The sequence below is a fragment of the Colletes gigas genome, unplaced genomic scaffold (genome assembly GCF_013123115.1).
Source record: "Colletes gigas isolate AHSC1104 unplaced genomic scaffold, ASM1312311v1 Colletes_gigas_Sc00002, whole genome shotgun sequence".
NCBI lineage: Eukaryota > Metazoa > Arthropoda > Insecta > Hymenoptera > Colletidae > Colletes > Colletes gigas.
The window spans coordinates 11,141,269-11,285,447 of NW_025106631.1; positions in this window are offsets into that span (position 1 = coordinate 11,141,269).

Genomic DNA, 144,179 nt, shown 5'->3' on the forward strand with positions numbered 1-144,179 from the left:
GTAAACTTCATATAACATTTGTTTCTACTTTTGGCCTCTAAATTAAATACTTGTAATTTCGTCAGAAAATCCCAGGACACCCTATACCTACACTCATGTCACATTGTCAGCAAAAGTGTCCTACTGCATGCTTATAAACAGGGTTTGAATTTAACTGTAAACTTTTATAAATATAAGTTACTTAGTAAACTTTAAAATTCTGAATTATTTTGTTTTTTGTTTTATGTTAGCTTTTACATCAACACTTTTATTCTGTTATAAAAGTTCAATTTTAACAGTTATTTTGTATTTGATTAATCAAAATTCTGAAGGAACGTTTATTTCTTAATAGATATTTTAAAGTAAAATATAATAGTTTATTATTTGAGAAATTGAAGACAATAAATATAGATGAGTAAACAAGTCATGATTTGTATGTACTTATTTTATTGTACACTCACATTGAAAGGAAGATTGGGGAAAATAGTGTTCAGCGTTTAATTTTAGTGATAATATACTTTTCAAGGTATTTTCATTCACAATAGTCCTGAGATCATTGAGAACTTTCAAATTTCAAAGCACTTCAAACAACATTACAGAAACTAATTAATAGTACGAAAAACAGAATATTTTATATAATTAAGAACAAGGACAGCAGTATCAGTTACTAATTTTTCAATTTAATTCTCCGAGACTTTGAAAGACTGTTCTTATACAAATTTCGCCATATTTCCATGTGTTAAACTGTAATAATTTGTTTACGATAAAAATAACCTATTTTCTCCGGATCTATATATTATTTTTCCAGCTTCTATTACATCATAATTATTTTCTAGTATTCCTTGCATTATATCATCAAAATTATTTAAATTCTAATCCAGTCATAGTGTTCTTATAGAAATTTTGTCCACTGTATAGCAACACAAGGGTCGGTCGAGCGCTTGTGAGAGCGCGATCCCTCTAGTGGCGAGTATGGGAGGTGATGCCACAATCTCCTTACCATATCGATCTAAATAATATCTTGTTGTTTAAATATAAATCACTAAAAATTAAAATGTTTGATTTAAATAAGTTGACGAAACTTCTCATTGCAAATATTGAAATATAAAATTCTACATTTAATTTTATACGGATTATTATTTGCCTCGAAAATATTCGACAATTTATTTAAATCAAACATTTTAATTTCTAGTAATCCGGTTATCACATTCCAGAAATGATTATGTTCGTGATATCCAAATATGTATTTGAAAGAAAACTTTATATTCCTGAAAGTCTTTGCGAAAATCTGGCAACTTGCTCAACCGGAAATGTAACACCAAGATGGTAATCTCATCCACTATAGTGCTAGTTAATTAAAAAAACGGCTTTTTAAGCAGCAACTTACATAAATATGCGTGCTTTAAAAAAAAAAACAGAATGTATCATTAATCACGTTAGACACAATTCTTAATCCTATGCACAAAAAACTTTGTGCTCGAAAGAGTTATCTAATAATTCCCTCGACGCAGCCCGTTGACGTTTAATAGGGCGAACGGTTCCCGCAACGCTGAAAGTCTAACGTAACTGGCTGCGTTTAAAACGTCTATAGCCTGACGATTTAAAGCGGATTATTCCCTTACATTCTTATCTTCGATACTCGCAAGTTACGAGGAAGGACATCAAGCTACGTAGAGGAATAAACTTTTATTATCCCCGTTATGCCGCGGAACAGAATTCATCCCGAAGGAGGCCGGTTGAATATCAGTTCCACCGTAGGTCCACTTGAAACAGAGTGTACATTTTCAGTCCGATCACGCGACAAATACCGTCGCGGCCCGAGAGAAATTCGTAATGTCAAATTTACTATGACGTCTGAGAGAAATTGGATCCGGATTTAAGATGGATTATACTGATATACGCTCGATGTGTATACACGTTATGGTTGAACCGATGCGGCTAGGGTGTCAAGTTATAGGGTACACGAGTACACGCAAAAACCGGGGTACGAATAACTCCGTTGGCCGCGTAGCTACCGGCTTTATAGCCAATTCATTTTATACGTTATTTCCCATGAAACAGTCGTTACGCAGAGGCATATGAGTGCGTTCTATCTTACGCGGAAAATCCAACTAGCTGCTGTCACGCACTTTTCTGCACAACTTTAAATTATAGCTGCCCCCGATCAGAAAATGCATTCCGGATGGACGATGTTGATGCGTGACCGGTTATCGCTTTGTAATATTACCTTTCAATACGCGTGATCGATGTCCATAGTGCTTTCAGAATAAGCAAACCACAATATCTCTCATTTGGAACAAGCGAGCTTTCTTAGAGATTGTTGCTGTACTTGATTATTTCGTACAGACAATTTTTGTTACTAATCACTTGACTGCGGTTGTTTATGCAAATGCATATGTTTCTAGGAAATAGATAAAAGAGTGGAACCTAAATAGAAGTTTGAGGTAGTTGACACTAGAGGTCCTCAAAAATATATTTTTTATTTTGCATATTTTACATATGGTACATGTTTTGCATATTTTTTATAAAAACATACGTCATATATGTTTATTGCATTTCTTTTCATAAAATTAATGCTTATATACTTCCGAACATCTATTTCAGTCTACTAATTCAACGTTTGTATACGATAGTCGTGGCAGAAATGACAACATAGCTATAGTGAATCATTAATGGTAACAGTTCATAGATGCTACCAATAGTATTAATCAGTAATTCTGAAGTATTCCTGGCAGATAGGTTCTATGGAAACGAATTTTATGAGGTCAAATTGCTAAAGAACTTGAAACAATTAAAGCTTGCTACTTCAGCAAATTCAAATATGCTCCAATCACATTTGGTAATGTTGAGCGTTCGTTCTTAATTTATAAATTGACTTTAAGCGATAAACATCATCAACTCACCCTAGGCAATATTGACAACGTACTCGTGACATATTGTAATTTAAATTACAATTGATTATTATTATGTTTATGTAATAAACATATTTTGATATACTGAACATATTTTGGATATACCTGTATATTTTGGCATATTATTGATACATATTTGACATATATCATTTATATATTTTGACATATATCATTTATATATTTTGACATATTTTATTGACGTAAACATCCGCAGTTTACTAATCACATTCAACTAATGGAATATGTATGTATGTATGCCAAATTGATCTAAGAACGATGCAGGTTATAAAACATAGGTTTCAAATTTCCACTTGTCCCAAATTCTAGCCATCTTTCGGCTGTAACAGAATTCTATATGAAGCTCCAATATCTTTCTTGCGAGGAACACATCATCAACGAAGTCTCACGAAGTATTTCAAAAGGCAAGAATTTCAGAATCCATCGTATTATTATTAGGTTGCAATCGAAGTTTCAGAACTGTTTTAAATAAGTGATAAACTTGATTAAAAACATCTTAATTGATACACAATTCGATTATTTTTCTTCAATGTTCATCAAGAAGATAGATACTTGCTTGGTTTTTGGGTAAAAAAGAATTGAGACAGTTAGACTTTTGTTGAATGTGTTAATTATTTTTTACTTTTTTTACTTGGATTCGGTGCTTCAGTTAACAAACAATCTGGACTGTATGCAGGGTGTTTCAATATTTTTCAGTCCATTTCTCCATGGTTTAGTTTGCGTATGACGTGTGACGCGTGGTCCGGCGTTGCCTTGCTCAGCTAAAACACGTACAATCAGAGTCGAATCTTCTTCGGTGACGTCGATAATACTTTTCTGATCGACGGATCACGATTTGCCACCCTGTTTATGATCATTGTCAAAATTCCACGCCTGCTAACGATGTTTAACCCATAACTATCGCTAATGACTTCTTCAGGCTTGACACTTTTTAAATTTTCCTAGCTTAGCAATTGCCAAATTTATATTCGTGAAAGCTCCTTTTTCTAAAAATCATGTATATATGTACAGTACATCAGATGAAAAGAAAAATGTATGTTTGTGTCATAATAATTAAGTAAAATATTTAATATATTTAAAAAAGCTGTTCTTGTAATTTCTTATTTTATACAAATGTGATCAATTTTTGGGATCTATTACTTACATTAATCAAGACCTGTATTACGCATGCAACTAAACAGAAAACTTCCGTTATTTCTTGATAATTATATTTAACCCTGGATACGAGCTTCGAAAACGTAACATGTTTAGACAAAAATAAAGACGTAGGTTCCTTCCTGTGAAAGAAACTCGAGAAAATACTTAACAACGACGGACTTAGATTTAACAATAGGTCACTCTCCGAACAGTAGCAAAGTCCCATTCAGTCCCTCGGTTCCCGATGCCTTTCATCGTGCATTGAACTTTCGTCCGGAGAAGCAGACATGTTCCTGGTTTCCTTCAGAACCGACGCAGATACGATGTCGGTCGCCAATGACGACGCGGATCAGTGGATTCTGAGGCAGTGGCATCATCAGAATGAAGAACGACTCGGAGGTGTCCACCTAACGTTACTAATGATCCCGTGGGCTCCGTAGAATACATATGGAGCGGCCAGTCTGAATTAAAATCGCTCCGGCTATAGCGACGGCAACCTACCCTTCTCTTCTCCTATGATTAATGGAGAGTTCACACTCAGAATGCACACACAGGATAATTAAGGGGATATATTCTGGCCACCGAGTCCGCGTGTAGTTTGAAGGATGTAACGGGTGACGGGATCGTCAGGTTCGGGTCCGTTCATTGATGACTTTCGGGTCAGACGCGTCCAACAACGCCAGCAATCAACATTCCTTGCAAAAATTTTTAACGCCGTGAACGTCTTACGACGATTGTGCGGTTGAGGATTGTGCAGCTGTACGGCAGGTCAGGTTCCTCTTTTCTAAAATAATCTGCACGCGGCAAAGTCATTATTGAGAACCATAGACTGACATGTTTTCAGAAGACACCTGGTATACGACGTTTCGGCGGCAAGCTTTAAGATTTGCCGCATCACGCCGCGGAGGAAGGGTGCTCTAATCATTAATTTAAGGCTTAGGTGTAAACAAACGATGATTTGATAACGTCCAGAGACGCAGGGGCGTCTCTAACGGCTACCGAGCGAACGCAGAAAGGGCGGACGGAATCTTCTCTTGATCCATCCACGCACGATGCGTGCTGAAGCGGGACAAGGGTTTCGACCTGTAAGTACAGGTGCTGCACTTGCTCGTTAATTATGTATACGACTTGCAAGAATTACAGTCGATTAATTTTCGCTGATGTCCGTTTCCTAACAGTCGCGTACGTTCTTCTTTGCAAATGTCTGCCCGTGTCCTTGTTCTATGTTTGTAAAATTACTTACTTGTTTTTCTTCGATCGTTAAAAATTAGATATTAAATTATATTATATTATAATACATTATATTACACCTCTTCATTGATCACTTTCGGGTCTTGCAACAAAAATTCTCAAGGCCTTGTGACGATTGGAAGTTGTTCAGCAGATTTTGTTATATTAATGTCTTATGAATAAATGAGAAAATCGAGTCTATTAAAACAAACGTTAGAATATTAGATGAATTTATTCTCACTTGGCGTTAGAATCGATACTCAAACGCAAAAGTCTTCATTACGTTTCAAATTTCTGTCTACGAGTCGTTTTTTCATATTTAATACAACTGGAATGGTCATCTGAAACTGAACTATCTATTGTTTACGTCGAATCTTGAGTCGAGGTTGCTGGTATCATAGTTCGAAACCGTCCAAAATAATTTTTGCAGTTCAAGTGGCAAAAGAATCGTGTTAATTATTGATCTTATTAAACGAGTATAGTTTTTAAAGTATCAACGTTAGCATTTTAAAACTATAAAAGGGCGTGATTTAAATTTTACACGGTAAAATTAATCAAGTTATAGTCGTGAGTGGAACTTTCTTCTGAACATAGTACATATATGTATGTATTGTCTAATTCTGGAAGATATGAATGTGCTACAAGAACGGTAATATTAGATCTTACTTTGTGTTTGTTTTATTTTCCGTATGTGTATTGCGCAAGGATGCGGCAGGATTATGGTTGCCAGACATGTCGCGATCGAATGACGGTCATTTGTATGTCTCCCATGGTCACATGATGTATAGATTGTGCAAACACGATCATGTGTGGCGAGAAATGGTGAATTTCGGTCGCGAATAGTGTCTATCTGTCTATTCTTATGATACAATAATTGTTCGATCAATATTGTTACATATATATGGGTACTTTGCATTGCTGCCAAAAAAGTATTTGGGAAAAACTAAAGTATATCAAACTATTTTCAGGATAATAATTAAAAAATTAATGGATGGAAAACTAAGAAACTCAAAACTGAAGTTTTAGATTACAAAAAGAAAATTAATATTTTAAAGAAATAGTACAATATAGTATTCGACAAATAGTTATTGCAGTGTTCCTGCTCACACATTTCAATAAATCTACGCTTTTCCTATATGATTAAAATTCCGTTTTCTCACTGAATCTGGCAAATGTCTTTAATAACACTATGTCAGCAAATTGTAAGCAATAGTTTGTATTCCTTATGAAAGTTATCTTTCTATTTATATCCGTAGATTGAGTTAGGAAATAACAGAAAAAAGGCCATTATTTGGCTCAAGTTTGAAATATATGTATAAGGCACGATTTAATTTATTCAAGTACAGTAGATTAAAGTATGTTAAAATAAAATACATTTTCTTACAATTAGTTACGTGGAGTCTACATGGATTCTTATAATTTTGTTAACCCATTACAGATTATAAAATCATTTTTCTAAAATATTAAAGCTGAAAATATTACGTTTGCATATATTTAAGTCTACATATTTAGTGACGTTTACGTTTAGTTTCCAGTTAAAATTGCGGATCAGGTAAAAGACTATCGGATATAAAATGTAAAAGTCAGCAAAAATAACTCTTTTTTAAGTATTACAAAATTTCCACTTTTAGTTTATGTTGTAGAAAAACTAAAATCAATATTTTAATTCAACCTTCATTTCATTATCAAAGTCAAAACAGAGACTATACTGAGTGCTTAGTTGACGAATATAATGATTAGTTCATAAGTGTCAATCCTTTGCAAATAAAATTTAAACGATAAGTATGTATTTAGAAATTTTTGTGGGGAAAAGACCGCTTTTAATTCTCAGAAACAACGCTACAAAATTGTCCTAAAGTTTCTAGTCGCTCGTAATAACAAAATTTCAAAGTTCAAAGGGTTAAAGTTAAAAAAGAGATCAGCAAAAAAATCAAGAGGTTATTTTCACGAATCACACAATTTTTTAAGAACAAGTATTGTCTTCAATGTTTCTGAATAGTGGCTAGACTACAGGATAAAGAAACGAAGAGTTATTAGGGGCCTTTTCTACGTGGGGGTCCGAGGCTGAACCAGGGGTTTAGGTTCATTAGCTTGATAGTGGATCCGCCCCTGATTCTGTTCTTTGAGCAGCACCGTTAAAAAGGTAAGGGCAATCAAAACAAGCTATCAATTCGCTCCATATATTACCCGGTGAGCACGAACGTCCTCGTTTGTTGCAATGAATCGAGATTGGCCGCGTATCATCGATTTCCCCGAGGAGTCAAAATCAGCAGGAAATTCATAGCAGTAGGTTTCAATGAACGCAACATTAATTATAAGGTGTGTCGGGTACGGTAATGCAGTGGGAATTTATAACCCGCCTAATCTTTGACAAATTGGACAGAAAAAGTAAACGTCGTTTATACGGACCCACGTTGGCCTCGCACGCGGCGTCATTGAACCCACCATCTCCTCCGGTAGAGTTTCGCGGTGCTAGAACCATAAGAAGGGGTGGCCCGAGGGGGTGATACAAGCCACCGTAACAGAAGGGGGAGGGAGATCAGGATGGCGATGGTTCGTAGTGGTGTGTACGGGAGCGAGAAGAGCGCCATTCTTTTGTAAGAAGCTCACATAAATTGCGACACCCAAGAGTTAAAAGCAGTCTTAAATTACGTGCCGTCGACTCCTTGATGAATTGAGTGCTCCCAGCAACCTCCTACCCCCCTCTAGCCCCTTCCGCTACTTCCTGCCCTCTTCTAGCTTTCTTTGCCTAGTAGCCCGGCAATATTATACATTGTTTTTACGTTCCCCTTTATACCCAAGCCGAGCCTTCGCGACCCTACCTCGCCAGGTAACTAGAGCAACTGGTAGTAATGAACAGCTCCTTTTTAGTTTTCAAGCCTCTACTCTCCGAGGACGTGTCTCCGCGCCTCTCCTCGTCACCCTACAACGAGTCCTTGGCCACTTTCCCTCAAAATGAGGCAGTTTCCTGCTGTTGCAGATTGAATAAACGGAGGTAAGACATAAAACCGAGATACCAGGCATCGGGACCGGGGACACTGGTGAGCCGACAACGTCGAATTAGGAGGATTTATGGTTCCGTGTACCGTTGAAGGTGGTTCGAAAATTGGTTACCGTTTACCTGTAGCGTTGCAATTTTAACATATTAATTTGATTATCTCTTCAACATTTGTTACTTTTATTAATGATATTGTTAAAGTTGGAAAGACTTGAAAAGTTCTGGCACGAAAATAAGCTTTCCATCAATATTAGTAAATGTCATACGATCAGATTTATTTATAATCATTGCCAGAGTTGTGTAGAATTACAATTTAATTACTCCAGGAATTGTAATTACAAAATGATCGAGTTACATCGTAATTCAATTACATCTTAATTCGTAATTGCAGTTGAAGTAAGGTTACAAAAAGGCTGTATTATTAGTTACATGGTATGAATGAAAAGAGAAGATAAACATACAAAGAAATTAATCTCAGTACTAATTACATTATATTTTAATTACTCTATATTTAAATTACACTAATCATTCAAATAATTAAAAATTGATTTAGTTATAATGTAATTGAAATGCGTTATAATTAAATTGTATAATTGAAATGCAATATACGCAATATATAAGATTTGTATTCAAGTATACGCTAAATAACAGCGTTCTTTCATCGATCAACACTATTTGTAATTTTTTAGAGTATTAACTTCTGTAGATTCAACATAACCCAAATCACACTGCAAAAGTGGTAAAGGTATGGTTAAGTACAAGAAATGTATATAAGTCTAATCGTGGCTAGCTCAATCAAATGATCTAATTCTTTTATCCCTTAATTATCTAAATAAAATCCGTTTGAGCTCACCTTGTTCAAACCTCGGCGTCCCAAGTCTAGTTTAGAATATGTAATCTCGCGAATAAATACAACAACAAAATAGACTTCTTCGATAGATCTTGCCCCGATTTCTAATCAGCATTCCGTAAAATGATGTCAACCGATTTGATCACCCAACAATAGTTACTGTACAAACGCGTAGCGTTGTAGCACAACATTTTCGCAAACATCTATACATTTTTATACATATATATGAACGGATTTTCCCGTTTACAGAAATAAACATACATTTTTTTTACAATAGATCAGCAATGAGAATCGTAGTTCTATGTTGGATTTCGGGTGTGAAATTGAGTTTAACACCTTTAAAATCTAGCAGTGGTGTTTATTTAAGTGTACGTAGTGAGATTGTACCAAAAAGTGCTGTCTAGCTTTCGGAGTAGTTTTAAATACACACATTTTATAGAAAGAATTGAAGAAAGGTTAGTTCAAAGGTTCTTAGTGACTAAAGGTAAAAGTCGAACTGGTGCTTGCACGAGATTACGCTCTAACAGGCTGGTATCAATCAAATTTATGATGTTAGACTAGATATTACTAAATATGTGCTGTTATTTACAAAATATTGTGTCCAAAATCAATGAGTATCCAACATCTATAATCTAATATGATGTAATGAGATCCTAAGGAATACAGAATCTGGCATGATGAGATTTTTCCGTCAAGATGATCTTCTGAACCTTATTTAAGGTCGATAGGTGAAAATCTTTTTAGTCTGTTAGGACTCTGGTGTTCAATAAGTGGATACACTAACAGATTTATGTGAAAATTCAATTTGCAGTGATGCAGTGGATGCCAATGTTGTCATGGAGAGTTTGATTGGATCCAAACCATGGGGCGTTAGCTATTGAGTTGGACTTGTTAGTACAGTCCAGTTCAATGCCACAAGTCCGAATGGGTTTTACCAATTGTTTTATACAAGTATTTTGTTATCTAATAATAATTTTGATCGACTATCAAGTGACCAAAGCAATTTGTTTGCACAGAAAAGTAAGTACACTTACTCTGTGCTTGGATACTATTAGGCTATGGTTGAAAAATTTCGTCCATGTCACATCGTAGGCATTTCGTTCAGATCTCGATTGAACTAGTTTCGGTCTCCGCGTCTTCAGAACCCGATTCCGTGGCTCGCACAATGCGTATAAATTAGCCCGAAATTCGCGTAAACAAGTTGTATCGCGGGCTGAATCGTGGCCACCAATCACCACAGCTTCTCTTGTCCCGCCGACAATCTCCTTCACCGTGACTACTCTCAGGCCCCCTCCTGGCTGTTGCTCGTTCCGTGCCACGGCCTTGCCTCCTTTTGTTTTTTAATATCGCCGTGTATTTTATATTTCTGAAATCCTATCTGATCCTCGTCGACTGATTTATATGCACGATGATACACGCGTGCCGGCACTACCAACGAGGGGGCCTCGAGAGCAGCCATCATATCTGGGGGAATCATCGGGCAGCGCAAACAGAAAATAACTGGGTTACCTTTAGTTTTATTTGGCGCTGGTTACGCTGGTCTTTGAAAGGGGTGGGGGACGGGGCGGTGGAGATGCGGCGGAAGAGGAAAGGAAAGGAAAGAAGGGGGGCCGAGGGTAGATACGTTATTGTTCTTGGAATGATTCCAAATAAAGATTTCACCGGCACAGTGTGTAGGAACCTGAATAATAAAATTCCGACGATGGCCCAGCACAGCGCTAACCTCCATTTAACTCTGCTGCCGGTTGCTGTACGGGTGTAAAGGCTGCCCCCTTGTAACAAATTGTCCTGTTTGGTTTTACCTCGGACGGCGGCTTTTGAGGCATCAGGAAACAAAACGATCTTCCGAATGCTGACAGAATTAGCTTCTTCTGTCGAGACTTTGTTGCGGTGTTGTTTTACCTATCTTCGCGCGAACCTGCGTTTAAGGGGGTATTCTCGTTTAGAAGGTCAATTTTTAAGCCTCTTTCGGGAATTTTCTGCAAAAAAAACCACAACGCTTTCTTACATGATATTACCATTTTATGTATATATATCATTAGTTTCAAAAAATAAAAATAGTGAGAATTACGTATGCCATTTATGTTACGATCAAATCGCAGATCTATCGATGCCATAAGATCGTTCAAGACGAAGACAATCTCATAGGGGTGTTTTATTTTAATGAGAATGTTCTACGAAGGCACACATTAATAATCTTAACTTGTGATGACTGTTACATATTATTTTGCGTTTTATTGTTTGAAATCCGTTCCAAATAAGGTAACTAAATATTTTAGTGCCTGCAATGGGTTAAAAATCGAAAGTCAGTCTTTAATCTTTTTTCGCGACTGGGCGTGCTCGAACAGATCACTTCGAAAAGATAGTGAGTACGATACAATAAATTAATTTAGATTGTATAAAGATTATAGAAATTAAATAGAGCAATATCGAATCAGAGTAATGGGTAACGCGTATCGATGTATCAACAGTAATGCGAATTAAAACTTTTGATATTCTTCATTGAATCTTCATAAAAATAATATTAAATGGTTTTCTGACTTTTACGATAAAGGTGATTGATAAATACGATTTCATTCGAACCATTTTTAACTATAAAAAACTTTATATTTGGACAACTGTTCGCCGGGAAATCCTTACCAACCCATTAATAATACTCTTACCAAAGTTAACTCTTAAAAGTTTATGCTTGGCATTAATACCTGCTACACCAATGATATGTACTGTGGACTTCGCTATAAAGCGAAGTTGTAAATTTTGTCAAACATCAAAACAGATACGTATCGACTGCTGAAACAAGTTAAGTGATGTATACAGACGCAGATGAGGACACGGGTCACGGCCAGGACTGTAGAAAGAAATCTTTTACCCAATGTCAATGGGTTTTTATTACCCAATCTGCTTATTATGTCTCGATATCTATATGAAATCAATGTTTTGCAGTTTGAAGAAATTTATGACCTCACTATAATTTTAAGACTTAAAGACTACAGTAGGTGGCATTGCTTTGAAGTTTAGCCAGTAGGTTCTTATCGGGGTACGATTCTGGTCTGGAACGTCAATTTTTTGCAAACTAAAACATAAGACTAATGCACATACTTTTTCTTTTTAGAAAAAAAGGATAAGATTTCAACTGTTCTGTTAATCCGAAACAAAATAGTCTCTTGATCAGTATGAAAATTGTTATCGTGTGAGGCATGATAAATAAAAAATCTGGATAATTAAAAAAGTGTTGATATATTAATGTTTGTGTAGCGATTTCCTCGATCATTTTTGGTATACATCATATTAAAAAAACTTACATCATACAATAACAGTATACCTGCTAAAGATTCTGTATAAATTTTAAGACATTAGGCCAACCACAACCTGAGATATCGCGTACACCAGTTTAAAAAATGAGATTTCGAGAAAAACACGTTTAAAGTTTTGCGACAGCATACTATAGCTACCAACTGTACTCTTTAAACAGCTGTAACATCGTTCATTTTACGAATTGAAACAAAGTCTGCTGCAGAAACGTTTTCAAAGATGTATACTTTCGAAAAACGAAGAAAAGGCGATTTTTTCAAACTTCTAGACCACAATGCCCTTTCAAGGTAAAAACTTCCTACTTCGTTTCACCGATTTTACCTCTCGTCTGCGCTGCATTGCCGCGTTCTAAGTAATCGTAGAAGTCTTTCGGATACTTGAATAATTGAAGGGATTGTTGGATCGGTTTTAGCCTAAATTAGATTTCGGTTTGGTCTAGTAAGATACAATAGAGAAAAATTAGTTTCTTCGAGTATCTATTTTTCGTCGTTTTGGTCTCGAAACTCTGGTCCTTCTTGCCAGTGTTCGGCATTAACCGCGATTATCATATTTTCGTTGGGGATCTGGCATCATAAATTTGATCTCGTTATCTCGTTTACGGACTGTAGTCGTGCAATGGAGCGGGATGAACTAACGATGGAGACGTGGGTCAGTGTGGAGGGGAAGGCGGTTGAAAGAAGTGACGAAGGAATGGTGTGCTGAAACGAGAGGATTTTTGAAATGAGAAGATTTCTGATGTTCCCAGCGTCGCACGAATTCAGGCGTTGAAAGTATACCGTACCGTTTCATAATCATTTTTTTATCTCCGGAAATTCGCATATTTAGGATTTGTTGAATGTACTGTTGTAGGAAAAAATTCGGAACCATCTAAAGACGAATTTTCCGATGATTCTCTTTAAATATTAATAACAGAAACATTAATATTCAAACACGTCCTTCATACATTTTTCATGGTAAATTAAATCATTGATAAAACAAAATATTATTTTCGGTTTTGTGCTTTATAATAATAGGCATTCTTCGTTCATTAGTTCATATTATTAATAAATAATATGTACGTGCGTACTTATGTTTTATAAGTAATGTCTATATTCAATCTGTCGTGCACTCTGCGTGTACGCGAGGAGAAGAGCCGTTTAAGTAAATAAAAAATGATCAACAAACGGTTAAAAGAAGAAGATGGGAAAGAATACCGTGACTGTGAAACAAAAGAAGAACGAAAGAAACGTGGGGCGTCGTTGGTTACCAGGAATGGTACCAGGGTACAGCAAGCAGGCTTAAACCGAGCACGTGATGTATGTCCCCGTCTTGTAGTCCAAGTTCGCATCAAGTTTATATCGCGGTAATCAAATAGCCTGGTATAAATTTTGCTTATGCACAGTTATGCGCGCAAAGCGACCCCGACGAAATTGGCCGGAATCGAAAGAAGCGCGAACTTTCCGGCGATAAAGATCGAAACATTCGGAATCGTGTTTTGAAAAGCGAAGACAACAGTCCGTGTAATTGTTTCGCAATTTATATTGATATTATCATTTAATAATGGTTACGTCGAGAAAAAGTACTGATATAAATTACTGTAGTAGCCATAGACATTGGACCATTTTAAAAATATCGATATTTTTGCTTCAACTCGCACATATGTATGTATCAGTATCCATCTGTGTTATTTAGGGTCAAATGTTTGACTTATATCAAAGAAAACATAATTTATTGGAATTAATCAACAAATAATTTAAAATAGATGCAGTTGTACACATTGAAGAAATTTAGATTACTGGTACATAGAGGAATGTTCGAAAGATTTCCGATTTTAAATATTGTTATTTATTGCAAATGACTAGTAATATGACAGTAAATGATTTTTAAAAATTTTTATATATTCTACTGGTGTAATTCAATACTTTGTATAGCCATCACCTTGATCACTGCTTTGGATCTGTTATAGACACTTACTAGTGTTCTTGATTCCACGTACGATCGATCACTTGTTGAAGTTTTTGCTTGCTCCCCGGATTGTTTTCTGCACTTTTGTATTTATCATTTTTCAGCAGTTCTTAATTGGTTTAAGATCCAAGCTATTTCTTGACCAGTATAATACCTGTATTTTGGACACTTGTAAATATTCTTTTACCTAAAATTGAAAACATCTTCTAAAAAATTGCCACATATGGTAAAGATGAGTCAAGATATATCTGAAACGTATTTATAAAAATTAACTAATCTGTTTGCTTATATGACATGTTGTACATTTTTGCTGAAAAATGCAATTCTCCTTTTGGCGAAAAATTTTTTTAATTACAGGATTCAGGCAATCTTCTACAATCTCGATATAATTATCAGCCTTAATTATACCACTTAAAACCTTCACTTGGCCAACTCCTGTACTGTTTATGCACCGCTAAATCATTAAACTTGCAGGAAATTTAACAGTACGTTGGATACATGTAAATTAAATTTGAACTTATCAGAAAATATTACTCTATCCCACTCTGCATCGGCCACTTCACATATTATTTTGTTCATTCTAGACGCTTTTTCTTCATTGCTGTGATCAATAGAAGCTTCTTAACAGGTTTACATGAATTTAGCACACAATTCTGAAGCCGTCTCTTTATTGTTCTAATACTTTCTTTCCAAAATGGTCTTCCCATATGAATTTCAGGTTAACCAGTTCCTTATTTTGTATCAACATTCCCGGTTTCTCGATTTGTATGGCGAAGCTTGCTATGTCTATTCCATGGTTATACCATGGTTTGATAAACCTTCCTTATTTAGTTCAGCAAGTACACTCTTCTTTCGAGAAGTAAGCTGCTGATAGCTATAATCGCAAGCTGGAAACATCTATTCAAAATTGACAGTCTTATACAACTCTCAAAACAAATGACACAACACCCTACTGACGAAATAATAATCCTGTCAGAGGACCACGCTAATACACTTTTAAAAAATTAATAAGTTTGCAATGTATCTATACATCCGATAAACTGCATTTTTAAGGAATGGAACAATTTTTATGGCCATTAATGTATATAAATGATATTGCAAGAAATATCGGAGCGATTTTCTGTTACAGGAAATGCAGGATAAGCGTCAGTTGCTTTTAAACCGCTTTCAAAGTTATATTTTAGCCTGTCGGTCATAGTCTTACAATACAGCGGTAAACCAAGGTTCAAGGCTTATTCTATTACACGTCTAACTCAGTTTCAATGGGTCTCTATTATACATATTAATTTATAATGTAGATAAGGTATTTGTGCTGCACTCGTGATACGGTACAGCGTTGGACGAATTTACGACTCGTCGCCCTAACTGCACGCACGACAATAATCCTGCAGCTTTAGAAACGGCTGACAACGATGAACACGTAGATAAAGGATCCGATGTACCTTTCTTACACAATTCTTTGAGAATTATAGACGTCCCTCAAGGAATTTTTCACGCGATCTCTGTGAATTTTATGTACTCGTTCATCCGTAGCGAACAAGTACGAACCCGATCGAATTCCTTTGTGAATCGTTTTTTAGAGTAGTGATGGTTCCGGAGTACGGAATATGTGGAACATCGTGGTGAAACTAGGACGTTTGCTGATCGATCGTTTTTAAATGTTATAAATCGTTGGTTATTTAATTCTTTAATTTGTATAAAGCGAAAGATACTACACATACTCTATAAAACTCTCTATCCCTTCGTATTATAATGTAGTCGAAATTATCGTTAAAACTGACGATTGTCGTAAAAAGAGTCGATAAATGGATCGTTTATCTTACAAGTCGGCCGACGTGGAAAGTCATAAATATGTATGAATTAATTTCACTTTTTATCGAACTATCGTCGATTACTGCAAACGCGAAAAAATTGCAAAAAATTCGAGCAACGGAATTAATGAAGGTTAGCGACGCTCGGGGTTTCGACAATTAAGTGCCATTGATTCACCTGCGCGTGCATGCGCGTGTATCATTCGCGATGATCTTGGAGCCGAAGAGAGCCTAAATCACTAGCGTCGCTTGACTCACCTTCGTCACACCCAGGCGGCACCCAGGAATAATAGCGGCCCGGGGCCGGAAGTCCCCTCACCTTGTCGGACCAGTTCGTTCAGAAGAATCGACGGTTTCGACGAGTTTGTGTTGACTGCGCTCGGTACGCGTCGCATTCGATTTCATATACGAAACCCTTTCACTAATGATGTCTACACGTCTCAAAAATCGGCGTCTCGTGGGCGACGGGACCTTCTAATACTTTGCCTTTGGATCTTCCTAGGGGATATGTGAATAAACTCAAAGAAACGGATTAGTAGACTTCGTCGTTAAGGTATGGATTTTAAAATTATTTTACTGCTCTATTAACATGTTTAAATAAATATTCGTTTATGCAAATCGAAGTGTGGGGGAATTGACTTAAAAGAAATAACGCGCTTGATCTTTTATCCGAAATCAGAGGTTGAAAAGGACCCGAAAATAAATGTTTCAAAGTGTTACATAACCATTCCGATTGAAACAATTATGAGAAACTTTTATTCCAAATAACTGTTATGTAAGACCGATATTTCGAAGCATATCATTGTTATCATTGCTATTATTCTTATAAAAAAAATATTAATATGTATGTGTAAATAATTTTAAGCGTGGTAAAGTAGTTTTCACTCATGTTGCCAAAGAAAGAAGCTTCTCTCTTATTAATAAACAAATAACTCTGTAATATTTAATTATTTATTTACTAATTACAAATGTATTTATTGCTTGTTGTAATCTAACATTTTATTATTTTTTTTTGTTCGTTTGTTTGTTCTTCGGCTGAAGTATTCATAATTATAAAGACATTTGCGATATTTTATATTAAGTGTTAAACATAAACGTGGCTTTTCTAGGTAGTCATTATTGAATTTACTAAGAAAATAAATTTGTATAGAACTATTTCTTGTTGATAATACACTAAACGCAATAACTGAATCTAATAACATAAGAACGATACGATAACTATACTGTGCATGATATACAGACATTATAAAATAATTTTAGAAAATGTCTTATGAAAATGTTACATTTAATAACGAAAATATTAAACAGCGTGAGTGGAAAGTCCACCGTGGGGCGTATACGACTCATTAATATCACAAGTGTTACACTTTGATGGCCGCGCGTTTGACGAGAAAATATTGCCTGCCATCGGCCATTTTTGTAACAGATTCAATCCGACAATAATCGTTCTACAAACTGTTTTTAACATTGTTATTTCGCGTGTCGATTTCCGTGTTTTGTACAGTGTTAATATTAATTGCATGTACAACGAGTAGTAGAGACCTCACTTTATCATTAAATATGTAAGTATCAAGATAAGTTGCGATTCTTGCAACGAGAACACTGCTTTCGTTGCTATTTTAAATTGTAGTGAATTGGAGTTATCAATAACTGGCAATACAATAGTAAATACAGGAAAATAGCATTATATATTTATTATTATTTTAAATTTAACCTTATTTATGGAAGTATTAATAAGTATTAATAAGAAAATGAAAAAACAAATAGAAGACCTACTGTTCTATTATTATATTCAAATATTAAATCTATTGTTCTACTATACAAATATATTTACCAAACTACAAAATTCGATAATCGAAGTCCAATACTTCGCATATACGTCGTAAACGCTATTTGAATATAGGCAGGAAGCTACGAACACAAGTTTCTAATTGTGACATACTTCGTGTGTGTTGCAAATGATTCAAAATGTAGCTTAAAATGCATGCACGATTACTGTAGGATAGATTGAATCCGAGGTCTTCTACAAATTGCATGTGTTTCATAATTCATAATTCAGGAATCAAATTAGAAAAACAAAGATTGCTCTTTATTAGTTTTGGAGATAGACATCGTTCTTTACGGTTCAATGTATACAGTATTTGCTCTTCAAATTAATCCTTTTGCAGATTATATTCACCTTTTTGCAAATCAAGTTTTGCGATCAAAATAAAATCCGACGTAAACTTCTTATTCCGAATTTGTATTGCACGCGTGTAATAATATTTAAATAAAAAAATGACATAAAATTGTATTAACATATTTATTTAACACTAAAAGTATCAATCGATCGCATTTTATTTAAAAACTGACGAAATTACATTACATTACTTCATTTTTGAGTCACCCATAAAGTAAATTTGATTTGCAGAGTGCTTAATTTATCGTGTAAAAAGATGAATGTGATTTTCAAAAAGGTTAGTTTGGCGTGCGAAACCTGAAAAATGAAAAATATTCTTGATCGTTGAATGAAATTCAAAAGACGCGATGTGGGGCATCAAGAATCGCACAAAGTGCTTATAAAATTTTATTAAAAAATCGGCAAATGACCTTGAGAGGCTATAAAAGTTCTAAAGGCATTCGCGAAAGGACAACGATTACAGGCTTCCCGTGGTCAGAGAGCATTCGATCCTCGATGCTGTAGGTACGGTAGACTATAAATCATAATTAGGCTGCAAGCGGTAGCCGCGAAGTGGCTGCAGGCCCATTAGCAGCAACAATGCAGCCAAGCAGCTTAAGACGTCGTTGTTGCCAGAAGAAGAGTAAGTTAGCTGCCTATTCAGAGGCAGATCGTATCGAGACTATAGAACAGGACATTCGGGAAGAAAGAGTAATGAGTATGCAATTCAGAATGGGTCATTTTAAAATGCCCGTTCGTGGTAATTGCAAAAAAAGAACACTCTGTCTTTGGACATTGCGGCCGTCGATAATTGAACTGCATAATCTTTCGCAATCGTTTCGAGTGTATAAAATTTATTTGAAAACTTTCAACGAATAAGGGACGTTATTATCATTGCGTAATATGGACAATAGTTTAGTTACGGTTGCATTTATGACTCAGGGAAAAATATTTTTTGCCCCTCTTTGATTTACGACGTTAACACATTTCCCTTATTTCTTGCTTTGCGAATATTCTGAAAAAAAAACTATTAATCGAGTCGATCGTTAGTTTCGGTAGTAATTACTAAAACGGTACAACAAATAGAGATGTCTGGCCCAGACAGGGACTAAACAAAATCGTGACGAAGCATATACTGATCTTCATCGTGCTACTTATTGTTAGTCGTGTCTACAAATGTGATGAAGACAGAAAGAATAAGCAAAGTCTACGACACGTCATTGTCGATAATTATGTTCTTCGAAGAGCAATTATACCGATTTTTTGTTTCCTATAAGCATGGGAAAAATTTGACATGCACGCCCCATTTGATGTACAATCTGTTAAACACTGTAATTCTTGAAATAGTTTTCGACTCGATTGGAAAGTCTTCAGACATAATTTCAACGCCACGACTCAATTCGGAGTTACTCGGGGATACGATGATGACGCAAAATACGCTTCCTCCTACATCGTTTTACGAAGATAGGGAATCATGGGGCTCTAATTGGAACAAACCTGTCCAAGCGAGCGATGAAATTGAGCAGAAAATTTTCAATTTGAACAAACTGGCAGCCGCATAATCGTCGATTTAACGGGAGACCTTCTTGTTACCTTTTTGTCGAGCGTGGCACGATTGAACGAGTACCTGGGAACAATGATTAGGCACTATTAGGCTTCGACACAGAAGCACTCGAAGAGAATTGTCAAGTATCGGAATTTATCAAGTTTAAAATTCAACACTTCTTATGTTTACAGAATTAAAAATTAAAATTAGGAAAATGCAAGATGACCTACTTTTTTGTTTACCTTTATTGAAAGTGTAATTGTCCAGGAATCTTTTCAGTATTAAAGATCAAATACACTCTGGTCAAGGGAATATTTCATATTCTCTTGAACTTATTTACTGATTTTTTAATAAAATTTTTTAAAATGCTAGGAGGAAATTGTACTCCTCAATTATGAAAATAAATAAATGTAAAGTTTAAATGAAAAACATCGCGTTATTAATATGAACTACGCACCGAATAGAAGAAACGGTTTTCTACTTTATAGTTTATTGACGATTACAAATTTCTATAAGTGTTATAAATGAATTGGTGACAAAAATATTCTGAATTTAACATTCACATTAACTGATTAAATTATAGTAAGATATTCATGCATTGAATGAAGTATAATAGTAAAATGAAGTAATCTACTGTAAATCTTTCAAAAAGTCGATTTATATTTTATTTCTTTATTTTTTGTATAATAGCGAATTGTTTCTTTCATGTATTCTTAATTCCTGAAAATAATAAAATAAAATCTATATACGATTATCTTCTTTCAGTTTTTAGTGCAAACCTGTAGATGGGCCGAATTCATTTGTTCTTTTACTACATCTTAGAATATGCAGAATATAAATATTATAAATATTAATAAATATGTGTGAAAAATGTTAACAAAAAAAATTGTATGGGTTCTTTGGGAAATAGTTATTAAAAAAGACCTAAAAATGCGCGTTTTATAGTAGAATATCCCCTTAAGAGACGAGCATTTTAAGAGTTCAATGAATCGGTTGTAACCGTCCCATCAACGTCGATTTTGATGGAAACGAAGTGGCTACCGGACCGGTCGAAAGATTTCCACTTGCAAGTGGACGTAATTTTGGGTGTAAAGAATTTAGGACCACCAAAGGTGGACGTTGACTGAATGGAATCCCTTGTGGTTCGTTGAGCAGCCGATCGAAGCACACCCAGGTCGTGTTACGAAAACTGAAGATTCATCTTCGTCTACTTGACTCAAGTATTGACGTCTCATGATGTTCGTTCAAGGTCTGTGCCTCTGAAAACTTTCTCCGAACTCTTTGAAAAAAGGAGAAACATTTTATGACTTATAATTTCTATCCAAGCAATTGCTCTTTGCAATAACTGATTATTACAACTCAAGATTAGGTTAATAGAAACATGTAACTTGTCCCTACATCGGACGTGAGAAGAGAGAACGATATATCTTAAATATCAATTTAAAATTAATTTCAAAGTATTTAATTCTATAGATGAGCGTAAGATATCGAGGATCGAAGTTTAACACATTGAAAAATTATTGGTGATTCCAATATCTTCAATTTAATTAAGATTATGTCGTACTTATATTTAGAATTATTATCGTCTGTTTCGATAGACCTAGGTTCGTTTGAAAGGATTAGAAGACATTTACTCGGTACCTTCAAGATTTCTATTTCCGAGTTTAAAAATGTATGGTGTTTATCGCGTCGTATCAATTTCCCAGCAAGCCTCAGTTCTCACTTTCCAACGATAGAAAGCTGGATGCACTTTTGCATCGACGCGAACCGTTTCTCCGTCAAATGACGAATGAGCAGAGGTCATGACGAATTATTGTACGCGGTACGTCATGCATCAAGCTGCCAGGGTTTGCAGACAGGGAATAACGAAGATCCGAGCGAACGAGTGTCTTAAATTTCATACCAACACCTACTTGCCGAACAGTTCACGGACGACACTCCGCTGTCGTATAAGTTCGATATATCTGATCGTTGAATGGACGCGCAGTCGATGATTCCAATCTGCTGTCAATGGCGGCCAACCTTCGGCCGACGAGCCATTTACCAGCCAGCGGGATGCGAATAATGCTTAATCATATTTCGAGTAAGCATGCGGGAGCGTTCAGTGTAAAGCCCGGCTATTTGTTACGCAATTAGATTTGAAAAGTACCTGCTGAAGCTCCCCCGCATTGAAATACGAAGAAAGTGATTCGAGTCCAACGAGTATAATGCCAGTCGATTCTTTCTTCTACTGTTTAGGGCACTAGCAACGTTCGAACAATAGTTTAACATTTTCTTATTTTGACCCTTTCTACTTCAAGAATTCTTTTAGATACGAACGAATAGTTTTGCACTTCAAATTCAACTTCTTGGAAATCATATTTATCCTTCCGTTGGTTAGACAAATGCATACTTTACATTTTGTATCACCATATTCTTCAATAAAGAAGTTATTCAAAAATCAAATTATGTATATATAGTAATAGTTATTCAAAAGTAAAAAATTGTCACAATTATTATATGGAACTACCATCAGTTGCACAATTTTTGTACTACATATACTGGCACACAATTATGAATTCTATATGCAATGAATTGATAATTATTATTAAATAAGTAATTCGTGCGCATCTTTATATTACATACAATACTATTCTGTATATTTGAACATTTAATTTTATTTTTACTACAAAAGCTTAAGAAAGCGATATTTTAGAAGATCTTGATTCACGAAAAGGTGACTTTGTAGTGTAAAATCGGGGCAATTCACATTTCATTTGTTTATTTTGTTAACTCTGTGTGACTATAAATTAAATTTGAAGCGAGTTGTGTTCATATGTGTCGTCATAGTGACGCCAGTGGAGTGGAGAGGATTATAAGATCTTTTATCTACAGATGAAAAACAGAACAGAAGCCTGATGAGTATTTAAGTTAATATATGAACCATTATGTTTCTCGTAATAAGACCCATCGTTTATTTAGAAAACTCCTTTATATAATATGCTTAAAATTAATTCAAGCTGTTAATAATTTATGAAGATCGTTTATCTTATTCCCAGGATTAGTACAGTAGTACCCGTTTTTAAGACGAACTTTTTCCCCGGATTTGAGACGTAGTGTTATCCTTACCACTGTTTAAGTTTCTTCAATGACGGATCGAGGGATAGAGCAAGTATGTCGATAAAATCTACGGCTTTCTGCCAAGAACAGTCTCTATTGCCATAGAATTACACCCTCTAATAAAATTTATAAATTGCTACTCTCCCCAATGAGACAGTATGGAACATTTTATTCTTCTTCAGAGCGCATCCATACTCTTTAAGTAAGCGATTATATTTTTTGTACCTCCCTGTACTCAAATTGTTGCATTGCAAAAAATCAAAACGCTATACTGAAAGGAATGCTGTTTCCAAGTTGGGAGTTTCTCTCGTACCAAAGAACCCTTCGATCGAAAGCAGGCAGACTGGTTTCTTCGGGGGGGGACTATGGAATTATTGAATGAATTGTAGAAAGGAGGCGAACCTGACAAATTTTTCGGATATCGTCGATTTATCAAACAGCCACGATTCCCGGGTCGACGTGTTGGGACAGGTTGACGTCGTCGGAAGCGGCTCGCGTTTCAACGACAACGACGTCGAGGTAGACGTCGACGACCATTAGTCGCCGGACGATATACCTCTGATGTATTCCGATGTTGACGGAAAACCTGTAAAACGGCCTCACGCCGGCTTACCGGAGATCTATTAGCGACCGTTATAAATGGTCCGACGTCTCCGTCGATGTCACCGGTGTCGCTGAAAGGAAATTGACTACTCACCCCCCCGTGTAGCCCGACTCCCACGTTTCACTCTTGACTCGCCTACTCGAATCAGAAGATTTCACCGGAAATCAAAACCGGCGTGCCGAATCAGGCTCGCACGATCGCACCAAATGTCTCGGTTTGAATTCGTTTGGATGGATTACCATTTAGGGGAGGACATTTGTGTGAAAATCACCTAACGTACTTTTTAAGATAGAGATTTTCTCCTATGCATAAAATATTTAGATATACTATACAAAATAATAAATTTTGTGTACTTTATTTCCACGTTTAACACTATTTCTGTCAAAGGAGTCAAAGGATATTAAAATTTTAACTTGAAATTATTTTCTAAGTTTCATCACTTTTCCTCGATAATATGATATTGACATTAATATAATTCGTATTAATAATTATTTATATCCAAATGCAAAGACACCTTTTGTCGAAATAGGTATGCTTAAAACCGCGCTAGAAATAGTGTTGATATACGAGATCTAAGCTTCGTCTATTAAGTCGTGTGTTCTTCTTCAGGATTTTACAACCTTAAATTTAAACATACAATAATATAAAAATTTTGTGTAACAATGTGGGTATGTCTGGTAAATAAGGTTTTTTCATATTTTTTTTATGATACTCTCGTTGAATCGATCAAAATATTAACTTCCTGATGAGCCTCTGTACAATGGTACAGCTTGAAAAACTAAAACTAGTGTTTGGGGGTACACAATTAGTAGATTGTGATATATTTAACGTTAATGTTACTGGATCACTAAGGCGTTAAATAGAGTCATAAATTCAAATCCAGACGCAGACAATTTTCATGGCTTTACAGTTTTCATACGATCTTATACATAAATATCACTAATTTCTAAGTTCTTCAGTTGATGTGTTTTCTATGAAGTGTACATGATGTTGTACATGATGATGTTATTCGTAATTTAACGAATTTTTTATTTTCACAGTTACTTGCAAGTTCTTCATTTCGATTAGGAACGCTGATCCTAACTCCCAAAATGTGGTGAAAGGAGGAAACTGTAACTTTAACATTGAATATCTCAATAACCGTCTCTTTAAAAAACTGGATACTTTTAATTTCAAATTTCTAAACTTTAATATTGTGCAAAACTTATATTTCGGAGCCTTTCCTCGTGAGATATATAATTGTATAATACTTACTTCAGTTATAGAACTGGACAGTAGTATTTTCACAAAAATTGGTCCAGTAAGTATTGAATTAACATAGTATGAACAAATAAAGAAATATAGAGACAAATAACAGTTTTTGCAAATTAGAATGTATTACAGTTATAAATAATATTGGCACACTTGTAACAAAACTGAATTGTATAATAAGTGTTCTTTTACACGATAGGGTTATACTGTACGTCTGTACTGCATGAAACCACTTAAAAATTTTATAATTTTTTTTATATATAGATATTTAAGTGGCAGTGGATTAATTCCAAATAGTGGTATTGTCGTCAAATTCGACATTTATAGAAATTTTAGCACTGTACAAAAGCGTATCAAAATGTCAATGCCTTACTTCGGAATCTTTCCTCGTTTTCATTTATAATTGTGCAATACTTACCTACTTCAAATGTATAGTATTTTAATTAAAATCGGTTCAATAGATATTAAATTAACGTAGACAGAGATAACGATTTTATAATTTTTTTTTTATACATAGATTAATTCCGAATAAAAATACGATCGCCAGATAGGATGTTTGTCGAAATAGGAAAGCGATTGGAAACTTTTAGTCGATAATGTACATATATTGGAGAGAAACTCGATATACAAGCAAGCGAGGAAGGTGAGTCGTGCGTCGCGCGGAGAACCTTTTAAGATTCCAGTAGCCGGTGGCGAGCCAATAACGCTGGCGTTAAAATATGGTAATCGAGCCGCGGGATCGGCATATCGACGACTTGACAAACGATGCGACGCCCGAAGCATCAGACCACCAACAGATCTCGCGCGCGCGCGGGCGCTCATCGTCTCTCTTCTCCTACCCTCTATCTCTCACGACCGCTCTCGCTCGGCAGGCCCGCAATCATTTGTTATGTACGTGACTCGAAGCTGACTGCTATCCTGGCATTCTGCCATTCCTACGCTCTGCCTGGCTGAGTCCTGACACCTGGTCACATGAAGTGCGATCAGCATGATCCTTGCAGGAAAACGATCTCCTGATGCGATAATTGCGATTGCTTTCGATGATCGTAACGCTTTCACCGATGAAGGGTAGAGGTAGTAATCTTGTTCAACTATTACTCGCGGGTCGACTGTGAAACCAAGAAACTCGCGATTAGGGGGGGTTTTCTGGTTTTCAAGGCAAACAAAATTCAATGCAGTTTCTTTGCATTTTCTTAATTTTTGGACCTTAGAAAGTAAATGTACTAAGTCATTCAATGGAATTCATACAATTTACGGCTTTACAGATGTTATCTGTGCATGCAGTATGACCACCATGATCTCTGCCCTCTTAAATATCTTGATTATTTCAAACAATGTCAGAAAATGTCATAGAAATTTTTTTTTTTTAATTGGTATTTTTTTCGCCGTATCGGGTGTTTTTTTTTTTTATATTTTGACAATTAATTTTGTTTCTTTGATGAATCCCAGTAGGTTGCGTAGCTTTTTGTTGGCGAGGTTTTCTTTAAGTTGAGATTCCAGCTTGTATTTACGGCGAAGGGTATTGTATTTTGGGCAGTCAAGAATTAGGTGGTCCGTTGTAATCGTCGTGTTGCAGTGTCCGCATATGGGGACCGGTTCCTTTGATAATAAGTATGAGTGAGAAATTTTGGAGTGCCCAATTCTTATTCAGGTTATGGTAGTTTGTTCTCTTCTAGTTAAAATAGTTGTTTTGTTTTCTGTAAAAAAGAAGTCATCTATGTTTCTGATGTGCGATGGAGCTGTGTTTTTCCACTGAGATTCCCACTGGCATTTTAGACAGAAATTACATATAATGTTTAAGAAAGTCCATAATATGGTATAAATGGTATTCTTGCAGGTGGAGATGTACAGGAGATATAGAGGTCAACATTGTTTTTTTAAATGGAATGTCCAACTTGTTATCCTCGATTTCGACAGATTGGTGTATTATAAGTATAAAAGTACTTTTGTTCTAAAACTTATCGTTTCTAAGGTGTTTATCTGTTTCCATGAAGCATGTTCGAAATGTCGGTCATCTGCAGCGATGTAACGTTGTAAACTTCGAACTGTTGCGTTGCTTACACATTTTATTGTTAGAGCGTCTATTACAGCACACGCTGCAATAATTTGTTACAATATATTCTCCGGAGTTATTGATGCATTTCCATACAAAATATTTGTCAATGCTTCCCACAAGAAAAAATGAAGGGTTGTTAAATCTGGACTTCGTGATGGCCATCAAATAGTGCCTGCGCCTTGTAACCATCGATATGGGAATATTTCATATACCTACTTCTCACCCTTCGAACTGAGTGTGTTGGATATCCATCGTGCTGATACCACATTGTTTAACGAGTGCTTGACGGTACGTTCTGTAATAAATTTGGTAATGTATTTTTTAAAAACGTATTATATTTTTGTCCAGTCAAAGTGCTGTCAATAAAGTAAGACAATTATTTGTTGTTCCACGATTCCATACTATACATTAATTAACCAGCGTTTTTAATGATCAATTTCTCGTAGCCGGTGAAGATTCTTCACTGACCAATATAATGCGTGTTATGTAAATTAACGCTCAGTGCTGGTAAAAGTAGCCTCATCGGTAAATAGTTGTTACGACGAATAACAATAATTCAGCCCGTTGTTTCTACCTGAAACAACCTGATTACCTCTGTCCCAAAATGTGCGTATTTTATAATTTTACTGCAGCAACTATTGTTTCGTAGGATGCATGCATTCCAGAAATACCTTCATTAGTCATCGGAATTTTCCTAATTGTAACCAGATATTTTCAACTCGTCACTTCCATTTTCAGGACCTTGACCATTCCTTTCCAATATTTCTCACTCTTTCAATTTTCCTTCAAACTTCTTCCACCTTCTCCAGTCCAATATTCTGCGACCAATCAAACCTTCAATATAGACATACGAACCTTCTTCAAATCTGACATTCACAACTGAAATCATTCTCTTACATTCAATCAGAGCGATACATTCAACACACACAAACTGTCTGAAAATACATCAGTCAACGAGAATCATCGTCTTTTTATTTAACAACTACCATTTCTAAAAGTCTCCCCAGTTTCAACGCATCAATAGTATTAAAGAGACAAAATTTGGATTGAGCTGTTCTTGAGTCCATACACAAAATCAAACTCGATTTACATAATCTATGTCATGTAAGTTTTGGTGAAGGTAACATGGCAAGGATGATATTTGTGCGAAAATTCGTAATGCACTAGTTTTGCTGACTGCAGATTCACGCTCAATTTGACGGAAACCAATATGACGATTATGACATGCCATCATGAAAGTAATATAATGGAAACAATTAAATATCTTAGAAACAGTAAGTTTTAAGACAAATGTACTCTAATACTTTCATTCCTAGAATACGCCAATTTCTCAAAATCGAGCATAACAAATTGGAAATTCCATTTATAAAAACAAAATTGATTTCTATATCTCCTGTACGCTACGACTTGCAAGAATACCATTTATAGTATATTAGGTACTTTATTAATCTCTACAACTATTGTAAGTAACATTTTCTTGCATTGTTTGAAATAATCAAGATATTTAAGTGAGCAGAGTTTCTGAGATACACTGTATGTAAATGTGGTATACAATTGATCAATTCGAGCCTGTTTGGAGACAGAACGTTTGAACTAAATAAAAAGATTGTATAGACAATGAGATTCTTATGAATAGGTTGCCAAGGACTTAATATATTTTGTCGTTTTATGAATTTATGCCAATGATTTGTCTGTACATATTATGATTGCTTAGAAAATATACATCGTGCTTCTTCAGTTATATACAATCATATTATATCAAAAGCAATCAAAGAAGAAAAATGGAGAAACTGAAAATTCACCAACACACTTGATCGTGTCAGGATTTTGACCCTTTTTGTAGTTCTAATGTGAAAGAAGGTTGTGTCTTTGAAAACATATGTATTTGCAATAGGATTTTGATTTCGTAAAATTAACGGCGTTAATATTAACGTTTCGAAAATATTAACGAAGCTTCAGCCTCGAGCCTCAACGTAAAAGAGGTCCTCAAGAGTTTCTTATTCGTTGATTTTTTAAGTTTATCTACTGGTTGCAAACGTAGAACACAATTTGTTTCGTTTCTGCAAACTTATTGGTCACCATTTATGACTCTGAAGTCACAGACAATGTACAATCTATGTACATTTTTCAAGTCTGATTTCATTGTATTATCAGTATGTATCGATTTTGAGTTTAACGCAATAGTATGGCCTATAAACAATTCTATGCACTAAGAACTTTATGTTCATGAAAATTTGTTTTTTAATTCTTACACCATGATTGATGCTCCTCGGTGGTTTTATCGTATTATTCTTCTTTGTAGCTAAAGTTAATTTGGATATGATACAAGTATATTTTTATTACTATTATTTCATAATATACTAAAAGCAGATTAATGTATGAAGCAAGACGCAATTTCTGGGCCAAAGCTGCCAATTTCAACGCCTTATAATGTATTTAGGAAGCAACAGAAGAAATTGCGTTTTATAATTTTCTGAATTTCCGGGTTGGAAAAAGAGTTGGGCAAAATGTAATCTGACTACACTCATTATGATAAAATTACATAAAATCAATTATAATTACACCGCAGTTGGACGGTAATTACAGTGTGAATTATCTTGTCGTATTTCTTTGGTTTGAGCCTCGATCGATTAAATATTAGAGTTATCGAGTTTTCGTGATAAAATGTGTAAAGGGTTACTACAATCAGTAGAGTTAGAAATAACTGCACGGTCCATTGCGACGGTTTCGTTTCGCATACTTTGTCAAGATTGATTCGAGGGATCGTCCGAAGGGCTCTCCGCAAATCCCTGAAGCCTCCGCCAACTGACCGCATCAATCCTATTACAAGACGCGCCTATCTCAGCATGGATTCGCAATCGGTCGATTGAGTTTGATTCGATTCGCCGCGAGAGTTCGGTTCTTGTCACTTCGTCCAGGATCGGTGCCGAGAAATACAGATTTGCTCGTCTATGTCGACTTTCAGTGAGACTACCTGACAGTTAGTTGGTCAGAGAAGCGAGAATATACTTTTGAAATGAATGACAGAACTACTTTATCATCAGCATACATTTGATGAAACTACTTTGATGCATAAAGCTATAATTTTGTTAACCACTGCTGTGAAAACGCATAAACCAGTGGTCAATTTCCATAAAATTCTTCGCTTAATTCATCACTCGCTACACTTGATCATGAATCACTCGAAACATAAAATGAAGCGTAATATTTCGAAATGTTATGTATCGTTTCAAGAATTTTATTCTGTCCATTGCAATCTCATTTTATGCCGAATTATTGTAAAATAATATTTCATACATATTAGCTATACCAATTCGAGTGACAAATTATATTTTACACGTATAGTGCAATACTGTGCAATATTGTGAAGTTATGTACTATGTTAAGTCAATTTATTAATTCTTATTTATTGGAATTTTGAATATTTTAGACGAAACAAACGATGAGATCTTTGGAACAAAAATATCTTCTAATAATCATATGTGAGAATTAACGACATACTTTTAGAATCAACTAACAACTGTAAACAATGAAAGCTGATAAAAGAAAGAAGTTTCGACCGTAAGTCCAACTCAGATATAATATAGTTTCGAAGATAATCGTAAAAGAGAACATTAGATTTTTCGATAATTTTGTAATTTTGTAATTATTTTCAAAGTTATATTATAGCCAAAGCTCATGATCGAAATGTCATGAATATCGAATTAAATTAGTTCCACACTGTTTAATCGATGTAACTAAATAGTATATAATTTCCTTATCAGATAAATATTACTTAAATATTGTTTCTCATTTATGAAATTTATTCACGAAGATATCTGACAGAACGATTTACTGGAATATATATTTAATGAAGGATTTAGTATGATACTACAAATCTTGACAGTCATGGAAGTGAAATTCGGGCCGGAAGCGAAAAATTTAGTCGACACGAGAGACAAGCAGCTCATCCAACAGTTGAAGCGGCAACCATTCGACATGACAGAAGAACCCCGTACAGATTTAGCAATACGACAATATCGAAATAGAGAAAATTCCATTACATGACGCTGGTTTTATCAACTAATAATATATATCGTAAAAATCTATTGAATCTACGCTACAAATTTTGGAATGCGTTTCCTTTAAAACTGCATTTATCTAGCTGTTTGACACGATCTCTCACACACTAATAAATAAAACGGTTTAGAATTTTGTAAACATACGAATTAGAAAAAATATTTTTAAATTCAGTGACTTGTTAAAGTATCAAATCTAAACATTGTTGAAAGTAAATTTTGATATTTTTATGATCATATTCTTATACATATACTTATGTACGGGGTGTTCGGCCATTCCTGGGAAAGATTTTAATGGGAGATTCTAGAGATCAAAATAAGACGAAAATCAACTTCTTGATTGAGGCTTCATTAAAAAGTTATTAAAAAATTTCATTCATTCATTTTGTATTGGACCATTAGGAACTTGTCGTACATTAATTCATGCATAGCAGTTTATTTCTATAAAACTGTTATATATTTCCGTATGAAAAATTTTAAATTGAAACGTCAAATGTTTTATATTCCATAAAATTCCAAGTATGCCCTGTATTTTTGCAGTGTTTTTCCATCCTTCGCGATAACATTTCATTCAGAACGACATTCGATGAAGTTATTAAACAAATTCGGTTGATCGAACCAGCCGTTAATTTAATAGATCTCGATATTTAGATTGCAGATGCGAGTAGAAGAAAATGGTGGTTCTCTGAAATTAATAACAAGCTTGTTACTGAGTACCAGACGATTACGTTGCCATCTAAACTCGCCGAGGGTTTTAGCAAACGGGCGATTTCTGTCAGCGGGACGGTAATATTCTTACACGACGGTCAAACATTAAAATACAGGAACGAATGTATTAGAGTAAAGTACAAGATCACGGTGCATGTTGCTAAATTACGTGCGAGCATTTAGCAGCGCACCAATAATAGACAGCCTCACTGGCTGTGCTCAGCATCGAGACTCGCACGCTACTTTCATCGGACCGTTTTATAGCGTTGTATATCTCGAAACGCTTCATTACTGCTTACACGACAACATAACAAACATTCGGCGAGGTTTAACATCAACTAACGCGATTTTACTGTACCCCCGTGGATTTGTAAAGTAACAGGGGATTCTTCCCGAACTACGTGGACGCACGATGATGGAAAATTCGCGGGACCGAGTCGACTATCGTTTTATATTGGGGCCGTTATAGTCCTCGAGTACGTTCGCTTGTCAGTAAATCTCGAGTAGAAACATTCGTTAAAACATGCTTGGAAATTTAATAATTCGAGCTGTTCGTGCTCTGTTTAAGCCGATGTTTGTTGGATTTGAGATCACGTTCTAAGGAACAGTTCAGTTAACGCTTACGATTTACGAAGCGCAAGGAAGTGCCGTGGTTAGTTAATGTTGGTAAACTCAGCGTACTTCATTTTATGTATGCTTCATGCAGAAATTATTTATCGACTGTCTGATAATACACCTCAACAGCATTCTTTATCTAAGTAATTAATTCTAGTCCTTGTTATCACTCTAATTACGAAAACGAAAGTTAAATTAAAATATTGGCTGTAGTTTGTCTAAAATACAACCAAAAAGTGAAAATTTTGTTATACTTAATAAGGATCATTCTTGCCGACTTTTACATTTTCTATCCGATAGCCGTTCAAACGTAATACTTTTGGCTCCATTATTTTATAATCTGTGATGGGTTAATAGGGTCATAAAAACTCCATATAACAAATTTAAAATGTAATTTTATTTTAGTCTACTGCACTCGAATTAAATAAATCGTGCTTTATATTTTTAAAATCAGAACCAAACAATGTTTTTTCTATTATTTCTTACTTGAATGCACATAAATAAATCGTTTACAATTTGTTGACCAGTGTAAAGGAAAACAGTCCCGCGAATCTGACACCGTACGATAAAGAAGTTTCTCTGACACGAAAACAATTGATTGAGTAATTTGAAAATTACTATGATTGAGTTCGAGTCCGACAAAATAATGAAAGATAATCTGATGAAAGGAAAGAATGGAAAACTATTAAAACAGATTAAATTTGTTCCGGTAAATTTGTAGTTAAACTTGTTTTATTGTTTATTGGCTCTCATTTATATTTGAGCTTGTCTTAATGCAAACTGCGGTATAAAATAAAAGAAATTATAACGTATCGATTAGAAGAGTCTCGGCAAACCGTGGCTTCAAAATGAAAGTATTGTTTATCGCATTATTTTTTCGTTTCGTCGTAACTGTTTCTTACTTAAGCACGTTTCTCGTCTCATTAAAATTAATGGACGCAATTAAGTTAAACGAATCCCAGGTGGTTAAGGTAGATAATATTTATATATTTAGATTTGATGGTCTAGGTCACTTCGTTGACCAGTCGCAGGATTTGAAATAAAGCAATGAAATTACATTAAATACATACAAATTTAAATCAATAAAGTTGAAATAATTTGACGATTCGGCTGCGCCTTAACGTGACAGCAAATATGGGCTATTCAATAAAAATTCTATAATAGCAATTAGAGGTCACTCGATGAAAATTGTATAAAAGCAATTATATTTGGCAAAGAGTGTGGTATTTAAATTATATTAAATTATATTTAAGTTGTAATCCGCTTTTTTTTTATTATACGAAATGATCAAAGAAACAAGCTTTCGGTCTTATTACTGTAATGTTATCAAAAGCATCGTAATCAATCTTTCAGAAGAATCGTAATAAATCCAAAAAATAAAAGTGTAGAAAGGGTTATATTTGATTGGGTTCGTCAACGAAAATACAAAGATTACTTTGCCTTTTGTCTTGTCCTATCGTCCCCAATTATTTACGTTAAAAAAAACTGATGTAATTTGACAGTTAAAACAGTGATTTTTGTTCATTTCTAATTTATTAGTATTAGATATGGGATTGTCTATTGTACATATTTTTATGTGTTTTTCTATTAAGTATAGTGAGTATGGGTGTCTTTAAGAATATTTTGAATTATATCTATGTTGTTTTTTTCAAAGTCTACGTATGAAATAGTTTAATGGCCTTTATCTCGGAGTTCTTTATCGCTATTGTCTTATTTTAATTGTATAATTTGATAAGAAATTAAAGCATCTGTTTATACAAATAGAGTTCTGGTGCCAATTAACGACTAAATTCCCATTTACCGTTGGGTATTCAGAGTTCTAAAAAACTAAGTTGTTCCCCATTTTTATTTTAAACTGTTGCACATTCGTTAAGTACGTTTAAAAGGTAATATATCTGCATTTGACCGTCGGCGACTATCAGCAGCCTTGGATTACAATGCAGTGGTGCCAAGAACAACTCGAGACTCGGAAAGGATTGAAGGAAAGACAAGCGAGAGGGTGGTCAAGTGGGAGACAAGTCTCTGAGCCATGGAGGACGTCTCCGTAATGACGGAGCATAAATAACTCGGACGTTTACGTGCGCATTGATTTAAGCAAACTAATGATTTCACTTTGAGCGGCCGGCAGTAGAGGCTTGCTGGAACCATGGTCATATTGACATTTATATCCGGTCGTATAATTTACATGTCTATGGATGACAATTATTGCACGGGTGGCTTCGCACATTATTAGCTGCCATCGTGCTGTATCGGCCACTGTCCAAAATTATTGTCTTCTTAATAAGCGTTTTGTCTGCTAGCACTACCTCTCATTAATTTATGGTTTGGCCTGTCTAATCCGTAGTTGTCACCGATAAAAAACGACTTGGAATTCCACCGAGTCACTCTTACGATCTTACCGTAATGTTTGACTCGGATCTCACACTTGCGACGGCGTCAAATTTACATAAACGAAGGTGCTAAAGAAATATTTACGATTTTGTAATAATACCAACACTTTGAATTCTTAATTTTCTCTAAAAGGCTACGGTGGAATTCAATAGCTTCTTCCTATTTAGGAGGGACCTCACACTTGGACGTTTAAAAAATAGAAACATTGTTAGAGAACTAAACGATTTTGCAATTATATTTCTTGTTATTATTAAAATAACATTTATTGTATTTACAAATTTTGTAAAATATCTAAAATTCGTAATCTTTGCAATAGTCCGATATCTGAATGGCTTACAATTAGTTAGGGTATTCTAGTGTCCTGATTTCGCTGACCCATTACATGGACACGTTAGAACAATATTCCTTTTTAAGGAATAAATTTTTCTATCGTAATAATTTGTAAATAAGATTTCCTTCTTCAAGCTTTTATACAACATATCCTGGACATTTATTGTTTTTTTTTGACAATGTACTCTTAGGTACACTAGAAGTATTTGGAGTACATAAAAGTGGAGTGTTCGGATAGTAAGATATTCAAACAATTGGTATTCGGATACAGAAGGCTCTACTGTACTTACAAAACATGTTAGATGTACATACTTACAAGTAGCTTGAATATTTGATCAAACTTGAGAAAATTCAATCTGTCAAATTTTGAAATAATAAGTACGTTGATTATTATGAATGATGTACATTACCAATATACTTATATTACGTATTAAGGTTTTTACCCTTTCTTTTCTCTATGCAGCAGTAATTGTGTTCTAATATCCTCTTAGTCTAAACTCAAAGACATTAAAAATTTTAAATCATTCTTTAACTTTTGCCAACTTGCTCGAAAGCAAACTATTCAAGTATCAAACCAACGCAAGTTATTTAAATACATAGATATTTTTTTTACATTTCAAGAATTATCCTGATTATTCTTGATTTTATCTAAGCTTATCCAAATATTATCCAAGCAAACTTTATTTATAAAATATAATACTATAATTTTTGCTTGGAAAATCAAGATTGCTCAAACAATCAAATACTTGATTTGATTTAAACAATCCAATTTGATATAAACAAACCACTGGATACCTCTACTTTTAATTGATTATGGGGACCTCTATTGCGCAAAGCTGGAAAAATTATCAGTGAAATAGCGCAGATCCAAGAAGGGTAGGGCATATCATTCGATCCCCACTGTTGACACAATTAGTCGTCATTATTCGGTCGTTGGAGAAACGTTCTGTCATAGCAGTGAGTCTAAATTTAATAGTATATGTGACAGTTTCGGTAAACATGTGTGTGTGAGTGTGTAGCTAATCCAACACTTCTAATCGTAAATTTTGCAGTCATCTTTGGAATCACAAATTGATTGTTAAATACAGTGATCACGTGTGATAGCGTTCTCGATTGTTTGGTGCATGGTCGTCGCAATTAGTTTGTGTTAGTTTTGACCACCTTAAGTACAAAGTCCGCGCGAAAGTATACGCACTGACAAAGATTAATGTAACGTAGCATAGACCGTGCTCCGCTCAGTTTCGCCGTGCGTGCACGCAAATACGCCACGGATGGTGAGTCGTATATTAAGCGCAGGCGTGTTGACTCTGAAAGAAAATATATTAATTTGTTGGCGGGAATTTCACTGAATATACTCTGGGATTGTTTACAACTTGAACTAAATTATTAAAACTACAATTGTCCAATAAGATGGATTCTTCCCTATTTTTTCAAAGCCCACGACGATGTTAAATCGACTTCCAGGTAGCTATAAATGGTATTTTATTTAGAAAACAACATGGCCGTAAATGAATTTCTGTATCAATTGGATCTAACGTTATTTTATCGAGGAACTTATCGAGGATATTTTTTGTTGCTTGCTCGCCATTATTTTTAAATCTTGAACTTGACTTTTGCTATTAACAGTCTAAACAGTGTCAGTAGGCTTTTATAGTTTTCTAGTGTTCTTCTTATAACTTTTAAAGCCTAACATTTGGTTTGCGTTCTGAAGTGGACCGCCCTACTGATGGTCGAAACGTTAAGAACCTGAGGATCCGTTGCTCTCGAGACCAAATAAATTTCTATTTTCTTCGACCTTGTTCGCTAAAAATTGTTGGACATTAAGCTAATGGCAACTTGGATTACTCTTCAAAGTAAAAGCATAAACAAACCGACACGAAGTACGGTTACACGGTAGCAGCATCGGAGTAGAAGTCGAAAGACATTTTACGGTTGGCTAAATTTAGACGAGCATTCGACCGGACATTTTGCCTCGGCATTGTTTAGCTTGCCGTCGAGATTTGGAGCGGTCGAATGCCAGCATTTTCGCGACTTTCTAACTTGACGACGCGGAAATCCGCGACGCTGAAGGGCGACTCTCCATACATTCACTCCGTTTGCTGCGCCGCCCGATAAGTCTGAAGGGGCTGAGCTCGAGGAGATGACATTGACGGGCTAAGCGCGGGACTTAAAGCTTGGAGCTTAACTCATCCGTCAGTACGCGATACACGTACTCGGGCACTGTTTGTCTAAGTTGATGTTCTCGCAGCTCGAGACGCGGCTGAATGCTGGAATTCCTTCGATCGTTCTTTTAATTTATCTCAAACACAGACCAACGGATGTTATTTGCGAACAACGAATACAAACTTTAGATTTACTTGAATTAATTTCCACTCATGCTTCATTCATGATTTCATTGAGAGTCGAACAAAGTTCGCGAGCAACGAATAAAACCATTAGTGTATACTGCATTTGTCAGTTAGAACCCAATAACAGATCTTCTAAACAGGAAGTTAGTTTACGAATGAATCTACGATTTCCATTTACAGGGGAAGGAGTTTCAGGCCTAACGACAAATAGTTCCCTAATTTTATATAATATTTCCCTGACGCCTACAGGCTTTGCACTTAAAATTAACCATTTGGCAGATGATATTCACCTGCCCTTTTGTAAATTAGGTTTCCGGATCAACGTGTGTGGATAAATTAAAGTGAAGTAATACAATCTCATTTTGTCGTCTCTTGTGATTTATTCATAGTGAGTGAGATAAAACACTCAAAAGGTGACCAATTAATACTTTTAGTGTTAAAATAAGTTATGGTGACTTTGCTGTATAAAGGAAAGTGTTTTGTCCTGGACTTGCTAGTGGATTCATTAGTAAGACAACCCTAGCAGGCTCTGACTTAAACGCCGAGTTGAATGAGAGATTCTAGAGGCCAAAATAAGACGAAAATCAAGAATACCAATTTGTTGATTGAAGCTTCGTTAAAAAATTATTAACAAAATTTGTCTACGCACACAAATTTTTTTCTCGAAAATGTGTAGGATTTCGAGGATATATGTATTCACCAAAAATTATTGTAATTGATTCCTGCAAACGAAAATAATTTTTCAGAACGGTTTGAAATTTTTTTTTCGCTCAAAAATTTGAGCCCCCCCCCCCCCCCCCACCCTGTCGATTTTTCTTAAACATTTGTTTTTCATTTTTAATACATTTGTTTGAAGCGCTACGGAGAAGTTGTTTAGTACTTTTTTGTATGTATTATAGGAATAGGTGGTCGGTCGAGTACTTATGAGAGAGAAAGGTTGAACGTAGTCCTCTGCTGGCGAGTGCAGGAGATGTCGCCATAGAGTATTTTATGTTGTATTACGTTAATTTTTATTGAAGTACACACATGCAGTAAACTTTTATTGTGGATAACAATTGTACATTGGATTTTATTTTTTGGGAAAAGGGAGAATTTAATTTGCAAAGGTGGTAATTTGGAGTGCAAAACCTGTATTCTTTTTGATTATTTAGTATTTATAATGAAAAACATTAAACAAAACACGGTTAAGAAACCCTAGTCTGCACGGTTAAAAGTTATAAATAGTTCTGTTTATTCTGTTGCATTAAATCACGATTAAAATCAGCCGTGTTTATAAAATGAAACTATTGCTTTTAATTTTGGAAATGCTGGAATTCCTGCAGCCACGCAGTGCAGCCGCTTTCTATGTAAAATTCGAAACCTTGTTCGATTGCTTCAATTAAATACCTAATCATATATCGTTTATTTCATGCATCCTTCCTTCAAAGGAACGATACCAGACGTACATTTCAGGGTGTTTCCGATTGGTTGACCCAGATGCATAGTAACACACCGCTTATCCATACGCTTTTAATGGCACAGTATAATCTTATCGAGACTGCTCCGTGATATGAATATTCTATAATGCCTAAGTATAGGTTGTGATATATTCTACGCTTGTCAATACAGATACGTTATAGTTCCTGTTTGCCAATGACATATGTTAACTATCTCAAAGGAGGTCGATCTCGTGGCATTTCGTACCTTCGTTTGAGCCTGTACTAAGAACTGGCAGTGATATGAAAATTCTATTTTATTACAATTAGATTTTTAAATTGGAAAAAATAATTTTCAAGGTAAACGCTACCTCGTGCTTGTCGCTTTGAACAATTTGAGCAAAGAAAGAGCAGCACGATTGATTTCTGTGTATAGTAGGGGTAAAAAGTAGAAGTATACCCTGTTGCATACCAACCGTTTTCAACCACCGCAATCAAGTTCCTCTCCTTCGAATGATTAATTATTGCCTATAGCTAAACCGATTCAGGAACGTAGACAGGGGTGGCCTGGAAAGTACACCACCTTCCCATAGCACGAAGGACACGTACCGGTGTTACCACGGCACGCTAATAGCTTCGTAATAATTCTGATTTATGCGCCGGTAAGCAGGCGCGCCGCGTAGCGACGCCCGACGACGGCGGGGGCGACTTCGTTTACACGTTCTTGGCTTTCGCACCCGAAATATCCTTGCCCGTCTTACTACGAGCCGTCGACGTCTGTGCTATGTTGTTCGGGAAGAAGGGACGCGTCTGCGAGCTTTGTCTGACCCGGGGATGAAAGTGCGAACGGGCCGAGCATCTTTCTTATATGTGGCTAAAAATGTCAAAGTGAATCGTCGCCCGCGTCTCACTTCGGTCTAAGAATCGAGCCGTCACTCTATCGCGAGTATGCTTCTCCCGGAGCACAACTTAACACTTTTGTCGAAGTCAGTTGTAAATCTAAATTAAAGGTAACATTAATTGACCACTTAACCCATTCCCTGTCTATGCGACCTACGCAGAACACAAGAGTCTTCCATGCACCACGTTCAGCATACGGTTACCTTATTTCGGACTGACCCACAGTGAGGAAATTCATGGCCAAAACTTCAAACTTTACTTTGTATGTAAAATTCATTGTTCATTTTTCTTGATATTTATATAAACAATATAAATTCTACAGACTTTGGAGTATACATGTAACATGTTTCTTTAAGAAATATTGTTTAATAAACATTATTGTTCAGCATTTTAGTCGTAACTAGTCACTGTATACTTTTTACACTCACTGTATTTCTTTATGCTTTCAATAGGGAAGGGACAATGACGTTTGTATAAAAATAAAATTACTACACACCGCACACTTACAAACGAATAAGATCTTTTTTTATATTTACATTTAAAAGTTATACATACGCTTATTTGCCAAATCGAATAGAAAAAGTTAGGATTCGACACTAAAATTTAAAAAATTCAAATAGTGGAGTTAATCTATAATATAAATATAAAACTGAAACCCATATTCAGAATTATTATTTTGATGAATTCTGACTTTAGATTTGCAATAATCCGAAATTTCTCGGATACCAATGAATATATTAAGATTGTTATTTCGTTTTCAGTAATTCTGATTTCAGATTCGTAATCGGCTACCTCAAAAACATTCGAATAAAAATTTTTGTTTAAATTGATGCATCCATATATTATGTTTTTCCTAATTTTGAGACGTGGTTTCTGCGTTCTTATCATCTCTTTGGCAATTCACGATATGACTAATCGCGGCAACGGAAAATCAGTGAACCGCCGAAGTGCAAAGTGTTCACTGAATCGCGTTCAATTAATTGTCAGCAGAGAGATTCGATCCGAGCCATTATTCAATTTCTATCAGACTGAGGAGTCCATTTTCGCGAGTCGTGGTGAACGGAACCGAACGTGGGCACGCGATCACTTTCCTCCAAGCATGAATTACGCATAGAGCGGATGTTCAATCACACTGGAACACGCTAATAACATGCAAGATGACGTTCGGCGTGCGTGACTTCCAGCATTCATTCCAGGCGGTGTCATTACACGTAGAACCAGTTGTCTTTATGCATTAATACATTCTTCGACAATTCGCCACGATTGCTTCCAAAGAGAATTTTAATATTCCAATTAGAACGAAATTAACGTCTCATTTAATGATCGCTAGGACTAGTTTGTATCGTATTACGACGAACAATATAGGTCTCTTAGTGCAATTTGTGGAAGATATATTGGGACTATTATTTTTAATAGTTTTAGCGCCGTAAATCACTCGTGTGGAACAGCGATGATTTTCACAGGTCAATTTAAAAACAGCAGGTTTAGCAGAACTTCGTTTTTTAGCACAATTTTGTCTTATAAATAAACTTTTATGTTGGTTGTAGAATAACTGTAATTTATATGTATGTTTATGTTGATAAAGTAGATTAAATATATATGAACATTATTTCTACAACACTTACAATTAGTGACATCTAATGACTCTGTATAGAATAGGTTTGAAACTGTATCAGTTATAAGCGGTCAAAACGAAGCAAGCGTGTACAGTACGCGCACAAAAACCTTAACACTTCACATAACTATGCAACGAACGTATTGAATAAAATGGATCTTCTATCGGTCTGTTTAATAAATTTTATTTCTACATATCTAAAATCGTACAATGCATTTAAAAAATTTGTAAAGTTAACTTTAATTCGAATTTAAATGAACGAACTTGTTGAATTCAGGTTTTGGGACTCTAATCGAAGTTAAAATTTCTGAATTTTTAATGAAAATTTCAATCATATCGATCAGAAAGTATTATTTCGAGTGCCTATTAAAGGACCCAACGGATCCGGCACGCTCTCCTAGATGCTGGGGATGCTTCTGTGCGGTAGTTAGTCATTGGCTGGCAATTTATCACCAGTCACGAGATTCCGTCGGTCTAAGCCTCACTTACTATGCGCGCGATCCGCGTGGCTGTGCAGTCATGATGCTGATTACATATAATTACGAACGGATTAATTAATTATACAGGCAAGGACCACCTGAATCTCTATAGATGTAGGTACATATCGACTGACAAGTGTTTCCGATAAGACTTGAAAGTGAACGGGATCTTTCTCCCGAAAGAAATAAACATCCACTTTCGATCGAGAGTGCTATTTAGTGCCCGAGCATTGTCTTTGAATTTATTTTAAACATTTTTATTACCGAAGAAAGTAAGCGAAATTACATTTTTGAATACCAATTTTCCATTATACAATAATTCAAGCAATTAGAATTAATTGAATATGATTTTTGAGACTTGATTTGTGTATGTAAAACGTGAAAATCCATTCATTATGTACATATTATCTTTATATCATTTATATACGTATAACGTTTAAGTTAAATTATTAATATATAGTAACATATACCAGCCGGTTATTATGAAAGTGGCCTGAGTCAGGAAACCAAACAAAATTGAGTTTTCATTTAGAATTGTCATAAGAACTATATTTAATTTTTGCTAAATTGCAGCGATATAAGGAAAAAAATGGAATTGTCATTTTCATTATTATATGCTGTATCTTCATGCTTAGATACAATCTTCATGATAGAAGAAGTAACATTGTAATATTAAAAAAGCAATAACAGTTATATAAAATTTTAAACGGAATTTTCTTGAAACCACAGTTTTCCAAACAGTTGTTAAGATATATCTAGTTCTAGTTGCTGGAGTGGCATTCAAATTGAGAAATAATTTTGAAGAGTATCTTCAGTACAAATCTGATGTTTTTACCATTTTCTTTTCTTTTTACACGCAAAAGATAAAACAAACAAAAAACAATAAACCAGCTTTAAAGTGCTGCCGAAAATTTTTGTTCAATATTCTTGCACAATTTTCATAGCTGCGTTCATATCGAACAAAATTATTTTTAGTTCGTTCATTCTGGATAAGCAAAACGGTCGGAATCATGATAACCATGAAGACATATTCAACAAAAGGTGTTTCATTGAAACAACCATATTTTCAACGATTAAAAATATTTTTACGTGAAAAAATTATGTATATTTGTTAAACATAGGCCACAACTGTTCGATAAAAACTGATACAAAAGTGCCATAATTTTGTTTATCTTTTAACTTTAAAAAATCACATAAAAAATTAAAGTAATAATTCATTACTGAGCAGATATTGACTCGAGAAAAATCGTTTACAGTATATTTTGTGTCCAGCGAACGTTTAAATGAGCAGAAATTGGGACATTTATCATATTGCTTATTTTTGGCTGAAAAAAAGCGAACCGTTGGAACAGTTTCGAGTCCGAAACAGTTTGAAATAGACGACGAACGTCGCCCGAGAATGATCCCCACTCGTGTCTAAATTACTTTGAAAGCGAAGCACGGCAAAAGGCGTTCGCGAAAAAGACACGGCATTGATTTATGTCTTCTCTCGGTGATGAGGTACGTCTTAATATTTTCGTAGCACGTCGAAGCCAATTGCTTTGGCAGCTGCTCGCGACCGTAATGAAACAACGCGTGGCATGCCAGAGAAATAAATACCGCGACGATGCCGCGTATCTCTCGATTACCACTAAAATCCCTACATAGATCCTCGGACCGCCTTGTCCCACGGATGCATAACACGGTTCGCAGTGCAGTAAAGTAGCGTGGGTGACATGCTGCATGATGGACCGAGAAGCAGGTGCAGCCTTGCTTTTACTCCTCGGGCCACCTCCGCGACCCTTACGAACGCATTTATGCGGCCACTGGCGTAGCATGTCGGCCTTTGTCGCTTTGATGTGTGCTACTCCTTTATGGACAACCGTGTCTTTCTGCCTCGGTTCTAACTCTTTGCTGTTCGATAGGTTTGCCTGGTCCACGGCCAACCTTTTTGTTACATAGCAGCGATTTTCAAGAATTCGCCACGTCGTGTTTACCTTAGGGTGAAAATAAATGTGACATCAACTAGGTTAGAACCAATAAGAAGCTCTAGCGATCGGTGTTCTCGACTCAAAGACTGTGTTTAATTTGTAGGCTGTGTTTAATCCTCACCCAATGGACTCTAGGTTCATTCAGATCCATGCAAACTGTTTATTTCAGTCTCGTGAACTTCTGGTTTTTAATGAATAATAATAGAAATAAAGAAGTAACAACCACAGTAATGTAGAGATAGAATCGCAAACAATGAACTAGAATACGAAATAATGAAATACAAATTTGGGACAAAATAGACCCAGAATTCGTGTTTCGTTCACTAAAACGGTCCGCCGTCTAAGTGTTATTATTACTATTTATTAAGCCATGAAAGCCCCTACGAGGTTATTAGCAATATTCACATTATTATTTTACCAGACTAATGAAATCTATTAGAAATTTTATGATTAGGTATTGTAGATAGACATAGTTTCACATTCAAGGATAAATACCATGATTCTTTAAAAATTTGAAAATCACTCCTAAAGAATTTAAACGTTCCTACTTCGATCGAGCCGATCTAGGTGGGTGAAGAACGCATCTCGCTTCGTCGTCGCGCGAAACGATAGGAACACTGGAATCGTGGAAACCTATTCGATGGGAATCTGTTTCGTCGCAGCGATCTATGATTCCTCGAAGCATTTCGATCGCGTAGCGTTGTTTTAAAAATGACCCATGACTAAGTTAACGGAACATCGCTGGAAGATGTGACAAAAAGGGTGACGAAAGAAGACTCAGCGAGCGTTCACGAGGCGTCCAGGAAAAATTCTTTCCGTGAAACGAGCGGCGAGATCCTCCTCGCGAAAGTACCTCTTCGAATCTACGTGCTCAATGAGACGTGGAGAACGAGATGGAGTAAAGTCGGGTGCCGGGTGGTCCGTTCTGAGATTTATGAACGGCTCGTTCTGGAACATTCGAAGGAAACAGCGCGAAAACTCGGAATGGATTTCGAGCTCTGGTCCGAGGAAGAATGTCTACTGGTTTTCGGAATGGACTATGCCACTGATTCTGTATTTAGACGAATACTTTGCAGTTTTGCTAACGACATCTGTTAATGTACTCTTGCTTTTCTACGATGTGTCTTTCGTTTCACGAGATTCCTTTACTTTTATTTTCGCCGTATGATTTTCTCTACATTCTCTGTCTGCTCTTATCGAGATATTAAAATATAGTCAAATTGTTTATCTATAGGGTGTACTGTCTAAAGAGTTTTAGTCCTTGAAAAGCATCGGGGATTGCAAAAAGATTCTTCGTGCAACATTTGAATGAGTCGTCATGTTATTAATATTAAAAAAGGTCGTGAATTTCTTTTTCTGAAGATATAATAATTTGCAACCTGTGATATTATAAATGCAGAAAAAGTAGTTGTTCAAAATGAAGTAAAAAATAAATAATTAATAAATAATTGTGTAAATTAAGTAGGTATTTTAGTATAAATATGGATAATCAAGGACATTTTAGATACTATTTTAGATATGAGGTTGATATTTTGCAATATTATTTATACATATCTTGCTAAGTTACGTACATTTTGTCATACAAAAATATATAATAGTTTTAAAGATATAAACTGTTTACGCAATTGTATAAAGAAGTACCTTTGAGGTTGACATGATTTCGACACCCTCAGTGGGACGCATCTAAAAAACGAAGACATTATTAAATTACCGATAATTTTGTAAACGTTTGCCATTTTAACGCCTTGAAAAATAACTTAGTTTTAAGACATCTCAGTTTCCGTAACTCCAGCGAAAAAGAAACATACATGTACATGTCTCATGTATAGACCACGTTGCAAGTTAGTCCGTTCACTGATTTTCTCTAAATCATACCAACCTCATAAAAAAAACATGTTTAAAATGTCGAGTAGATGTAACAGAATTTCTATGTTGTAGAATCTAGATTCAATTAGTTTTCCAGTAAACTTTCTGTTATGTTTTTCCATAACATTCATAAATATAGTTTCACTTTAAACAAAATTTAAACCTCCTTGTTATTGCCGCTTCCAGTATGTGGTTTACTCGACAATACGCTTATAGCTCCATTATTTTTACGAATTTGAATACAAAATTTTATCAACACATTTTTAACATAATTTTAATTTCGATTTTTCCAAAGTATCAAACTAGAATACCCCCTTAATATAATAATTTCCAACTTAGAGAAGATTAATTTTATACTCAATTCTCTATCGAATCCCTTTAATTATGGGAACTAAAATAAGTACTTAGAAATAATGAGATTTAGTCAAAACTGTAAAAAGTGAGGACTGTTACTTCCCAAGAAAACAGCCCGTAACACTTGAAACGCAACTCTTTGCACGCGTTAAGAACGAAATCACCACAATAAGCGCGAAACGTGTAAATTGTTCGTCCGATCGCGATAATTGGATCACCCGTTTCTTTTCTAATAAGAAAAGCACTGTAAATACAAGAGAAAACCCTTTCTCTTTCTCTCTTCCTTTCTCCGAACGAGTCTTTTATTCCGAGAAGTCTTTTAAAGCGCACGAGAGCCGAGTCTCTAGAACCCTTTCGATGGTCCATGACACTTCGCGGAAACTAAATAGATCACGCGGAAGGGTAATTACAAGCGTCTCCATGAAAAGGAAGAAGCTTGGAGCGGACGCGAAATAAAAAAAGGAGAAAGGCAAAAAAAAAAAAGAAAAAAGAAAAGTAAAAGGAAAAGGAAAAGTGAGCAAGCAGCATGGCTCGAGGTTCTTTGATCCTCCCAATGCGTTATGCCCACCGATGATTTAAGGACGCACTTCGCCGGGATGCGCGCGCGCGCATGTGCGCGCGACGGCCACTAACATCATGTTTAATTTGATTTATCGACGCTATTACGCGTGATGAAAAATAGCTGAACTAGGTTACGGGTTTGGGACAAGCGTTGCGGGATCGTTGACAAGCCGAAAGCGGAGAACCGTTCGGGGACTTCCGCGTCGGACTCGTGGCTGTTAATTTAATTCTCGAGAAAATGATGAATACTATGAGTTATGCGATCAGTAATTAATGTGCGTAATTAGCTTGACTCTATTCCCCGGCAACTCTGATTGCAATCCAGATGGACTGTGCTTGAGGAAGGACGCCCCCGAGACCGTGACGCAATTAGTTTCAGTTTTTGACTCATTTTCCGTCGGTTGTTAGGCACGCCTGTCCTGTTATCGTAAGACTATCGTTCCGTTGATTCGTAGATAATAACGTATTATAATTTCAATTATTCCTAACTGGCTTGGTTTTGTAAACGAATGGGTTTGGACGTTGGATAGACGTATCAATTAAATGCTGATTTATGGTAAGCGAACCCGTCCTCTTTCATGACTTATTTCAGAATCGGTCGTGTTTCTACTCTGCGTCCGAACTAATGTTCTACACTGACCAAATCGTTTGTCGTCAACGTGCTTGTACTTCTGCAATCTCTACAAACTAAAGTCGATAATGCAATTCATATTGTTAAGGCTATGTGTCTTTCATATAACATTATTATCGATTTAGAAAATGTTACTTTGCATTGTCAAATTCTGAAAGGATAAATAGATTAACGATAGTTGTATTAGTAGTGAGAAAAACAACCCCTTATGACTAAAAACCAAATATATTTTATATACTGTCTTTTTCTTATACTGCATTTTATAATGTAGCATCTATTTATTCCATAATATTAAGTTTGCCCTTCTCGCCGATTTTCGTGACCTTGAAATATGTTATCAAGGTCATCATTCTGAACAACTTTTCCCTATACATGTTACCGCTGCTCGGCCTTAGTTTCCGAGATATTCGTAAAAGACTGTAGTTATACTTATGTCACCAGTACACTGTATTCCGGGAAAAATGGAGACTGAGATGGTGATTAAAAGAGTGATTGAAGTGGTTTGAGGTTACATTTTTTTACGGCGAGGGGGTTTGGGGGAGGGCCCCTCCCAAATATAATATACGAAATTCTACTTGAAATGGTTTCACATCACCATCTTACAGCGTCTCAAGTAGAATCTCATCTATTATACCAAAGCATAAGTTGTTTACAATCAAATTTCATTATTTTATTGCACTTTATACAATTCATTGTAGCATGAGTTACTTTTCGTTGGATTAAAAACTCAAACAACTTATCATAATCATTACACATAGTTAAAAATTCATATAATTTCATTCTGTGTGAATTTCTTAGCACTATAACAACTTTAACTCGTGATCTAATTGTAAGTTTAACTAAAGATTTTTGCAAATATCTCGGAAACTAAGACCGAACGGCGGTAACATGTACAGGGAAAAGTTGTTCAGAATGATGACCTTGACAACATATTTCAAGGTCACGAAAATCGGTGAGGAGGGCAAACTTCTAAACAATTACCTTAATTTTTTCTGTACTTCAAGTATCAATGACTTGCCAATTTGTACACAACCATAGATTAATCCTTGTTTAATTTTTGTCGTGTTGATCAGTCGGTCGAATTTGTCGCTATACGACATGCAATTAGGACGCAGCCTTACAAATGTTCCGAGGTGTCTTTGACACAGTTGGTTTAACGTAGGAATGGTCCGCAATTAGACCATGCAGCAACGAAGATCGCGTTCACGACAATTAAAATGTTTTCTACGGTGCTGTCCCGTTCGATGGCTTTGGTGCAATTCGTGGCTGAGACGCATCGAACATGCCTCGGGCGAAACGACGTTGGTGATCCTGGGTCAAGCATTTACAAAACATTCCCATTGATCGGGACAAGTTCAGACGCACAGCTTCGTAATAAGAAATCTGTATCTAAACAATGGTCTCCATTGTAATTTAAGCTTACCTGCAACCAGACTTGGGCAAATTATATTCTCGATTAACGAATAACAATGTTAGATTCGTTCGTAAACTAATTTGCACCTACGGTTCGTTCGAATATTGGTTTAAAAACTTCGTTAATAGATTTTAATTTATAAATGAATTTACGACGAAACGTACACGGAAATTAATTTACGAATCTGAAAGTTCTATTTTATTATTTGTGAATAAAATTTGCTCAATCCTCTCCGGAAATTAATTCTTAACTACGCTTTATTGATCTTTTATAATTCTGTCAATCAATATATACTGGAGAATTATTATTGCTGAAATATGCAACCACGGTTTGACGGTCCACAAAGCAAAATTCTTACGCATCGCGTCGCCTATTGAAATGATACAATTGTTTGGACGTTCGAAGGGCTGAAACGACATATTGTGACATGAACGGAACTCTGGGTTAGGAACTTTTACTCTTCGGTCAGGACTTTCTGCAAGGATGTTCAGGTCCTCTATTGTTAGAAGCAACTTTGCGTATCGTACAAAGGCAAATCGCAGTTAATTTCCATGGAGAACGGGGGCCACGACGTAGCCTGGAGGCGAATTTGTAAGCGTGCATCATGCGACTTGGTCGACCCCTCTCTTCTCTGCCGCGGCAAAGGTGTAGCGGGCGAAAGGTAATGGTCCCGGTAATATCGGTGCTGTGTGTGGGGCCCGAGCTGCACTACTAGTAATTGATTGGTCATACCCCCCGTACCATTACTCGTTCAAACTTTGCCTCTCTCGGTTCCCCGGCCTTCCGTGACCCCCTTTTTGCTGCCTCGAGGTTCTGCTATTTTTCGAAAAGGAACTTTACTTTTTGCCAGACATTCTTTTGTTTTTCACACCGGATACGACGAGTCCCAAAAATAAAAACGCGCGAAAGATTGTCGACGTGGTTTGCTGGCAACGCGTTCTTACGCCACACAGTGGTCCGGATTTGCAAAAACGCGAATCAAAGTCGGATCTTCAACCTCGACTCAGACGCATGAAATTTTGGTTACAGATTCTAACAGTCAGTCTTACAAGTAGACTGCGGATCTTTATGCAAATTCATATTTTTCATTGAAAGAATTAATGACATCGGAGCTTTGTAGATGGTTGTCTCAACCCCTAAATATATTAATTTGTATCTTGCTTTAAATATTTTGTATGTTTTTGTGTATTAAGTGCATTCTGTAGTTTTTTGAAAATTAAAATTTCCCATTCACTATATCATTTGTTGCAATAAACTTATCATTATGGATGGACACATATATGAAGATTACTTATACAAAATTTTAATAAAATTGAATAATGAGTAACAAAATTATTTGAATTTTAATCTACTTGGCACATAATATCAATCTACAAAAATATTCGAACCATGCTTAACAAAGATAATTTTGTGTTATTTACATTTTCATTTCACGTTAAAGATGACTTTTACAATTCACAGTTGATTGAATAAATCTGAACAATCAATTCTACTTCGAAAGTTTGTTCAAACAATATTGATAATTAGAATCGAATCGAAGGAAGACGAAAATTTCTCTAGGAATATGTAGAATGTTTTTTAAATTACACCAAGAGGACAAAAGTAATGCTGATATAAGAAAACTAATTGGCAGTAGTAAATCTAGTATTTGGTATATCATTAAATGGATAAAGGTAAGTGATTGTTAAACAGCAAATGTATTGGAAAACCAAAAATGTTAACCATTCGAGAAAAAGATACTATGAAGTACAAAAAAATCCACGAATTAGTGCACATAAATTAGCCTCAATGTATTACAGTATGTTCAATAAAAAGCTTTCCGCTAGAACAGGCTAAAGGATATTGAGAAATGAAAATTTCCATGGTCGAGTGAAAAAGTATAGAAATCAAATTAATATGTTTTGGAAAAAATTTTTTTTTTCGAGGAGGAATTTAATATTTTTCGGATGCGATGAAAGAGGAAAAGTTTGAAGAAGAGCGAACAAAGTAGAATTAAAAAACTTGGTGAAGGTTTTGTAGTGGTTTGAGGCTGTATGGCAGTATCCGTAGTGAGAAATCTTGTCTTTATCTATGGAATCAAGATTAAATATAAAAATATAATGGGAAATATCCAAGTAAGTGTAACGAAGTTGTATCTGTCAGACGATTATTATTTTTAACGAAACAATAAGTCAAAATATATCGTTTGCGTTGTTCATGAATGGCTACATGAAATTTCTAGCAAATAAATATTGAAATAAAAAATTTTGCAAGTTTGGAATAGTATAGAACTCAATACTACTTGAAAATTAGTGAAGAGTATGGAAAATCGATTAAATGAAATAATAAAGCATTAAAATAGACCGACGAAATATTAAAAAATTAGTATAAGTAATAAAGCTATTGTAAAGTCGTTCACATATCACTATATTTCAACAAATTTCTGTTATATAGGATGAGAGTATGAATACTTATGAGATTGACTGTATGCTGACTATGTTTTCGTATGCATACGCGTTGCAGAAATCCACCACGAATTGTATTTATTAATAAAATTAAAAAAAAAATGCGTTTCGGATCCTTCACAGTTTTCTCTAAAATTGACATTATATGTCCCAGAATATTTTTCCCTAAATTGGAATTTATTTAAAGTGTTTTTAAAACTATATTTACATAAAAAATAAAGAGATAAACATATTTCGAGACTTTGGAGAATACTTTTCAAAGGAAATGATTTTAAATCATTATAACTGTAAAAAATTTATTCCTTAAAATCTGCACAAAGTGATTGGAAACAAATTTGTTGAGTCTATCTGCGTTTGCAAGATGTAGGAGGGACGTAATGGAGTGTAGGCTTAAAGGGGCCATAACTTTGTTAATAATGAAATGCAATTAACACCTTGCCTAATACAATGACGAGTTAAATTTCACATTCGCGAGGTATTCGTCAAAGGAATCTATTCTTTTTTGTAAACACTGCATGCATGAACAAATGTAAATAAAATTAAGAGGTTAAGGGTTATTGATTGAGCTCAAGATTTAATTCAAAATTAATCTTCATGGTTGAATTATTTTTAAATCTACGTAGCCAACCATAACTTGATTCTCTAGACTACGGAATATACCGCATGTCATCGTCAGATGCTGAAGTTGTAAGGTAATGTGGTACCATTTATAGCTTTTTGTATCCCGTGTGCATTTTAAAAGCATTATTGTTATTACCAAGAAAATCTGTACTCTTGTAATAATATTCTATATTTGCTGTCTCTAGAGTAGCGTTTTATGAAACCAAAAAATTCACTATAGAATATTACTGGGATCGAAAAACATTTCTGTCTCGACAATATGAAGGAAACAAACGTAAAATGCTAAATATTACAAAATTTACACAGAAGAAATAATTTATAACAAGAGCTTCTTATCTTAGTAAAAAGATACTGTCAAAATCAAATTCTTCGTTTCAAAAATCCCTTAAAAATTGTTCCATTCGTAATGAAAAATTTAATTTAGTATTTCACAGATACGAATCACTGTGTATCGTGAGGTATAATGAAATGCTTGAACAAATCCAGGATACGTATTTTATTTTGGTTCAGGACAGATAAACATTCTGACGTGCAACAAGATTGCAGTGAAAATTCTAAAGAATTATTCATATTTATACTTTATTAATAGGTATCACAGAACAACAAGCATATATACAATTGTATTGTTTAATGTACAGTGGAACCTTCATTAGTCTGCTAATAGGTTCTGCTTCGATGCTGCTATTAAATTAGAACAGACGGAACGACGGATATTTTACAAGGACATGTTATATTCGAATAATAAAATAGTAAAGTTTTCTGAAGTAGGAAGGAGTAATGAATTGTGAACTATTTGCAAAGAAATGGTTTCAATTAGGAGAAACAATAGCAACTGTAGCATAACGAAATCCAGAGAGTATGATATAATAAATTTTGAGGTTTCTATGGTAGGAAAGTGGAAAACAGAATTTAGTAGTTAAATAAGGTGTGTAAATTTCAAAGAAAGGTACAAATATTGGTTGAGTGAGGATGTGGAAAAGTAGCTATGTAACATGTGGTTGTAAATATGGTATGCTGAAACATTTAGTGGAAGAATGTAATAGAATAAGAAATAATAAAATAAGGTTGGAGGAAACAGTGAATGGAAGGAAGAGTGAAGACGTAACAGAACGGTTGAGAAGAATAAAGAGAATTAAAAAGGAAATAATATGTATGTTATTTAAATAGATTTCTTAGTACACGTCATTACTTCACAGTGATCTCGAAACGTCTGTCGAGTATAGAGAACAAAAGGATTTATCGATATAAATTATTCCCTGATATACAACATTTGGCGATGCTGTTTGTTTTATAAAACAGGAAGTGTAAATATAGTCATAAATCGAATACATTTTGTACCTAGAAGACAAAAGAATACTAATAAATTAACTAACCAGTAGAGTTACATGGGTGGTAATGGAAAGATTGAGACTTTTATCTACACAAATATTTTGCACAATTTATTTATCTTCTACTATTACTCGTGTTTCTCCATACTTGATCACAGAACGGGCTTTTTCATTATTCAGGTAAAGAAGGCTCTACTAAAAAAGATAGTACGATCGAAAGTATTCATATTACAGAAATTGAGATTATTGCGACCGATTGCGTTTCGAAGTTGTGAATCCTTTCGACCGCACCTCTAACAATCTGCGTTGTCTTTTAACTGGTTGGGCAATTTTATTGTCGCAAGTTTATCGTCATAGGAGCTTCCCTTATAATTAGAAGAATTTATTGTCCCTGCCGAAAATAAGGTTATAGTCGCGCTTTGAATTTACTCGGATCGTAAAGTGTTACATTATGCGATCCTAAAGCAAGACTGCGTTCTTGCTCGGCGTCTATTTCGAACTTTGAGCGTCTGGTAGATCCGTGTGTACTCTCCTCGTCCGGCAGAAATATTGTTTTATCCGAAAGCGTTCGGATTGGCGAGTTTTATCGGCGTGTTCGCTCGCGTTGCCAAGTGTCACCCTAAACGATGGCTATTAAGGGTTATAAATATACACAAGTGTTTTGCACTTTGAGGAGACGAGTATTGTTTTGTAGTCAATTGCTTGAGTCGTCAAAACTCCTTTTGTGTTCGGGCCTTTGTATGAAGAACGTTCGTTAGACTCACTGACAGCCACGTTGCCATATATCATATAGTTTAACAGTTGAGTTCTAACATACAATGTCGTTCACGTTCGACTAATGATAACCATTAAATTCTGACTTTTACTTCTACAAAACACACCTAAGGTATTGTTTGTCCCGTCTTATTTCAATATACAAAATTGACGTACAGCGCGCGTCCGTTTGGAAATTTCCTGTTTTATTAATTATTGATACAGGTTTTGTACTCCGAATTTACCCTTTTAGAAATCTAATTTATCTTGTAGATTACTTAAAAGCGAAGTAATGCGATGCTATTTTGTCGTTTTTGTGATTTTATTGCTAATGAAATAGGTATTCTATGACATTTTATGTTATTTTTTAAGTATTATTACCTTCACAATAACAGTTTTATTTCGGAATGACAATTTTACATCGGATTTCGTCTTTATCATAATGGCTTAAGAAAATAAATTTCTAGAAAAATTTGATCTGCAAAAGAGCTAATTTAGAGTGCAAAATCTGTGAATACTTTTAGGTAAACACAGCAAATCCTTGATTATCCGAGTAATTAGATTTGTTAGATAATCGAGGAACTCAACCATTTGAAAACCTGTCGTGTATAATTTCAATCTATTAAAATTGTTGATTCTGTAACAACGTATGTCAAAAATATGTTATCATAACGTAAAATTGTAACCTTGAGGAGAACTAAAAAGCATGATCGAAACGTCGATTGATATTGCTGATTTTGTAAAATAATTAGATTTGCGTAGACGATAACAAAAAAAGATAATATTTTTCGATATTGCAACTTTTTTGTAGTTTTACAGGCTTGCACACGAAGCAGCCAATCGGCTATCGCAGCATGCGAGATCTCCAAGGTTATTTCAGAAGTTGCTTTTGTCAGGGCGTTCTTCAGGCATTCCAAATTTACGTGAGCAGTCATGAAGACCATGTTCTCCAACTTTAACCATGGTATATTGTCAAAGGGATTCAAATCTGGACTACCAGAGGTAGCTACCCATCAAGATGTAACGTGCCTTCGCTTCTGTGAAAAAGATATCTTCCAAGTTTACCACAAAGATTGCCAAAAAGGCTAGCAAAAAGTTGGTATAACTGTAAGACAAAGCAAAGTTTTCCAATAAAACTATAACCTAATTCGAGAATTGAAAACGACTCAAAAGAAGGTTATAGCCACGGTATAATGATCCAGAGTTCCTTTCAGTTGAAGACTAACCTTCTGATAGTTCAAATCTGTGTCCTTCCGGAAATTTGAAAAAACCCGAAGAACGTCCGAACAGAAATTGCTTCTAAAAATCTATGAAGATTGTAAATATCGTGTTAGGCTACTGAAAATATTGTTTAATTATCAGTAATTTTCACTTTTAATTAATGAAAACTGATATACATATAAATGATCAAGTTCTTGAAATTGATATGGCGTAAGAAGTTTGTTTCTATATTTACAATTTGCAAAGATGAGGCGTCTAATCTTATTGCATAGTTGTTCAGTTGAAACTCTTAATATGTTTCAACGGAGAAAAGGACTGTGTATATTCAATATTGTCCTTTACAATTATTTTATTAAGTTCAGCATATTTTAATAATATTTGCACAATCTTTGTTGCACTAAACGTACAGCACACATACGGCACTGGTAAAAGTCACAAGTAAATAAGTTAGTGTTTAAGTCCGCAGAATCCTCCAAAGTATCAACTAGTTTTTGAGCAAAAATTAAAAGTAATCCCAACAATTCTTTATTGTGTATATGTATGTAGTATAATCTGTCGATGACTTTTCATCTACAAACACTGTGTCATCCGTGTTGTATGAACTCTGCCTTATGCTAACCTTTGTATTTATTATGAAACACCATAAATTTTGAAAACCCATTGTATTTCTAATATTTCAGGGGAGATTCTCATGTAACAGCTCTACAAGTATTTCATACTTACGAATTATTTTTTTAAACTATTGCAAATTTCGATTGATCTCTTTCGAAGATATAAAGAGACACCTTTGTATTAAAGAAAATCATTTTTTTATGTCGATCTATTTTTATTATTTATTAATTAATATAAAACTTTGTTAATTTTTTTGACGATGTAATCTCTATTTGCGTTTTATCCAGCATCTATCACATTCATTGGAGTTCAAACAACAAACAATTTTTTCAGCGCTAGATAGTTTACGCTGGCACAGAGTCTGCTTTTTAAAATAAAACAATGAACAATTGATAAGGTATAATTTAAAACTATAATTTAAAAAAAAACTACCTATTTTCTTAAATAAGTTAATTTTATATCGATGGAAAAAGATATAAAGAAAAACTAAAATTGAAATTTTGGGTTCAATACCTGGTAAAATATGTAACAAATAAAATGAGTTACGTTTGAAATTGATCAGTCGACTACTTCTTGAGTTATCATAGACATCAATTTGAAGAATGTAGTTTTGAGAAAAACGTGTTTAAAGTTTCTAATAAAGTTTCAAGAGACACCTACTGCATGTAATTCCACACTTTAACATATCTTACAAAATACTTTGTAACTTCATTATTTTTGCAAATTCAACTTTAAAATTTTGGTAGGTTATTCTTAAAATGCTGTCGATTAAAACCCAAACAAAATAGAGTTTTTTCAATATGTTACACGAAAATTTTCCCTTAAGAGTATCATTGCTATACCATTCAATCGATGTACTGCCAATCCTGTCCAATCGGTTATAGTATTTCTTCGTAAACCCTTGTTATCTTTCGAAATATAAGTTTGAATGCATCTCTAGTATTTAATAAACGTGGGTTAACAAATTTATTGTGTATAGTGTCAGACGTGAATCCCTCTAAAGGCAAACACATAGGTTCTACCTCTTGAGAAATAATGTCGAAAACATGATTACAACATTGATTCTATTTATTTTTTATGTTATGGGATTGATCAGTTTGGCTCCAAAGAGGTGCAGTATCCATACGTTTTAGAAAGATATGTTTAGAATAGAATATCTTCTCAAACTCCATTCTATTATTTAGTAAAAACCTTTGTTTTTGTTCCTTTGTTTAGTGTATATATGGAATAACATTTTCTATTCTACCATTTATATAGTTACATTAAGTAGGATGGTCGTAAGATATTGTTACCATTCTCGAGAGAGAAGACATTGCATTGAGATCAGCAGCTGAAATTTTACTTTAGCATTTCAAACTGGCAAAAAGAATCGAAATTAGTGTTACAAATAAAAATGCAATTATTGTGCTTTAAAGAGGAGCTAATTTTAATGGAATATCATTAGGAAATTGGAACTGTCGTATAGGGACGTCCAGTGGACTGTAAATCTATTAGCGAATGCTGACAGTCTAAAAGACAAACTACCATCAGGGAATCTAAAAATTTCTACCTATAATCAGAACAAACATGTTAACAACTTTGAAAGTTTCGAAATCTTCCACCATCGTGAAACAGCGATTAAGAGCTGTTAGTTTAAACGGCCGTACAGCTGTCAGGAAACCATTGCACAAAAGTCGTAACCATACGTCAAAAACTCGTAAAATGTGATTGGAGTGGGCAAAAATTCAAAAATTGGACACCTGCGGACTGGAGCAGAGTTGTTTAGAACGATAAACCAAAGTTTGAAGGATTTGGAACGAACGAAGTAACATTTATTCATGGATTTTGTAGAACAAGCATTGCTTTATTGTCAAACAAATTAAGTGTTTTAGTAAACAAATTAAAATGTAACAGTTCGATCGAATAAATGTCATAAATAAATTGCTATACTTTGATCTCACTGGTTATCTGTTATTTGAATAAAATTTTTCCCGTCTTTGAAGTAGCTTTATCGATGAGGCAGAACGGAACATTAGATACTTTACCTTTCTAAATTCATTTATTCAATATGAGTATAAAAAATTTCATATATTCCTGAAACGCGTAAGTTTATGTATGGATGCATTATAGGAGGCTTACATGTAACACGGTTACGCGATGAAAAAATGGTGACAATCCTCGAACAGCACGATGAATCACTCTTGTATAACACAGTATATACATATATGTACTATCAACTGCAGCGACACAACCGAATTCCCAGTTATGTAAACACTATGACAGGTAAATGCATGCGATTTAGCGCAGTGGTTTTGTGGTATCGCGTCAGTTCAGTTTCAGTTTAATATAATTGATGGTATTATACAAAATTAAAATACATTTTTTGAGCACGGTTTTAAATTCTACGACACTATACGAGAAACGCTCTGAGTGACTCTGGTGCCACGATACGCATAACACCTGTTCGATGGTCGGTAAAAGGACCATCTTCGGTGAATTCGAAAATGGCCGCGGAATGAGTGGCGATACCCCACGCGCGTTTGCGCGAAACCACATTACCGATTGTACGCGATAATTATAGAATAAATAAATTCACGTCGTGTTGGAATGCGTATAATATATCTACGTCTGCCAAATGGTACCGAGATACAGTCGTATATCACCGGGCGAGTTATAGGCCCCTCCCGGTAACTCATTGCCCAGTGTACGTCGTTTCTAGCGATGCGTTTGGCTCGCATCCACTATCTCTCGATGGTGCGTACCGCGCGTCGTTCGGGAATCGATGGCATTTTAAAGAGATCGAAACTCCAGAGATCTAGGCACGCGAGCCCCGACAAGCAGACGCGTCTTAGCTACAACCAGAGTCGAGCACACTTTTATCTAGGTGAGCTTCCACGCGCGTCACGGATGTCGGGACAAATGTTACCTAGATGAAAATCACTCGTTACTCGCGACAAAATTTATTTCAATAACATAAATGGGCGACTTCGCGTGTTAGAATTTTGGACATTGTTCAAATAATTTTCCTCGAGTTTACGACGAAAGTTGATATTATCGGTGAAAAACGAATAAATGTATTTATCTTTTTGCGGTTACTTCGTTCCTGAAATACAATTAAAAAATAAATCAGTGTAAGCACATCATCGATATACAGTCAGGGACAAAAGTAAGTGGTCAGATTATGAAAAAGGATATAAACTTAACTTATGACGACAGTCCGAAAGAATTAAATTACGAATTTAATATGAAATTTCTGCTGTTTTTAGCATTTTTATATTGTTCAACAATATAAATAGAAGCCTGAATAAGTTCTGAAAAATTTATTCGATGCCATTGTGCGAAAACACGATCTTCGTCCAATGTCTGTATATATTTCTTGTCTCGCAATAATATATCAACTGAGTATCTACTTACATCTGTCTCTCTGGAATTGGTTGATTTTTTGTTTAAACTTAATAGTAAATATTTATTTTAAATGTTATTTATATTATCCATATACTATACAGATGAATGTTGAATAAAGCTTAAACTTGTAATTATGATGCTATAGTAATTAAATTTCATTGATATTCATTTTCATCATCTGCCAACTTACTTTTGTCCTTAACTGTATGTATATGTTATTCAACAAGTTTTACATTCTACAGAGAAGTAATTAACTTTGTAAGTTTGTTATTTATAAAGAATAATATACAGATTCACGAGTAGCGCATAAGTTTATCAGTTTCTTAAAAAATTTGTATGAAAGGAAAGTTTCAGACAACAACTTCACTTTCAGTAGATATACAATATTTCCACGATGTTTCCTCAAATTTTCAGTATCATGTTTTGCTATGTACACCCAACCCATCTTGCAAAGATTAAGGCATACGGAGTGCAGACGCAGTTCCTCTGGAGCCATACATCTTGCTGGCCAGGGTTCGCGGTAATATAGAAATTCAATCGTTCAAGCAATTATGCGTTGCGGCTGTTATTATGGCTCCTCTGTGTCCGCCGACCGAGCCATTCTTCGGTCTCGACTGCAGGGTATATGTAATATTTTATTAGCTTTGTTTACGACTCGCTGGTGTTTCTTTACTGTCTCTCGGTCGGCTCTCTAGGACGCCTACATTCTTCCCGTGCATTTTCTTTCATCACCTCACGGGGTCGCAAAGTTTGGTCTTGCTAAATGCAATTAGCCTGCGAAGGTAGTGGAGCAGTGACCAGAGTTAGGCAAATTTTATTCACGAATAACGAATAAATATTTTAAACTCATTCGTAAACTAACTTTTGCCCATGGCTTCGCTCGCCTGAATATAGGTTTAATGAATTTGTTAATATATTTTAATTCGCGAATGGAGCTAAAATTTTTATTCGTTATTTATGAACAAAATTTACCTAACTCTGTCAATGATCACAACCCATCGATGGTAGCGACGAATTAAGCTCCTCGTGTAAATCCTGTATTGTATGGATTTTATTTTGCTGTAACACGTTGATTGCCAGACCAGAATAAATAAATGGTCGAACTTGCAAGGCTATCAGATATCCTTATACATATGTGAACAAAATACCCGCCGGAAACTTTATAAGGATATGGATATTGTCTTTGAAGAAAAAGTTGAGTTCGTTATTATCTAATTTTTGCAACATGGAACAATTCTTTCAAAAGAATGATCCATCCTCGAACGTAACTTTTCGAAGAACCTCGCGTCTCATATTCTAAAAATAAGAAATCGTTTAAATAAATTTTTTTTCTTTCTCAGTTTAGTATTGTCAGCATGGTAATTAGCGATTTACTTAGTTGGTTTTTCAAATTTTGTAGTATAGTTGAGACTCCTTCAAATAATGAAGGGTATATCATAGACAAGGCCGTATTTGAGAGTACTTTATATATGTATCTTTAAATTCTATGTCCTCTGCATTCGTAGAGTAGGTGGTTTGTAGATAGTGGTTGCTTGTAATAATCACAAATTGATGAGCCCAAATTCTTTAGTAGGTATTCGTAAGTAATTTTTGAGTGTCTAGCTCTCAGTTTCGCATTGACTACCCTGACTTTTCTACTCATGTTCCAGAAAGGCATTCGCTGGTAGAAATCTTGCACAATATCATAAATCTTGAATCTGTTTGCCGTTTTCAATATCCCATTCCATTCTTCTTTTTCCGTATTGAGGAGATCTTGGTAGAGAATTGGGTCAATTGATTCAATAGATAGGGAAATTTGCTACTTGTTTTGCCTAGAAATCAGCTGTTTTGCTCCTGGTGTAAAAAAATTCGTGTTAAGATTCTTGGATCTTTTGTATAATTTCGTGTTTGTTTTTTGCATTAGGTTATTTGTGGTTAAGATCGTACATTGAATCTATGTAAATGACTGTTAGAGGTTGTTTGTTTCTATAAAATTTAGAGCTTTAAGGATTGTATAAGCTTCAACTATAAAAATTGATAAAGGGTTTAGTATACGTTGTTTAATGATTGAAATCAATTGTAGTATCGGTGAAAAAATGTTTCTTATTTTATTATTATTTATTACTTTTTAAAATTTGATCCCTACTTTTCGGCTTTGGATAACATTTGGTTTCTTTGTATATGTATAACTGTGTGACATAGGTTTGTGTAATAACTTACAGTAACGAGCAAAACTGAACACACAAACATTTTTTAAAAAATAATTTTTTATTCAATATTTGCATATAGAATACAAAGAAGACAAAATACTTGTTATTATCTAATATTTTCTGGCTTTTCAAAACAAATTTAACATTTGTGATACCATTATTTCTTTCGATTCGTACGATTTTTTCCCCCTGAAATCGGTTTTGCACCACAACTAATTTTGAGTAAACATTTCAAATTTTGGCACACTTAATATTTCGTTTATAAGCCTTTACCCTTGATAATTGCTTAAATACGTTTAAACGTACTTAATACTACATTTTCGTAATACTATGGTGTAATAAAATACCATTGTTCTTGCACTCTTTATCACAAATCAGTTATCGTTGTTGGGTGAGCGCTATATTTATTTTCTAACTTCATTTTCAAGTATGCCCAGACATTTTCAATCGGGTTTATGCCTAGCCTTTGAACAGGCCATTCCATGGTTTGAAATAATTGAGTTAGCAGCCAATTCTTCACGCTGTTCACACAATGCCTAGGAGCGTTGTCATGTTGGAATACAAGATCAACTTTGATACTGGCATATTTTCAATTGTTTCCAGTAAATTTTTTTTAAAAATATCCTTATACGTATACTGGTTCACCGTACCTTCTATTTGATGTACTGAACCTATATCGTACGCAGTAATGCACCCCCATACTATAAGTGACACACCACCAAATTTCATTGTTTACTTCACATGACGCGGTATAAAAGGTTCGTCTTGCTTTTTCCAACACCAACAACATCCATCCGATGAAATTCGATTGATTTTTAATTCATTGGAAATAATTACTTTTTTCCATTGCTCCATATTCCAGCTTAAATGTTTTTTTGAAAAATTCAGACGGGCAATGACATTCCTTTTTTGATAGAACAGGTTTTTTTTTCTTCTTAATTGCTGTAAAATTGGTTTCTTTTAATGCTCTTCGAGATGTCCACTTACTAATTTCCTTTCCAACATCGCTTTCTAATAGCTTTACCTTGTCAATCTTCTCTTATCCTGACAAGGTAATAATTTTGAACGTCCTCCAAAAGCTGCTCCAAAAGACTTCATTAAATTTTCTAATTATTTTATGTACAACTCCCTGACTAGCAGCAAATTTTCTAGCAATTACTTCCGTTGATAAACTCAATTTTAATTAGAAAATGATATTATTCTTTTTATCTTTAGATAATGATTTCATAACGTTATATTGAAGCAATTCTATTGCACCAAAGTAATATTTTTAGTAAAAATATTTTTCTTAGTGTCTTTTAAATAGACTACTGGGACTTATTGTTGGTTCTCTTGCAACAGCCAAACTAAAAGTAGTTCACCATGCGGAGCGAATACAGCGGCATCGAAGTTTGAAAATACCGTAGCCACGTTTCTCAATTTGATTCTGATGTTGCATGGGAAACGTACACAGCCTAGCGCACGCAGTTCACATACCGATATCCTTGCAGTTGGCACGAGGTGTAATTACTATTCAGTATAGAAAACGCGAAGGGAACCTCTGGGTGCGTGTACGTTGTCCCGAAATTCGCGTGTCTGTTGCCATCGAACTTCCGAATTTGGTTTCCACGACACCGGAAGCTGGTACATCTGCGATTTCCGAATCGAAACCGCGTAATAACACGTGGGCGTCCCAAGCAAATCGAAAAATGAAACAGCTGGACAGTGGTACTGACTCGACCGAGAAAGAAACCGCTCAAAAGTGTATTCCTGATTATGGTAGTTGATTCAGTAGTCGATCGCTTAGTGAGAGATATCGATTCTTTTAACAAAAAACTATGACTGGCATACGTGTCAGAGATTGAACGTGCGAAAATTTCGCTAGCACATAAATAATTTGTAGAAATCATTTTACATCCTTAACTCAATTCTTTCCTTTTTGTAACATGTAAAAACAAACTTTGGTTTTCTTGAAATTAAATGTAAATATTTTCTAATATGTCTAAAATGATTGTGTTGGAACATTAAGATGCACATTAAATCGTCTCGAAAGTTTGTTTCACTTTTATGTGAGAAATTTTCTATTATTTGTATGCTTGTAAGCCATTATTGTTCAATATAAATTTTATAAAGGACAGCTGTCAAAATAGAATGTCTGATGAACCTAGTTCAGCACGTGTACTATTAAAATTCTACCATCAAATAATGGTACTGCAAAACTTGACTTTATTAATTTTTCATTCTATTAAAAACTGCTTGGCACGCCAGAAAACTGATAAATAAGATTTGTGCATTTTTTGGCACTTAGACGTAAAAAGATTTGTCCTCTCTGGTATAAAACGTTAACAGATATCAGCATCAGAATTGGGGTAAATTCACAAATTAATGAATAAGGTTTTTAGATCCATTCTAAAACTAGATTTAACCCGCGGCTTTGCTCGTCTGAATGTCAATTTAAAACATTCATTTATAGATTCTATTTTACAGATGTCTTTACAAATGAAATATAAATGGAAGTTAGTTTACGAATAAAGCTAAAATTGTTATTCGTTTATCGCGGATAAAATTTGCCCATCTCTGTCATCAACTAACAAGTTGTGAAACATACTGTCCTAATTAATAGCTGACAAATAATCGTTGATAATTCGGTACTCAGCAAAGTGGAACATTTTTCTACAGGTAGGAGGCAAAGTTAAAATTAAAAATAAGGAAGGAGGAAAGGAAAAGCGAATCGGTGGGTGAAAAATTATGGAACTAATGAACTGCTAGGCACTGATCGACTACTGGGTCAACTACCTTACAACGATTTCCTTCGCGTCGCCGTTTAACGACGTGGACAGCAATCATACTTTGTACCCATAGCTGCCAAAGAAGCTGTCGATGTATTTTTGATGGCAGCAAACTCCGACAGATTGCCGGAAGCGAAACCGAGCCCCTCGCGAAACAATTTTTACGTCAAAGGGAATGGCAAATGAAATAACGTTTGCGATCTTATCTCGTCAGGTATTTTGTCCATGCCCTCCTGCATCAAAGGTTATAACCAAACCCCGACCGACGATCAAACACAAACACACTAGGCGCACGGGTCAGTGTGGGTGCGTGCATGCATCGAAGATCCATGTATCGTGCGTGGGGTATGATCATCTCGACGTAGACGTTCACAATAGCTTCTGTTTAGAGTACTTATGGCCAAAGGGGGTTGAGGGGCTGCCGGGTAACCCAAGTCAGCCATCTTATATCAAATAAATCATCGCGGACACGTCGGAGATATCATTGAGTCGGTTGACGGAGAGCATCGACGCGTCCGATACAACGGGTGTCGCGAGAGTATCCGCCATTCTCAGTGCTGAATGCAAATTAATTAATCGTCCGGGGCCCAAGCACGTAATAATGGCCAGGCTCTATGAACTGTACGTCAATAAATTTCATTTGATTGGACGGGACAGAGTCATTTGGTCGCAATGGTTACCGTGAACGCTGGGACCTCGAGATACAAATTTACTTACATATCAAGCATTTATGCTATTGGGGAGGTTTTCATTAAAGCTAAGTGTTTTTCCGCAGCGTCTTTTTAGCGATCGTGATAATACTCACATGCGTGTATATCAGTCTCGTTATTATGTCATGAAGAAACAGAAAATATAGTAGATTAATAGTTTCAGGTGATATGATAAAGCTTCTCATCTAAATTTTCGTGATTCATGAAGGAGTTACATCACAGAAAAGATGTTATAAAAATAGGTAAATACGATATCTACTGCACAATCTGTGAGTGATAAAATTTGATTCGTAAACATAAAAATATATGGTTAAATATCTACAACTAACAAAGGTTTGTGGGTTGATACATAATACAAGAGTCGTACTTAAAGGGTTAATAAGTTAAGTTACAATAAATTCCAGAAGAGTCTGCATAGAAAAAAAGAAGTTTAACGCTATTCAGACAAATGTTTAAAAATATATACATTCTTTAAATATTCGCATCGACTAATAGAAACTAATTATTAGTTATAACAGAGTACATTTATTATGTCGTAAGGTTTATATAATGTACATGTTAACATGTCTATAAAATGTTAAACAAAATAACGGAAATTTACCGATTCAAATTTACAAAAATATTATACATGAATCTTCTCGTGTAATATCACCGGCGAAACAAATAACTGCAACATACTTTACAGAAAATATGAAACGTCAATTTTTCAAGTAGTTTAGAAGGCTATACAATAAATTGACTAATAGAAATTATGAAATCTTATGTTTTTTTCGACTCCAAATAGAAGTGAACATTGAAATAATTGTCGAGCGCAAAGGGTGAATAATTGTAAACATAGCATTACCGATGCAACTCAGAAAATACACCGAGTATATTTAGGAGCGTAGTGTTACGATAGGTGGATAGTATTCCGTATCAATCAGATGCCAGGGGCCACATTGTCTTACGCGTCAGGCGAATAAAGGGGCGCCTGGCCCCTGTGCTTGAGGCCCCGCGTGCCCAGCAGCTCCGGACCACCCGGACTGAACCTATAGACCCGACAGGAATCGTATTGACTCCACTCGAGTCTGTCGAATCTTAACCACGTCCTTGAGTCAAGTGGCTTACGCTGCATCCTACTGCATTCGAGCACGGTGAAGAAAAAAAAGACGATTCGTCAGCTTGTTCGGATGTGACTGTTGGAAATTGTTAACCGATGGCCCATTAAGGGGTTCTCCGTCAGAGGGAACAGTCTCTTTTTATATTTTGTTGCTTAAACATTAGAATCGTTAGACATTGTTCATACAAACGCAAACGAATTTTCGAAACAGCCGAGTGGTCGAATGGCCGAACCGTACGAAAGAACACGTGTCTTTCAGAAATTTGGTGCATGCGTGTTCGGTGTGTAAGAAGCTGGAACCGGAAATCTCGAGTGTCCCTTCGTACGTTATACCTGGAGCAGCAAGATCGGCATAAGAATGGACGGTTAATTCTCGTACTTGGTCAAAAGTTCCTCGTCGACAGACACAGATAGTCTGTGAATCGAAGAGAGGACCCAGGGAACCCGCGAGGACTGAGTACACAGTAGCAGACTTCTCATATAATGCGATATAATCACCTGGCATGACTACACTCTATCTGATCCGCAGGCACATCGAGGGAGACGCCGTGCAGTTGAGCACGGGGCTCCGTGCGTGTACGGAAATCAGTAGTCGGGCCGCGTTTCAGTCCGAGGTGATCATTACTCACTGCTCCTGATATTACTTCAATTCAATCAGTGTCTTGCCACTGGGCTGGCCTGCGTCCGTGTGCGGCGTCGCCCGACGACATTCACATTCGAACGCGCACCTATGGCCACGCGTAGTTCAGCGCGGCCAAGTGATGAATGACTTCGGTCGGTCGTGGAATGCGGTCCCGCGCATCGATGTTATTGGTTGATTTTTTGGTTGATCCTGTGAGCAGAAACAACCGCGGGAACATCTTATCTTGAATACCTTAAGGCTGGTTTAGGCACAGACTTCTGGGTCACGTCGATCGCTACGAAGTTTCTAGTAGCATCGATGAAACGGACTACGATCGACTCTGGCACTAGCCACGATCGACGTAAGTACAGTAAAACTCCATTTACAATTAATCGGGGGCAAAATTTTGTCGACACCTTAATAAGAATAACTGAAAATCGTTAATATGTACGCAGGTAAACAGACGCGTGATATCTATTGTCTTGAGACAAATGTATCTACTATGTATGTTTGTATGTATGTATGTATGTATGTATATAAATATGGATCGCGCTGTGAGCAATGCTTTAGAAGAAAAGTGTAAACTGTTGTCCAAGTGATGAAGTAATTTTTAATAATCTGTTAGTCGTCTAAAATAAAACCCTAATATAAAATTAACACACTTGTCTAGTTTATTAGGTCGTCCCCTATGTTTGTGCATAGTTTTGTACGGTAAATCTCTTCTCGTTCGATAACTCTCTCTGCACGTCGGAGCACTTGCCTCTTTCAGGAACAAAATCCTGTAACACTATCGGTCAATAGTAGAAATTTTCCGAAAAATTCAACATCGCGTCGTTGGAATTCATGATCCATAAACATTTTACGCTTCCTTTCACTGGGCTGTAGTACTATTTTGCCCTAATAATTTCAATATGTAGGTATAAGACGAATAGTAAAGAAGTTCATCATTTTTATGTTAATTTACCCCACTGGTTTAGAAGTTATACCGATTATGCTGCTCTTATTAGACAGACTGTATATAATAAGGATTGTGAAAGAAACGAATAATCGAGATAACGGCAGGAAAGAAAAGAGACATTTAATGGTTAGTCGAGAAACGTATATACATATGTATGTATAAGAATCGGTCGAGTACAATCAACATTTATCTTCAATTTTATTAAAACTCTTTTCGTTCGACAACTCCTTTCCCTTCCTTTGACAAAGCTTTTTGTATTGTCGCTACAAAATTTGTGTGGTTTGTTATTAAAATGTAGTTCATTAGTTTTCATTGAAACGTTGACATTTTCAAATTGTTTACCCACTAATGAGCCTGGAGATTATTGTATTTTATTTTTTACAAGGTTCGGTTTTATTATATGCTAACAAAAATATCGATGCAATCAGGCTCAAACACGATCAAGAGAATTTCGATCCGTAAATCAGTGTGAATTCCAAACTTCGAGCTTTGATACATTATCTATTTGTTTCAAATTTGTATGAATTATTGATGTTAATTGAATTATGGAAACAAATTTTGTTTGTTTTCAATTGAATTACAAATTTTATCCTTCTCAATTTCAGAATATCGAACGATACGAACTTATGGGACGACCTAATAGTTAAAACTACTCGAATTTAGTTCATTTTCCTGAATAACTTCTTGTTTTCAAATCTTTCGTCATAGTTTACAGTGTCACCAACAAACTTCATTTATAGTTTTATAAAATAGTGTGGTTTATCTTACATAAGTATTATTACAAATTAAAGTTCAATAAAACTATGCAGACAAGATTGAATGGACACCTTTATAATTTCAGGCTTTTCGTTATTCTTCGTATGTATTTTGTATTTCCTCCTTTAGCATTGATAACAGCTTCTAATCGGCTAGGAATACTATCGATTAAGTGTTCGATCTTATTATTCGCTATACTCTGCCACGATCGTAGTAGCCTGTTACTGATGGGTACTTCATTATTGAATATAACCCACAAATTCTCGGTGGGATTTCAGTTAGAATTTTGAGGGAGCCAATCTAATTCCTCTATTCCGGGGTCATTAAAAAACTGTATAGTTTCTCTAATTTTATGTATAGGAGATTTGTAATACTAATTTTTACTACCGATTCTTTCAAATTTTCATTAATAAGATCAATATATTGCATGTCGTTTATAAATCCGCCGAGTAAAACTAAACTTCCAAAATTGAATCAGAGCAAGCAGCCCCACACCATAATTGAACCTCCTCTAGATATGTTTCACTATCTGCGATATGAATTTCTGTTTAAGTTTCCTCCAGAAAAAAACATTTATTTCAATGTATTTTTTAGCAAAGTTCAAACGTTTTTGTTTACTCTAATCAGAAATGAACGGTTTTCACAAGGATATACGGCTAAGCAAATGTGCTTTATTCAATCTACAAGACGCTATCATTTTTTATACATTTAAATTTAAATGTTTAATTATTTTACGTCTCAGACCTCGTCTGATGCAATCTTTATGAGATTGTTAAATATTTTCAATATTCTTTTAACAGTAATATTTCAGTTAAAACTATTTCTACGCTCGAATTTTTTCGTTTTGAAATTTAAGCAAGTACCTACTTAAATTAAAATAATTAATAAATTTAGAATTTCTATATCTTAATATCGTAATTAAAATTCTTTTATGAATGATATAAAATTATATGAAGATGCATATAATGATATAGGGAAAAATCAATTATCTATTCGAGCCATAAGGAGAGCACAAGACCTTCGGGTCACCGATTTAATTGAAATTTTGTACACTCTTTACAAAAATGTATCATTATAGGGTCAGAATCTCGATATTTTTCGAGTTACTCGTATTTAAAATTTTTCAATACAGTTAAGAACTTTGTCGATAAGAAGAATTGACAATTTATATTGTGACCCTCCATCAAATAGGAAATTTGTTTGCTTTTTAATTCATTTACTGTGAATGTTAAATGAATTTTATTACAAATATATTTCCATACATATGCTTCTATTTGCAATTAGTTTTTAATTTGTTTGTGGAGTACAAATCATAAAATTAATTCATATCACTATGTATGAGAATGCTATTTCTTATCAAAATACGTGATTTACGGAAGAAAATAAATACAGAACTACAAAACTTGTCATTATCTACAACGAGGATATTTGTTGCAAAAACAGGAAAAACATACATTCGAGAAGCATCTAGCACATCGAATTAATGTAGTTTTATTACAAGTTCACTTATTTTTTAGTATTTACAATGGAAAGCAAATTTAATTTACATTTTGAAAAATTTCTTTTTGCTTGCTGAGTTCTGCTAGTTACCATACATACTTCAACATTTAGGTGGGTATTGATGTACATAGTTGGCGATGTAGTAACGAATGAATACGAATTGCATCTTCTCTGGATGTAATATCTTTTTATGGTATAGAATGAATCTCTCTTTAAAACTAATGCAGTTTCTAGTCCGTCCTGCCAATGTAGGGCTGAGGCACATACCCTTAATCATATGCTTTGGCAGTATCCCCAGACAGAATCGTACAGATATATCCTCTTAAAGGATTTATACTAACAAGGTTGGAACTCCCTTTTATCATAAATTCTTTTTTCGCTAATCTCAATCTCAAAGCCTTAAAATTAATCAGAAAATTCCTACAACATTATGACAAATCGTAGGTCAGTGCAATATTTTACATAGTTGTAAGACGAAAGTACTTGTTTGTAAAATTCCATTGCTATTCGTACCTGACATGTGATCTATTTCAAATCTTTCATAATAACATTACTTATCTGATGTATTCATAAGTATTATTATAAGTGTTGCGCACCTAAACAACAGGTTTAACTAGATATACTTATAAATATTTAGTATCATATATAAGAAATACTTTTATAAAAAAAGGTATCACTAATTAATTCTATGTGAAATAGGGAATTATTTTTAAGAATGTAGTGTTAAACGGATCTATGAGCTTGGAATATGAGACTAGTATCCTTATTATTTTAAGAAATGATTAAATGACTCTGTATGTTCTGACAGGATGCTTCAGATTTAAAGAGATCTTCTAGCGTGAAGCGCGATGTTTTAGGCTTTATTGAGGAATTTTTTTGTGAATGAACTATAACACCTTTTGCAGTCAAATTTATTAGGTTTATTTATACAGCTTTCAGCAACAGTTTAAAATTTTTTGGGCAAAAAGAAGTTAAAATAGATAGCACTGTGTATACTTTCAAGCATAGTCGCTTTTAAAATAGGTCGTCTCATGATGTCCATGATTCCGGCCATTCTGTTTGATTGAAATGAAAAAACGTGAAATATTCTTCATTAGTATGCGTTTGGTTATAGTCGGTAACAAAATTAAAGAAAAAAGTCCATAATTAAAAAAATAGCAACACTTTGAAGTTAGATTAACGATTTTTTCATGTTTTTTTTTTATCTTGGGGGAGGGGGGGCTAAAAAATATAAAAAATACAAATTTTGTTTATACTGAATATGCAACTAAGATTTTAAGCCAAATGGTCAGGCAGATTTTGTTGTATCATGGACACCGTTTTGGAGAACATAATTTCGAGAAAAACGCTTTTAAAATTTTGTGTCCCTATAATCAAGTCCTTTAAACAGCCATAACTTCGTTAATTTTAGGAACTCAGGCATACAATTTTGCAGACATATTTTCCAAAACTATATTCTTTAAGAGAATGCAAAAAAAGAATTCGATTTTGTCAAAGGTTCACACTAGAAAACCCCCTTAAATGACAAGACGTCTTCTAAATGTTTATTAATTTACACTATAAACAATGCTGCTTTCATTCGCACCAAGTGATAATTAGTTCACTGTACGCTCCTAAACAAATGTAATAATAATGACATTCTTCTTTAGTACTAAATTGAATAGTTGAACTATCAGAACAGTTGAGATAACTTTCGTAACATTGGAAGACAATAGCTTCTAAATGAGACGTTTGTGAATATACTTCCAGAGAAAAATTGATTTGCTTCATAGTCTTACATTCACACCTTACGTCTAACCATTTAAATCTGAAACACCTTGTATAGCACGAAACGACTTGTTTAGTAAACCCAGCCGAAGAATGGAAGAAGATATTTCTCGTTTCAACATTCAATAATTCAACCTTGTTTCAATCTCGTTTACCCCGTCCCATGGAAACTCTACGTATCCATCAAGACCACACACCAATTCTTCAGAATATTCCTCGTCCACGGAATGGAATCACGTGGGGATAAAGCGTAGGACGATCGTCTTTCTTCCGATGATCCGTCCTCGTCCTTCGTATCATCCAGCGGCATAGTGAGTGGGTAATTTCAAATTGGTAATCACACGATGGCGCCAACCTTTCGCAGTACGTCAGCAATTTCGAGTTTTGTTGTTCCCTCAGACTCGTCTTTTCTTCGTTCCTCCTTCCGTTTCCCTTTTCATGCTTGAGACCTTTCTCTGTCTTTCTCTGGCTGGATAGTGTCCATCTTTCTCCCGAGAACTCACGTTGCCAGTACTTACACGGCATGTAGGATGATTGTGTGCAGAGCGGTACGTTCCGGTGCCGCGTCAGAGGTTTGTCTTTGTGATGGCCGACGCAATGTGCAGGGACGCGACCGGCTACCGGGATACGCGTTGAATTATCTACTACGATAGTCCCTTCAACTCGTGCCTCGGATACCCACGTACGCTGCTATCCGCCTACTTCATCCCCCCTCCCCCCTCCCTACTCTTCTGCTTCTTCATCTTTTCTCGGAAGAATAGAGAGCGAGAAGAGAGGATAGTGTCTTTGGGGGATTCACCGGGACCCGGTGCAATCTTGCACCTCGTTTCGAGTTTGTAAGCAACGACGCCGCTTAAACGCTTTGTATGGATTAATTGGCACTCGTAGTTGCTCTACTTCTGCTTTTTAATTAAAATAGGATTAAGATACGACTCTACACCTAGCGTGACTATCTTTTGGTGAATAATTTTTGACATCAGATTTACGCATACCCTTCAATCGAAGACCTTGCAACAAGAGGGATGCAACTCCATTTTTAACCATTTTTTAGTTTGGTAGAAATTTCATGCAAATCCGATATTTAAATGGACGAGTTATTGTAAATTTGGAACTTGTACTCATTACTACAGGCACTAGTATGTCATTTTTTTATGTTTACAGAAACTTTCAACATATTTTTTCTATATTTGGTTAAAAAGCAATAATAAATCAATAAATTGTTTTCTTCATTGTTTATGGTTTAGTAAAAAATAACCATTTTTTGCAGCTCAAGATTTGAAAAATTTGCCAAAAATACAGATAAATACTTATCAACTCAACAACCACTATTGTGTGCAAATATGTACTTCTTAATTAATATTACGTTTGTTAATGTTTAACAAAGTTATAATTTTTATACAGCTTATGTTTTTATTTTATTTAGAATTGGTAAAAATGGAGTTGTAATGAGTGATATGTACATATGTAATGTCATATACAGGGTGTTCGACCACCTCTGGGAAAAATTTTAATGGGAGATTCTAGAGGCCAAAATAAGACGAAAATCAAGAATACCAATTTGTTGATCGAGGATTCGTTAAAAAGTTATTAACGTTTAAAGTTCCACCTGTAGAACGGCGATCTGTGTTTCTCAGCATGAAAAACTCTACTTACTGACGTATCGACACTTCTACAGGCGGAACTTTAAACGTTAATAACTTTTTAACGAAGCCTCAATTGACAAATTGGTATTCTTGATTTTCGTTTTATTTTGGCCTCTAGAATCTCCCATTAAAATTTTTTCCAGGGTTGATCGAACACCCTGTATGTAATAATTGAATGAATTCACTTTAATAGTGAATTTTGTTTATTGTATCGTATACTGCCATTTGAGAACAATTGGAACACTTAAGACATTGTGAATTTTTAGATTAATTATAATTTCAAGAAAAGAAGTTGCCCAATAAACTTCCTGAGGTTATTTTAAAGGTTGTACTTTCTACCTTCGCAATACTAAATTTAATTTGCTTCTAAATTCTTTTACACTAAGAAATGTTTCAAATTCAAGCCACGATATCCTGCAGTTAAATCTATAAAATACTGGAATTGTGCACAATTTCCTCGATGAATTTTGCGAAGATTCTTTTTCTTTCGTTCCCGATAAGACGGAACGATTAAAGCGTCATACGAACGGTGACTGTATTGTTTAAAAAAAAATGAAGGACAAATGTAGGTTAAGTTAGCTTTTATTTAGCACCACTAGTTCTCTCTGTTTCTAGGGGATAACTAGAAATATGACGAAATTCCATTTCAAATAGTTTCATAGATTACAGATTACTTAATTCGATAACTTTTTGTTGGATTAGATTTGAATTAAATTAGACAGATTCTAAGTAATAAGTAATGAAAACGGATCTAATTTGAATTATTTTAACAGTATAAATGAGATTTTATAATTATACATGTAGCTTTTTAATAAAATTTTAAAAAGAATGCTAATAAAGAGAATGATATTCTTCTTAACATTTTTTTAACTAATGCAGATATTCGTTAAGATGTGTTAGCATCATGACATCCATTTAACTTTATTCTGTTTTAACCTGAGTGTAAAACAGTACAAAGTAGAAGAATTATTTAATAAAAACTCAAAACTGAGTTTTGAAGAACTGAATAAATCCAAAGGGCAGTTCTCTGAAATAAGGGACGGATGGTCACCGAAGCCATACGTGTATCATCAGAGGTTAGAATTCCATTCCTTTTACGCCTGTTTCCTTGCAGTAACGTAGAGAAGTTAAATTCCGAACAAGTGCCTGCATCGTCAATTTGAAAAGAAAGATGAAACCGATTGATATCAAGCCTCGACTCACGAAGGTTAGAGTCCAGAAATTACGAGGTCACGAGCTAATCCTTCCGCGTGCATCTAATGTAAGTCGTCGGCTCGCGATACCGTAGCGGCCGGTTTCGCGTCGCAAACAGATTGCACCGTGCACCCAGACAACGATAATCACTGCTTCTTCTGTCAGAGACAGATAGGGGTAATCGGTAAAACTGAAACGGGTCGTGTGAATTTTCAATCAGATTGACGATTTCGGTGCACTTCGCGTTTTCGACGAATCATTCACCCCTTTTCTGTTCTAAATCCGCAGGGAAGTGGATAGCTGTTTGTACGACACATTTGGATCCATCGATTCCAAAGTTGCGTTACCAACGTATAGCAATTTATTGTTGAATGTCTCGCGTGAACATTCCTCAAACTACTAGCATGTCGACAACCTTTGCTTTTACTTGCACCTTGGAAAGTGAAACTAAATACTTGTTCTGTTGGGTAATGCTCGTTTTCTTCCATTTCTGATCCTTAAATCAATAGTATTCTTTTATTTAGCAAAATATGTACACCACAATTAATTCTGATTACGATTCTGGTCATCCCGTATCACCCTCGATTGCTTTCTAATACACTATTTAGTAGAAGAAGGCAAAATTCTTATGTACATAGATAAAAAGTTTCGAACAACGAATAAAAGATAAACAGTTTTCGAATTTTTATTTAATCGAGAAAAATTCCAATCTGAATTATAAAACGAAATTACATTTCACGTTGGATAAATGAAAGTTTGTCCTAGCAGCTGTTGTACCGAATTAAAATAAAGAACTATGTATGTGTCTATAACCAACTGTTATCCCAGATATTGATATTTGAATTACTATCGTCTGTGGGATAGATTTTCTTTGTGGGTTACATTTGTAGACATTTCAATATTTTATACTTAACTATTAGAAATATTATCTTTTAAAGGAGGAAAGGTGTTCGTCTCCTGTTTCTAGATCTAATCCAAAGAATCGAACCATCTTGGTATAATGTTCTTAATAACCGAGTATGTGTGATAGCTTCGATATGACCTGCATCAAATCCTCTGCAATGTCAATTTTGCGGCAACTTTTTTTAGCTGTTCTCCACCAATTCAAAGGTGTCGAATTCGACTATGCTAGTCATGGCAAAACATTTTTCCCCATCCTGCACATCATTTTACCTGCTATAGGCGTACAGTATCAATTTAGAAAATATAAAAAATCAATTTTCCTCCTATCGATCTTCGAAGGAGAATGGAGTTGCCTAAAAGATTGAGTGCGATGTTCGAGGCTTGCATTGACATTCATCATTGCCAGGTTTCCTGAGATTCTGAGCTCCCGTGACCGGACAACAAATCCTGCGGTAAGGACCGCGGTCAGTAAATTGTAAGCGGTCAAATGATCAAAATTATAAGGTTTGCCTGATGACGTTCCCCCGGACGTCGTCAATATAACCTCGACTTTACCCTGCCATGTTGGTTTTCATTCGTCATGATTGGTTAAGTAAAGTCGCAGGGAAGCTGATTGCAATGAAACAAAGTAAAGATCATGGGAAAAGAAGAAGCTGAACACTGTAGACATCACCAAATGTGCATTTGTAGTGTATACGTTTCATTTATTTTGTATATTTCATCGTAATCAAATATCAAGTTTCAGCAAGTGTAGCTCCTGCAAGTATATTCATATTGTAACGACATTATATGTATTTAATAACTTAGTAACACGTAAAATATGAATTACAGTAATTTTAATTACTTACATTTCTAAAATTGTCTATATCGAATGTTCTCTGCATAAAAATAGGGACCTGTGTACGTTAAGATTAGAGAGAAACAAGTTGGGCCTTTTCTTCGTTCTAAAATTCACAAAATTAATACTCGATCAATAAATTAATAAACAAACTCAGTAACGAATTTAAAAATGCCTGTAGAGTAATTGTTAGTGTCAGTATCTTCGTTTCATGAATGTTGAGTACACATTTTTACAGGTTATTGGCATAAAATCAATCTTTGATAAATAAATGAAGAAATTGATTTTCATTTGCTCTTTTAAGTCGTTCGTATCTTCATTGAATTGTTTTTGCGCAAAGACTCCCTCGAGCGAACAGAACGAATGTTCTGAATTGTAAAGAAGCAAGCGTGGTCAAGACAGGTCCGATATTCTCCGAGATTGACATCAACCCAAACCGGGAGAAATAACAAAATTAAAATTCAATTATACGCCGAGTCGGGCGTGCGCTGCCGAGAGATTTCCTCGAGGTTTCTCCGAGTACAGTTTCGAAAGACGTCCAGGAAAATTGCGTCGCCTATTCACAGGATCCCGGATGATCGCCGGGAGACGTCGCCGGTACGGAATGACAGGAACAATCTGCTGTTGTCATTCGTTTCGTGCTCAATTCAAAGCATGGGCAACAAAGAAGAGGAATGAAGGATCTTTCAGCAATATTGCGAGAGACTTGGAATCGGCATTTTTCGTGGACGCTAAAAAACTAGGCGCACAAAAACTGATGGCTGTGAAAGTGAGAGGTGTTCCTTCACGGGCGGGAATTGAACCGAAATCCTTCGATCGCAGAACAAATTTAACGGGTTAGACGGAAATGTTCCGAGTTTCGTCCGATTCTTATGTTTCCCATATATGTATTTCCAAGTTAGAATTCTATTTTATTGTGAGTAAAATGTTTTCTTCTTTTACCTAATAGAATAAATTATATCGAAACATATGAAATCATCAATTTTGTAATAAAAAAATCCAATATCGTAGTGTTTTGTAACGAAAAATGGATATTTTATAATAATGTTATTTAGAAACTGAAGTGGCATTCAATGGAGTAGGTAGTTTGGAAATGTATTTGAATTGCAAAGAAGTAATAATCTGTGCCTGATGATGATCATTGTTAACTATTAAGTCGTTCCATAAGTTCGTGCCGAATTTTCTACTAGAATCTAAAAAAATATTTCAAACATACCATTAAATTTTATGGAAAACCATTATACCATTACTATAAAACTTCTTTGATTTTCCATTAAAATGTTATTTAATACCATTTTCAATACATTGATATATTAAAATTTATCACCCACTAAGAAGTATGGCAATACAAAATAAGTGTTAATTAAATATGGAACAGTATCTGTATAAAAAAATGGGTATTTTTTATTACTTTTTGCTACAGGTTGTTTAGCATTGTCACGATGAAATATCATTTTTTCCAAACAGTAAAGTTTTTTACGTATCGATTTTGGTAATTTTTCTAATTAATTCAAGTTTATATTAAACGTAGCAGTTTCATTATTTGGTTTCAATTCGAAATATAAGATGCCTCGATACTTCCATCAAATAAATAGAAAAATTTTACAAGGACCTAAATCTAACGTGGGATATTGTTACATATTTTTTATTGCATTGAGAGTTGTAGTAGCATGCCGCTTAGACTCGCTGTTATGTGAGGTTCATGATAGAGCTAAACATTATCGATAGTGTACAAAGTCACAAAGCCCTGGCATGAACCTCAGAATATCTAACTAAAGAAAGCAGTACCTGAAAAACAATAACTTTTTTCAACATCCTTTTGCGACACCAAAGCCACCACGTTAAGGAGCCATTCTACCTTGTAGGCAAGAAAAAAAGATGTTTCTTTGTGATTTTTTTTTGTGGGCTATTAAAGAGCGATTAATTCCGGGATTTGTGGATATATTTATTATATATCTAACTACATTTACGAATTTTTGCAACGCATAATATCTATTGATTACGAAGTGTTTGTTAATCAGCGAACAACAGTCTTTACGTACGGCGCCCGACTGCGTAGGTAATATTTTACGAACAAGTTATCTGAAATCCAACAACCAAAGATATTCTTAATATAGATAAGTTTGGTTATAGTATGAACTAAGATCTTTTCAAAAAAACGAAAAATGACACAATGATAGTTATTTTACGAAAAGGTACTGAATATTTTCATATATTCGGTTGTATTTTGTTAATAAAAGTATTGCATATATCGCAGTTATCTTAGTTCATGCGATAGAGACACTAGTTCTAAAGATACTGCATAAATTTGATGTTGATATCTTGAATAGTTTTCATGTTATTGTCTACACAGTGTCGAAAAATGTAGTTTCGAGAAAAATAGCTTCAAAGTTTTATTTCAATTTAATATTTGGTAAATATATTTCTGAGACTACATACTAAAAGAAAACACAAAAAAAAGTTCGATTTTTTAATCCCACAAAGTAGAAAGGTCCCTTAACACTTTGACGGCCGCTGTTATGTATACGTGACTTTGCGAGCTGGCAGACGTTGGCCGCTGCCACGTGTGCGTGATCTACTGTATCAGTCACCATTTCATCATACATTCAACTTATTACGTTTGTTGAGTTATATTTATAATTCCTTGTAATAACATTCCAAGCATCTTCGTGTATCTCACTTTGGTCTACAATATCAGTGGTGACGGACAACGGTCTTCGCGTGATACGTGCGGCCATTGAAGTGTTAAGGGTTGATTCGAAGGGAAAATGCGACTCGAAGATCACTTCGTGACACTTCGTCTTAGAACTCTTACATATAATTAGACAGATCAGTTCATCTTACATCGCGTTACGAGTCAAATCATTTCGTGTTACAACTCGCTAGCAATCAGATCACTTCGTATTACAACGCATTACAAGTTACATCACTAATTACATCACAGCACTCTCCATCAACAGAATAGTATAATAAACCAGTTAAAACCAAACCTTTCTTCGTTCCTCCATCCGGGATCATTAATTTATTCCAGATTCGCGAGCGCACAACAGTAAATTTTACTCCATAAACTAGTGGAAACTCCCATTTCTCTCCAAATCTCTATAATTGTTGATGGTGTTTTAAAAATATTAGATATTCTACTAAGTTACGGATTTTATTCTTATCAAAGAAGAACGAACGCCACGAACTTTTGGGATGACCTGATACCAACTATAATTTTAATCGCATAGAGGAATAAAAGAAAAGTAACTGCCCTATTTCAGTAATTTGGTAAAGCACCGTTACTGTGACCATAATGAAAATAAATTTTGTCGAGTTCAATCGCAGGAAGAAAAAAACAGGGTGCCGTGAAAGCTGCGTCGTGTAATAATACATCGAGCGCTCTGAGATGAACGTTGAAAACGGACCGAATCGATGAAGTATAGGGCCGCACAAATGAAAATACAAGTGGCTCCAGGCACTCCGTTAATTATTAAATTTCAGAACAATCTTCGTTGGTCGAGGGAGGTTTTGACTTTGACGGAAACGAAGCCTCGATGAAATACTTTCGTGCCCGTCCCCATTCTCGAGTTGCTTTCAACGTCCCCCGCGTTCTCGTGTTTGCATTTCGTTATATTCGATTGCGTACGGGAAAAAGAGACGAGAACAATGCGAATTATGATATTTGTTTGCTCGACGGTCAGAAGAGTCCCTGGGGCGTGCGGCTTCTGCGAGCGACCGGGATTGACCTTGAATTTATCTGCGCAAATCTGTACGCCGGGATGAATAATTATTGAATGCGAGTAACATAAATATGATACACTGCTCGGAGACTGGTTCTGAAGCGGGGGACTGGCTTAAGGAACGTTCACACGGAGCACGGATTTTGTTACGAGGGTCGTTCAATGAGTCCTTAGAAAAAGATAGAAAAACAAATTATTTTAGGTAGATTTTTTTTTTATTTTTCAACATAATCTCCTTTTAGCTCTATACACTTTTCCACGCGTTTCTCCAATACTTCTAAGCCATCTAAAAAGTAAGATTTCGGAAGGTCGTCAAAATAAGCCTCTGTTTGGGTGGTGATCTCCTCGTTCGACATGAACCGTTGCCCGCTGAGCCATTTTTTTACGTTTGGAATTAAAAAGAGTCACTGGGGGCCAAATCCGGCGAATATGGTGGATATTGTAATAATTCAAACTTTAATTCCATGATTTTGATGCAAGTCTTGATGCAAGAGGAAGTTTCTTGCTTCAATCGACAATAAAAATGAAACCATGTGGTGGTCATAACTGAGACTTTGACAGCTATCTAGTGTGTCATGATGCTGACTAAAAACAAGCAATTTTCGATGTTACGGATGCCAGGTTTTGGATTTTCTAAGGACTTATTGAACGACCCTAGTACGTTTTCAATTTCAAACTTTCGCTGTTTTCTAAAAACTCTGTACCTCTGTCTCAAACAATAACTTATGTAAATTAACAAAATTAAGATGAAAAGGGGGCAGGAATAAATTGCATTCCTTATTGGTGTTTTGGTGCAATTTCTTCGTGTTCCAAAATATAACAGTTATTAAGCTTGTAGTTTACACTAAATGTTATAGACTTTTAAGTATTTTAAGTATATTTTATTACTTTCGCGGATTAAAAAAATGTGAAAGAAACAAGACTTTCAATTGATTTCAGTATGAACTATAATGATACATGTGCTCAAGATTTAGAACACATTTGTGCCCATCGGTCAAGTAGATGTTGAGATATCATGAAAACCGGTTAAAACAATATAAGTTTGAGAGAAATATGTTTAAAGTTTTTTTATGATTATCGTGAATTAAAAATATATGAAAGAAATTAGGACAAAACATATTCTTCAAGAAAATGTAATAAAAATCGGTCTTTTCAAAGATTGAAAGTAGAATAAATAATATAGTAGAATACCCCCTTAATTCACCTACATATTACTCCTATTCAGGCATGAACAGAAATGATTTCATACACATTCGTACTCAATTTACTAACTATTTATATTTCAGTCTAAATAATAGTTGGTAAAATTATTATCCTAAAGAAAGCCAAAAACTATACGTAAAATGAAAAATAAATGTTCATGTACTGAAATTGTACCGAGACCCTTTTTTCTTTTGATAATTTATTTTTAAGTAGAAAACGATTGTGTATAACAAGTATTGGATTCATTTGATCATACAGAACACACAATAATTTATGTTAATAATAATGTAAGTTTTTTTGTTTTGAAGCGACAATACAGTGTATATAATTATTAGATTAATTCAACGTCTCAACCTGGTATAAAAATCTCTTCAGCGAAACTTAAAAAATACAAGGTACAAAGTAACTTAGAATAAGTATGTAATTAAAATTATCTTTAAATTATAATGAGTTTAATCTACTTACTATAACTAAAAATGTGAAGATGATCTACGCGATGTGTACACTTGGTTGTATCTTAAACATTATTAACGATAAATTTAATCATATTTAATGTTACAGAAATCACGAATATTATTTTTCTACGATTTATGTTGAATTTTATTAATCTATAGACATGAATACGTATTCCAATTAAAAATAGATCGTATTTTAATGTACCTAGGAATAGGACGGATTTTAACAGGAAATATTCAACGAATCTCCGTAAATCTAGTGTTAAAAGAAAAATTATCCGTAAATCAATAAAAAACGTATATCTATGATATTAAAGCAATACTGTGCCACCTAATCTGAAAATCGATCTGATAAGTTTGTAAACTTATACAATTTTAAGTACAAGAATTCGATCTAAATTATTAGTATTAATGATATGTCGTGCAACATTAATATTCAACTCAAGTATCTGCTGTACAATAAGTAAAATTGGCAAGATATGAATAAGATAATATATAAATGATAATTTGTCGAAACCACAATTTACATTGTCAAAACTTTTTAGAATAACTGCTTAACTTCTAAAGCAGTTTCTATTAAAATTATGTAATGTTTTTTTATTTCTTAAAAGAGATTTATTGTAGTTACGGGACCAATATCAATTACACAAAGTATATTTAAAACACCGATTTCCAGTTGGTTGAACGACTAAAGTAAACTTGATGGACAATGAAAGAACAGGGGTCGTGTCACAGAGAGTCCAATCTCGCATTTAACAGACTATACAATTCTTTCTTTCCGATTCCTAATTCACGTTATATCATGCTTAGTAATAACTCGTATTATCAGCATCTTTGTGTCTGAATCACTGTTCTTCACCTTCAAAATATCAATTCTGATTAACCTCTGTGAGATATAGAAGAAATTGATGTATGTAAAAATTGTTGTCATATTTTATCTAAAGCAATATGCACGGTGTATATTGAACTTTTTAGGAAGGAAACATTTAATACAACTGCCAATATTTTATGATAGTAAAATTTTACGTATTAAACTTTTTTTGTGGCTATGGTTACAGAAATTTTTATACGATGAAAGGTATTAATTTTAATTTACTGCTGCATTACTTAATTATAGATCCTTGTAAGAAATTTTATTAACTGCTTGTATTCTGATTCTTGTCAGTCTTTTAGCATAATAAGCCTTTCTTAATCGACGAAGTTTTAACATAAACTGCTACGTCATCTGAAAATTGTGAGATAGTTACTGTTTTGTATAAATTTACACTAATCTTCGAAACGTAGGAAATAAATAGCAGGTGCCCTTATAATATAAATAAAGGGGGTTAGGCACTCCTCCTTGAAATACTCATTTGTGCACAAGTCTGAAAAATTCGCTAAAAGAATTTGTAAATACATATATTTCGTGTGTTAAGAATTTTAGGAAATGGACAATACTATCTGAATATTCTATTGCGACCAGTTTACACAGCAAAATATTAACATTTACATTGTTAAAAGCACTTTGAACATTTGAGAACGCAGTCAGTATTTCTATTTCTTCTAAAAACGTTTCATTAACTCTTAACATTAAATTTGTTAGGTTGTCTATACACGATCTCCCCCTTCTAAAGCCTTGTTGACTAATTGGGAGTAAATTGTGACGTTCAGCTCACCATTGCATCCTGTTTTTAATAATGGTTTCAAAAGGCTTGCACAAACAAGAAGTAAAGGAAATCGGGTGTAGACACCGTCTGCCCTTTTTATGAAGTGCATGAAGGATTACTTCTAGCTGATTGAAGACTAATTGATATACTTGGTTGATAGTGTTTTCAAAGGCTTATAATTTACGTCATCCATTCCTGATGTTGAATTCTGTAAAAGTGAATTAAGCATCAAAGAAAATGTTTTGTTGATACGAAAGTAGTCTATTTTATAGTGCATTAGGATCCGTTTGTACCCATGGGGGCTTATTTGTTTTTAAAAACTTTGTACTTATTCCAAACATAGCTCAGTCCAAAATTTAATATTATTTTTTTTTAAAGGTTTTTATAGCAGTAGTCAATATATTTTATTGTACAGTAGAACCTCATTTATCCGAATGAAATACTGCTGAACCTCAGATATACAGACTCATGAGTGAACCTTCATTATCCGAATGGCGGTCGAGCGAATTCTCAGTTACACGAACGCGTATTGTTAGTTATACGAACGCGTATTCTTATACATATTTACATATGTAATGGGAGCTAACATTTGGTGCAAGCTGAAACATAATTTAATACAATTAATAAATTTGTAGATCATTTTTACATATTGTTCATAATTTATTTGAAAACATTTATAAGTATGTACATACAATACAACATAATTAAATTGTAACACGAAGTAATTAACAAAACAATTAGGTCTTAGCAGCATAAAACATTAATTTTTAAAAACAGAAAAATAATAATAACTCTTACAATAATTAACCCTTAATAATAATACTAAAAATTATGAAAATCGTTTACAATACGAAAAATAATAAATCTACTAAGGAAAATAATTAACAACAATAAATATAATTAGTTTTTACGTATTCACAATGTTTGAACATGCAAGTTCTTATAACCCCTTGCCATACAATGACGTGTCTGTCTCGTCACAAGTTCTTGACGTCAAGTTTCACAATTATGAGGTCACTCACTCGTCATCAAGTTTCGTCATTCAATTTTCGTGACCATTCTTTGTATGAACAAATGTAAACAAAATTAAATAGTATACGTATGAAAAATTATTTGGAATTAAATCGTAAACCAAGGGGTTAAGTTCAAGAGGCAATTCAATTCGTAACATTCGAACCTCAGTTATTCGACCGTCAGTCCCGATTATCCGAATGACTAAAAACACGGTGGAAGGGATAAGCACTGAACCTCTATTATCGGACCACCTCGGTTATCTGAACTGCCTTGTCTCCCGACGTGTTCGGATGAACGAGATTCTACTGTAGTTGAAATATTTTATTGTATATGGAATAAAGTTTCAATGGATATAAAATCGTTTTCTTAGAACAGAAAAGTTGAAAGTGAAAAAGTAACTGACAAACAGTTTCATTCAAGCCCTGATAATAAGCATCAAACGCCATGGCTGATTAACGATTATCCATTTAAATCGTGATGACCAATCGTCGCCCTCCTTGTCCCCCGACGTGTTCGGATAAACGAGGTTCTACTGTAGTTGAAATATTTTATTGTATATGGAATAAAGTTTCAATGGATATAAAATCGTTTTATTAGAACAGAATAGTTGAAAGTGAAAAAATAACTGACAGTCTTATTCGAGCTCTGGTTTTAAGCATCAATCGCCATGATTGATTAACGATTATCCATTTGAATTGTGATGACCAATCGTCGAGACGATTGAATTTTGCCCAACACTGTACAGGAGGGCAAGATTGTGGAAAGTTTGGCTGTTCGTATATCGGACGGTCGCGGATTTTAATCGAGCAACGATCTGACGGGGGGTTCCGATGGAATAGCCTCAGTCGCGAGATGGTGCTGGGGCACCACGGGGGTTCGACACGTACAACACCGCTGTGCGACGCGCGGGGCGCCTGTACCCTGGCCAACCTATAGGTTTATACCTGCCCGGCAGCAAGTCTGTCCCCCTTTTCTCTCTTCAGCCCCTTAGCCAGCCGCCTCACTCTTCTCGCGCGTACACCTCTTGGAATCACCGATTTTATGGGCCACCTTCGACGTTTAATGAAGGAACTTTACGAGGCGGGATTTTGTTTTAAAGAGTATATCGGCCTCGTCGATAATTTTCGCATAACGACTAGCCACTTTCCTACCTCGGCGCTCCCACTGTGTGTACCGGATGGAATGGACGATTCCTTCTTCCTTTTATTTTTTATACCTGACCGTATCGACTGATTAAGGCCGTTTCTGGCCGAGTCCTCGGTTTTCAGACGTTGTGTTTCGAAATTCTTTTTACTTCATCCACCTCTGACGCACCAGGTCAACCAAAATTACGCGTATCAAACTCTTTGAACTTTCCAATTTTTTTATATCGCATAGATGTACAGCAATAAGTGTAAACACAAACTACTAATCTTATTAAACAATCGAGGTAATTTTTCAATATGTTAAATAGGATTAGTTATTAATAGTCACAAGATGAATCTAATTAACAAAACAGTCTATTTTCATTACTATGAACAATATGCAGAACATTTTACAAAAATAATCTTATAACGCAAGGTTTGCAATTTTGCACTTTCGTACTACTCGTCGAACTACGATCTATAATTTCTATTTTATCCATTTTCCATTATTTGTTTCTACTGCTTTTAGTCGACGTTGCATACTGACTATTAAATTTGGAATAATATCTAGTTCAATATTGTTTCACTCCTGTTTTGCTCTTGCCCACAATTCATGAATACCTGAAAGAAGATTTTCATATTTTGCTAATCTTCTTCTTCGATGAATCACAAATTCTCAATGGGATTCAGATTCGGGCTCTATGATAGCCACTTCATTACCGCAAATTTTTGATTTGCTAGCCAGGGTTTTACTATTTTTTCTGTGTACTTAGGATCTCCATTTTGTTGAAATACTACTTCTACGTTATATCTGATAGAATTGATGACTGAAGGTAAATTGTTCCGGAAGATATTTAAATAATGCTCTTTGCACAAGATACCCTCGAACTAAGAAACCAATACATCCATATACCTAAAGTAGCCCTCACATGTAGTAGAACCATGTTCAGATTTCATAGTTTGTTTTACGCCAAACGTTTGGTCACTCTTTTTGATTGAAGTACCAAGACCTTCCATCAGATTAAAATCAGTTAATTTTTGTTTCATCAGACCAAATTACCCTTTTCCAGTTTTCTACAGTCCATTCTTTGTATACGTCAGTACATTTTTTTCGTTATTTAATATTTTTGTCTGACAGAGCTGGTTCGTGTTTCTTTTTTTTTGGCCTTTAAACCTATTTTTCGTAAAGTGATGAATGATCCAGTCATTAGCTCTTATTCCGAGTTCTAGACCAGCTGATTTCGGCGTTTTATAACATTCAGATCGAATACAATGTGCAACTTCATCACTACTTTTTTCTTATTTTTGCAAATGTTCTGTGAATCGCGTCACAATTATCTGCAATTTCTCGTAGTAACAAATCTTTATCATATAAAGAAATTATATTCTTTCTTTCTTTTGTACTTAGCTTCATTTTAGTTTACGCAAACCAAAGAGACACAACAAAGTTTTATACAACTACACTATTTAATTTTCTTACCATTAATTTGTTATCATTTCAGTTTTTGACGAAACGTGTAAAACTGTATATGTACATATATTGCTTCATAACAGCATTTTAGTAGAATATTCTGTATATTATCCATATTAACGAAAATATACTCTTATGTTTTGTTAGTTAGATTCGCCTTGCAATTATTAGTAACTAATCCTACTCAATGTACTGGAAAATCGGCTGTATCTTCGATTTTTTCAGAAGATACGCAGTTTGCGTTTAGATTTTCGTTGGTCATCAGACATTCAAAAATAATCATTTCCAATAACGTGAATTGATATTTTATGAACAATGTATGTCAGTTGATCTTAAGTTCTTCATTTGGCAAATTAATAGTGAATAAAAATATAACTTACTTGAAGAAATAACGTTTACTTCTTAAAAGATACAATTTTTTTTTAAAATAATGTTCAAAGAAAATATTGACTAATATATAAGAATAATCGTCGAAGTGTACAATTGTGTTACTATCACTAGTACTTATTATATTAATATGTTAATATCTAATTACAATAGTAATCATATATTTAAATGACAAACATAATATATATTATCAGTGATATTGACAGACTACAATATTATTTATTGCAAGAAAAGCTTGTTTTAGCTATCAACAGAACTTTATTAACAAACAAGTTATTTTCGTCAAAATCAAATAACAAATAACAATATCAAATAGATCAATAAATTATTTCGTGAAGTGAATTTATTTTCCATACGAAATACTTGATGAAATAATGGTGTTATTTCGAAATAGATTATTTTTTACACAACTCTGAATATTAATTTTAGAATAATGCATTTCAAAAATTATTTCTCAGAGTTATTTGAAAAATAATTTATTTCGAAAAACAACACTGTTTTGGAAAGTATTTTAAATGAAAAATAAAAGAAATAAATATAAATTTAAAAATTACTATTTCAAATAAATTTCGTCCAGGTCTGGTGTATCTACCTTTGCGAAAGCTCGAGTAAACATAATTAAAAATCTCGATAATCTCAGAATTAGACAGTTATCACCAGTGTGAAATTACATTAAACGTTTCTCACTGGTAAGCTTAATACAATACTTTGATACAAAAGTTTGTGATAAACAAATTGAGGACACTAAATTTAAATTTAAATCCGATTTGATTTCTGTTTCAAATTGTAGAGGACAATTTTTTTTAATTGTTGAGGATTTACGGAGGGAAATGTATGAAGCTTCGTTTTAAAGAGTTCGTTTTATAATTCAAATTAATTGAATGAAATGAAAAAAATGACCCATGGACCAGATTTTGTATACCTATAATGAGAACCAACGAAACTCAAATTCCAAGAAGCGTTCCATATAAACATTTGTTTATTCCCAGAGGATCCCATAAACAATCCCAAGTTATCTATCGCTGCGTTTAATCGGTAATTACCCTGGCCCGGGAAAGCCTTGGTTTCCTCGGGGCGGCGCGGCGCACCACGGAGCCTTTAATGACTTTCCAATTAATATTTCCTCTGCGATTTAATTAAAATTCAATTAATCAGCTGCCGACTTCGTCCTGTTGTCGTTGCCCAAGCCGTGGAATTATATTTTAGTCCTTTCCATATCAGTTATGGATTTATTTCTTGCAATGCGTTCGAATCCGTTCGTCGTTCAGAACCGGATCGCTTAAAAACATAACCATAATTTCAATATTAATTCAATCATCTCATATCTAATTTATTTCATTGATACGATTATTAACAGGTTGTTAAAAGCAATACGTTTTTTTATTTTCATCAAATTATATACTTGGAATAAATTTGTATACTATCATGAAAATGCATTTTACGGGCAAGAAAACATATTTCTCTCACACTGTATACATCATCTACAATTACGAGCAATCTTTATATTATTATATATTATACGCGACAAATTTTAATAAAATTCCCCAGGGGCATATTTTCAAAACCTCTATCCGTAAGAAATATTTTGAAAAGATCTATACTAGAATATAGCTTTAAAGAAAAACAAATGTCAGAGTAGAACGATATAACATAGAAAAAGAATTAAAACAACGAAATGAAGGGAAAAGATGAAAGAGAGGGATCAAGGAATAGGGGGTTTAAGCAGAGATTATGTGATAAATAAATCTCTTTAAAAAATAGATAAAAAGATCGAGAAGAGACGGAAGATAAAGGGGCGACTGGGACAGTAGAACTGTAGGTAATGCCAACTTTAAAAGCAAAGGAGTCGGGGGCAAGTGAGAAATGAATATAAAACGAGTTAGGAAATAGAATTCTGGAAAGAAAAGAATTAGGAGATATAGAAAGAGGAGAAGGACGGAATGTCTGAAGGGGACGATTCGAAAGGAAAGAGGTTGGAAGTGAGATTAAACGAGAGACGGAGAAACTAGGCTGTATCTCACCCGGTGATGCCAAGCGCAGTATCGAGCGTGCAAACAAATTGTCTTGTTTTAAAGGGACGGGGAACAAAATCAACTGTATGCTGGTCAAGCACGCTGGTACGGTTGCTAGTATGTCGTCGTTCCCGGCGGCTGCTGATATTTAATACACGATTCTTTGCTGCATATTCATCGTATTGGCGCGGGATCCACGGGGGCGCGGTGAATCGTGTTCCTGGTAAACTTACACGGTGTACGCGGCAGTAAATATATTCCTGCATCGATATTTTAACGGCAAAGCAACGGCCACGTCCGGAGAAGAATTTCGAGGACGATCCTTAAGCTCCCTGCACAAATAATCGTGTTGCTCGTGCACGCGTTAATTGCGTTCCTTCGGTATAGTTAATTGTTCGCCGCGGCGTCATTAGACGCAAAATTTCACCATCAATTGATGTTTTATCGACTCATAAATCATCGGGGATTGTTAAATGACGAGGCTTGATAAAAAAAATCGCAGTTTCCAATTGTTCGTAACAACGAACTGTGTGGTCTTCTTCATAGATTTTAGTCGTCGTTCACAGATTTTGCGCACCAAATTAACTCTTTTACAAATCGTATTCATCATTTTGGGGAATAAAATTTACCCTTTCATAGATCAGATTTCTTTTGTAAGTAATGTTATTTACTAATCACGAATAAAATTTATAGATTAATTTGTAAACTAATTTTTATTCAAGTTCCATTTGTATATTTGTTTGTAAATGATAATCCATCAACAGATTTTGAAAGTCGACATCCGGCAAAGAGAAGCTGCGAGTAAAAGCTAGTTTACGAATGAAACAAAAATTTTTATTCGATATTCGTGAATAAAAGTCCAACTTTGTGGACTCAAAAGGATTTTTAATTTCGGGCTAACTAATTCACTTAGTTAATAGTGACAAAGTTTGGAGTTAATGTAAAATTGTCAAATTTTCGCAAAGACATTCAGGAATATATCTTTCAAATATTTGGATACCACGAACACAATCATTTCTGGAATGCGTCAACCAAATTAGTAAAAATTAAAGTATTTGATTTAAATAAATTTTCGAATCTTCTCGAAGCAAATAATAATCCCTATAAAATTAAATGTAAAATTTTATATTTCAATATTTGTATTGAGAAGTTTCGCCAATTTATTTAAATCAAACATTTCAAATTTTAGTGATTTATACTTAAACAACAAGATATTGTTTAGGTCGATATGGTAAGGAGATTATAGCGTCACCTCCCATACTCGCCACCAGAGGGATCGCGCTCTCACAAGCGCTCGACCGACTTCCCAATATTCAGTCATCTAGGCAGGGCCTGGTAGAAAGCCTTACGATTTTTCACGAGATCTTACCATCAGCGAAGCAACGCCAGAACATAGAAAGTAAAAACTCCTTTTGTCTTCGAAATTAATTCAGAACGAAAAGTTCAACTTTCTAGCCAAAGATGTACAGATAACCTATGAGACTAACATATAGTAACTTATTCGATCGAACAGTTCAATTTGTACAGGTTTTGCACTATAAATTAACCCACAGTTCACTCTTTTATAGATCAAATTCACTTTATGAGCGACTTAAAAATAAAGTAACAGGTACAAGTAACAAGTACAATGTGATTTTATTCATAATTACCGAACTAGCACTCTGGCGACCAATTGTTATTTTTAGTGTTAAATAAGTATATTATGTAATTTTGTGTTATTTTTTGTTCAAGTACTATTGCATACGTACAGTAAAATTTTATTTAGGAATAATAATTTCACATTGGATTTCATTTTTATTACAATTTTAAGGAAACTTTAAGGAGACAAATTTGTAGAAAAGCTTCATTTGCAAATGGGTGAATTTATAGTGTAAAAAGGAGAATATGATCTGTAAAAGGATTAATTTCGAAAGCAAAACCTGTATAATGAATTTCTATTTGTTTTTAAATATAGATTTGTAATTCGTGCACTTTACAAGCAGTATGAATCGTCCTTGCTTCTATTTGAATCTCTTAGGTCTTTGTTCCCTGGTTAAATCCTTCATTTCCAGATTATGTGTGTATATTTTCTATCTTTAATATAGCGCAAATCGCGTGCACGACTATTCCATTTATTCAGAAAGCAACAGTAATTTATAAATTCAAGCTGCATTTTTATTAATATGGCAATAACTTTTAAGTCTGCACAAATTCACCACTCGAGTTCCGAGCATTTAATTTCCTCGAAGAGAAATTTCATATTGCTATACGTTTCTTTCATGTCTGTACATACTACTACATTGTTTTCCATGGTAAAAAACGTAATTAATTCTTGTTCCCTACTACGATAGATATAAATTTTCACATTACTTTCCAAGAAATTACATTATTGCAATTAGAAATATCCAAATCTAACAACATCATTTAATTGGTCAGTTTCACGACATTTTAAGGTGCTTCTGTATTTAAAAAAGTAGAGCCCATATTTAATTATAACTTTCATTTTCGTTATAGGCTAGAATTGGCTGTTTAGTTGAAGGATATATGCCGTTGACCAGTGTTATCGAATAATGATTAGACGCGAAAAGTTCAGCTGCCGAGGGGATTAAATTTTCCATCGCGAGCGATCCAATTCGAACCGAGAACTTTTCTACACCAGATATCCGGAGATAAGTGCTCCCCTGACTTCTTGCGCGATAGTACCTAGAACCTTCCAACCCTTCCCAACCCTTTCTGTCTGTCCTGTTCGGGTGCAGGTGTTCCGGAGGTGGTGATAACTCGGCTCGATCCATCACTGCCTCGGACGCCGGTCGAAGAGGTAGTCGAAGGTGGTTTAAGGTGGTTTATGCTACACGAAAGCAACGCGTGCGTGAGCGTATACTTAGACACCGAGCCTCTGTGCACGAATTGTCTTGGTCGTTACCAGCACAGGTAACTAACTGCGTGACGAGATATATTGCGGTAATCGATACACCGTGCGCGGCCTCGACCCGAAGTCGAAAACCAATGCGACCGATCGTCGCGATAATCCTTGGGGAGTCAAGCGTATAATGAAACTAGAAGGTAAATGTCACAATTACCGACACGTCTGTTGATCATTATCGCTTTAAACGATAAACAGGTCTCGTAGTCGCGATTATCCGAAAAATGACACTGTTACCAAAAAAGAACCGCGTTAACCAGTTAACTGTTTCGACCTCTTTGGTAAATGCGTATCTAAATTGCGTCGCACAAATTTAGCGATGACGAGTATACTCGTCAAAGACAGAGTATGTGTAATACTTCCGTTTTTTATTACCAGGCGCGCCACTTATTGCATAGTCTAAAACAATATATATGAATCCGTAATTGCTTCTGTGATGACTAATAAAAGACAACGATAAATTTACGAAAAATAATTCATACTATATGCGGTTTTTTTTATATTAATTATTTATAAACTTTTATTTGGACGGGCCTCAAAATATTTCAAACATCTTGAAGTTTACAACTATATTTTAGTTTTCACTAAAATTGCAATTTAAACTGTAAATTGTCGCTACTTATTACTCAAGACGAACATACTCGTCATAACACAAAATTTTGCACTTTTTTTATGACGACTATACTCGTTAGAAACAGTTAACTGGTTAACAGCTCGGACATAACTTTCTAAAATGCATCATTGTAGAATACTGAATATTTTCCATGAATATCAGTCAGTAAATTGTGGGGATGTTCAGTATTAAATCTTTTCTTTCTATTTATTTGGTCGTATATGTAAAAAATTATTTTATATCATTTTTATATGTATATGTATTTCTATTTGTAGTGTAATGGCGCGATTAAATGAAAGTAGCAAACTTGTGCACACAATTTCTAATTAGTATAAACAGATATACGAAAAAGTAGACAAAGGAGTCAAGCTTGGTATTTTTAACCTACAGTGATAGTTATTGAATTATTTGTTTCAACATTTTAAAACACTAATGAAACTTTAATCTATATACAGGGTGCAGCAGAATAACATATACTGGCGGGCACGAGGTGGTTCCTTATGAAAAAATAAGAACAAAATATGAAACTAAATTTTTTCATTTAAAGCTTAGTTTTTGAGAAAATCGAGTTTGAATATCCTAATCGTACGTATGTTGTTATGGCTAAAATACTGTTCGTCGAGCATTAGTTTCAGCCATTTTGTAATTGATAAAATAAAATGTTCGTTAAAAGTCTTCTGTGCATTTTTTTTTAACTCGGTAAATTTTATCTGCTGAGTAGACATTGTTTATAAGCACGACACGCGTTATACGATGCTCGACGAACCGACGTACGAATAGTATTTTGAAACTCGATTTTCTCGAAAACTAAGCTTTAAATGAAAAAATTTTATTCCATATTTTGTTCTTATTTTTTCATAAGGAACCACCTCGTTCCCGCTAGTACATGTTGTTCGGCCAACCCTGGGAAAATTTTTAATAGGAGATTCTAGAGGCCAAAATAAGATGAAAATCAAGAATACTAATTTGTTGATGGAGGCTTCGTTAAAGAGTTATTAACGTTTAAAGTTCCGCCCGTACTGAATTTTTTTCTAGAAAATGAGTAGGATTTTGGGGGTGGGTCTATTCACCAAAACTTATTGTAATTGACCTCCGCAACCGAAAATAATTTTCCCAGAACGATTTGAAATTTTTTAATTTTGTAGAAAAATTTCACACCTTCTTGAATTTTTTTCTCGAATGTGGGTAGGATTTCGAGGGTATGTCCAATGACCAAAAATGATTGTAATTGACCCCTGCAATCGAAAATAATTATTTCCAGAACGATTTGAAAATTTTCAATTTTGTCGAAAAATTTCACACCTTCTTGAATTTTTTTCTCGAAAGTGCGTAGGATTTCGAGGATATGTCCAATGACCAAAAATGATTGTAATTTACCCCTTCAACCGAAAATAATTTTTCCAGAACGATTTGAAATTTTTTTTTTCGCTGAATTTTGGGCACCTACCCCCTGTCGATTTTTCTTAAAAATTCGTTTTTCATTTTTTATAAATTTGTTTGACGTCCTACGGAAATATTGTCTAATACTTCTTTGTAGGTACCCATGAGCCCTACTTCTGAAAAAGTTTCATTGAAATATATTCACCATTGTAGGTGTTATAGCTGTTTGAAAATTGGACCATTTTTATGGGGTTTTTCTCATTCTACGGGGTCAAGAAACAACTTTTTCAACATTCTTAGAATTTCTAGATATTCTTCACTAAAATACGCTTCGATTGCCTTTTGAAACATTAAAATCGTCCAATCCGTTCAGGAGTTATGACATTTTAAAGATTCGCATAAAATTTCAAGGAACCATTTCTGGCCTCACATTAGATTTTCGGTAAAGAATTTTTTTCTCAAGAGTGGGTACCATTTCAGGGGTATCTGTATTCGCCAAAAATGATTGTAATTGAGATCCGCAACCAAAAATAATTTTCTCAGTATGATTTGAAGTTTTTTAATTTAATTGTTTAATAATTTTTTAACGAAGCCTCAGTCAAGAAATTGATATCCTTGAGTTTATTTTTTATAAATTCATTGATCTGCATATAATTAAATCTTTCAATCATCATTAAATATAATTATTAAATAAATTTCTGAATTGGACCCATGTAAAAAATACTAGTTCCAAGCTCTTTCTATCCACGAAGATATCATAACCGATGCTTATTGAATATAATTATTAGCAGCGTTAAAAAGTACAAACACAAAAGTGACGGTGAATTTGTGAAAAAGCTGGATCTGTCTTCCACAAGCGTGAACCAAATGTTGATGTCTACTGTTGCCCGCGTGGCTTCAATATTTCTGCAGATTTATTGCGTAAAACTAATTCGAATTGTTCGCCGTTCCCGCTGCAAAATTCCGATGGGTCTTTGCATCATCAATTACAGTGCCCGATGCACGACCGAAGGTACTTTCATGCGTAAAAATGATCGTCCCTCTTCTCTCCTTTACACCCGATCTCTCCACCTTTGGGAAAATCTAGTCGATTTTCGTCGATCACGCGGCGCTAGTGCGCGACAAATCCGTGCAATAACCTCGCACCTCTGGCGCGACGTGAAATGTACAAATGTAGGCAACCGACACGAATCGGTGCGCAAACTGGTTGAGTTACGATCAACACTAGTCATAAAGTCCAAGGAGAGACGTCTGTACGTATAGCGAGGGTGAGAAGCGACGCGACGCTCACTGACAATCTAGATAAAGTATCTTATTGTAGAGCAAAATCGAGAATAATTGCACTACAAGTTTTAACAAACATCTGTTCAAGACAATGCTAGCACGATAAAATATTGCAAAATAAAAAATCGCAGGATACAATAACACAGAACGAAATATTGTACTGCGTAATATCGCGTGCAGATATCTTAATTGAAATTAGGTTTAATTTAAAATCAGAAACAGGTAAGGTTTACGAGAGCAATCAGTAATTCCAGTCACATCTTTCTTTTTTTTTTTTAATTTCCTTTTATTATTTGTATCTGTTTACAAAAAATATTTACAAATATTTATATAATAATGAATAATAGCATTTGACTTCCGTTATTTTAAACGGCAAGTACTGTGATGAGCTTGAAGTCATACAAATGAGGTAAGTCTTTTGGGTGTCTCCGTTTTAATCTTCTGACTGAGTCGGCATAACAGTTTATTGTTAGTGGATTTGTATGGATGTCTATTCTGGCTTTGTATTTGTTCGTTAAACGAATAATTTCTTCCCGTACAGAGGGAACATTTAGTGTCATATGAAACTCATCGTTCCTGACATACCAAGGAGCATTTAATGTTCTATGGAGAAAATTAGCTTGTAATCATTCGTTTTTTGGATGTGGGACTTTCCTGCCATTCCCCAGAGCTAGATTTCGTAAGTCTACATTTATTACACATTTATAAGAGTAATTTGTTATTCATATTGAATTTAGTTTTTCGAGACATTAGCCAGTTTATGGATTTGTTACCTATTTTAATGCTTTTAATTTTCTGTTTGATGTATTGGTTCCATATTAATTTCTTGTCCAGATGATGTCTTAAATATTTCACCGAAGTTGCTAACGGTATGATGTTGTTATATAATTTAAGGTTAGTTGTTTGCTCAATTTTTCGTAATGTGAAGGGGAAGACACATCTCTTAAAAAGTATAGGTATAGTTCATAATTTATTTAACGACGGATATGGTCGAAAGGTAATATCGAGAAAACATTTGATCGATCGTTTGTGATATTTAATTAAAGACAGTATTATTTTTCTTATAATGTTGCCTACTGAGCTACGAATTAATATGTCCCATGTTTCTACAAATACTAGATGTTATCTAATTTCTTAACATTCACATTTTGTAGGCCTGACCTGCTAAAAATGATCAGTTTTCTTTACTGGACTTGTTTCTAGGCTACGTAAAAATGCGGATATTGTTAATTAACTACGTTTTTAACGTAATAAAATGGAAAGTAAAACATAGAATGTGAAGAAAAACGGTTATTTTCACCCCTTAAACGGTCAGATTAAATAGAGATCGTTCTTAAAAGCATGTCTGTCGTTACTGGAATCTGGCTCGGGTTTGCAATTTTTAGATGGTTAACCGTGCTTGAATTAGACTCGAACATGATCGTTAAGTAGTTAATGAAGGTTAAAGCTTTTGTTCTGATAAATCAATTTCTATTATTTTTCAACGAATAATATCAATTTTCTTGTGTCACTCGAATAAATACACCCCGATTTGCTATTCTTTATAACCTCTGTATTAAATATAAACAATTGGTCTTTGTAGAACTAAGAAAAGTGAAAATATTAGAAAGAGAAGACCATTTTAATAGGGAAATTGCTTGGTGATTAGGTAGGAACGAGTTCGTGATTCGCTTATACATTTAATGAGCATTATGGAGAATCATACGAGAAGTAAAGAAGCTCCATCGCAAACAAATGAAAGATTAATGTAACGTATAACTTCGAATTCTTGTAAAAGTTCAAATTGCCCAAAAAGCTAAAGTTCAAGTTTCTGTATTTATTTACCCTTCAAAGATTTTTGGAGAAAATGCTCAATATTAAAAATAAACTTTTAGAAAACACACGAGTTAGATCACCGAATGGTTGGCCTCCAAACTACAAGAATATTTAATAATTGTAGAAAGGTTGATTCTATAAACAGAAGAGGCCAGTTGAAAATGTTTGGAACGTAGTCTGTTAATGAAATAAATTCTTTAGCAAGCATACCATGGGGATGAACTAGAATGGGGAAAGGGGTCAAAAAATTTGGAGCCCCTACAGGTGGGCTATTCAAATAAGCATCTTTCAGATTCTATCTTTTATAAACTTGTGTGAAATCGGAATATGGAATATTGTAAGTCCACTTCTTCGTAAAAAAAATTCCAGAATATGAGAAGGAAGCCAAAAAAAGTTTGATATTGTTGGTTGGTGAAATAATTGACAAGATCACAATTGTATATTCACACTTTATGTACAAAGAAAAACGTATTTGCTTTAACTGCCGACACAAGACTGTATAGCGAAGTCGATAATGTACACAGCACTTTTATAAAACTCAGATGACACCAATACAATGTCTATTGTATGATAACAGATGTCGCGATTAGTCCCATGCTCGAATTTCCATATTCCAACAGATATTGCGACAACCAAAATGAAAAATAAGTTCTTTAATACAGGTTGAGGATTGAGCAAAGAAAGTGCACTAAGGCAGTCCGAGTAGATGAAGACATTATCGAAGTGTTTAAATGTAAACTCCAATATACTCTTACTTGCTATATGTTCTGCTGTAAAAATTGATGTATGTATGTTTAATCACTTAACTGTTTCTGACGAGTATAGTCGTCATGAAAAAAATGCAAAATTTTGTGTTATGACGAGTATATTCGTCATGAGTAATAAGTAGCAACAATTTGCAGTTTAAATTGCAATTTTAGTGAAAACTAAAATATATTCGTAAACTTCAAGATGTTTGAAATATTTTGAGGCCCGTCCAAATAAAAGTTTGTAAATAATTAATATTAAAAAAACCGCATATAGTATGAATTATTTTTCGTAAATTTATCGTTGTCTTTTATTAGTCATCATAGAAGCAATTAAGGATTCATATATTGTTTGAGACTATGAAATAAGTGGCGTGCCTGGTAATAAAAAACGGAAGTATTACACATCCTCTGTGTTTGACGAATATACTCGTCATCGCTAAATTTGTGCGAGGCAATTTAGATACACATTTACCAAAGAGGTAGAAACAGTTAATTGGTTAAACGTAGGACAAGCGAGGAATCTTGAAAGGAGAAAGGATAGCCGTCCTGTTCCCTTTCAAGGTATAATCACGGTTTCCGTCATTGAAAAAAGGTACTGAATTGGAAGATGTATTGTTACAGCACGGTTGGCGTGCACAGTGATTAAGAATCGTTCGTCCAATCGTTACGCAATGCCGGAAACGGACGTGGACGGAAATTTATTTTAGGATGCTCTTAGGAGACTTTGTCCTAGAAAACAGCAAATCTCCCTTCTATCTCTGCAAGTTTATTCGACAACCTCTTTCACGTGTGCCGACCCTGGCATCGAACCGGCCGTGCTGCGAAAATCACGGGAGAATTTCGCAAGCCGGGAACGGAAACGCAGAGTTCGTCGGTAGCTGGATAGAGAAAGGGTGAAACGAGGGAGCGAGAGGATGAACAAAAGCTCGGTTTCCGCTCTCGATGTCGCGCGCTCGAGTTAATTAATCCTCTCGACGCGACACGGTCAGGTACGCTCCAGACGGGTATCTTCCTTTAATATCGATAATGCGAGAGCGGCCGTCGAGAGGAGACGACTGGCTGCCAGGGGGGAAAAGAAAACCGAGAGCCGATGTTTAATAGATAGATACGTAGAGGGTAGCTGCGGCTTTATGCTCGATGGATGTGTGCGTGTGTTGGTAAGTGTATGAAATCGCAGAGAATCCTGGCCCAGGATGCGTGTATAACAATTCTGTCTTTAATTCGCGAAGGCATGCGAGATTTTGTTGGCGTTTGCCCGCGGTTTCGACGTTTTCCCCTCGATGTAGGAAAGTATTTTACTCGACGGAGGGGTAGACTTCCTGCTAATCGCATTTCCCATATCTTCACTTTGCTACACATTTTCTGTAAATAGTAAATAGTAACGTGCACTGTTTTTCTTTTTCCTTTGTGAAACTTTTAAAAAATCGAATTCTTTTGAATTTTCAGTTTTTGAAAGTACATATATTTAAGAAGCACAGTTAAAATTTTCAAAAATGTATTATTCAGTCCTATGAAGGTTATCGACAAAGTAAATCTGTGGTTTTCAACGTAGGCGATATGTCAACTGAAGAAGGCAATGAGTTTGTATAAACTAATCAATAAATATTTCAAAAAATTTTCGAGTTTAAAGAGTCATTCATCTGTGACACCTTCAAAAAATCGAATTTTTTTCTTTTCATTTTTCGAAAGTACATATATTTACGAATGCATTGTTAAACTTTTAAAGAAAAATTTCAAGTATTGTTCAAGTAATGTTTTCAGAAATTTAGTACTTAATTTTAGTATAAAATTTTAATTGTGTTTTTATCAAAACGTAAATTCTTCATCCAATATAGATAAAATTTCAAAAACTACATGGCCGATTACTCTGAAATTTGTACACGTTATTCCATGCATTACTAGCTCTAGTCGGTACCAGAATTTTATTTTTATGTTGAGAATATCATAGTTTTTTTATTAAAAAATTGCCGAAAAAGATATGAAGTTCTGCAATTTTCACATTCAACATTCGCCATTTTGCCAATTTTCAATATAAATTGTTTATTTTTGCATGGACTTTAACGATAAAGAACGTTTTAGGTCATACTTAGCGTTTCAATCGTCAATGCAAGATAACAATAAAAAACAATTACTTAAAACTGTACAAAAAATGTAAATCCATGACTAAAATGTAATTAAATAAAATACAAAAAAGAATCATAACGTTAAACGTAGCATTCGCTTTAAAAAAATTCATAAATATTGATCAATTTCGCGACTTCCACGGAGGAATGGCTCCTTAAATTTCTAGATCATTGGTGACAGCTTGAAATTAAATTTTCCTTTCAAGATCGATAACATTACGTAGTAAATATTGATTTTCTTGAGATACTTCAGGTTATATTCTACGTGCTTTTACGATATTATTTCGTACTTTTGTCTTTGGATGTGAATCTTCTGCATTGAAATAATAGTTTGCCGATAATTTTTCGTTACACAGATTATAGGTTAGTGAATCTGTCTTTTAAATTAAGTATTTACGTGTGAGTTTGCAGTGTCCCGTTCCGGGCTATGTCATAATTGTTCCGTCTTTTCTATTCATGTTCTTGGTAAACATTGATTCGTAGAAGCCGCGTGATATTTCATACGATTTTGTCTTTTTGTAGGTAGCTCATATTTTATTCCACGCTTCTTGTCCCACATGGTATAATGTGCAAATGAGGTTTTCGTAAGAAATTGGTCTCCGAATATCGTGTGGTGAGTGCAACGTTGTTTCTTTACTATGCCGGCTTCCTTGTTGCCTTTAATTGATAATTATTTTATTTACGCTGTTTAACATTTATTTGCAGTAGCAAAAGTAAGAAGTTACAAAAGCACTAGAAAGTATATTAAGCGTACCTGCGTTACATTGAATAAGATAAAAATGCAGTTCACGGATTCTTACGTGCGTTCGTGGATAATTAACGGTTCGATTGCGTAAAAATTGAAAGTCACGGAGTATATTTCTTTACTTCAATCGCCGTACCCACGTTATGCCGAGCAGTACAATCAGACGTTAACCAACAAAGTAAAAAAAAAAACGCCGCAGACAAGGATTTTAATATGGTTTCACGTGCCAGCACATGGACGTGCGCGTTCTTCGGTGAACGTAAAATCAAATACACATCTATATTTTAATACGCCCGAGCAAAAGTTACACACGCGTACACCCTGCTTGTCGCTTACTTACGTGTACATACATAAATATGTAATTTCGACGGCTGGTCTGTTTCAGACTGCGTCCGCCAATGCGCATTCGTGCATGTATCAGGGAGTACGCGAGCAAGTACGTAATATTTGCCTTAGCTCAATCCACACCCGGCTCCTAATTACTTACTGCCCGGCTTCCACGCCACGATGAATCGCTGGTCGCCGTATATGCGATGTACTACGGCCACGCTGCTACTTTATTATAGACATTGTGCATGGGCGCGAAGACGCGGATCAGGAGCGTAACAATGTAACGTTTGACGTTGTATTTCGTCATGTTTCTAATTGACAATTTGCGATAAAAACTCTTCCTGGACATTATACCACAGCAGGGGTTGCAAACTGTACTTTGCAATTTATTAAATTTATAAATTTCTCAATCTGCGGTCAGTCTCAAAAGTATCCGGCCACCTTCCATATTCAGCAAATTTTTTGTGATAAATTTCCGAAAAGAACATACCTCTGATTTGTTTTATACTCTGGATTCTTAAGTATTTTGATGCGCTGATTACGAGTATGATAGTGAAAATTAGCGCAAATTTTATTTTCATAATGAAAACTATGAAAAACCCATAAAAATCATAGTTTTTTCATTTACTTCCGTGAATAATGGGAATTTTTGAAAAATACTTCAAATAAAAGTTGTAGACCTCATCAAAGTGCATATTTTATGTTATATTGATTTTTGTCATAAAGACAGTAGTTTTTGAGAAAAACGATATTGAATGTTCAAAACTTCATATAACTCATCCATCACAAATCAAGTTTTATTGTTAATTTCATTAGTTAATACTAGAAAGGGATACAGAAAAGCTCCTCCCTCGCCCACGTGTTTTCTGTATCATTGGATTTTTAACTTTCCACGCGTAGTGAGATCTACCCTCTACGGGAAGCTTTTTCTCAGAAAGTATTATCATTATGACAAAAATCAATAGAGCATAAAATGTGTATTTTGTTGAGGTCTACAACGTTTATTTGAAGTATTTTTCAAAACTCTCATTATTTACGGAAGTACATTAAAAACCTATGATTTTTATGGTTTGTTCATGGTTTCCGCTATGAAAATAAAATTTGCGCCAATTTTCACTATCATACTCGTAATCAGCGCATTAAAACACGTAAGAATCCAGAATATAAAAGAAATTGCAAGTATGTCCTTTTCGAAAGTACACCCATTTTTTGTAAACTTATAGATTTCCAAGTAAAGGTTGAAAGAAAATTTATCTTTAACGAATATTTATAAATTTATTTTTCTGTAATGTACAAAGATTGTCAACAAAATTATAATACATTAAAACAATATTATTACATACTAGTATACGTAGAATTAATGTAATATTAATATTTAAAGTAAAGTTAATGTTTTGTTGAGTGTCCCTTAAATTGTATAATAGCTTTGAGTCTACTTGGCATTGATTTCACAAGTTTGTTGGTCATTTCGACACTTATATCATCCTATTCTTGTTGAAGATGACTCTCGAGTGTGATCAAATGTTCCCAACAATAATCAATAACATTAGTTATATTTGTGAGTCTTTCTAGTACAATACTTATGATCGTTGTCCTATTGAAACAACAAATTATGTTCTAAGCACAGTTTTTCAGCACTCGCTTTTAAATTATTTTCTAAAATGTTTATGTGCATATATTGGTAAATTTCTCTTTGATAAATTGCAATTTTCCGACGTCAGTAAGTAATATGCACCCCCATATCACGATTTGGACTGAAATACCTTCTATTAAATTCTTGATCAGATTTTCTTCAGACAATTTGTTGTATTTTGGTGTTAAGAATTTCAAATTACACTCATCGTTGAAAATTACTCTATTCCAGAACTTTTCCGGTTTATTAATATACTCTTTTGCAAATTGCGGTCTTTTCTGTTTGTTTTCAAATTGACTCTGAAAATTCATATCTGTTTTAAAAATTCTACTTTGATATTTCTCAAACATCCTAAAAATATTTATGGTATAACCATATACTGCTCCCATTATAAAAATTTTCGAAAATTGCATGAAAATACACGGTACCATTATGACATTTTGGTTATTACAGAAATGAAATTACTATGTCCGTGCTTGTTGCAACCAGATATAATATGTATAATGTTTAGTAAAGTTCTTGTAAATATATATTCGTTAATGTTTCCTGAAGAAACAATTTTTAAACATTTTTACATATCGAACGACTTACGCATCATGCAGGTATATTATACAGAGTAGTTCAAATAAACTTATGAATTGATCTATTCTTCAAATACGGAAAAATATAAAAAATAAACAAAAAGGAAAAAATAAAATTTGTATTATCTAATGTACAATGATTTATTTTTGATAGATTATAGAATATTTTGATATTATATGTCTTGGATTGCCATACTATGTCTATATTTTATAATATGTTATGTTTTTATTGTATATCATACAATATGATGCATTTCTATTTAAATATTCATATTGGCTATATGCTAATTGATGTTGTCTCTTATTGACCAACCTAGGGTCTTCGAAATTATTATTATTGCTTAAAACATTAGAAAGTGGAATTCTTAGCTAGCTTAGAAACGTGTTCGTGCTTGAACGTTCTTTACCGTTAAGAATTACAGGACAATACTTGTAAAAGAATATTAGAAACACTTTTTCTCCACAACTACTCCACTTAGTTTATCATAGCGATTTACATATCTACTAATTATTAACGAAACATTTGTTTCAGTTGCATAAAAAAGTACCGATTGAAAAACGCCAATGGTTAAAGATTACTAAGCGTCAGTCAGATGCTGATCAATTCTAGAACAGAAATTGCTTTCAAAGTTTACTTATACTTTTATATTATCTATCAATTTTATTCTTACATACAATAACAACATTGTTATATTGCATTTAACTTATCATCGTATTACATTACTGTATTACATTAAAATATTAATTGTGTACAGAATCAAAAATAATATCGTCTTCCTTATTTCAGAACCATTTCAATTACAATTTTCATTATGAATTTGAAAACTGATGACTATTATGAATATTTAGCTCGTAAATCATCTGTATTTAATGATTGAGTCCAATTTTTAGATACGAGGAAGCCATTGAAGAATAGGGTGCAAAATTTTCGTTGCGGGAAACGTTTTACCGCATCGCGAATTAACCATCCACATGCATCAGCGGTTAAAATTTGCTCCTAAAATTCATCAACTATTCAATTCTAATTTCCTTTCCCTCGGGAATTTATGTGCCTCTCTCCCTCTATCCTTCTTCTGTTTCATGGTAAAGGTTGGGCAGTCTTGCGGAGTCGAGGGGTGGGACCTCTTTCCTGTACACCATTTTCGATTCAGCGAAGGTTTATGATTCTTTTTTAGGGTTTTTCAGTTTTTACACGAAAATTAATTTTATTCGCATGCATCCGATTTTATCGTCGAATTTTCTGCCCTTAATCAAAATTAAAACTGTTTTTTATTTTATAATGCAAGGGAATGCAAGTGGAATGGCAGTTATGCTGGTTATTATGAAAGTGGCCATATTGTAAGTTATATAATACTCGTTTCGAGATGTTTAGACGTTTGCATTTGACAGTATTAAAAATATTTTTCCAATGTGTTGCAAAATTTCTCAAAAATTAAATATTCTACTAATGTGAAGTTTATCTAAAATCATTCAATTTCATGAATAATATACAAGGAAGTGTGTGTTTTACTCAACGAAAGATAAATTTATTTATTTGTAAAATTTTATTATTAAATTTTCAAAATTTTATTATTAATTACAATATTATAATTACATTTTCAATAAAATTTTATTCAGTTCATGCTTCAACTACAAGATTTTCTGTAGTACACACTTAAATAGCTTTAAAATATTTATGATGGTGGAATGTAAGATAATAAATCCATTAAATCTTTATGGTTTTCCTTTATCTGTTGTTTTGGGACGGTAAATAATGGAAGCAACTGTATGTTATAAAATAATTTTGGTCTCCTCCTTCCTGGCGAAAAATCTAAGGCACGAAATTCCTTTCCAGGATGCACAGAATTTTTGTAAAATATTTTATATAGAGTTTCTTTATGAATCGTGTCCACTATATTTTTATTCAGATAATTGTTTTTCAGTAGTATTTCTGGTTCTTTGTGTTATTATTTTTTTTAATGACAATATTACTTTTTCTGTAATCATGCATTGGGGATAAAATACAGAAAATAATCATGAAAATTACAACTTCGTTTCATTGCTTACTTCGCGATAACTTGGCAAAGAGTGTTTCATAATAATGAAATATAGTCGATATGACGTAATATTAAATAAAAATCTGAATGTTTTTGGCTTCGTGACATAGATCATTTTCACAATAACTGGAAAAGTAGTAAAGTTTTATGCAGTATTTAAATGTGCATATGTCAGTTTTATAAATTTTGTTGGGGTGAAAGAAATAGAACATATTTAGTACAAATATTCTATAAGATATTCCTTTATTAAATTATTTTTAGAGATAAGTTTAAATGAGGATAAAAATGTATTTATTACAAGTGAAATTTGAGAATTATCACTTTTCCTCGATCCTTTGAAATAGTATTTGTAAAAATATTTTTCTGTGAGCAAGTTTTTACTTACCTTCCCCTTGCTTCGTTATTTTTCTCGTACACTTTCTATCTCTACTTTACTTTTTCTCAAAGCCTTGACCCGCGCAGCATATTTTTAATTATCTTCCCATGTGCATACAAATAAGCTCTATAAATACTTGCTCCACGCTCGCCTCGTGTAAATCAATCGTTGGCCAGTACGAGGCAGGGCGAAAGAAACTCGCATGCACTCGGTGACAAATTTACTAGACCCAGTACCGTTTTGGTTTTGTGCACAATATCGTCATTCAAAATCGTAGTATCACGATGTTCTCTGCTTAAACGAGTACTGTACCGTTCTTATTTACTTTTAATTACGATCGATTTACCGTGTGAATAATTCAAACTAAAATTTAAATTTGCAGAAGAAGACGAGAAATTCATAATTCACGATGGTTCTCTCGTAAATACGAGCAAATACCTTGCACGTTTTCTGCTTTTATGAGAAAGTTATTAATTATCCAATTTATATACCTCGATGTCATTAACATGTAATGTAATTCTGATTTAAAATTTAATATGATCTTGAACGGCTTGCAAATTAAGTCGACTTTAAGAAAAACGTACAAAGTAGCGAAATACTTTTAATATAAATTATTACGATGGGCCAACTCTCCGAATAAATAAGTAAAATTTCCTGTTATTGATAACGGAATATTACGGAAAATTGTTGCACAATTGTGAAAACAGTTACGAAGTAAATATTATGGTCGATCTATTACATAAGACTGGTTAACTTTTTCGATTGGGTCGTAAACACTTCATAATCATCAGGCTTTCGCAATATATACTCCGAATTATGCTCTCGGGGACAACGGGTTTGTTTTCACGTGCCTTCCACACACAATATGCCACACCAGTGGCCCTGTTTGTTTGAACAACTGGCCTGTGATGTGCATTCATAGCGCTCGCTATTAATAGGTGTAAATGTCGCGGTGCATACAATTGCGGTGCATAAAGTTTATTCGAGATTACCACGCTATGCCGACGGAAGTAAGAAAAGAGTGGAAAAGAATAGGGAATAGGATCATATCGTTTCAGTTGCAATATCAATTTTTTGTTATAGATCCACGTCTTGTCGCAATTTTGATAATATTTTCCTATGCTCTTTAAAAGTTAATAAGTATTCAATACAAAATGAGACACGTAACTTATTTATTTTTATAAAAAAATATGCTTTAAATAAACCTTTAATGTCAATTTAATGTCAATGTTTATCTTTTTTTAAAGGAATCGGCAAATTTTGTTAACAGAACGTTGAAGATTTTTTTACAAATGGTGGCAACTTATATTATTTACGATTAAAAATATTTTATGTAACTGTAGATGATTAGTATAATTCGTTACATTCTCGAAGTCAGAAACGTTTATGCATTGGTGTACTTTTTTAATGATGTTAAAATAATAGCAAGCAAAAATATTACTCAAGCTAGTTGAATACCTGGGAAAATATTACTTGTAGAAAACGTATATTCCAATATTTTTAATTACGTAATTCAGTACTACATCGACTTACGTAAAATTAGTACAATCGAGCTTCGATTGTTGTAGGAAATGGAGGTTGAAAAATCCAGCTGTAATCGAAGTAACTAGTCCAACGAGTAACAGTTATACGCTACTATACCCAACCTTACTTGTCGATATGAGGTTGCAATAATTATGATTTCACTGCAATTACATTAAAAAAAAATTAGACATTCGCATTTTCTTTAGATCTACATTTATATAAAATTACATTCCTCTTGAAGCAAAGCAAGTTATAAAATTTGATATAAGAATTCAAAAACTATTCGAATGGATCGTGGCTTTTTATTATTTTTTAAAGCCTGATGCATGGAACAACAATTTCTGCAAAATATAAGTTTTCGATTCGATACCCCATCACAATATTGCTGTAATCACTGACGCATTGTTATTCGAAAGAATATGCTGGCAGGAAAATCTCTCTTGACAGAGTTTCATCAACTACCAAGTTTACGAGACGAAACAGTTTTCGCAACAAATTCGAACCAGTGCATGAATGTTCTCACTACCACCTCCGTGAAAGATATCAAAACAAACGAGATCTAAGATTCAAATAAACCGTTAAACGTACCTCGGTAACATGTTTTTCCTCACGCGAGACCCACCAGGTTCTACAATCGATTCTATTTCAATTCCATTTCGGTACCATATCGATTTCGGTTGGAATTACGATTATTGAACTGTAGTTTCCAATTGAACATTGCAATTTCTTTTCGCTAGCACATGATTTAAAATATCTTCAGACAATTTCACATTTCTTTTTACCCATTTTCTTTCTCAATAATGCTCACGCACGGATACCGTAACGCTAAAGTGACGAAGTGCAAACTTTCCTGATCGAGAAAACTCATCTGTTATATGTAGAGTTAAAGAAACACTGATATATGTAGAAATGAATATTATTATAATAGCATCTATAACCGCAATGGAAACGAAGTAGAACTGACGCTAGAACTGTAATCGAAATCTATATTTCATCAGAATCGTTTTTCCAATAACAGTTATAACATTATTTCGAATTTTTATAATTGTTTCGGTAAGAACCAATATACAGTTTTTCATCCTAACGGGCATGTCGATGTTCGAAACTAGTTTGACAAGAAAATGTTTGGAATAAAAGTTAATGAGTACTTTCAAAATTTTTTTTATTTGATAAAACACTCAGATCACTTTGACATTTTTAAATAGAATTATGTATTTTAGACTTTGTAGCGACACAGCTAACAAAAAAACGAATTCAACGATCTACTACATAACGATCTTTCAATGAATTTTATCTTAAAGTTTATAGTAATTGGGAAAATAATTTTTCGTACAGGTAACTCTGAGTCGAGGATACTTTCAAGCTGAATGTAAACAGTAGACATACTATATATTTTTATCTCTTGTTCATAGTACACTTTAGTTTATTACAATAATGTTAATACATATTATAAGATAAGAGATGGACGAGTATCAATTCCTTGTAACAATGTAACAATGTACAATAAACAAATAAGCGTATTTCAAGAAGTAAAATTAACTTTATTTAACACAAGGTTAAAGTAAGAGCGTATTAGTGTTTTAAATGTAGATTCGATTTATTTAAAGAAATAAATTTATACTTAGAAAGATATTGCCGACACGCTTTTGTGGAACAGACTGTATAATGGCACACCGAAGGTGAGAGAACACACTTCGATATTAAAAATTGCATGGTACCGAGATATTACCTGGAGGTAGCTTCGTAACCGACACCGCTTCTCTTTCTTTTTTTATCCTATTCTGTTTAACACGCATGCTTTCTTTCAGGTTGCCCTCCCGACTCTATCTTCCTCTCCCCGGCTCTTTAAGCTTTCTCGTGCATACAGCAAACATACTATACACGTGCTTCTTCTCTCTTTCCCTCAAAGGTACCGCTCATGCACGATCACACCTTATCTTTTCTTTTTTCCTAGTCACTCATCCGTGCGTATAGTGCACAACGCATACGGTATATCTTTGTCTAATGTACACCGTGTATAGTTGATAAAGAAACATAGTGTCGTACTCGGGGCTGGGTTGTATTAAGCGATTACCCTTGTTGGGAACAAGTCGTCAAATATGTTTTTCACTACAGGAAAGCTGTTTGTTGACTACAGGGTCGCAGTTAATGGATACGGATTTTTCTTAAAAGAGTCACATCGACTGTCACACCAAAACCGTGATCTCAATCTTTTATGACCAAAATTTTCATTTTAAATTTATCTTATTACTTATTTTCCTAAACTTGCTAAAATTCATGTAATGTATTTAAATTTATTTGAAAATTAAGTTTCTTAGTTACATAGTGAAAAGTTCTTTCATTGTAGTTATTTATATCCAAAAACATTTTAGTTGAGAAAATAATTGTTAACCTATCTTCTAACCTAGCTATCTATAACCTAGTTTCTTTTCATTTTTGTTGTATAATAGTCTCAGTGCATAAAAAATTTCTTCTCAGGGTACGGCAATTAATTTTGTATACTTATCACGTTTGGCATAAAGCTACAAAATGGCCATCGTTTTGGTATCATCCTTTTTATTGTTATTTTTACATATAATCTAGATTCTACAATTTTTGCGATGCTTGCACAAAAAACATATTCTGTAGATCTCGGTTAGAAGACGAAAGAAGCCATGCGATTGGATTTCCTATCTCCTTTAGTCAATATTGTCTGACACAGATCAAAAGATAGCTGAAGCTCTCTCGAGCTTCCTGTTCCATCAAGAGTTACTGTTTATAATCAGCAGAGATAAGAGATTAACAGGATTCAAATAAAATTATTATTTATTTCAATTGATATTCATTGCACATAAAGTATATTTAACTCATTCTGTAAATACCGTGAATTTTAAAGCCTACGAAATTCCCTTCATAACAGTCTGTATAGCCTGGAATAGCCTATCCCATTAGGAAATGTAACCAATTATAATTGCAGTTGCATTATTGCAAATTAACATGGACCAACGTAACATAACAACTATTAAAAAAATATTACGTCCAACTCTATAGTTACTAGATTTAAATACTGCAGAGTAGAAAATCTATAGGTTTTCTGGAACCAAAAATATGACTAACAAAAGAATGGAGGTGTGTTTCTCAAGACTACTTACCGAAAATTATAATTTAGTAGTACTATATTAAGTATGTAATTATATTAAGTAGAAGTAGCGAGATATCCAAATATTAATACGAGTTACTACAATGGATCAACTTAATTGGAGGTTCTTTAACACTAAATCTACCGACATTTCATGTATATTCATTCCTACCACGACCGATCAAATGGCTAGTCTTTGTACTTCTAATTTTTGCATTATATGTATAGAATGTTATGTTTCCAACTTTATTCGTAAGATATCTTTCTCTTCTATGTCGCATATTTTTTCTTAAAGCATGCATTTTAAAAATCTGTATAAAAATATTCTATACCTTTCCTCTAAATTTACATGCTTAATACTTTAACTTCATACAGAATATTTACAAACTACGTCGTAATTTTTTAATTTTCATCGGATAGAAGATAAAACGCTCTTGAAAACGTTTCAAGTCGATAGGGTAATTAGTTCCGGAGATATACGGGTTCGAAGCGTTTGTTTACTTGTGATTGTTGACGTCGTGAAGTCATTGGCCTCATATACTCATCATAAATAGTAAATAGTAAATTTTTGGAAACACTACGTCACTCGGTCACGGCTCAAGTGCGTGAGAGGGGGAGGGGACGACGCGTTAAACGGAGACAGAGATAGCTGAATTCTAAAAATTACCTCTTCATTTAAATTACGATATTTCTAAAACAGAAAACTGGATCGACATAAACTAAAAACCATATTAAAGGTGAGGCCTTGCCATTTCCAACAGTGGCTCAGTTATGGAGAAAACACTAGTAGTTTTGGAACTGCACGCGTGTAAAGTTTAACTATTTTTAAGATCACTAAGTCAGTGAAAACTGAAGATTCTGTTCTTTCTTCTTTAGTATATATTTCCCATTTATATAGAAAGCTAACCAGAATTTGATATCAAATTTTGTCAAGATTTTTACAAAAAAATATGAATTGTTCAACCGGTCAGTTGACCGGTCGTGGTAAGCGAGACAGACTACATATTTTTCTCAGAAAACAAACAATAAGAGTAGAAATGAATATGGAAAACATTCATTGTACGTATACTATAAGAAAGGTCGTGAAGTTAAATTGTGCTAAAATAACATTGTATGTTAGAAATTCTAAACGAAATTTTAAAAATAGTCAATTGACCGGTCGTGGCAGGTTTAGTATTGAAACAATTTTAAGAGCCAAAAGTGATGTTATAAAAGTGTTAGGGTCCTGGATACGAAAGAAAGGAGAGGGATGTATGGAAATTGAAAAGAAAAATAATGAAATATGGAGCTGCAAAAGAATGTGATCAAAGGAAACAAAATTAAACAAGTTAAACAAGAGATTTTAAGAAAAGTAAAGATTTAAAGGACGATGAATCAGAAAGAAAATTAATACAGGAAACGATCGAGAAAAAAAAAGAGACGCCGCGCGGAGAAAACAGAAGAAACTTATTAGAAAGATGAACGAGGGAGAGGAAAGACTGTCAGCCAGAGAAAGATCGGAGTGAAGAGAAATGGAGAGAACAGAGAGGAGGAAACGGGAGTCCATCTCATCCCTAGGTAAAAGAGGTATTATATCGGGTGCGTCAGGACTCTCCCCGTAAATCGGGGCAACGTAATAATTTACGCAACTACGTTAATAACAGTGGCGGCCGAGAAAATCGCGGGGAGGGTGGTCGAGGTGTTCTCGCCGAGGGGGTGGCGATTTATTTTATTGAATGTTAAATTTCATGCGGCCACTCCGCTTCGGGCCTTCGGCATTTAATTAATTCACGGGCCGCGATAAATTCTCTGTAATATATTTGATTAAAGGATAATGCCGCCGGTATTTCCACCCGTTGTACTCTTTGACTCGCCCTTCTGCCTTTGCCTACATTTCCCTCGCAGTTTCCACCGTTCCATGTCTTCTCTGCCCTTTCCACTCTCTCCCCTATTGGCAAACCAAAGTTGTCTATCTCATTATTGCGATTGGTTCAGCTTTTCTTCTTCCAGAAACGATGTTTGATCATCCCTCTGCCGTCCGATTTTCCTTCGAATGACATTTTAATCCTTAAACGACGACCGTCGTCATCGAAAGAGCGGCTGTGCGTACACGCGTGTCTTTGTACTGAAAATTGACGCCAGAAATTGTCACTGGAGTGCAGAACTAATTAGCTGACGTACTCTGGTAGTTAGACCTTACGCTTCACCATCACGGCTGAAATCAGGAAACACGTGACACAATGCTCGCGATTGAAATTTGTAATTGATCAAAGGAAACTGCAAGATACTCTCGCAGAAAGAATATTTCAAGAGCGTTTATGATGTTTGAAATATCAGGACTGAGCCTTGCTTAACTCAAAAGTACTGATTCTCCTTTTTACATGTCAATATTGGACGGAATTTATAACGAGAGTTGCCAAGTGTTATTCATATACAGGGTGTTACGTTTAAGTGTGAATGGTGGAATATCTCATGAGGTATTGAAGGTATCAAAAAAATGTTTTTACAAAAGTTGTTTTATTTAGAGGAACAAATTATGTGGTATAAATAATTTTTATAACCATATATTATTTTGTTAATAATATGATAGCGTTTGTTGAGACAAATTCAACGACCTATACATGACATCATTCCTTGCTATAGAGCCATAATTATTGGGACGCAAAGCAGTCAGATCAACGCGAATTGTGAGTTGTTGGTTAAATGAATTTATACTCGGCAAGAATTAATAGTAATAATAATAATACGTCTTTCAAAATACGAAAGAAAAGAAGTACAGTAGAATGAAAACAAATAATAAAGAGGAAATGCAATACCAACGGCATGGCACAGCCACTATCAACAATAGATTGTTATTCTGACCCAAATTTTTATTCTTCAAATTACTTTAAATCGTTTCAGAGTTCCTTGGCTCGTGAAATTTCAGTTACATGACACGTTTGCGTCCATTGTCAGTCGAGTAAGTTTCGCGTGTAAGTAGCTGCTATTGTCGGTCAAGCTTACAGTTGACACGCTAGAAAAAGGGACCTTGCGCGCAGTTTTAGACATACAGTGCATCGACACGCAACAATCTCCACTATTTTTGTTCCGCTTCCCCTCCTGACGATTTAGTAGATGGCAATGAAAGAACGATTTTCATTGCTAAAAGCATTTAATATTAAAATGTTAACCCTTTGCATTCCAAGAATTATTTTCAATATAAACGACAAGCAACTTCAAGGCTATTTTGTGGTACCGCTTCTGAGAATTGAAAGTGTTTCTTTACCTAACAAAAATTTTGAAGTGTTTATAATTCAAATTTACAATATATTCAGGACAATTCGACGATTTAAAATTGTCAAGCTTCTGATAATTATTTACTATTTTAAGGAATAATATAAAAACCATACAAAACACACAAAAGAAAATATTAAAACAGCTAAATACTACGTTCCTATCGTGTTTTTAATTATTTTTAATCGTCCACTACAGAAATGCAAAATTGATTTTATCCGATCGTCAAAATAAATCTATTATTTAGCCAAATCATTTTTCAATAGCAAAAAATTGTTACCTCTATGCTTTTACAGTTAATAAATATTAGGATTAATTCCTCAGTTGTAATAATAAATGAAAAAAGGAAAGTATACACCTACGGTTGTTGAGCTTCTCTAATTAATGTACTGATAAAAAGAAATATTTGCATAGTTTCTACATTAAAGATTCTATTTTAAATTTTATTTGACATTCTGACAAAACGCTTTAACACGAATCATTAGGGTAAGTAGCAACCTGGATTTTATTGAGACCGACGTCAGAGAAGGATTGCCCGCTGAATATTCAACGTATATTACTGGCTGGTTAATTCAGTCTTCGAATGTCCTAATCGGTGGATCTTGAACGATTCTAGGTCTAACGGAACAAACGATTCGGACGGTTCGCGCTCGTCACCGCGGACAGATTTTAGCCGAAGCCTTGCAAGTAGTGAACGATTAACGCGCTATCAAACGAAGTTTTCTTCGCGTGTAGCTGCCTTTAATTTACATATGCGACCGGAGCACCCGCAGTATTATGACGTCACAACTGCCCCGACGATCGCGTGCACGCACTCGTCAAAGGGTTGAAGCATGATTCGGTTGGTTGCCGGTGACGGTCAATAAGTCCTCAGACCCGTTCTACATTGAGAAATCGATCGAAAGTCAAGCTTAAGAAGGTCGTGCTGCCCCCTTGCAGGCACCTTCTGCGTTTAACCTTTACGATAATTTCTACTGATCGTTTGGCTGCGAAACCTGTTAAACGGTATTCCCAGGAATTCATAAATAATTGCGAATAATTGACCCAAAACGTAAGATCAGTGGTTTCCAAACTTTCTAGGATCTACCAAATCGATTTATACACATCGGACCCTCAAGTTAATTACTTTAAGAGCTTCTTTTCTTTTTTACAATAATTTACGAAATGCAATTGTCATGAAAATATATTTTTCTTTCTATTATTCTCTATGTGAAATATTCGATAAATTTAGATACTTATACATCGAAGATCTAATAAAGGAATATGTTAAAAAGTGCATATACAAAAACTATTTAAACAAATTTATCTCCTATACTTCTACGTGTATAATTTCTTCAATCAGAATTATAAACGAAGTAAACAAGATTTTTCGTAAAGTAATTTTAACTAATTTATCATATATTCATAAGGGAAATATATTCCTGTAATTAATATGCCTACTGGTAAAAAGAAAAGTTCAAGTTATTGGTATATTTCTGAAAAATGTTCATACAGGCCCCCTTGAGATTGTAAAACACCTGCACCCCTAAACAGCACACCCTCCACTTTGGAACCCGTTAATTTAAAAAAACGACTATAAAGTATATATGCTGATGAATAGCTATATCTAAAATTTAACGACCGAATTGTTGAAAAATTTTACAAGTAGAACTAGGGTTGGATTTAATTTCCTATTTTCTCTTTTACCCGAGAGCAGATATATTCCATCGTATATTTAGTTCTAAAATATCGCATATTTCGAATGAAATATCACATGCAAATTGTAAAGGTGCCGTAACACGTGAATCATGGAAAATAATAAACGTTGGGACGGCGCATGAGGCTATCGTTTGAACTTGATAACGCGAACAACGTTTACAGTTTGCTTTTTCAATTATACACCGGAAGACGAATTTACATACTACACGTTCCCTGACTACGACTTCGATTCCTGGCATATTTGTACGCCAGAGCGCCGCCGTAGGAATAATTTGGGAACTTCGCATCAATGTTTGAGATATTAATGAAGAAAATTCGATTACAAAGGTGAACAGGTTTCCAGGTATTTATATTTCGAGCGAACCAAACTTTTTTTCGATGGTGTTTGAAAACTAGATAAACGAATAAACGTCGAATAAACGCATGGTCGATCTTTCTCGCATTGGGGATGAATTTCTATTGGACGATCGTTCGCGGATGCAACCCTCGACGATTTTAAAACACCTCCGGCGTAATTCGAACAATAAAGTGAGAACCGCTGCTTCGTGGGCGAATTTACTGCCGCGAGGTTGGCACTAATATGAAGGGGGTTGATAATGATCTTAAATTATCGATCCAATTGTTTATACGCCGGCGCAATTCTATTTAATGCCGCGAACCGCGCCGTGCCACCTACCCACTTGCTATTCTATTTGCACCTAACACCTTTCTCGTCGTTTCATGCATTAATCTACAGGTATGGGTATTAAATTTATCGTGCTGCGCACGATTTCGGGCTAACTGATTCGCTCGGCTAATAGCGACAGAGTTCGGAGCTAATTTACCTTCATGGCGATGCGGTCATCTCGGTGTTGCATTTGCGGTTATGCGAATTGCCAGATTTTCAGGCATATGACATTTTCTTTCAAGTATTTCGATACCACGAACGCGTAAATTGGATTACTAAAAATTAAAATGTTCGATTTAAATTTATTGTGGAAACTTCTTCAGGCAAATAATTATTCGAATAAAATTAAATGTTAAACTTTACGTTTCAATATTTGCACGAATAGTTATTTGCCTTGAAAAGTTTCGACAATTTATTTAAATCGAATATTTCAATTTTTAGTTATTTATATAATTTAATTTTATATGTAAATATTAATATAATTTATATAACATTTTAATTTTTATTAATTTGAATAATAAGATATTATTATGGCCGATATTGTAGGGAGATAGAAGGTAAACTCCCTTTTGTTGGAATAGTAATCCAGAACGATGATTTATTCGTCAACGTTGTAGCCGGAGATGGATAGATAATCTACGAGACTAACGTATAACAATTTATTCCATCGAACAGTTAAATTTGTACAGGTTTTGTACTATATATTAACCCTTTTACAGATCATATTTACCTTTATGCAAATTAAATTCACCATGTGGGTGACTCGAAAGTGGAATGATTTTATTCGCAATTTGCAAATTGTGATGCAAAAGGTCATCAATTGATACGTTTAATATTAAATAATTATTTTATGTTAATTTCATGTATGTTTTGTGTAAATATTATTACATATACAGGGTGTTCGGCCACCTCTAGCAAAAATTTTAATGAGCGATAGTAGAGGCCAAAATAAGACAAAAATCAAGAATACTAATTTGTTGGTGGAAGCTTCGTTAAAAAGTTATTGTAGAAAACTTGTAGAAAAACTTGATTGAAATCTGTAGTTCTTCAAAACCACATGTTAATATAATTCCGCAAAATTACTTTCTTGCTATAATTTTCTAATTTGTGTGTGTATAAGTTTCTCTTTTTTGACTATTTCATTTAGATTTGTCATTTGTCTTGTATATCGAAGATCACCGAAAACCTGGGATGGAAAACAATTTAATAAAAATTGGTTAGACTGGAACGAGTATGAATTATAATTATTATAAAGCAAGCCATCCTAATCTTGAATTAGGTAATAAAGGAGCAAGAGAACGCACTCCAGGCTGAGCGGCTCCTTGATGCCGCAAATGAAAATTGACGCCGCAGTCGTCATAACGCAGTCATTACAGCTCAGTAGTGTGCCAAAAAGGATGAAAAGGACCCTCTCTTCCTTCCCCACCTTCCAGATCGAATCGAAAGGAGCGGCTAACTTTTTGTCGGCGTAATTTTTTAGCACAGCGCCGCGCCATGTCTCGCAGAAAAAGCCGAAGAGAAATGTTCGAGAAATTGACGTCGAATCATCGACGATTGCAAGCGGGAGGTCCAATCATCATTGTACATACATTGATGTAAAAAGCACTCACAATATTGATTCGCAGAAAAAATGTTTGTAAAATATTATTCTTGATTCTGCAAATGCTTATAATTTGCTGAAATGAAGTGTATGATATATATTTGGTAATTGGCAGTAGATTTGCGGATAAAATTAAAAATTAAATCTGCATGAAAACGATAAACAATAATAGATACAGATTTTAGCGTATAATTAATTTATACAGAAAAAATTGTAGTGTCCCCAGCTATATTAAAAATTGGAGGAAAATATTTATGTGATACCGAAAACAGTAATTATGAAATTGTGATTAATTATTAGAAGTGGAACAAAATAATTTTTGAATAGTTCGATGATATGTTTAAATAAAATTTCCAATGGTAATTTGCGATGGTCGGGAAAGGTTAAACGTTGATTTGAGAATTTCGCGTTTCATAAATAATTCACAGCATAAAACGGTAAATATTACGAGTGCATTCGGTGCTCTCATGCATTACCGCTTTCACTAGGCACTCGGAATGAATCAAACCTACATCGTTAGTAATAATTGTATTTAATTGTACTAATAGATAGTTGAAACCGCTGTTTCAGCTTTTTAACAAAGTCAATTGCAGAAACCGGATTACATTTACTTCCGTAAATGTTACGTCAAATATCAGTTACTTTCTTCTAAAGCATTTGGTTAATTGTGGCAAAATGTTATTCAATTTCTGGTATTTGGTTTTTATACATATGTATGTATATGCAACTGTTATACGTGCATGGAAATATAAATATCAGGCACGCGAAACCCATTTCACACTTCACACTTTGATATTATGCGATAGACTGCAGATATATAATTATTTTACTAAGATTAAAAATATTCATTCTTCTGTTATACCAATACTTATTTTTGCGTTGCCATACTGTGAGTAAACATGCATAGAGTTGGAAGGGAAAGAATAATATTCACGAAAATAAAGAAAAGTATAGATTTATCCTTAAAATGTTATAGGGATATTGAAGAAAATTATTTCACTACTTTTTTTTTTTATTAATGCAATTTAAATTTCAAGAAAGAGATTATTTTGCAGTACTGTATAAACGTTTCAATACATTATAATACTTCACATAATACAATAAAAATTATAAACATTCGTATGCTTGCTAAACAAACTGTTTAAAGATGAACTCTTTTCTTAAATCTTTAAGTCACAGTAATTCAGAAACGAGTAGGTCAGTTTACATATCTCGGCCGTAGGTAGGGAGAGTAGAACATTACATGAGAACGGAAAATAAAGATGTAATTTTTGCAAATATTGACCATGAACTGTGGAAATGAAGAACACAGATCAAAATTTATCAAACATTTCACTACTTTGAAAATATTTGGCATTATTTTACAGACACAATAATTTTATTCAACACCCATTATCGGTGTTGAAATACTACGTCAATGAATACTATAATGGTGCAAAGGAATCCGACGAATGCCTGGAATTTTTTAACGTCTGGGCTCCTTTTTTAAAACTGCAGATATGCATGTTGGCTTAAGAGTGGCCATTTTTAGCACTTTCTGCAAATGGTGAACAGCTGCACATTACCGTGCTACAAAAATCGTTGGAACTTCAGAACATAGCCAAATGTAGCACATATTTACATGAACTTTTGTTGCTGTCTCGTTGCTCCCCCTTTACTACCGAAGTAGGTCTCTCATGTTATTGTTTTGTAAATATCTACATATACATATATGTATATACAGTTTTTTTTTAATTTAGTATCTCAAAGATCTCCATTCCTTTTGTCGATGCAAGAAAAGATATGCAAAATTTGTTACATTGTTATATTTAACGTAAAATACAGTCGAAAATTATATCAATCGTTCTAGATTTTTAAAAATCTGTGTAGCACGCACAAAATAAGATATTATAATTCTGTCTCTATTTTTCACTGCTCAGTTATTTCATCATAAAATATTTTTCATCGCTAGATCGTGTTTATATTCATTAATAATAAAGAAATTGTAGATGTATGATTTGGGCAACCTGTTCGCATTAGGCAACTCTCCCCTATGTATAAGCGAGGTTATTAGCATTTCGAGAGCTACTTATGCTATACAAACTGAACACTCAGCTAAAATCCTATAGTCGTAAATACACAGCATTCCTCTCATTTCTAATATTTGCTGAATTTTCCCAAACCTAATACTAAATTCATGCTTAAGCTAAAGTTTTTCCAATTATTTTAAGCAACGTACGAAGATTATATTAATTGCCACACGATAAATAGAACGTAAACTTTATCGATGGTTAATTTTTACAAAAATTTGGAAAGCTATAAGTGTTTTAGTTAAAACTGAATGCTTCGTCTTACAGACGGTTAAGAGTGACGTGCAATGTTCGTATTGTGTACAACTGGCAAATTGCTGCGGCGGAGAATGTCGTGGGTCAGACATTAATTGGAAACGCATTAGGGGTAACGATCAATGAATAGATTGTGATCTGAACATCGTTAATGCGGACCTAACAATTTAATGAGAGACGTCTGCCGACCGGCCATTATTTAACGAGTCCTTTCCCGGTAGCGTGACTCGTCGATTTTTTAAAAGCCAAGTCCTTGTCGAACTGGATGATAGTCCATGGAAAACGCCACCGTGCTCCATCGAGCAGCAGTTATCTAGACTTTTCGGACTGATCTCGATCTTTGAAAATGAAAATATCTACGTTTTCAAATATGCGTATCCTTGAAAGAAACAATGCAATATTATTACGCATGCCTATATTTTTAGAACTTTATGTAGAGGAACGTGGAGCAAGATAGGATTATTGTCCTATCCCGTTATTATGTCCTTTAATTATTTATATTTTTTGTTTTTGTTAGCTTCACGAAGAAGTTTGATCGATATGAACAATCCTCTAATTTTTTTTTGTTGGATTTGTTTTTAATTGTAAAGCCTTGCATAGTTTTATAATCATGACATTTATTCTTAGGATTAAGAAACCTAGATCGATAACTACGTGTGACATTTCTATTCTTATAAAGACTAAATCCATATTTTTTTAGAAATATTATCACGATCTGTATACCGTACTATCATAAGGTTTCTTATATCGTATCAACAGGATCATAAACCATTATAGTTTCTCTAAATTAAAATTAGTTTTGCTTTGTCTGCAATAAAACAAGTATGGAAACCATGATACAGTGTAGAACATGAAAGATGAGTATTCTATTTAAAAATGTAATGCACACTCTGACACGTTGCGAAAAATCTGTTGGGAATCTTGGTAGGCTGAAAATTTCTTCGAATCAGGTATGGATTTCAGGAGTCGTCGGAGAACGAGAGTACTATTTTTGCACATGTTTTTCATGTTACGCTAGACTAACTAACGGTCCCTGATACGAACGGCGTGGAGATTTATTTCTCCTGATACCGTCTCCTAATTATCGTACTAACTTCTCGAGGCTGAGCCGAGGCTTAGCCGCCACCCAGGAATATCGGAGTCTTTATGCGAATCGATCGGCGAATAAAAACTTCACCGCGACGCATTCATGCTTCTACCTATCGTGCTGCACGCTTAAAAATTATTGCTATACCGATAAACCGACCCCTGCAATACTTCGTTATCAAAGAACTTTTCAAATGTTCAAATCTTCGATTGCTGGTCACGTATTATCGGTGATTGGAAATATTTTAACTGCATTAATTAACGTTCAAATATGAGAACTAATGAGATTAATATAAACAACATTGGATATCAACGTGAGACGCAGTTAAAGAAAAGAAGCCAGCAATACTGAATTGCTGACACGTTTTTAAGGCATTTTTCAAGCAAAGCACTGATTTACTATACTCTAGACTGAGCTTAATTAACAGAGAAGAGTACGTCACAATACTTTTGGGCACATCGCTTTAATAGTATTTCGACTTAAAAAGAAATCAATAACAGAAAACGATACTTTTATTCTTTGACTGGTGACGTCCCGTCAATTCCCGTTATTTTATTATAGTGTAACATTTTCCAAAAACTATAAATAACTATTCGATGCTATCAATTGAAAATTATGAATATATTGATTAAAACACTTTGTCGTGTACATTATTTAATAATTTAATTAGAGTAACATACATTAGGAAATGGTTTAACATGAAATAATAGATGTCTTCAAAATCGTGGTACAGTTTCTACGTGTGTGTATATTGAACTATATGGTTGATGATTTTATGCCATGTAACACATATTCCCACATGTGTATGACGAGTATATTTATAGAATTATACATTGATTTTCTCCGATATATTAAAAATCAGTTAGTGGAACTCAATAAAAAATAGCGCTTAAAATTCGTATACGAAAAGATTAAAAATGTTAGCTTTAAGTAAAATTAACACTATTACTACCGCGATTTTATACATACTTATTTCGACCAACAGGTACCTTTTGACACCTTTGCATTTGGACACAAATAATTGTTAAGCTAATTATGAAAAATGACGAAACTTGGAAAATAATTTCAAAGTGTTTGGCAGAAATCTGAGTTGGGTAACGAAAAATAGAAATTATATATTGTTTCGTAAACAATTTTTGCTCACTTATTTGTTTTTGTCATACTAAAAACAAATAAAGTGAAGCGTTTAAAAATTTTTTCGTTTCATATTTGTTTTATAATAAAATTTCTTATAAAATACACCGCAACACATTAAGTGCGTGTAATTACATTAAAATTATATTAATTATAATATAAATTATAATTAGAAATTATACTAATTAATTTTATCAGCAATTTTTAAAAACTTTTAAGTATTTCTTTGTTCTACAAATTGTACTTCTTAAACACAAATTTAAATTATAGCTGGTCACAGGTTCGGAAAGCAGGCGGTACAAGCTTTAGAATGACTTTTTTTTTATCAATATCAGATAAAGAGAAAAGTTTCGACAATTTAAACATTCCCAAAAATTTAGATTGATATACCTCTCCGCAAGAGCGATTTTTATCCCCTGGATATCAATTTAAAGAATAGTGGGTCATAGGTTTAAGCTTTAACCCCTTGCCATACAATGACGTGTCTGACTCGTCACAAGTTCTTGATGTCAAGTTTTACAATTATGAGGCCACTCACTCGTCATCAAGCCTTATAAATTAAAATCAACCTATTTTTACATTCACTATTCGCAAAACAAATCTATTTTTTTCGTGCCTATTCCTTGTACGAACAAATTTAAACAAAATTAAATAGTATACGTTTGAAAAATTATTTGGAATTGAATCATAAGTCTAAAGGTTAAAGATATTTTTTTTATTAATATCAAATAAATTTTGAAGAATTTTAAATATCGACCATATTTTGAAATAGTTTTGAGCAGCTTTTCAGGCGAAATACTCCAGTGTGCGGCGCCTATATGCTGAGGATCACGTGCCTCATCACACGATCGAATCTTTCTACCCATCATTGTACTCCTATCAACGTTACAAGCTAGGAACGAGCTAATACGTCGACAGTGGCTTGAACTGTGATCGTTTCTATTATAGGGGACATCGGTCCCATCAGCAGACGATGCAGTAGGCCCTAGATTATCGTTGGTTGCGGTTGCTTCATTTGGAGAGTCAGATCCAGGTGCGCCTAACCTGAACAGACCACATAGTTGGATAGGCATTGGCGCTACTCTGGTGGGCTGGCTGGTGTCCTTTTAAATTTGGAGTACGCGGGGCTAAATCGATCGGGCGAATTCCCCGACGCTGTATTGAGTAGTTTATTGCTTTCATGCATTTGCATGCTAAGTAGTCGCGTGCTTACGAGTAATACCAGCGTCCCTGATACCATACACTCCCGGTAAGAATGGCCTATCTAGCCTTCGGTCTTCGATATTGCGGCCGGTGGGACACTTATAAATTGAGATTTTATCAGACCGTAAGTCGGGGATTACGAACGGACCGACGGAAACGTTATATGCGCCGAGCGGACCTCGCCTCGTGTCTATATATCACCGCTCCTTTTCCGCCTTTTTGCAAACGTGGTCGCGACACCACCTGCGCATTCGTCGCCGGAACGCTCCGCTAAGAAACTGGCGGGGATAAAACTGAAAAATGGCGTTCTTCTAACGACACATGCTCGAACTGACCTGACCGTAATAATATATTTCAGCAGATTAGCCGACTGTTTCGCGAGAGTCACATGTAACGCGCCAAACATCGATCGCTTCCCAACGACTTTTGATTGCTTCGTTAACCCTTTCGATATTAGACTGGAAACAGGCGAGCGACTTTTCCCGTTACGACATCACAGCGACTCTATGTGTTTCCTTGTTTTGCAATTAAAACAGGGAAGATAGACAATATCGACGTTTTTATCTCTGTCTTGGTTGTTTGCGATTGCAAGACAAGGAAATTAACTAGCTAGGTCATTTTCCAAAAATTCCAGCGACGACAATTATGACGAAAAATTTCTTCAGCACATCAAAAACTGCCAATAACTAGAAAAAGAAACAATTTTTGTAAACGCTCAATAGCCCTTCAATTCAGAAATTAACCTTTATGAAATTAAGTGCGTATTTAAAAAATGTAAAAACTCCAGTCCAGATTCAGACCAAATCCTTAACGAATTCTTAAAACACTTTTCGGATGAGTCCCTATTATATCATACTGATATATTAAATTTCATTTGGATAAACATGTTCTTTCCACTGACAAATGGAGGGAAGCAATAGTTGTGGCGATATTAAAACCAAACCAAAACATGACAATAGCTAGCAACTATCGACCTATCTCCTTAACATGGACGATGTGCAAACTCCTAGAAAAAGTAGTTAACAAAAGGCTTAGATGGTACCTCGGAAACATCGGCTTCTTTGCTTAAGAACAAAATGGATTCAGAAAATTCAGATCCACAATCGATCACCTTGTAAACCTTGAAAGAGCTATATGTGACTCCTTTGCAAACAACCACCATTTAACTCCAGTAACAATAGACATTGAAAAGGCGTACGAAATGGTATGGCGTTCCAGAATGTTCTAGCTTATTTGTGTCAAAGGTATTACAATTTGACACAAAGGTCGCTTTCAGCCACTGTGCGATAGATGACGCGAAACGAAAACTGTCCTTTACGGTTCAATGTATTTAGCTTACTTTAGAAATGATGTGGCAGACTTCAAAACAATAATCCATACCCAGTCTCAAAACTTCCTTTTATTTTATAGAAATAACATTATAAGAAGTTTCGATTCTTTTCATAGGAGATTGCTTCAGATATTCTAAGCTTCTCAAAAGAAAGAACTGAGAAGCAGTCGATGGTCGAGCTATATCTGTCTATTCAAAATAGTGTCTATGTGGCAAGATTGTACGTCCACTACGAAGACCAATGATGGGCAGTCTATTGGATTTCCAAAATTTGAATGTTTCTATATAATATTTCCTAGCTCATTCCTTCGTCGCTCTCGTTTTTGGGAAAACAGCGACAGCTTATCGAACGATTACGTTCTTTGATCGTGCAGTAAACACGTCTTTGCGTCAAGAGGGAAAACGTGTTTTAACGAAGCTCTGCAGCATTGCTGTTTCTTTAATTCCCAGATTTTAAATGAAGCTGAGAATTCACTGTTCAAGGGAGAATCGTACTGTCGAAACAAAAGTGAAACTAAACCGCAAAGAAGAGAATCCAATCGCCTCGTGTCCGAAACTGTCGGGACCACGCTTCGCAAGGGTCTCCCCTTTATATTCCCGAAGGGTTGCGTGCGCTCAGACGCGATCGGAGGCGCCGTAATTTCCTGTCATGTAATCGTTCGTTTCGAATCTTCAACGCTGCGTGGACTTTCTTGCGATTCCTGCTAAACGAGCGCCACGCTTTCCAAGCTTCCGGGAAATTGAATACTCGGTCGTAAGTAGAAGTTCGGCGAATTCGAAGAACGGAAATTGTTACACATGAGTGATCTTAACAATAATTCCATCTCTTGCAACTCTGTACTTCTTAGTTCGCGTCGAATTGTCGATACCAAAAGTAATTAATTTATTCTCGTTCAGATTAAGGGAGCCGGAAAAATAAGGTTCTTCTGTATATTTTTTGCAAAAAGAAATACTTTTCTTTCTGCTCACTTTCTCTGCTTAACTTTTGAGAATACTCACAAATTTGTTTAAAACAAAATAATAAAAATTATAGAAGTTATTCAATAATACGTCCAGACTGTCTCAAAAAACAGGTCTGGATGAGTGACATAATAACGACTATTCTGTTCACCCGAAACAAACAAATCAAAAAGAATTTTATTCAGTCAGGATACAATTACAGTCCAAACTAAAACTAAGTATTTCAATATTTTAAACAATGGCAGCACTTTAAAGTCGAAATATTGAATTTCTTTTGCTTTTTTGGTTATCACGTGTAAAAAGAAATATAAAAACACGTCAAACTTTAATAGCCCTAGTTCTAGCGATAAGGGCATATCTCTTGACTATTTAGTTTTAAATTTCATGCCAATCGGTTAATTAAAACATCCTAGAAGTACTATTAAATAACTTCAACAATACTTGTTATTTTGTATTAAAAATATTTGTGTTGTGTTCTATCGCTTCCCGTACTCGCCGCCAGAGGGACTGTTCCTCTCACAAGCATTCGACTTAGCCTTATCGACGAGTCCACTAACAGACCCGGGACCAAACGCTTCCCTATCTTTTCTTTTCCATCTCTTCCTCAGGATTCCCAAAAAGTGTATTTCCGAAAGGTGAATCAAAAACCGAGCAGAAAGTCTGACGAAAATATTTTATGGTTTGTTTGAAAAAAATGTACAAATAAAGTTTACTTTTCGTCCGAATTTGTAGAAAACCCCCTTAAGAGGATACCAAATAAATTTTTGCAGATACCGACAAAATTATTTTTAATATGCTAATGTTTTCTCAATTACATTGTTAACAGATTAAAATGGTCAATCAAGAGTCGAGAAAAGGTAACTAAAGCGCTTCAAATATTCATTAGAGCTCAGCAGATGTTTTAGAAAATCAAAAGAATGCGATAACACCTTCTTATTCAATATTATTGTTTTTCCTTTCACTATTTCTCTTAAATAGTTATCATTTTAATTTAATATTTTACAGGTTGCACTTAAGTTATGCAGCAGATAAGTCGAAAAATGATGAAAACTAGCTTGTAAAAGAACAATATCCGGTTATTTAGATTAATTATAATATGCAAATCATGTATTACACTCCGCTTATTCTGTTTCCCACTAGGCACGATTAAACTTAGAAACGGTGGTATATGTATATTAATTTTAGTTTTTCAAGAAAGAAGCAAAATCTTAGTATAAAAACGTTGTTTAAATTTTCTCAGCATAATTAGGTATCGAATTCATTATTTTGAAGCAGTGAAATTTGGTCCCTTATCTCGCTGCATCAAAATTTACTTGGAACTCGTTATAAACTTAACAGGGTTCTCGCGAAACTCGATTCTGAGCTTGAGCAAAAAGAAAAATTAGGAACAAAGATTTAGAAAAAAGGAAAGAAAAGTGAATAAATTGAGCCGAAGGATAGAAAGCAAAATCAGTAGGGTAACGCAGTGGCAACTCCTGAGTGGGAGGGATTCTTGAAGACGCCTGACGTCTCGCTGGCAGAGCCAGAAATTCCAATTTCCGTATTGGAGGCCGGATTAACCCCACGGCATAATCGTACCTTTATCAATAGGGGATCGTAATGAGTTTGCAGATAATGGCGACCTATCAGTCTTCAACGGAGGAACAATGATGGATCTGAAACCAGTGTTTTCGTGCCCCTCCTTGACAACCCCACACCCACTGCCCTCTCACTTTCCGCTTCTTTTATCTCTGTGGCGAAGGGCGTTGGTAGCAGTAGGAAGTAACCCTTGGAGTTGCTTTTAATGCGTAAGAAAAGCTTAGAATTACATGAAATCCTCCATTATCCGAATAGGAAGTCACAACTGCTGGTTAAGAGAAATTTTGAAAAATAGAACACTGATTTTTAAAATGAATTTGAATATTTTGAATGAAGAACATTAAACTCTTATATGTATGTTTAAAAAGAAACGAAACAGCTGTCTTTTCTTGATGTAAGAATGGTAAGATACAGTTGAAAGTTATTTATTTTCCCGATGGAACGTAAACGACATCGTGCCACATTAAATTGAGGGAAATTGGACAAAAGTGCATAATTTGTAGGGTGCTTTGTCAGCGGAGAAGTGGCAGAATATCGGAGAAAAGAAAGTTAGCGTTACCGAGAGATTATAAAAACACCTGAAGCGCAGGAAGTTCTTTACAGTAAGTGTTATGTTAACGTTTATTCGCGAAGCAAGAACAATGCTAGCGCTATTCCTGGAAAGTGCCAATTCTTTTCCCTTCGTAAGATACAGGAGAACTTGAATACTGAATTACTAAACAATATCGTTCCTTTCCCTTTGCTGAAGTATACACATTAAGAATTTATACTACAGGTATGTACATACTATACACTATCAAGGTTACACGATATTCGATCAAGAAAAAATAATGAAAATAATGCTTTATATTTGTATGTAATAATTAAAATGTGTTATTATTGTTGCACAGACGCATGACTATTAGGACATGGGTCGTTTCGATTATTTGATGTGTGGTCTTCTTCAGAGCAAAATTACGAAACTGTATGTTCAAAATTGTAAACTAGTGTAAAACTGAAACGAAACGAAAATTTAATACTGAACATTGAACGAACTTAAGATACCCTCGAAGGAAACCTCTCCCTTTTAATCCTCTGTAATCCTGCGTGACTCTAAAATTAGATACCTATAATCTACAGTTCTGAAATCTGATTTAATCCTATTATCAGTATGTATACTATTTAAAGCAATAATATTGGATAATCTGTTTGTAACAAATATAAGCATTTTACAATTTTTGGCAGAGGTATGGATAATATTCAATTATTACCAATGATGTTACAATAAAGTTTCTATATTTATATATTTCATTATATATAAAAGTGTAAGGTGTTAAAAAGAACACATTTGTATACGATCTTTTTTATCATTGTTGAGGTTCCTTCAATTACTAAAATTTCACAGAAGAAGTTAAAAATGTGTATTTTACGTTTATGTGCAATCCTCTTATTTAAATCACATCTCAGTTTAATCAAAGAAGCCAATGACAGCCACAGTCACAATCATACCTTTTTCGTTTAAAAAAAAAAGATAAAAGCCAACGATTCCAGCAGCTAAAAAATCACACCATGCCGTAACTTTTTATAGAGACAAGGATCAATCGACAATTGACCGAAGATAATCTCTCTAAATTTTACAATACAAAGCCATCCATTCGAATGTCAGCTCATTTTTTTAGCAAAATCATGATCAGAGCCCCATCAGCGAGCTCACGACGCATACGATGATCAGTAGGCTTACATTTTAGAGTTAACTGGATCTTGTAAGGATGAAGACCTAAGTCTTTATGCAGAATTACGCCACGAGCACGAGAAATGCCTAATGCTTGAGAACGTCGTGAAAGCGATAAATTTGGATTCCTAGCATACTTTTCCTTACAGTAGCAATATTTGCTTCTTGATCTACGTTAACACGTTGGAATGCATTAACCAAGAACCGAACTAGGAACTTCGAATTATTCTACCAAAAGAAGCATTGTGAATTCTGTTCGTCGATTTTATTGACAATAAATCGAACGAAATGCACGAAACATTACTCGAATTGGACTGGAATTTTGATAAAAGTTTAATGTCATCGCGTCGAGTAACCGAGGTGTATCTCTCTATAATGACATGTAAAGCAATACAAATGCCAGGTGACTGAAACACGCGAATAACAGATACGGTAGCTATGACAGTCGAAAGTTTTATCGCGCTGATTGGAAAACCCTATATACATACCATTAATTCCGAGAAATATTAAAAAACCAGGTGTGTGGTATAATTTGGTGACGGACTCTAGATCGATCAAGTGATAGCGGATAGCCAGGAAAAATGATCCGGCATTCTTCATAAATTTTTCCAGTCGAGCCGACAAAACGCGAATTCATAACATTTCTCTCGCGTAAGTGGTAAGAAGTAAACTCAATGAGGGTTGAAGTGGCGGCTGCAGCGACGAAAGTGCTCCTTCCCCCCTGCGTACAACCACCCCCTCGTCACGCCGTTTTCCTCCTTTTTTCCTTCATTTTCGATTACGCATGAGCGACCGCGTAAAAATTAGAAAGGAATCCACGAGAATGAGCGCTCGGATTAAAAGCCGCGGCGCGCTCGAGTATTTTCCCTCAATTCCCCGGCCCCTACGCTTATCCGGCACCCCTTCTGGCCTTCGCCGACGCTCGGCGCCTCCTGGCCACCCCTGCCGCCTCGCTCTCACGGCACAAGGCGATAAAATGGGCCACTATGCGGCACGAAAAATTTTACAATCAAGCCCAGACAAGCTAGTCCTGCCGCAGTGGTGCATAGTCTGCACCGTTGCTTCTCACCAGTCGCGACGGGGGTTGGGGCAGACGGGAACGTAGATGGCGGAGAGCCACTCACTCCACCGCACACGCTTCGGATATAATAAGTCACGTGACATTAATATTTGAAAGCAGTCGGTACGTGGATTGCATTCGGAGTGCCTGCGTTTCTGCCTCGCAATATTCCTTCCTTCCTTCCTTCCTTCCTTCCTATCGTCTATTTCTTCACGAGAATCCACTCCTCCTCCTCCTACCCTCCCCTTTCTCTTCTCTTCTCTTCTTCGGCACTCGTCAAGCTGCACCACCTTCTTCGCTGCCATCCGGTCTGCCGTCCCCATGGAACAGCTGCAATTCCTCTTGTTGTTTCCTAGACCTGGCCAGGCGAGAACGTTTCGAAGTTTCGAAATTGATTTACCTTTCACTAAGATTCTTGAAACGATCGAAAGTGAAGGCACTAGTAGTCAAGATCTGCGAGACTTTTCTTCCAGAAAACTACCTATTATACTTGTGCGTTACTGCTTTATCTCTCTGCGCCGCACAGTGGTGCCGTTTCCCAAAAATGCGGTAATAAGTCATTCTATACCCTTAATGAAAAATTTGTTCACATATATGTATATAACTGGGCATATGGGTCATAATTTGGCATAATTTTTCTTACGATTTGTTAATTTTGAAAACGACTAGGCGGTTTTGAAGCCGTCAATCTCAAAATTCTCCGAAAATAAATTCGTCGTTTATAACTGTGTTGTTTTTTTAAATTAAATGATGAGCGATGAAATCAATTTTGCCTAGTATGTATTTGAATTGTACCAAATTACACTTTTATATCTGTGATAGTTTTTGAATTATGCCTAATTGAACGTTTTGAATTTTCATTCCATTTTTTAATTAGGACTGAAGCGAGCTGAATGTTTCGTTTTAGTCTCATTTTATTGTATGCAATGCGAGATGCATATGAATTACTTATTTCATAGCAATTATTAATTCGTTACATATGGAAATCGTGATTATGTACAAGTATAGTATACAAACTGCGCAGCTGATAGTAATTTTATATACTATCAATTTATGGAGAGAATACTTGCAACAATGTCATTAATTACATCTAGCAAATGTTTATGATTCGAAAGATCAACTAGCATATGCTTTACACATAATTTGATTTTTGAAAAAACTTCTTTGAAAGTTTTCAATTGTTGGAGAATATGGTGGTAGAAAAAATGTAGTATGTATCTATCTGACCAACAAGATCACGCACATGAAAACAAATGAGTGAATTTAATTTACAAAAGTGTGAATTTGATTTACAAAAAGTTGAATTTGGAGTTCAAAATCTGTACAAATGGGTTAAACAGCTATCGAGTAGTCTAAAAATAATGAAACGATAGTGTAATCGTTAAAATCAGTTCCTCTTTGAAATATTTTTCCCAAAACAGACATTAACCAACGCAAAGCTGTTATGCTATTTATTTATTTTGCTTACGATGCATTTCCCCCGAGAATTTCAAAATAATCTACCAATTTCAGAATTGATTGATCATTGCATCCCCATGCTGCCACTGTCGTGTAAAACACAGCCACGAAAATAATGCAATAGAGAAGAAATATTGACCAAAGATTGCCTTTAGAAATCACAACGTTTCTCCCTTTTTGCACTAAATAATTCGGAAAAAGCAATACCGACTGTGGATGACGGGGTTGTGTGAGAAACGCGGTGTATTTTTCTTTGTTTCGGGTCGCACGAAATCGACTCGATTTGATTCTTTACTTGGTATACATGTAGCCTGATAGAAATAAATCTCCATCTACTCAGACTAGACGGCGAGGTATTTATTCTATTTTCACGTAAAAAATCAAACAAGTGTACAGTATTTTGTGAATTAATATAAACACAGGTTATTGCACTAGGAAAATACTTTATTAGTTGTAGAACCAGTTTTATGGAAAAAAAAACACGGCATGTTGACTTTTTAATAAGAAATATGTACTCTTTTGACAATAATGAATTTTTACACCCGTTTTAATGTGGAGTCAATTCATTTTTTAACTAAGGTCTCGAATAATGGCGTTATGCAAGTAATGAGGATATAAAGAAGTACAAAGAAATTCAAGTTTAATCCAAATAAACTTTTACTTCCCTGTATAACTTCGTTGCATAACAGTATCATTTATCATGAATTCGACTTCTGAGTTGCGCGCCAAATACAATCAGTGATAGAATTCTTAACGTTGGAAGGTTACACTCTCCATACAATTTTAATCGAACAACGTCATGCTTTTGGTTATCCCCAAAGTTGAAGCAGGTATTGAAAAGCCATTTTCCTCCGAACATCGAAGTTCGAGTGTCCGCAATTGGATCAAGAGTAAACCAGAATGTTCGTTCATGAATGGAATGAAAAAATAGATAGAGCATTTGAAACGATGTGTTGCATTAAATAGTAATTATGTCGAAAAATAAATATGTATGTTTGAAGTTCGATAAACTTTATTTATTAATTTCTCTTATCTCAAATGTATTTTATAGCATTCAAGATCTTATTTGTGATTTTTATTTCATGGGCTTTCGTACACTGCGGGCCTTGTTTGGCTCAGGTACTGTAGCCTTCACGATATAGCGGGGTCGTAAATTTCTTCAGGCATCGAAACAGATACGTATCGACTGCCGAAACAAGTTAAATGACATCAACGGACGCAGATAAGAACCCGGGCCACGGTCAGGATTGTAGAAAGAAATCTGGCGCTTACAAGGGAATCGTCGATAAGTGTCACAAGTCGGTCTGAATTGCAATAGATTGAATTGTTTGTAAGTGTCATATAGTCTATACCAGTTCTCGACGCTTACATAGGATTTATTGTAATATGTGAGTGTTAGACATTTTTACAACTTGTTTTTAGAACAAAAAAGTACACAAAAACTTATAAACTGAATTCATATTAAATTTTATGATACATCGTTTGAATAGTCGATAGGATTATACAGAGCTAACTTATAATTGCCCCACTTTAATTATTTATATATCAAAAAGTGTTGACTGTCTGAACGTAAAAACATGTGGCGTCACCTCCCATACTCGCCACCAGAGGGTTTGCGCTCTCACAAGCGCTCGACTGACCCCTCCGTTTCTATATACAGACAAAACGCCCCCCTCTTCTTTTCTTTTCTACCCTCCTACGATAATGCACGTGATCTTACCACCAGCGAAGTAGCGACACAATCATATTAAAATCAAAGTCGGACAATTCGTGTCCTTCCTTTGTCAGTATCAATGTATCTACTTCTTATGAATATACCGCGACGGCAGTTCCCACACTCGTCAGCAGAGGGATGCGCTTTCTCACAAGTACTCGACCGTTTACCTATTCCTATTCGACTGACCATTCAATGTCGCGTCGTTTAAGATAGAAACACTCCCCACTCCTTTTTCTCCTTTTCTTTCCACCTGCTATCTCGTTCACTTCTTTCTACAATAGCCAGCCGCCACAATATTTTTTACGATATATGAAATCGACGTTTTGATGCCTGAAGAACTGTACAATCTCGTTATATCGAGGCGACTATAGTACTCTTTACGAAGGAATAAAAATATTTTATTCGTTATTCGCAAATAGAATTTAGCAAACCCTGACTCGAACCTATTATCAGCGAGATTTAAACATGTACCTAGTCGTGTTGCAGCACACTTGCAGCCCCCACAGAGTCTTAAAAATATCCCATAAAAGCTTGCAGTCGACTCGAAAGCTCTCGGTCGATCGGTAAGCGAGCGACTAAAACGTTTTAAAAAATTGAGCCGCTGCGGGCGTCGCGAGGAAGGAGAACGGCTGCCGCACATTTTCTGTATGCCTCGTTCCGCGATATATTTCCGAGCCTTAGAAATGGAATACCCCACTTTATGTTTTATGCGATAGATCAGCTAGCGGGCTGTCATACGGAGCTTCGCGTCCCGGAGATAAAGTAAGATAGACGGATACCTTCGTGTATGCGGATACGCCGCGGATAAATTCAACCTTACGTCCCGCGGCTTTGCGTTTTACCTATACCCTCCACCCCCTCCTCTTGTCTACCGTTTCCTCGGTATATATTTGCCCATTTCGCAGGGGTGCTCAAGCATCTTCGGTAAAGAAATGCGAATAAAGCACCCCGAAGCTGTAAAGTATTCTTCAGAGTTTTCTACTTTTCTTCCTGCGGCGCTTTTACATAAGTTTGACTAAAATCACATTCGCTGCATCGATTTTTACAAAACTTGACTCTCGGAAGGCGAATAGTTTTGAATTGATACGATGGATGAATATGGGGTCGTCTTGACCGGTTTTAAACTTTCCATTTTATGCGAATTTCAAGAAGGAAATATGCATATATGTACATACATTAAATATATATTAATCCATAATTTATTTTTTTTTTATAATATCAATAAGATGTCTCTATTCAATATAAACCTCAAAAAAATAATAAAAAATTTAAAAAAAATACAGAATGCAAACAATATGCAAAAATATAAGAAATACTTAAAATGAGGTACGAATTATTATATTTAGGGATTGAGACAACCCTCTACAAAGATCCCATTTCATTAATTCTATTAATAAAAACATGAATTTGCATAAAGATCCGCAGTCTAATTATTACATTTACACGCAGAATTTTTCGGATCATTATTCTATAATCGTTCTGTTCCTTGAATAATATTTTTATTATTATCCTCAAAATAATAGTACGTCTTTATTACACACAAGTACGTATCAAAAACACAAAGAAAAGGATTATAGTAAAGAAAGAAAAAGTGATGGATCCTGAATGTAAAAAGCAAGATTCGGCAATAGACGGTTATTAAATATAACCAAAAAATATATGTAATATGATTATATGTCGTTCAACACGAAAATACAGACAAATAATTTGAAAACGAAACGGTTAATCAGAGAACAAAGACGTATTAGATTCGAATAGAAGCAAGAACATAGAAAATCATCATAAGACATACAAAAGTAATTTTATACTTAAGAACAAGTAGCAATTCAATATTCAGGTTTTGATCTTCAAATTAATTCCTTTGCAAATCATATTCGTCTTTTTGCAAATTAAATTCACCCTGTTGCAAATCAAGATTTGCTAAAAATTTTTTTTCTTATGCCACTATAATAAAAATAAAATCCTATACATATAAAGTCATTATTCCAAAGTAAAAATTGTATTGCATGTATTTGATACTAAAAGTATTATTTGATCGCGTTTCGAGTGCTAGCTCGCGTGACCATACAAGCAATTAAGTATAAAATCACAAAAAACGACAAAATACATTTTATTACTTTACTTTAAGTAACCCATAAAGTTAATTTGATTTGCAAAATGGTGAATGTAATCTATGAAAGAGTAAATTTGAAGTTAAAAACCTAAACCGCCAAAAGAATTTCATAAATTTGATAAATGTGTCAATTTTCAAGTTGTATGAAGCCGTTCAAGACAATATTTATTTGTATCTACTCAGAAGGTCAAGAAAATATTTACGAAGAGTACAGCAATGTTTATAGCTGGGTCAAAATGTTAACATACATTTCTTTTTTAATACTTTCATTTTATTATGCATTGTACAATCGTACGCGTAATTTGAGTAAATGTAAAATTATCAACACTGGCCCAATATACACAATGGTTTAATTACGGCAACTCCCCCTTACATACTTTTGCCAGCAGACATTCTCACTCTGTGATATTCCGTGAAGAAATGTTTCATTTCTTAACATATTGCGTACGGGTCACGAGATGTCTCGTGTTCAGCAAACCAAGCGCTGGGACCGGGTCACGACATATCTCGTTTTTGCACTGTGTTATAATCGTATACTGACGGCTTGGTGAATTTAAAGTAATTTGGTCTGGTTGTTACATTGTCAAGGTAATAAGACCTTACAAGAACCTGTGACAAAAGAGTCCTGAATTAAAAGCTCGTCGACGCGCAGGATAAGAGGAAAAGGACCTGTCAAGAAATTTTACTCTGTCGAGCAGTAAAAATTATTTCGTAATTCGAAAATCAGTGTACCCACATTTATTAAAATACTATTTGCGTAAACATAATAAGCAGACGTACAATGTTGTACAGTTTAATATTCTGTAATACTTTGTAATATTTATTTCTTAAATGTATTTACAAAATTCAATTTTTCCTATGGGTTATACGTACAATGGGTTTGGTACATGACTGAAAAAACAAAATTCAGATGAAGTGTTTAAATTTTTAAGTTAAACAACTAAACAGTGCGATGAGAAGAATAAAAAAATGTGTAATATTCAGAAATATTGAAATATGTCTATTACTTTTTCGAAACAGTTACTAGAATCACTTGTATAATAGTACATAGGTATTTATAAATATAAATAAAAATAGTGTTTGCGTTTATCGGACAAATAAGAAACAGCCGCACAGCATCTAACATCGATTTCAATGCAAGTTTGAAAGTTCACAGAGCAGCCAAAGTAAAGAACATGCGCTTTTCTTAGCTACGGTAACTCAAATTTAAGGGTTGAACTACCCTCCAAAGTTTCACCCTCATAGCACTATCTTAAAAGCTGTTGGAGGTACATGGAAGTTTCCTAAAGAAATTCTTTGTGATTTCCGACGGAAAATAACATGGTATACGAATGAATAAGCAACAATTAACAAGAAAATAAGAAGACTGACTTAAATTAAAGTCAACGCAGTTATAAAAATATATGTTGCTTACTTTTGACGGCTCTATAAATTTGCAAGGTTTCATAGGAATCGATGTCGGACATTTGTTCGAAGTTTCTTAGCGCTTCAAAAAATGTGTGAGCCTTGGGAACAACTTGGGAGCGAGCAGAACGACGTCGGCAATTGTGTTCAGAAATCACACTATTTTATAGTTTAATCTGTGTACTATAAATCCCTAGGGGGAAAACTCGTTTCGATTAGTTTATTACGCGCAGGTAAAATATTTTATGAGTAAACATTTCCAAAGTCCTAGTAGATCGCCAGGAAATCATCCGATGTTAATTTTTCAATATACTCGTGCAGGTTAGGTCGAATCCACTATCCATTTTCATAGTATTTCTTTCAAGCTCAGGGACTGATTTTTCGAATCGAACTGCAGAAATGTTTCTGATATTTACACGACAGCAAATTTTTTAGATTTTAATGCAATGTATTCAGGATATATTCTCAAGAATTTCTACTAAGAAAATGCAACAAAATAAAGAAAAAGATTTTTTGCTATTTTCAAAGATGGAACCCCCCTTAACTTAGATCGATATCCACCTAAGTAATATGTACATATTCCGGATCAGTGGTTAATATCAGTTAGTATCTACTCCAATACATTTGCACCACTTTGTAAGAGTACCTACGACTTATTATTCCAAAATTCCAAAACTGAACCCCGAAAAATAAATTTTAAGTCAGCACGAGTGTGTTTTTTCTTTCGAATCGCAAATAAATTGTGTTGCGTTTGCTTTGATTCTTTCTGACCCTTCCAGAGGACGAAAGTTACTGAAATTCTTGTGTCCCGATGAATTAGAATGCGCAAACGCGGGAGACGGGCAGCGTTTAACGAAATATCAACGTATATCGCTTAAATGAGTTTTCTCTTCTCCCCTTAGACGCGCAGCACGAAAAATCTCGGTTTGACCCACGTGGTTGTTTCGCATAAAATGTATAGCTTAAGTAAATATCGGGGAAAGGACGGGAGGGTATGGAGGAAACGGGCCAGGGTGTGGATGGGGGAGAGTCGGAGGGATCGTGGAAATCGTGAAAAATACCACGGCAGTCTCGAGTATCCTTTCGAGTACGATTAGCGTACTCGTAGCGGCGTTCCGCCGTTATCAATTCTCCGGAGAACGCCAATAAAAGAGACAAAGGTAGCGTCAGAGGGGTAGAGTCGGGAAGGGAGGGCACCGCGCTCTTCTGCATCCGCGTACATACGTCATATTTGGGGTGAGTTTTTGTCTCGCAATTCTCCGGAAAAGAGCGAGAGGAAAACGGGAAAACCGTGGTTACGGGAAAAAGACAGCTAGGCAGTATACGAGCGCCACTATATGCCCCTATGTTTTATGCATCCCTTCGCTGGAAGCTGCTCCAAGGTCGATTCCTTCGAGAAGATATTCTGCTCTTCAAAGTACGCGCGACGATTTGAAATTCTGCGCACATTATGCGGCATCGTTCCTTTTTCACCGTTTACCAGGCTGAAACGTAATCACCTTCGTTCGGAGGAAAATTGACATGGTCGCGAACCTCAAATTTCGATCGAATGGTTTTTCATTAACCTACAAGACTATCTTTCGCTTCTATTCTTACAATAAGTTTACCTAAATAAACCAGATTAGTTGAGTAAATAAATTCATCGACAGTAGTTATTGCTGCGAACAACCTGTTGGACAAGACAAATTTTCCCAATTAAACATTCAGGGAGTAACTATTATACTGCGAAAGAAAATAACCTCGACTGGAACTCTCGAGAAAATCAAAGGAGAAGGAATGGTCTTCAATCTTGTTTCCATTTCGATAAATTGAAAATATAAAATATTAAATATTAGTAGTTCGACAGTAAAGCTTTGCAATGAGCATAGAACTTAGAACGCATGGTCTTAAGACGAGCACGATCGAACGAATGAGTTAATGGCATAATTAATTTTATAGTCTTACTCGTTAACAAGAAGTCCAAGTCGACTTTCAACAACTTAGAAATCGTTACGAGCATCACCGTGAGAGTGATTGCTCGGAAATCAGGAAATTTTATGCTGTATTATAATCGTTGTTCCGTGGAATCGGCGATCGTTAATACGTTCAGTTGCACGGGACAAGCATCAGGGATGATTTTTAACACGAAAAGCCACGATCGTTTTTGTTCGTTAGCCCGTGCCTTTCGATCTGGCTAAATTATAGACCCTTGATTACCTCGAACTTGCGGCAAGAGGGGGTGGAGAGGGCGGGGATACGCAAGAAAGTCCTTCAGAGGGCCCCGCAGACCGATAGACTCCCATCGAATACAGTCTCCTTGCTCGTTAGAGGGGCGAGAATGGAGTACTATGGTATAAACGTTAGTTCCTGCCGGCATGGCAAGTATCAGGTCTTGATACAAAGTCACAATGTTGAAGGGAATCGTAAAATCTTAGAAGTTTTATTAGCGCTCGCCGTCCTTGCCCCGTTGCAATCTACATTAAAAGTTAACAACTAGATGAAAGAAGAAATCTGTTGGTTTTTAACGACCGATTCAGACAGACTTTTTCAGTTGGGACCCGAAAGAAAAACGTGGAAACTTTGCATGGAATAAATTAAATGATATTTGCATATTATCATGAATCACAATCAATAATTAAATTATCGCTAATTTGACTTTAAATGTAAATTCATTAGTTTACTTTGAATTACAATTATAATTTTAGACTGATGTGATATCCAAATAAACTTCACGTTATATGTGTTGATTTACAGTTTTCAAACTTTCGTTAAAATAATTTTTGTTATATCTGTGTCTACAGAAACATAAATATGCAAGATCAATATTCTTGTTGCTTTTTAGAAATGATACCTGTCAGACAGGAAAAATTACTATTTTTCAACGCGTTTTAAATACTGACTTGGAAAGTATAACAGAAATAGGGCTTAAAAATGTAGTAAAAATATAAGAAAGCCCTTCTCTTTATACATAGTATAGCAAAATAATAATTTCAACATCTTTCAGGATCATCAGAAATCTATTTCGCTTAATCTTTGCGTGTATTCCTAGTACGGTGTCTCAATTATGTTTGGTTACTTTCTACATTCGTCTCGGCTCAGCAGAAACTTTTTGTTCCCTTCGTGATAATTATTGTCGCTCGTAAGTTCAAATGGGTTTGGACGCCTGATCTATAGATCCAGATTATTAGACGCGTGCAACTCGGCATTCAGGTTGAGCACCTGCCTCACCTGTTGCCGCAAAACATTATCACCCCGGCAATATTCCGTGGCACTCAGCACAGTCATCTCTCACCGATAAATGACGGAAACTATTCCGTACCGTTCTTCTTTTTCCGTCGTCCATAACTTTTTCTTCTCGTAAAATTAACTGGAACGATACTCTTACATACAATCTACAATGTCGTGTTAATTGTTCTCTGTATGTAAGAAGTTTCGTCCTAACTTGCGCATAAATCATGCATCAGATGAATAATATCAATAATAATATATACGTCTTTATTGCATCAAAGGTATATTCAAAAAATATTTGGACATAAAAGGAAAGAAAAAAAGTTAATGTACAGAAGTAAAAATAAGAATGTATTAGATTATGTGTTGGGGAAAACTCATTTTAAATTAATTTTCAATATGAAATTCATTCAAAATTAAATATTTTCAACCAAATAAAATAAATGAAGAATTACTAAAAATAAAATAATTAAAGGAGAAATAAAATCGATCAATCATTGTATCTCGTATCTTGTATCAATTGTATAAGATACTAGATTACGAAATACTAATGTATGACACTTAAACTGCAAGCATAATGCATTGTGCAAATTATTAAAATTATTTACATATGATAGATACAGGTTTCAAAGTGTAAATAATATTAGTTCAATATTTATGATTACGTGCACAGTTCTTTTTTTTTGTTATAATAATCGTTGTTTAGATAATGTGCTTTTTAAGGTACGTAATTCAGAATTCGTAACAGATTGTAATGTTACGCGTCACTAATTTTATATTGTAAATCTAAAGATAACACTGGCGTTAGAGTAATGATTACATTCTCAAAGAACCAGTTTCTGTTTAAGTTTCTTGCCATTCGAGTGTATCAAACACATATGATTAAAATTTTACATGGAAGCTTTGAAATATGCAAATCGTTACAGTATCTATCGTCTTTCATGATCGAACGATTGTTACTTCTCTGGGAAAGGTAAGAACACGTTTCTTGAAAAAGCGAAATATCCATGACAGGTCGACTAGTTGTTGGAGTCTCCGGTGCTGGTGGTCGGGGCGCCAGTTGTCAGCAGCATTGTTTCTCGCCATCGCGATTCTTCCTGGAGAGTTTTAAAAAAGAAATAGATTTTCTGATTAAAAACGATTTTTTGATGTTTCTACTTTTCGTTCAGAGTCGTCACGATTCTGATATTCTATTTCGTTTGATGCATTTTACGAACATCGTAACGAAAATACAGTAAATATAGTCATCGACCGCCATCGCGGCGAACAGCGAACAAATCGAAATTCTAACACTACACGATATCAATTTCTTTTCATACATTCTAAAAGTATAAGTATTATTTCATATTTTTTCAATACGCATTTACTTCGCATGAGCACGGAATTCTATTGTAACGTTGTACAAAACTTAAATTAATTTGTATTTACGCAATTATGTGATTACTCTGGTACGACATGTACATTTTTTTCTAATTTGCATAACAGAAACGTTGAAGCAAAATTAAGAGAATTTCTATAAATCAAGCGTAACATGATTGTTAACTAGAAATGCGTGTGTGGCGCTGCTTCCGCTGCGGGTAGAGGATCTCGTGAGAATTCGTAGGAGGGCAGAAAAGGAAAGGAGGGGGCGCGTTTCGTCCGGGCCTGCCAGTGGACTCATCAGTAAGGCTTTCTAGCAGGCCCTGCCTTAGACGACTGGGATATTGGGAAGTCGTTCGAGGAGTGTATATATAGCAACAGAGGGGTCGGTCGAGCGCTTGTGAGAGCGCGACCCCTCTGGTGGCGAGCATGGGAGGCGACGCCACACGTGCTTTTAGGAAATTGAAGTTCAAAGGCACGCCGAATGGAGAATACGTATCGTTCCGAGAATACGAAAAGATAAGGTATGATGGAAGTCGACTCGACCCTGACGATCATGCATATAATGATCAACCAGTCTAATGACGGTCGGATTAATGTAGAAGCGATGAGGGTGAATCGATGAAGAGTCGTTTCGAGGCGGATGGCAAAAAACGCCGATAGGCGCGGGTCAGACTTCGTATAAAGACGAAATTGATTGATGATTAGAAGCCAATAATTAAAAGCGGCATCCTTGTCCGGATCTTGCAGTGTTTCCTTTTGCTTAGCGAAGCCTGGAACACTGCCACGAGAATTGCAAAAGTTGCTAATTGCAAAACGACTCTGTAACAAAACGTTTTCGATGTAAAACAGTCGATGCTAACTGCATATAGTGTAGTTTTATCTGGTAAATGTGCATTATCACACTTTGTTTCACTCGGCATGTTCTAGCAATATTTTATAACAACTGAACGAGGTTTTAGCAACGTTATTACATATTTTTTATTTCTACGGCTCGAAAATGGGAATAAATGGACTTTGATGAAAGTAAATCAACTTTTGGCTTAATGCACTGAAAGGTAATACATATCATTTATTTAATCTGAAATTTGAAGAAATGTAACTTAATTTTACTAGTATATGTATTTATATCTTCAAATTAGAAACATTTAATTTCTAGTACGTCTTTAAAAAAGTAACATTCTGTGGTATAAATCAACAGTATTGTACCCGAAACACGTTTTTGGGATTTTATATATTGGTTTTTCGCAATATTCGAGGCTCGTTCGTTCGATATTTTGGACGATCGACTGGACCAGTAACTGTTGAATCCCCACAATTAACTTTTTCTTCTTCGAAGCCTCGAAAAGTACTCCATGAACGATGAGGGCGGATGGTGTATGCGTAGTGACGACTTCTCCTATCCCTTTTAATGACCAAGAATTAGAGGATATGTGGGACCAATGATTCACGGACCGCACGATTATTAGAAATGCGAAGGGTCGAGTCGAAGTCTCTAATGGATATATAATTGTCATCATCGTTCCAAAGACTCATTTGCTTCTCCGAAGCAAACTAAAGAGGAACATGGAGAAAAAAGGGTGAAGGATGCCTGACGTTGCATATTACAATGTGGTATAAACGCTGGGGTGTAACTTGTTACTTTTTCAGTTTGAAATTATCATAGTTATTACATAGTTTGTGCTGCAGAATACGCTGCAAGTGTAGGTTACTATGTTCGGTTCGTTCTATAACGCGTACCGATTGATATTTACAAATATTAATCTTTTACACTCCATTGGCGCTGTGACGGTGACATGTCTACATAATATGCACCACAACTTGCCTCAAGTTTTATTTATGGAAATACAAACTGCATTGACGAAACAAATGAATAAAATTTAAATTATAGGCATTTATAAATTTTTGTAGGAAAACGGACAATATTGTTAAACAAAATTCTTGGAGCGCAAAGGAAACAATAGGTACATATAATCGACGTTTTCAATAAATATTCGATGATTAAAAGATTGCTGGAACCGACTTAAAAAACTATTAAGTTCATTTTTAGTTATTATTAAAGCCAAATATACGTGTTTCATAAAAATGTTACTTTTCGAAACAACGCCTAAATCAACCATGGCTGCTCTATACGTTTTACAAGAACTTTCACAAACTTTCTGAACGACGTTCTGATTAATTACATCGGAAACAAACCATCGAATTTATTCACGTTAATTAGGTGAGTCGTAGATGCATTTAGGCTTATTTATTACAATATGCCCATTAATAAATCTGTTAAATAACTATTGTTTCCTGATTCCTTGGAACGTGTATTACGTAAAAAATTTTCTTTTCCTGTTAAATGATTTTCCTAACGAAAAATGTCTGTTTTCGAACATTGTTCTTCGATACATAATCCGTCATAAAATATTGTACGCAACTGACAAGATTATTATGAAATTATTCCAATTGTTCGTTTCGTTCGTGACCATAAATTATATAATAATTTAAAGAAACCTCTTTGCTTTAATAAATATCGCTCGCTAAAGAGGCGTCATAACAGTGTCATTTCCGTCGCTGCTGCGAAGCGAGACGGAGCCGTTACTCAAATAAATTCGTCCCGGCCGACGAGACGTGTAAATTATTATGAAAAATTAAATTCAGAACCGGCTAACCCTATATACCAGAAGGCTGCGCTGTCATTACGAAGCTGGTATCGTATCTTAATATGGGTTGGTTCATCGACCAGTTACTCTTATCGTGACGAACGATCGAGCTTTAATTGGTCGATTCGTCATCCCACGACGAATTTGATTATCAACGCTAACCGAGAAACTTATCGTGGCTGGTTTCTGCACGCGAATGACTCACACTTTAAAATGTATCGTGCCCCTCTAAACTTCGGGATACTATAAACACCATTAAATGAACGATCGACGATAACGTGTACTTTTCATCGATACGCGTTAGTATTACTTTAACTTGTACGAATTAAAACTCAGGACAAAATTGCTTCTTTGTTTAGATTGTCGTGATATTGATAAACGTTATGTGTCGCTGTTTTGTGATTTTAGTTTCATTTCTGTCTTTTTACGGTTTTGTCCTCCCGAGTCTCTAGTCTTCTGATTTTCTAATGTTACTTTTATGATTCGTTAATCTCTTAATTAACAACTATTTTTCACACTTATAAGAGGCAAAGGAAATATGCAATACCTAAGTTCT